This window comes from Trematomus bernacchii, unplaced genomic scaffold (genome assembly GCF_902827165.1).
Source record: "Trematomus bernacchii unplaced genomic scaffold, fTreBer1.1, whole genome shotgun sequence".
Classification (NCBI taxonomy): Eukaryota; Metazoa; Chordata; class Actinopteri; order Perciformes; family Nototheniidae; genus Trematomus; species Trematomus bernacchii.
In genome coordinates this window covers 6,151,921-6,296,099 of record NW_022988066.1, presented here as the reverse complement: position 1 = coordinate 6,296,099, position 144,179 = coordinate 6,151,921, and the positions used below count along the sequence as shown (strand labels likewise).

The following is a 144,179-nucleotide window of genomic DNA, read 5'->3' as shown; positions in this document are numbered from 1 at the left end:
CAGACTGCACAGAGGGCGAGAAGGAGAAACATATTTAGAGCTTCTGACACATTTAAAATAACTGATCATGATTGTTGGAATAAACCCAGACGAGAGGGGGAAATGCTCACTCAGAAAGTTCTCTGGTCTCCTCCAGATATGTTTTAGTCCTCTCTTCATACTCCTTACTCAAATACTGTTTGATCAGCTTCTCCAAGACAGTTGTCACCACGTACTTTCTACATGCTAGATACTGAAGAGAGCAAGGTAAGAGTTAAAACAGGAAGCTAGGACCGACATTTTACTTCGTGCAAAAAGTAGAATTTCCAGACTCTATACGTTGTCTCACCTCTTTCAGGCTCTCTTTACAGAGGGGACAATGGGGCGTATGGTCCAAGCAGCGCTCCAAACAGTTTTTACAGAAGGTGTGGCCACATGGAGTCGTCACAGGCTCGTAGAACAACCTGCATTCACCGTCCAACAGTTAGTTTTACATTCTCAGTCATTTAAAAAGGCACAATGTGTAAACATCAAGGTAAATGTGTGTGTTCGGCCCACCAGTGTGTGATCTTACCTCATGCAGAGAGAGCACTCCAAGTCGTTAGGGTCCACCTGATCCTCAGGAACACTTCTGCACGTCTTTGCTTTGGCAGCCTTTTGTTTGGAGCCTTTCAATGAATCTTAATAGAGTAAAAAGCATTTAACATTTAGTTGTTAACTCTGCTAAGATGTCAGTTAATATTTCCCTGGTATATTAGATGTGCTGATTACCAATTTGTATTTGCGAAAAATCTCAAAAGTGTCCACTTCACTTCATGTTCATGTGTAATGTGTTTTAGTTTTTAAATATATTGATGTGAACAGAAGTAGAAGAAATATGACTTGGAAATGAAGTATAATACATCAGGAAGAAGAGACAGAAGTAACATGGGGGGATTGCCCACGGACCTTGTTTTTTAGACTTGCTACCCGCACTGCCTACAACACAGTGTTCTGTGTCGGACACCGACAGCTTCCTCTTCAGCAGACTCCCTTTGTCCTCGTCCCCCAGCTGAGGAGCAGAGCAGACTCTCTTCAGCCCTTCCTCTCCACAGCTCAGGCCGTACATCCGCAGCGAGTGAGCTCGGCTCTCCCCGCGCCGCTCCAGGCTCTCCCCGCGCCTCTGAATCACAGAAGATCAACAGAAATGATTAAAGAAAACCATATATGAAGAACGAACTGAACAATGTGATATTATAATTCGCCTGCTCGTACCTCCTGGCTGTCCTGGTGTTGGTGTGCCGAGGCGGCGCGGGCCGGTGGTTGGTGTTGTCTTTGGACCGGGCTCTGCGGTTGTTCTTGGGCATCGGCCACCAGGGTTTTACTGCGCAGGCGAGGCGACGTGTTCTGAGTGGTTTCCCTCAGGCCAACCTTCACATTCTCACCAGTGGGGGAGAGCAGGTCGCACAGGATCTGTGAAAAACACTCAGTTAGTTAGCCTGCAAATACCTTTTCAAAGGTGCTTACATGTCAGAGGTAGATACGATGTCTAGGTTATATCATACTGAATATGAATATATAAGTGGAAAAATCAAGTGTTTTTTGGTTGAACAACACATTTACATTTTATTTTCTAAACATGCAGTGGGGTGTGGTTAGATCGCCGGCTGCTGGAGTGATGGGAGTGGCTCGGCCGGAGACCAGACAGCTGAGGCCTGTACTACGAATCCAGTTCAACATACCCTGGATATGTTTGAGTTAACTGGCTTAACTAACCCAAAACAAACGCGCTCTCGCTAAGCGGTCCTACGACGCTGGTTATCAACTCGGTAACTCAAGCCAGGGTTTCTCTGTCCGGCTGAGTACGCGTTCACATGAAAGGGGCGGGGTTAGCAACATTTGACCAATCACAAACATGGACAACCGTACTGACAGCGCAGCGTCATACTTCCTGAATGAAAAGTAAACTATAATATTAGACAAATATGAAGAAGTTCAACTTTAAACATCCATGACTTAAACACTTTATCCAGGATAAAAGCCACATAGCTGCACCTGCAAGGTGAATACAGCTGGTAAAAGAAAAAGTGTTTGAATGAGTACATTAACAGGTTTATGAAATCACTGCCCCGTCCAATACACGAGTGGATCTGACTTTAATTACATTTGACTCGAGTGTTTCGTCAACTTAATGTGTTGTTTAAAATAATACTTCTGCATACAGTATGTGACACTGTGAGTGTTGCACGGCCAGATACGGCTCAAGAAGCTGACTCAGATAAGGAAATATATGATACATTATGATGTGATATGATATGAATGATAATGGGACACATCGCCGTCTGCACTCACAGTGCCACGGACTGTACTTAATGTTACTCTGATCCGGTTACTTATGTTGTGGCAGATATTTAAGTAAGCTATCTTAACGCTAATGTTATAATAGTCAGATTGCTCTGAAGATGGGAGGGGATATTCTATAAATGTTCACGTTCACAAAGTCAGTTGATTTTTGCCGGACGTCTTTCCTGCAACGGCAGTTTTTCTGTATTTCCTTTCTCCTGTAATATGACTTGATAGCTTTAAACTCCGCACACTGAGCTCTGATTGGTCAGCAGGCGGTGCTTTCACTGAGTTGATCTCTTATCCTGGAACCTAACCTGCTCCGGACCAGGTTTAAAGGTGGGGTAGGTAAGTTTGAGAAACAGGCTCGAGATCGCTAGAATTTGAAAATACACAACCGGAGAAAATCTGCCACTTCCTTACAGAGCCCCTCCTCCAACACACACGTACGCGCACATGACCAATGAGGACACGAGATAAGTTTGTGCCCCGATGGAAGGCTGACAGGCAGGTAGGCCATCCAGTTATTTTAGCCGGGCCGGCTAAAATGATTGGTCGTACTTTTTACAGTACTACGGCTTCCACAGATGACATTTTTTTATGGATTTTTTGTCAAAGCACTTAAGATATTCATTGCTATCGGGATGTTAAGAGCATTCCATGGAATATAACAAAAAGTGTATCTCGAGCCGGTTTCTCAAACTTACCTACCCTACCTTTAACGTTCAGCATAAGTTACCATGGAGATCTACCCGGTAAGAAGTGAACCAGCGTCGTAGGACCGGAAACCCAGAGTTAACCCTGAAGTTACCTCGCTAAGCGAAAATCCGGCTTCGTAGTACAGGCCTCTGATCAGAATCAGGTAATTAAGCTATCAGTAAAAAGCATGCAGGTAACCTGGTTCAGGTTTCTCTCTGGCAGTAGGCTGGATACTGAGAGGAGGATCCACGGACCAGAAGCAGCGTCAGGACATAGCAGGGCCGTTGTTTGTTTTTGTGAACTCCCCCTCAGTGGCAATAAACTTTGTTAGATTTTCACAACACACCTTCTCCTTCCTTCATTTTTAACTCTAGCGTGAGCCACAACACTCACAGGGTGATGTTTAACTTTTTGCCCTCCTTTTGTTTTTGCACAAAGGGTTTATTGACAAACGATTAAATTACAGAAAATGTCAAATCAATTTTAACAACCAAGCACAGACCCGGTGAGGAAAATGGCAAGCTGGCCCCAAAGAGAAAGCAAACGTTGTTCTGAGGGTTGCCTCAGAATTGATGTCAGCATGACCTCAGTGTGCAGATGACCCAGTAACAGGACCAATAATCTTTCCTCTCAGTCTGGACCATGCTGTAGTGCGTCACCACACACAGACTCTTCACACTCTTTCCTCTTTATTTTCATTATTTTCCTGCTAACAGATATCTTGTGATGTCTCTTTTTACAGCTAATGTGTTACCATATGCCCGGCATCAATTGCTAATTTCTCTGTGAGGGCAACATGGTCAGAGCCTGTCAATTTTAAATTGCATTTTTAATTATTTAAAGGCCTTTTAGACTATACGTGTGATTGCAGGTTCCACAAACTTAATATGACGTGCTCCTGTCCTCTTGCACGCTGTCTGACTCCCACACTGTCTGAGATTAATCTGAACAGCGTCTCTTTCAGCATCAGAAGGATACAGAAGTCAAACCATATAACCTGCAACCTTTCACATCAATTCCACACACTTATTACCACTGGCATGAGATGACTCATGTGATTATGTAGGTTTACTTATACAATGATGATTCAGAGATGATTACACAAAACTTGCATCAGCATAATCAACTAAATAGTTTTACCACAAAATGGCAACAACTCTCATGTTATTCTTAAAATCTAAGTAGCACTGTGAATAATTGAGAGCGGGTGACACTTATGTAACCGCATCGCTGTGGTCAGTCCATTAAATGGTACTAATTTCATTACAGAGTCAGTCATAAGACCTGGGGCCTCATTTATAAAGGGATATACGCTCAAAAAATGGCGTACGCCAGTTTCTACGCAATGTTTGCGATTTATAAAATACTAACTTGACGGGAAAATGTGCTGTCCTCCACGCAAACTCTAACCCATGCGTACGCACTAAGCACACAAACGGGAGAGACGAGAAACTGCGACACCGTTGGCAGAAGGAAGAATGGAGAGAAATATGTGGAAATAATACCATAAATAAAATGTTACCTCTCATTTATCAAATATGAAGAATTCCTTTTCAAACATTGATTAAAGCCAATCTTAAAATGATGAAACAAACGCCTGTTTGAGACTCCTCAGTGCACACAAAAACATAACTTGGAGAAATAAATAAATACGGATATGCTATTTAAAACCACCTCGAATATGTTGTGTTCATGTTATGAAATGTTTTCTCATAAATGATGCGGTAAGCAGGAGGACAGAATTACGTCTAAACTGACGCCGTTTTGCATTTCTATAGGTTGTAGATACGAGCATGGTTTTATATACTATCACGTTTAATCGTGTTTTATGCCGTTTGCCAAGACTTGATAAGTCGCTCGTAAAACACAGGAGGTATGGAAACTAAGAACACCATATGTGGTAAACAGCTAATATAACACAACACATTAGTTGTATTTCCTTTAACTGGTGGATTATGGATATATAGTTGCTGATCGACAGCTGGAACACAAACCACCAAATACAACACAATCATTCAGATCCAGTCGTCATGACTCCACTCCGGAGGGATTCCCCCATCATTTCTTACAGTTTCTCATCAAGGGGGGGGTCTCCTGTCCCCGGGACAAACACTCTGCCTGAGGAAGGTTATGTGTATTTCTTTTGTCATTAACTTTTTTCGGACCACTTATTTATTTATTTTGGTGACGATCCGACCTCCATGCTGCTACTGTGGTTCAAACTGCATCCACCAAACAATATGATTTATCTCGACCTCCCCACAATAACCAAAATCTGACACGGTGTGAGATGTCTTTTTTAGCTGTTCTATCGTAATTTCCTGCGATCTTCTTCATGCAGTCAGTCAAAATGAATGAATGAATGGGTGTTTCTTTGACTATGTATAGGCAAATATGGGCGTTACGAGTCGATTGTGATTTATCAAGGGAAACAGGCGTAGGGAGTGCCGTACGCACTTCCCTCGCCGGTACGCAACGTTTTGTGAATCGGAAAATGGCGGAAAATTTATGTACCTATTTTTGTGCTTTGTACTACGTAAGCAACCTTCCTACGTCAATCCTACGCAAGGCGTTATAAATGAGGCCCCTGGCCTGCAGGAAATTCCAGCCTGAAATTGATCCCTAACATAACATGTTTATATTCTTATGATCAATATATTTTGGATTCGCAGTTTATTTTTATTGTAATCTTAGACTCGTATAGTTGCCCCCTTCCTCTTTTGTATTGCAACTTCTGTCCAGCAAATGTTGGATAAATAAAGTTTTTTTTAAGTTTTTATTTTTTCATGCTACAGATGATCCTAATAGAAAGACTGTACATTCTTAGTGGCTTTTAAAGTGGAAGTACATATTTTATTTAGAGTATAAACTGTAAAACAAGACAAATGCTCAGACTTACTGAAATACATATGGTTGTGCAGAACACTATGACCCTTTAAAATAACTTTTTTTATCTGTCAGCATATTCCAGACACATTTTCTTTGCATGGTAGTCAATGCGTGATGTCAGCGTTTCCGCCAGGGGGGGGGGCGTCTTGCCGTCCAAAAATAATAATAATTGGAGAGAAGATCGAGAGTTTTATCGCTTGAAATGACGAAAAGGAAAAAGGACAAGGACATCCCTCTGAGGGGCAAAGGAGTCTGGTGGGATTCTTTTCGGAGTATTGAAGATCGTTTCCCCGACATCGGCGGTGCCTGCCACAGCACAACACGGAACGTGCACGATTTGGACACGATGAGGGGGGGGGGGGGGGGGGGGGGGTGCTAGTGGAGCACGTGCGTGAACTGCGAGCGCCGGAGCCTCGCAGCGGCAAAACTGAGGCTCCGTGGTAAACTGTGGTAACATGAAGAGCCCTTTGGGAGGCGAAACAGCCGGCGCTTTAAGAGAGCAGAGTCAAATGATCCGGCTCACTAACGTAAAGAGATAGTATCTATAAGGGACGGCTCAATTCAAACACACACCCCCCCCCCCCCCGCTCTCGGGGTGGACGCCCTCTCAGCCCTGGTCTGGCGGAATCACTGCGTGATGTAATTCCTATTAACAACACAGCAATGAAAGGTAATATCACCATGATTTCTCTCACCTTTTCCACTTGTCTTTTAGCACAGGGGAAGTCTTCGTCCTCAGACAGGCAGTGGAGGAAGACTTGGAGAGACTCGTCCACTTGGCCCATCTCATGTAGCACCATAGCTTTCCTAAACAAAGCCTGAAAGAACACAAAGAGAGACGTTATACTTATGTATCAGCATTTATGTTCACACTGTGTATTTACTCTGATGCTAAGTCCCTTTAACTTATTTACGCAAAATGTATTCAAAAACACCAGTCCCACTTTAAGCCTCTTACAATGCTGCTCTTTCAGGGAAGTGTAATTGCTCTACATGCAATATAAGAAAACCAGATTTAAAAATCATACTGAATTGTTTTAGAACAGCCAGACAGAAGACATACTTCAAACAAAAATGACAAATAAGATTTCTCCAAATGCATTATTTATATGCTTTTCAATCGATCAGAATGATATGCAAGTTGTTTTGTAAGATATACTTTGCACCATAAATAGAAAATATCCTAGGCTCCTGGAAATTATGTAATAGTTAATAAAGCTTTGACCGTAATCTGTACATTCTTGATGTGGTCGGAAAACCTTCTTTAGCCTTGATAATCTTTTGGTACTTAATTACGCTGTGAAAAGGCCATTTATATAATTCTGAAAATAACTGTTGTTAAAAATAACAAAACAACAGGGTCACTACTAAATACTTAAGACTATTATTCAACACTTTCAGCTGCTAAGACACACTCAAAAATAACTTTTGAAATTCAATTAAACAATTATCTTGTAACTTTAATCCAATCACACGACAAATTAGGTGCTCCCTGTGTCTGGCTTTTAGGTTTATGATCTTAAAATACACCGTTCTCCATACTGACCTGGTGACCAATATATCAGGAGAGACTGACTGACAGGTTATTCACATGCCAGACATTAGTGAGGTGCATGCTTACATAGCCTGCCACCATTCCTACAGCACCAACAGAATACCTGCCATTACACCTGGTGTCATATCTGACATTGATCAACTTCTCACTATTAAGTCAAACCAAGAGTGACAACATGAACATTGCATTTTAAATAAAAAAACATTTCTGCAGCATGGGAAAACAAATCCTGCAGGTTGGGCTGGGCCAAATATTCTTATTTTATCTTTATTTTGATATGAGACTAGATATTTGGAAATATTTTGGATATGGGTACAATGGCTAGTGTTTGCTTGGTTTTAAAGGCTGCATTAAAGTTAAGTTAAGTTTAAAATGTGTATTATTCGCTCAAAGGGTTTTATGGTCATATACTAGGGCTGTGCGATTATGGCAAAAATCCTAATCACGATTATTTTGGTCAATAATTGATATCACGATTATTAAAAACGATTATCCATTTACTTTGAAAACATCCATTTATTGAAACAAAAATGTGAACAGTATGTTTTTAACAGTTGATTACCCTGAACATTAAGTATAATTCAACTGAAAAACCAAAAGAAATAAAATAAAAAAATAATTAATTTTTTTTTTTTTTTTTAATAAAAATAATAATCGTTTTATTTCGATTACGTTGTTTTCGTAATCGTTGCAAGCCAAAATCGTAATCGAGATTAAAATACGATTAATTGCACAGCCCTATCATATACACAGCTACAGTAGAGTGTAGATATGCAATGAAAAACGTCACAGACTCCTGCAACAATGCAACATAAATATATACAAGACATGAAACAAATAAAACTACAGAAAAAGAGAAAGAAAAGAAACAGTAGAAACTAATGTGCACCTAATGCAGGAGAGGCTCACTATATGTAGTATTTACCTGCATAACGGATGATTATTATCAAAAATATCAGTATGTAAAATGTTCTGAGACCACCAGTAGTCCACCCCAAAATAACGTAGCAATATGGATATTGAGATATTTGTGAAAGTTGATATATACACCATATCGCCCGGCCCTAGCTGCGGTAACGTTGTGACCTACTTCAGCAGAACAGCTGGACGTGGGGCTGAGTTCTGTGTCCTCCAGAGCCAGACGGTACATTTTGAGAGCTGTGTACGCCTCGGCTCGCGACAGTCGTGCCACCGCTGTCGTCTCTGGATCTGCAGGAGGTGATTGGAAGAGGGGAGAACAATTTTAATTAACTACCAGAAAAGGTTGTTTGTTTAACCCTTTCTACTTCACGGGTAAGTAATGTTAACCTCAGCAGAACGTTTTATAATTCTGTCACTTCCGGCAAGTCATACATTACATAACTACGTGACAATCATAAATTATATATTAACTGTGTCAATGCATTCTCAGACTACATCGCAAAAGACAAACAAGTTGCATAATAAGCCTGAAAGAGCAGAAAGATACCAATGGATGTTACATTAAAGGTGGGGTAGGTAAGTTTGAGAAACCGGCTCGAGATACACTTTTTGTTATATTCCATGGAATGCTCTTAACATCCTGATAGCAATGAATATCTTAAGTGCTTTGACAAAAAAATCCATAAAAAAATGTCATCTGTGGAAGCCGTAGTACTGTAAAAAGCACGACCAATCATTTTAGCCGGCCCGGCTAAAATAATTGGATGGCCTACCTGCCTGTCAGCCTTCCATCTGTGCACAAACTTATCTCGTGCCCTCATTGGTCATGTGCGCGTTTGTGTGTGTTGGAGGAGGGACTCTGTAAGGAAGTGGCAGATTTTCTCCGGTTGTGTATTTTCAAATTCTAGCGATCTCGAGCCGGTTTCTCAAACTTACCTACCCCACCTTTAACGTTACTGTTTGCTCCAAAGAGGAGATAAAACGTACAATTAAAAAGCCTAAAACTACTCTAAAACTTCTGGGAAAGGCATAATTACTAGGGGAATATTTTAGTACAAACATGTACATGATCCTTATACCTGTGAATTTGAATCACAATAAAATCAGGCTTTTGGTATTCATTTAATTACTCAATTATGTCACCTTGTTGTTATCTCAACCTTCCTGATAACATTACTGACGACTGAATTATGTTAGTAGATAAAGCAAGCGTACAGTACAACCAAAAGTTCAACAAGATTAATAATGGGATTTTTTCCATTTTCAAATGTCACGCTTCCATTCAATGCAACTCATGACCTCTCTTTGAGAAAAGAATGGGAGGACGCATGGGACATAATGTGAACAGGACAACAGGTAGTTTGTCTAGCCATCATAACGTCAGGAAAGCCCCCTGAAAGTTGCTGAATATCTGGAAGTTTCTGTCTCAGGCCGTCTGCAGCAGTGAGGACCAGCGCTGTCTAAAGCAGGTGCTACGCCTCTGTCAGGCCAGGGATCTCAATGTCCTCTGACGTATTCTCAGAGAGTGCTACGACATTTACCTTCATTTGATTTTTAAAATAAAATGTATGACAGCTGTTTTTTTCTAATGATAATTTTTTTGCCGTTTTCACATTTATTTGTCAGAGAAGGCAAACAAATAATCAGTGAAGAGAGAGGGGTAAGACATTTATAAAAGGTCATGGGGAATCAGTGGCCATTTTGCTACCAGTGGGCTTTTTGAAAGACTCACTGAGTAACACCATGCAGGAACAGAGAAGATTGTGCATCCATGTATTGAAAAAATATGTGATGTTTTTACAGCCTTTGCACATTCCACTTATCTGGCCTTGAGCAAATACTTTACGTTTTTAAAAAGGGGGGTAGCTAGCATACACGTTAAATATTGAGACAAGTAATTCAAGTTTAACTTTGAATGTGGTTAGGTAAGGAATTGGTGTATGGGTCAAGTTATTATAATGCAGCTGTTCACTTTACATATTGCACTCATTATCTAAGGAAACAAGATGCAGCAAGGTTACATGTGTGTGTTATATCACTTGACCCAGATTTCATGGATGTTTCCATAACCTGACGGTCCACTAATGCAGGGGTTCCCAAATTGGGGTTGTTTTGTTATTATTATTTGTATTATTATTAATAATAACCGGTGCATAGACATTTTTCAGGGGCGGACTGGCCATCTATAGAATTCCCCCGCAGCGAGGCTCCCCCACCGTTGACAAATCACTACTAGCACCCCCCATCCCCCTGTTGACAATTCAGTCTCTGGCACTGTTATTTTGGGGGTCGCGGGCTGAAAAGTTTGGGAACCCCTGCACTAATGGACCCCTATTTCAGGATGTATGGAAGGTTAGATGTGAATTTACAGGAAACCAGCTCACAGCATGGTGACAATGATCCATCAAAAAAATATTATTATTATATTTAAATGCTATCAACATTGGTATAAAATAACTACTTTGAAGAAGTTAACATTGTTTCTCGCATGGTTTGATGTAGGCTACTTTCGGATCCGGTGGTTGAAGTTAAAAAGGCTGTGCCCAGTGGCGGCTCCAGAGTATTTGTGTTGGGTAATCTATGGTAGGGCTAACCCATACAGTGGTGGGGCTCAAGTCAGTATTTGCAATGTAATTACATACACGCTATATCGCCCCCCTTGACAGTGAAACGCCACGCGTGAGGTTTAGATTATTTCCCTGTCTCAATCCAAATTGAACTGTATGAAATAAAAAGGCACATTTGTCTTGTAGTAAATACAAAGGGCGACCTGGAGCCAATCCTGCAATTTCCCCACAGGTGAAAGAGTTGACATGCTGAAAACCCAACCCCTACAGGGGGTCTGGGGGGATTCTCCCCCAGGAGATTTTTTGAAATACTAACATAAAATACACATTCTGGTACTCTCTTGAGAAGAAAAATAAATAAATCTGTTACTACATATTTAAAAAAATGAATGCCATTTTTGTTTTTTGTTACTTTGTTCTGAAAGCTGAACCTGCTGCTCCTCAGAGAGAAAGGGGAAGAGGCTGTGTGAATTACATTGTGGATAAGGGTGGATAGCCCCCATTGTTCTGTGTGTCAAAATGAAAGACAGCCCACACACCTATCAATCATCAAACCGTGGGGTCTTATTTCACGTAATGTTGTATCGATGTATATAGAGATGTACTACCGCTAAAGTATTCTCCGTCGGGACTTCCTGCACGCCGTTATCGTGATTCTGATTGGCCAGAAGACATTATCAAAGATGTTTTATTGGGAAGAAGATCACTACGTGACAAAAGTTTTCAAAACCGTTTCTAGTCTTCGGTATTTCCAGACAAGTGGCTACTGAAATCAATCTTACTAACTGCTGTCTGTGCAATTTACTCCGCGCGAGATGACGGACTTTATTTAGCTTACTTTAACATCATTTTTCATGGTGGGGCTAAGGTGGGGCTAAGCCATTTCTTGGTATGGCTGTAGCCTACCCCAGCCATACCCTGGCGCCGCCACTGGCTGTGCCATACCCACAATGCATCACACCACTTTAGTTTGTGTTTTCAGTTAGTTATTCCTTAAGATCTCAGTGGAAAGCTAAGAACATGTCCCTTTCTCTTCTCCTGGAACTCCTTAGTGAAAATGCAGGCAGTTTCAACTTCAGGTCACCTTCACTGAAACACCTGGGGGTTTAGTGCCTTGCTAAAAGGTCATTTAGACCAATATGGTAACTGGTGAAAGTAGCACATCTCATTGCCTTCACAAGCTTGTACAGCCAATGACTGGGATTTGAACCAGTAGCTACACATTCCAATCAAAAGTGATTTGTTGACTATGAATCAACTGCCACAGACGTAACCAGGCCTAGTTTTTCTCACTGCAAGAGGTGAGGATCTGTTTCAACATCTAACTCACTGCCTGACCTGGTTGAGTTTCTATCTGGATCACCAACCTTACTCTGGCTGCCTCTGATCGATGTACAAATGGCATACACCCCATTGTAAAACACTTGTAAAACGGTGGCAGACATAACAGTTACAAAACACAAAGTGCCCTTCCCTGTACAAGTCACATAACCGCCACACAGTGCACTAACATTGGTCACGACCTGCCTTATGCAACTTGCACAAAGCGCGCATGCGCAGCTGGTGAAGTTTCGTAAGCAGGACCCACCAGCTTACAGATAATGGGAGGAGACTCTGGCATCAACACAGCACTGGTTAACAATGTTGGTCAGTAGAACTCACTATAATTAGGCTTTGGGGGTCTGCTAACCACAAACAAAGACTATTATTGATTTATGTTGAATTATATATTACGTTGCAATCATGTTCATTACATATTACGTTGCAATCATGTTCATTCTGATCGGAAACTCCTCCCCATTTGTGAAAACATGCAAGAAGCGAAAGCAGGGTTTTGAACTGCACTTACCACACTGAATGACATCAGTTGCTAGCGAAATAGCTTCCTCGTATCGTTTTTTTCTACACAGTTCGTCCACTTCATATAGCGTTTTGGACTTCCTCCGCTCCTCGGGGAACCATTTGTCTAAAAGTCCGCACAGCATTACATTCGCTTTCTCCTCGCCGCTCACAGTCTCCTTGCACAGCTTACATTTGGAGAGCAGCCGTCGTTGTAAACACCTTTTACAATACGAATGTCCACAAGCTATGGTCACAGGTTCACCTACAAAGCTATGGCAGTTGGGACAGTCAAACATCTCGTCCCCACCGCCGCTGTCCCCTGCGTCCTGACTACGGGCCGAAAGTGTGTCCGGCCCATCCTCTTTTCTCTTGAAGTTGCGGAGGATACAGTCCACGAAGGTGCTTAATTGTTCTGGTAGCACAGGGCCATATTGCATAGCGGCTGTAAACCAGTCTATGGCTTCTTTCAGGCAGTTTTCCGACACTAAAGCGTTGGCTTTCTGTAGTATGAGCTGATGGTGTTCCTGCTCCTCCAAAGCGGTGTCCGAGTCAGCGCCGATGAAGAAAGCCGTCCTTTCCTCCGGTGCGTCCTCCACCCGCGGTTGGAGCGACATTGTTGCGTAAAAAAAACAGAAGAAAATACTATGAAGATTTCGGGTTTCTTCTGTTAACGTGCCGCTTCATTTCTACGGCTGCCCCGGTCCTTGCTAGTGTACCGGACCGACTTTCCCGTAGACACACATTTGTTACATGAAAAATACCGTCACGTGAACAGCAAACTCGTGCCCTGATTGGTCAGTACGTTTCGATTACAAAACCTGCGCCTTAAAGTTTCATAACTACGGAAAGGGTTAAATGTGTCCCAGGGTCCTCTGCTTTTAAATCCCCCCAGGCTACAACAGTAAAATAAACAATGAAATATAAGTAGAAGATGTTATATGAGCCCTTGTTGATAGATTGGAGTCAAACGATATAAGAAAACGTACCCAAAATAGCCTAACCCCATCGTAACTGGTTGTGTAATAAGATTTTATAACACCTTCTGAGTTGTGATGTTATGTAATTCTTAAAAAAAACCTGCACAGATGAAAAAATCAAAACACATTTAAAACTTCATTGGATTACTTGAATCACTTTATCGACTTAGGGCATGGGTACTCTGTAGAATTAGACCAGCCACAGGCTTTATGCGCTGAATGCCAATTTCACCTTTTTGCCTTTGGATAGATAATATTTTCCATTGCAAGTTCTTGTGCTGCTCTTGGTTTTGATACGACTTAGATAATACAGTTTTATTACAAGTGCAACCCTTCAATAAAATATTTGAATACACATAAATATATTCCATCCCTCACATACTTATGTATAATAACTTGCTTTATATTTTGTTATTGTTAATTTGGAAATTCAACATGTATGTTTCTAGTCTTTTTAATTTGTATTGTACAATGCCATGTATTTTTATGCTGCTGCAACATAAACATTTCCCAAATTGGGATCAATAAAGTACTATCTTATCTTCTTATCTTATAACGATAAGGTAAAACAAATAATCGTCATCTGTCATCTCCTAAAGTCATGGGCTACTCCTGGTCCATAACACACTGTATTTAGGAGCTAAATGTGAATATATATGTGAAAATATAAAAAGCAAATGACCTTATGGTGTTTTGATGCTAGTGCAGACTTGTAATTGACCCAACAATAGGTCAAGGATATAAACGTATTATTTCTCATATTTAACTTCTTAAATAATATGTAATTTATTTAAAGTTACACTTTAATTTAACAATGCTTTAACAAACAAATATGACAGATGAAATGTTTTCATATGTGAATGGCTCGAACTATAACTTCAAACAGAGAGTGTTATGTTATAAAAAGCAGTCTTAAGGAAACATGATGTGCTGTGGGTACGAGTGGTAATCTCTGTTTAGATTGATGTGATAATTATCGATGAAAAATAAGCATTAACAGGGTTATTTAACTGCAAACAACATCAAAATCGGTCTTATGACAGACTAGATAAGATAGATAGATAAGTACTTTATTGAACTCAATTTGGGAAATGTTTGCGATGCAGCAGCATAAAAAACAAGGCAATGTACATAAGAGAAATTAAGACAGTAGAAATAAACAATCCAAAATATTTCTGAAGTAGAAAGTGTGCCAAACAGCAAAATAACTAATTAAAAAGCAAAAAACAACAACAAGAAAGCGTCAGAACTTATTGTGCAAATACTTTGATCAGAAATGTCAAATGGATGTCTGCCTTCATGAAGAAATGTGCCTTGAACTTTGACCTGTATCAGGCATACTGTGTTTAATGTTGACCCGTGAAGTCACGCTGTTGGTTCTCTTCCATCTATTCATTCATGTCGGCAGTGCTATAACCAAAGCTTTCCATAATGTGGTTAGGATCGTCGGCAGTGGTGAAAGACTTATTTAGATCATTTAATTAAAAGTACTAATACCATACTGTGAAAATACTTTTACAAGTCCAATTTCTGCATTCAAAACATTGCTTCAGTAAAAGTATGTAAGTATTATAAGGAAAATGTACTGCAAGTGTAAAAGGTAGTCATTGTGCAGTGTTTAACGATTATATAATGATGTTTTTTAATGAAAATTACTCCTGCATAATGTTTGCAATGCTATTTACTCTTGAATTGATCTGCTCATTTCAGCTCTATTGTGGCTAGTTGCATTTTTTAGATCATCATATGTTTAATTTCTTATGAGAACCGTGTAAAGAAAGTACTTGTGGCGCTTTTCCACTGCAGGGTCTCGCTCTGCTTAGTACGGTATGGCTAGGCCTCGTTAGGCCTTGTTAGGCCAGGCTCACTTTATGCTGCGTTTCCATTACAGTTTAGGAACTGGGGTAGTAGTAACGCAGTGTAGGCGGAGCCGTGACGTCATCTTCAATGCGAAACACAAAACCTTAGCTGTTAGCCCTCAGAGCTCACAGCTCCTCATATCTGTTCAGAAACTTGACAAAAGTTAAACAAGTACAAACCACAGACTGTCTGTGTCATGGCGAATACAGTCGCTGGTTTATTTATGTCTGTATAGGCCGTTGTTGTGAGTGTGGACGGTCGGAGCATATACAACGTTAGCTTAGCCAATCTCCATTCAGAAAACACGCATTTTATCAGGTTTTTCGCCTGCCGTCTGTCTGCAGACTTGTCAAAGCATTAATTCATGGTTTTTACTAACCGGTATCAGTATGTTGTTACTTCGGCATTGTATATTGCACACACACCTTCACTCAATCCTGAGGGTTTCCTCAGCTCAGAGCCTGACCCCAAACATTGATGAACTTGCACCCAAGATGAGATGGCAAGTATCTGGCTTGAACTATAGCATCACAGGAGGCGTGTGGCGCAGTGGATAGAGCATTGGTGTTCGGATCAGGGGGTCACAGGTTCAAACCCAACTGCAGTCAGCATGTCGTTGTGTCCCTGGGCAAGACACTTCACCCCAAATTGCTCCTGTGGGGATTGCCCACAGTATTGAGTATGTAAGTCGCTTTGGATAAAAGTGTCTAACAAGTGACATGTAATGTAATGTAATCACAGAGCAGCAAACTGAGTTCAATGGATGTTTCTTTCTGCACTTTTCTTCTTGCGACAACAGGGCATGTTTGGTTTTTTCTTTGAGGGAAATTGTTTTTTTGAAGCTGTTGTTGGCCGGTGGAAAAATGTAATCATAAGAAATGACTCCGGAAAAGCTGCAGATAGAGCCATAAGAAATTAATGCAACTGATTATTTAATGTGTAATGTTGTTTTTATAGGCAATAATTTAAGCTTTGTTAGTTCCAGGTTTAATATGTGCAATAAGTTCATTTCAATACGTTTTGCAATAGACATTGAACCAGTCCAGCCCTCGACTAGTACCCATTTTTTAATTTTGGCCCACTGTGTATTTGAGTTTGACAAATACAAAGTGATCCAATATTCAAATAAGGCAACATTTGATTGGAATATGTAACATTTACAAAGTTCTTGTTGAAGAAATGCGTGACATACACATTCAGAAATGAGTGGACACAAATTGGAACAAAATGTTGCCAATATAATGCACAAAGTGTGTTCAATGACATCTCATCTATGTACTTCTGTGTTTTACTTAAACAAACGAATATCAAGCTTATATAAACCATCAATTAACATAGACGTTCAGCAAAATCTGAAGAACGGAAGTAAGAGGATACCCAGAAGTCATAGACTTTCAACATATTTGCTGTGTCTTTGTTACTTGTATATTCTCATTATTATACTGTATTTATTGTCAATTTATGGTGACCCTGAAGTGCAAGTCAAAACAACATTTCACAAAACACTACAGCATTTCACAAAACACTTCAACATTTCATAAAACACAACGACATTTAAAAAAACACTACAGTATTTCACAAAACGCTACAGCATTTCACAAAACACTACAGCATTTCACAAAACACCACAGCATTTCACAAAACGCTACAGCATTTCAGAAAACACCACAGTATTTCACAAAACACTTCAACTTCAACATTTCAACTTTTACGGAAAGGGTATTCCTTTTGTGATTGGGCAGAGCCAGCCAGAGAAGCACTGCTGTGATTGGTTGTTTTTGCTGCCAGTCAAGAAATAAAGCTTTGTGATTGGTCAGCACCCGACAGCGCCAGTATAGAGAGCCGAAGTCCCTCCCTTTCCGGTGGACCTCCATGGGACCTTATTTCGGAAAAATTATGTATTGATGTCAATGGCAAGAGAAAAATTATTTTTCGATCCCGTTTGAATTGTGCCACGAATTACACATATGATGTGATGATAAGATAATTTTGCAAGTTACATTTTTTAGCATCCAGGCTTAAACGGTGTATTATAGAATGATCACACCAGTGTGACAGTACTCTTCAAAGGGTTCACGAAATATGACTACTACTCTTACTGTTTAACATTTTGGGTTACTTAAAGGTGGGGTAGGTAAGTTTGAGAAACCGGCTCGAGATACAATTTTTGTTATATTCCATGGAATGCTCTTAACATCCCGATAGCAATGAATATCTTAAGTGCTTTGACAAAAAATCCATAAAAAAATGTCATCTGTGGAAGCTGTAATACTGTAAAAAGCACGACCAATCATTTTAGCCGGCCCGGCTAAAATAACTGGATGGCCTACCTGCCTGTCAGCCTTCCATCTGTGCACAAACTTATCTCGTGCCCTCATTGGTCATGTGCGCGTTCGTGTGTGTTGGAGGAGGGGCTCTGTAAGGAAGTGGCAGATTTTCTCCGGTTGTGTATTTTCAAATTCTAGCGATCTCGAGCCGGTTTCTCAAACTTACCTACCCCACCTTTAATGTTACTTCATGTTAAGGCTAATACAAATGACAAGGCTAAGGCTGTAATGCTAACTAACGTGCTTGCTACTAGCTAGGTAGCTAACTTGATCCAGCCACTCCTGGTCCTTTCATCAGACGGGAAGCAAAGGAACGAGCAAGACCCATTGCTGGTATGATTACAACCTGGTACAAAGCACACAGGCATCTTGTTAAAGTTATCTTATCTTAGCTATCTCTTTTATTTAGTGGGAAAAAAGTCACAGTGTAAAACTGTTGAAATATAAGACTATGGAAAATACGCAACTAGAAAGACTACAAATCCCAGAGTAAGTGATACCAAATACTTTGGTAGATACCCAACTACAACAAAATGAACATATTTTACCGTGATTTAATTGTAATACACGTTTCAAAATGATGCCGAAGTAACAACATACCGATACCGGTTAGTAAAAAACATGAATTAATGCTTTGACAAGTGTACAGACAAGACGGCAGGCGAAAAACCTTTTAAAATGCGTGTTTTCTGAATGGAGATCGGATCGATCAGGCTGAACTAACCTGTAGCTGCTCCGTCCAAACTCACAACAACACGATACAGACAGAAATAAAGCAGCGACTGTATTCGCCATGACACAGACAGTCTGGGTTTTGTACATGTTTAACTTTTGTCCAGTTTCTGAACAGATATGAGGAGCTGTGAGCTCTGTGTGCTAACAGCTAACGGCTGATGTTTTGGGACATGTTGCGCTGTCGGGTGCTGACCAATCACGAAGTGTCATTTCTTGACTGGCAGCAAAAACAACCAATCACAGCAGTGCTTCTCTGGCTGGCTCTGTCCAATCACAAACAAGAAGTGTTCTCCCTAAAGGAAGTACCCTTTCCGTAAAAATTGAAATGTTGAAGTGTCTTGTGAAATGCTGTGGTGTTTTCTGAAATGCTGTAGTGTTTTCTGAAATGTTGAAGTGTTTTCTGAAATGCTGTAGTGTTTTCTGAAATGTTGAAGTGTTTTCTGAAATGCTGTAGTGTTTTCTGAAATGTCGTTGTGCTTTATGAAATGTTGAGACGTTTTCTGAAATGCTGTAGCGTTTTGTGAAATGATGAAGCGTTTTCTGAAATGCTATAGCGTTTTGTGAAATGTTGAAGTGTTTTCTGAAATGCTGTGTCGTTTTCTGAAATGCAGGAATTATATTTTAATCATATACAATTTCCTAGCTGTAGAGATTTTGTGTCACCTGTAAAATGCTATTACATTTTTTTAAGCAATTCAATATATATTTTTGCCAAACGGTTGTGGTTTTATTGCCCAAGGCCTATATTTGTATTCTATGTGCTGACGGCAGTGTGTGGTGAGGAGTCTTATTATTATGAGCATTTTATTCCAAACGGCCACCAGAGGACAGTGTTCAATCATAAAACATCAGTTAGGTGTGCCATGTGGATCATCAGTGACCTCTTGTGTTTGGCCTGAGACATCTCAATAGGGAATCAGCTGAATATGTTAAGATAGATAATTTAATTATTTTGTTACAGCAGCAGTGTGTTCAGGCATTACACTATTTAAAAAGTGGCAAATGCCTATTAACAGCCACATAGGTTAAATAGTATTTGAAGAAAGCACTTTCTTTCTCTCCCTGTCACACTCATAAATATAAATGAGTGTAAGCATACACTCTGCCATGCAAGTACACTGGTGATTAGGTCATTAAAACAACTAAACTGTGTGTAGTTGAATGTAAAGAAACCTGATTTTTTATTTTTGTACAGAAGGACAGATCTGTTTTCCTGCTTAAAAGCTTCACTACCGTCCTTTAGAATTTCAGCAATATGGAGATATGATGAGGAATAATATGAGGTCAACTGTAGAAACATTGTGTAACTCAATTCTCTGTTGTTCTTTTCCATGTTGACTCTGAAAACAAGGTGTTATCAACCAGGGCCGGCCCTGACCAATTTGCTGCCCTAGGCAAGATTTTAGCTGGCGCCCCCCCCCCCCCCCCAAATGCAGACACTCACTATGACTCGCGCATGCATGCACGTGCACGGTGTGGCATGACCACCAAAACAGAAAGATATGGACACAAGATGTGTGCAAATGTATTTAGTATCCTATCCATTTGAACATGATTTAAGTGGGGGGTGGACCTAACCTCCTCTAGGGGGGTCCGGGGGCATGCTCCCCCGGGAAGATTTTTTTAAAATGTTGAAGTTAAAAGCATCAATCTGGTGCACTTTGAGAGCAACATGAAGAGCTCTATGGATACATCTCTCAACACCCATATGAAACAGAACTGTAAGCAGATTTACTTTTTCTTTATGGATATTTTACTAATCACTCCCCTTTCAAACTCTATTCTTGTTTATAATAACAACTTGTTTTTACTGTCATATAGTATTTTATACTATAAGAGAATAGATGAAAATCTATTCTCTTATTTTTTTATAACTATAAAGGTGTGCCTTTACCTCACTGAGCTGAGGTTATCAGAGCCTCTCAGTCTTTCAGGAGAGAGCTCTCTAAAGCTCTCCCCCCTGCGGCCGCTTACACAGTAAATTCCAATGTTAATAAAAGCTGTATACGTTTTTTGGGAGTTTGATTTATTTTAATTTAACACAAATACAAAATGAAAACCTATAATTGCCCACTAAAACCATTATTTCAAAAAAAGAACTATTTCACATAAACCTCTGGTTTTTACTGGGGCTGGGGCAGTTCAACTTGATTTTGGGGGGGGGGGTGCGCCATAGTTTATGGGTGCTGTACGCAATATAGGTGTAGTTCTGTTAGTATAAGATAATAAGATGTACTTTGTTGATCCAAAATCGGGAAATTGTGTTGTTATGAAATAATATTTCTAACTTTCTTTTCTTTTTTCCGGCGCCCCCCATAGATTGATGCGCCCTTAGCATTCGCCTATACTGCCCATGCCAAGGGCCGGCCCTGTTATCAACGATGACATATTGCTTCTGTAGCCACAACAAAACCAAGTAATCCATCAGCATTCCGGTCCACATGAAGACGTGGTCAGATATATCGCACTCCTGATTTCTTGTGACCAAAAATGACTTCTCATTGCTCATGTTTGTGAGTTAATCTGGGGAAATTGCTCTAACTGCACAATAGGATGTGATGAATAGATCAGTGTGAAATAATCAGGATATCGCTGGTGCTGTCAGCTGTCTTGTGCGTATTCTACTTAAGCTTTGCAGTTGGTTCAACATTTATTTAACTTTTCAGTCTTATCTTATCCTTAATATATCTATTTTTGTAAACATCAGTATGATCACTTCTCACTTAGGGGAAACCAAATAAATGGGTGTTGGGTAAACCACATTGTGATGACAGCTGTTCAAAATATTTAATTTCCTTATCCCAAAACCACAAAAGAAAAGGAGGAAAGTCTGGTTCAGTTCCAATTTATTTAAAGACAAATAAATCTTCATTCAGTTTTTTATTGTGGCAGACTTTCCCTCAAACCCCAAGCTACTGCCTATTTTAATCTTGTTTAATTTGAATTAATATATATATATACTGTATATATATGTGAGTTATTAAGATTCTTTGCTATATTTCTCCCAATATATTTGATCCTTTCCATCTCTCAAACTTGCATGCATGTTTAGTTTTGATTTCATCACTGCCAGTAAGTCATAATAATGAGATTGTAGGGGATAATACTGATTTACAGGATAGTTTTTCTTTTCTCTGATTGGCAAGAATAGGCTTCCATTACAAGCCTTAGTTCAGAACAAAATAATGTGGGAGATCCCCAATTGTAAAAATGTAATATACAATTCTAAAATCACACAGTGTATTTGCAATAACCAGCAATAACCTTCACTTACAGTACAGCAATTCATATGAATGCCTTTCAAAGTGAAAGAAAGAAAAAGCACACACAAACACACACTCCAAACCACGTATGCATGCACTTGCACGTTTGTATTCATTTATCAATGTGGGAAAGCTTCTGCGTCTGATTCTCAAAGAACAGCGCAGGAATGCAGCCCTGGTGCTGACACCCGCTCAGCCTTATCTGGCTCTGCATAATCTCCCAGAGGTGCTTGGGTTCCCAGCAGAAATACATACACATGTGCATGCAAAATAATAACTGGCATTTGGAGAAAAAATGTGTGCTCAGACACGCAGAAAGAGAGAGTTAATCAGAATGTTCTGGAGACAAATCTGGTTAATATACAAAACAAAAACAAAGGAAAGAACAAACACTGTGGCTTCATGTGCAATTTCTTTTAGGCTCTGGTTAATCTCTAGTTCCTGAAGTACATGAAGTGCTAATGGTCCACTAGAAAAACAAACGAGCAAGTATGCCAGCACAAAATGTAAATGCATTGTCTTAGCTCGAGTACGCTGTGTGCTGTCACAGTCAAGTTAACACTTGTTAAACATGTATGGAAAGTACCTGTCCTTGAGTTATGTAAATACACAGTTTATAGATCATAATTACTCTGTGTAGGGGTCAGAGCGGGAACGCAAGTGACACCTCCGTCCGTGTATGGAACTTTCTTCTACATTTCTAGAAGAAAACCCCCGGTTGAGTGTGCAGGGTCCAACCCAGGCCAGCTGTGGGACAACAGACTCTATTGTCTTCTGCTTAATGGAACAGTTATGTAAGAAGTAAGACAACAAGTGAGATCACCACATACCAACTCAGAGGACTCGCCACTCATCCAAACTCCTGGAGTTATTGGTGTGGAATAAACACAGAGAGATAGTTGGATGTAATAATAATAGTAATAATAATAATACATGGGATTTTTATAGCGCTTTTTCTAATGCTCAAAGACGCTTAATGTAATGGCTGAGAACAAACTTAAGTGTAAACAAATGACACAAAACATTTTTATTTTAATACATTTAATAGTGCACTTTGATTAACCTGTACAGAAATAATATTAATAAAAAAGATAAAACATTTGTTCATTTCTGTAACACAAAGCTTAACATTTACAATAAAATAAAATAAAATGGTATGATACAAAACAAACATATCCGAGGTATAAATATATTTGTTTTAAATTAACTGTAAATGTCATGCGTTATTATTTGGCAGGGACACAGTTAAAGGTACAAACACTTTTACGATATCAACAATGGCTTAGCTTTTTAATCATACGACTCAACACGAGAAATGCGTGCCCTCAGATTGAAGCTCGAGTGTTATGAATGCTACTTCTTTTGAAACACTGACAGACAGCACAGAGAAAGAAGCGTACACAAAGATCGTTTTCCTTCCTTTGAAATCACACAAACATTCAATCTGCCCTCTTCTTTACAGTAAAACCTGTAAAATCTCCACCTTTATAAAAGGACCATTTTTTGTTTACTTCTCATCTTTTACAGGACTAGTTAGAGGTTTCTGTTGCAAGTTAAAACAGTGCATGTTTTCTGTTTTCATGTACATAATTATTGTGAAATCAATATGTTTTATAATGAATACAAGTGATATCCGGCCTACGACAACAACAAAAAGTGAATTGACTGTGCTCTCAACAACCTCTAACTTTTTTTTAGGTAGAAGGAATACGCAAAACTTATTGTTTTAGCTATTTTTCATTTTTGGTCCATTATTGTTGATCTGTTGGTCTTAAATTCTAGCTGAGTTGGTGTGATAATATAAAAGACGCAACACTCTCTGTCTCTAACATTGATCCTCAGTCAGAAACGTTTTCTTATGAGCTCTTACTGTTGTTGAATAATTGGCTTTGTTACAAGCATAGTTACTAATTTTACCCATGTCTCTTCAAAAACTAAAATGAAGACACATCTTTTTGTATGTCAGTAAATTATGCCGTTTCCTGATTGTTCCTTCTATTATTGGTGTGCCAGCCACCAATACTCATCTGTCTTTCTTTCCTTTACTGAAACACTTAAACCCGAGTATCACCCACCTTCCATCTCTCTATGACCTTTCTACTGTCTACATATCACCGGCACATTCGCATCTTTCTTCACCCATGGATTCATCAATCAACTGACTACAATATTGTATACTATTCCTCCTGTGCCTTGCTGTAACAGAATAAAGGGACAGAGGTATCACAAGACAGACACACACCATTACTGTGAACAGAATACTGTATGTACACATTATGCTGCCACTGGAAACCAGTGCGAGGAATATCTATTTTTTTAACTGCTTTGAAGCCACACACACACACACACACACACACACACACACACACACACACACACACACACACACACACACACACACACACACACACACACACACACACACACACACACACACACACACACACACACACACACACACACACACACACACACACACACACACACACACACACACACACACACACACACACACACACACACACACACACCACACACACACACACACACACACACACACACACACACACACACACACACACACACACACACACACACACACACACACACACACACACACTTCTCAGAAGCAATAGCTCCCTTTGGAGAAACCCCACATCCCGTATGAGCGACATCTTGTCCTTAAGCCCAGATATATGTTTTGTGTGAATAAGTTCTCCTGGCAGCTCACTGAGACCCCGACCGTTGTAACAAAATCAGAGCAAAAAAAGTCCTTCAATCCAGGATCCAGGATTTGTCCTTTAAGTGTGAGTGTTAATAGGCTTGGACCCTGTCTACCTCTCAGTTGGAAAGAGTGGAATGAGTCATTGGAGTCCTCAGTGGGATGCAGATGATGTCATGTTATGCTGTTGAGTCTGGCGATGCCCAAATTGCACTCTGCTTTCTCATTTGTCCATGGGCACAGAGAATGAGTCACGTATCCGCGCAATCTCAGCAGCGCACTGGTGTCCATACAGTTTATTGTACCACTCTGGGAAACGACCCCTGAAGAAAGGGAAAAAGACACGTTAACTTATTGTGTAATTAAATAAAGGACAATATATGACCACAAAACAAACACTATATCTAATCGCTAATTCCTCATGAACTCACCTGCAGTCGATCCTGGAGATATGTGTGAGTCTGGATTTGTTGGATCCACAGGGCTCGATGAAGTAGCGTGAGGTGAGGACATTGGCCCGGACCCCTACAACAGGGGCGCCTTCATGGTCCACAGATGTACAAACCAGTGCACACGCTCCTTTTGGCAGGTCTGTTACCCATGTTCTAGTAGAGAGAGTAAAGACTTTGGATTAAAAAACACATTGAATCCGAGCAGAACATCACAAAAAGATGAAGACAAACAAAAAAGAGAGACAGAGGGAGCGAGAGAAAATCAATGTGTACCTGAGCACCAGGTGGTCTCTGGTGGGGTGTGGAGCCATGGTGTTCCTGACATACTGGTAGACCTCCGTCCTCTCATCTAACGTCTCCACCACCCGGCTCTCCAGCAGGTCCTCGTCCCAGTAGCCCTGCTCCCGCAGCACTCTGGTCAGAACCTCCTCAGGACCCGCAGGCATCTCCACGGTCACCTTCCACAGCCGCAGAGGATAGCCATCATGCACCTGGGGAAACACGGGAAAGACCAAAACAAACTTAACATGCAGTTCTTTTTAAATGATTCATGTTTAGCTGCATTTTACGCCTTCATTTGGCAGCCTAAACATAGGGATGACACGATATAATAAGAGAGTGATTAAGAATTAAATCTCCTATTTTAATATTGTGTGTCACAGTCTTCAGGCTAAGACAAACCGTAATCTTGAAATCTGTCATCGTAGGAGGTAATATCCTGGAGATCCCATATTTTTTAAATGAACTTTAAAAGTCTTATGCAAGTGTTCAGTGGCTTCATTTAGGATATCTAATGTCATCAGTCATATTTACAGAAATTAGAAGAGGTATTCCAGCCATCAACAGTGAGGCTGTGTTTCAAAACCTCCTAATGCCCTTCAGCAAAGTCAGCTGCTTCGTTCTGCCATCAGATGATAAAAAGAACTCTGCGCCTTGTGACTCTCAAACTGGAGCAGAAGATAACCTCATCCAGAGCCCTCGCACACTAGACACAGGAAATGTAGGCCTGGGATAATGGTGAGCTTGTGTATGTGTGTGTGTGTGTGTGTGTGTGTGTGTGTGTGTGTCAGGCTGATGTCATCCTGGGATAGCGTCCAGTTCTGGGATGGGAAAGAGAAGCCAGGGACAGGCCAGTTTCACACGGATGTGTTTCTATACAGGAAACCATAACTGCTGGTTTTCCACTCGGTATTTAGAGAGGCAGGAGAGAGGGAAAGGCAGACATGAAGAGGAAAGGGGACGACAGGAAACACAGATAGCTAAAAAGCCAGTGCGTGATTTATGAATGGTGGCATGTTTACACAAATCCGTTTTTTCTCTCTCATTATTATACTGTTTTTCATCAATATATGATAGGTCTCAGTTATATACAAAACATGTCTCTGAAGTGTTTGGCTCGAAATACCAAACAGATCATGCATTGTAGCATCCCATAAACCCCTCTGTTTCAGCCCTGTTTCAAAAGTGCTGATTCTCTGTCTTTTACTTTAGATGGAAATAAGGAGCCACTCCCCACGCCCCTCTGCGAGATATTTGGTTAAAAAGAACACAATGGTGCTCTAGGAGGAGATTCAGGTGATAAGGTGTGGGGGGGGTTACCTTGGTTGGTGATTGGCTAATGGTTACACAAGCCAAAACATCGTTATGACATCATAAAGTGGCCAAAATGTGATCAGCTCATTTTCAGACAGGTTTTTATAGAAATGGATCAGGACAAAAAGAGAGCGAATCTTTTTTCCTGAAACTTTGTGGAGTGGATTTTGCATAATAGGTGACTTTTAATGAATCTCTCTGCCAAAGAGTGTTTTTTAAATGAACTATAGAGATGAAATGAAGTGGGCTTACCTTCCTACAGGCCAGCTCGGCGTGCTCGGGTGTGGAACAGCTGTCGTAACCTTTGAACTTGTCCTTGGCGTCTTTGAGCAGGGTGTCCAGGCTGTCCCGCAGGAAGGCCCTGAAGCCTCCGTGGCCGGCCTCTTCACCGGCGAGCTCCTCCAGACGCCGCGGCAACAGCGCCTGCTCCACGTACGAGTTCCTGCAGCGATTCATCTCCTCTGGGATCTGTGGGGACGGAGGAGAGGGAGGAGCATTAGAGACAGGCCTTACCTTTCTGTTGTGTTGCTGGGAGTCATGAGCCGTAAATATGTGTGCTTTACATATTTGATTTGTTCTTTTTTCAGAAGATTTGATTTAAAACATTTTTAAAAAGTATATAAGGCATCAAATCTGCTTCGAATATATGTTTTTAAACGTGTCTGGAGGGGATTGTCAAACTTAAAAATGGCTTAGTCTCTAATGAAACGTTTTGTCAGGCATATCCACTCTGATCAAATGAATTCCTTTCAATTTATTGTAACCTGAGCGTATAAGACTGCAATTAAAAACCGACACACACCACATCCTATTTTCATCTCCTTGTTAGCCTAGCTCCTTCTCATTATTTCTCTCTCATCATCTGTCTTCATGCGTCACCTTTCAAATTGAACTGAACAATAACAATATTATAGTCTGGAGGAAATTATGTTTATTTGTTAAAACTGGCTTAACATGGAGGCAAATGACTGTAAGTTATTAGTTATTTTTCATATCCTTTTATGAACCTTTGCAAGCAAATACAGATCTAATTAAAAGGAAATAATTTGGGAGGTAATTGAGTTGCCTTGCTGTGTGATGTGACCATGACAGGAAACAAGAAAGCAATCTAATTAAACTTAACTAATAACCGGCAGTATGCAGCCTCTTAGCATTTACCGTAGCATGTCAGAGGAGACTGGGCAGAGCAACGTTTTAGGCTGAATGAGATTGAAATTGGATTAGTAATAGTGTAGTTTGCTGATTATTTCCTGTTTATCCAGTCAAGTGATTTCCTTGTTGACTCATGGATTTATGGGTTTGCAGCTTCTAATGTGTTTCCACCTTTTTTTTCCACCAATGTTTGGTATAAATGGAAAGAGAGATGAAGGTAAGTCTGCCCAACGGTGGCCTAAACAGGTTTGCCCATTTACTTTACACAATCATAACATTGCTTGAGGAAATTACATCATGAATTGAATCAGTGACTTATGTCATGTTAGATACTATACATGTTTACAGGTGTTTGGCAATGACACGGGAAAGTGAGCCGACATTAATTCTGTCAGCAAACACGCCTTCATTGACCTAAGTTGAGTTTGACACATATATTTCAGTCAGTAAACCACATTTCATTTTCATGCTAACTTTAGCTTTAAAGCTCAAGTGTTGTTCACTACTGACCCGAAAGAGTTTGCTGCACTCCTGGATCATGTGTGCCAGGCCGTGAGTGGCAGCCAGGTTCTCATTCAGGTCTCTTTGGTCCGGCTTTCCCAGTGTCTGCTTCCTGTTCATCACCCTTTGACCAAGGCAGAGGGGAAAGAAGGACAGTATGATTAGTAACAGCATTCATCATCCAGACAGCGTTCATTGGAGAGAGTGGAGGAAGCGGGTTGAAAGAAAGAACACTTACACCTGATGAACTCTCTTCTAGCTTCACATATATTTCTTAATAAGGTAATATGTTTATGTAATCATTCTATTTCCTCTGTCTCTCCCTCTTCCTCCCCTGTCCAGCTTTGCTCTCCCTCCCCCTTTCTTCTCTATCCTCCATCTACAGTATCCGGCTCTTTTGTTTCTTTAGTTTGACCCTTTCCTGTTTTGAGAATGTACAGCATATTTCATATGGAAGCTGCTAATACAAAATCTATATCAGTGGTGGCAATCAAAACAAAGGCAGTGACTGCGGCTGTGAGGTAGTGTGGTCGTCAACCAATCGGAAGGTCGGTGGTTAGCCCCCGTCAACATGTCGATATATTCTTGGGCATGATGGCATGGCTAACGGGGTGTGAATGCTGACTTGTTTATGTAAAAGAGCTTTGAGGGCTCGTAATGACTGAAAAAGCGCTATATAAATGCAGTCCATGCCATTTAAATGAGCAGATGACAGTAGTGGAACAGACACACACCTTGGCGAGGAGCTCTCCTTGCGGCGCAGGGTGTTGAGGTGGAAGAGGGATGGCGCCAGACACACAGCCAGGTTGGTGGGAGTCATCTGGTTCTCGGACACGCTGGCCGTCACGTCGCTCAGCAGGCAGAGCAGCGTTTTCAGCACCTCGCGGTTCTCGTCGGGCAGCAGCAGCACGGCGGCCCGCGCGGCCTGCAGACGCAGCTCTTTAGGCATGTCTGGAGAGGAAGAGGAATTATGTCAGGGCTCGGTTTTTTTATATTATATAGAGAAGAATAACCTTTGGCATTCTACATAATGACTTTTTCGAGTCAAGAAGTTAGCTATGATCTATGTGTGTTGTCTAAGCCTACGTGTGTGTACACCATATGGTGTTCTTCATGTACAGGAATGGTATTGTTTCACTTTATACAAACAGTTCCGAATGCAAAGGTCGAGAATGCGCAGGGATGTGAACAGTGAGCCAAAGAAGGATGAACCAATCACATATATAACATCATTCCACAGGCATTTCCTGCGCTCGTGTTGTTTATTTTCTTATTAAGGTTTCACAATTTTCTTGCTTCATGGCAGGCAAGCATCTACAGCTCTAAAACAATAGCATCTCGTGCATTCCAGCATGCAATCCTCTTACTGAGGTAATGCATGTATTGTCTCAACAAGATTTTGTTTACAATTTGAATGTATTTGTGTGTGTCCTTACACTGATAGATCTGGAGGAAGGTCTCAGACAGTTTGCTAGTGAGCAGGGGTTCTGGCAAATCTCTGAAGTACTGCTTCAGCATGTCGGCAACGTCATAAGCCGATTGGCCCTCGTAGTTGACGCCTCCCCCCTCTGCGCCGCTCGACTCGTTCATCTGGCGAAGAGCTTGGATACGAGATTTAACACCTGATTTCCTGAAAAGGCCCACCTGGACAGAAAGTGACATGGGGGGGGGAATGGTTACATTATGCATACATACACAAGAATAGCTATGTCCGCTTGGAACTGTAGTTCCCTCATAAGTAATTACCATGAGTAATGTTTGATACTATCATGGAGGCGTATCAAAAAGGATTCATGAGCCCAAATCTTATTTGCAATGATCTTTAAATGATTATATAGCTGCAGACTGTTATAATTGAAAAATTACATTTTGGCTTATCCTCAAATCCGGAGCTTACAGTCAATATGGTGACATCACTGCAGATTCTGTTGACTGTATTTCTAAGAAGCTCCATGACACCCAGTAGGCATCGCTGTACTGAATGCTGTGTAGGACCTCATCAGTAGCCTTTTAAGGCTGTATGAAATGGCAATGTTGGGAGGAAAAGAGAAATAGGCTGCCGGCCGATGCCAGCCTGAATATTTTCCATGAGCTTTCAGCACCTTCAAACAGAGGCGCCTTGTCCTGCTTTGAATAGAACAGCATCACTGTTTTCTGTTTCGTCCTCTGTTATTAGCTGTTATTTTCTACTAACTCCTTTCTTTCCTCTATGAATGTGCAAGCATATAGTACTCACACACACTAAGATAAATCAGTCATAATGTCCGTGGATTAAACAGACAGACACAGGTGATTTAACAGCTGCACACTTTGACTCTCTCCAGACCTCCATGCTTCAGCGGGGGAGAGAAGAACTGCAAACACTTACTGACTAAGTGTGTTTTCTGAGACATAACAACCACTGAAAAAACTGTGGATGAATATTTTACTGATTGCACATTATGTATCTTTAGCACCAGATTATTGTTCTCTGTGTGAACTGAAAACGGAATCTCAATGACAGAGTGGAAGCAGCTTTGACGTTCCATGTACATTGTAATTACAGTATATGCAAATGTTTATATATACATATGTCTATATGTGTACTTATTGTTACCTGGTCGAGGCACTGGCTGCGTAAATAGCGCATGGCCTGCTGGATCCCCTGAGGGAGCGGCTGGCCTGTCCGCTGGACCATGACTTGTAGTGGCACACCGAACACATTCCTGTCTTTGTAGTCACGCACCTTGATCCGCTTCATAAACTTTGGCACGGCCCTGCAACATGCACACACAAGAGAAAAAAACTCATCAATATCTGCTGCATAATGACATGAATTAAGATACAAATTAAGTTGTTCAGGTGTTGAAGGATTTCTTTAAACAGGTCAACAATTCAAAGTTATGCCTCCATCCTTACTCAGTTTCTTAGATGATGGATTGGACATCTTTTTGGACAAGTGGAATTTGTTTAGCTCTGCAGCACTAAATCACATCCGGACAGAAATAGACCAGCTACCCAAATGTGCTTTATGTGTGCAAGGAGGAAACCAAGCAGCTGTAGAAGCCTGTCTCCAGGTTTATGAGAGGGGAGGATAAACGGGGCGTAGGATGTACCGACGGGTGTCAAAAGGGGAGGATCGCACCATTTTATACATCCGCACAAAGTGTCTGTCTCACTGTTTGTTACTTTGTGTGTTTGTGGGCTTGGGAGCAAGTGAACACCAAGTCTATAACCACAAACCCCAGAGTTGAAACATCAGCTCCGACCGTTTCACAAGAATGCACCCACAGATTTATGGCTGTGTATCTATCTGCATGGGTGTGAGTGTGTTTAGCAGAGAGACGCTATGTGTGACTCAGGACAGGCGTGTCTTTGTAGAAGCCTTAAGACAAGACTTAAAACGCATCTCAGAATTACAGTTTGGGGAAAAAATGGAAAGGAAGCATATTAAAGATCCGTGCCCGGAATTCTGAATATGTGTGGGCCTTCGGCGGCTAACAAGCGGCCTCTGTCTTTCAGAGAGCCTCAGCCTGTCATAAGACCATCATAACGCCTTCTATTCCTGTCCTAGGGTAGGCCTCGGGTAAAAGAAATAAAGAAAGTGGAAAAACAAGAATATGATGCGATTTCTCACTTTATTTTCTTAAAACTTTTAAAGTTGTATGACATTTTCCATACATGTTAGAAAATCTGTTCTGTGTTACTGTGACCCTGTGTGGTATATTTATTTAATATTTCACAGTTGTTATGTTTTGACTGGGAAGAATGTCCAGTATTCAAAAGTTAAATCTTGTTTACATCACTTATATTTTTGACTGCTTTTCCTTTAGGGCTTCCCTATCACATTTCCTAAAACTATGTATCTTCAGCCCCACATGACTTTTCTCTGCGTGAACTGTAAACTGAAAACGATACTGGAATCTGGAAACAGCTTATATATCTATGTACATGTACAGACTTTTACCCAGCATCTAACTTCTGACAAAAGGGAAAGATGCAAAAACCGAAGGCAGAAGTACAGTGGGAGAGAACTGTAAACTTGTAAAGCGGATACAGTAACAACGAAGACATTATGTGCCATTGGAGAATCACAAGCAGATAATAAAGTAAGGAAAGACTGATAGCCGAGAAGTGATACAGAAGGTGGAGGGATAATGGCTGTGGACAGATCATTCCAGCCTCCAGCTCTGGTAACACCATGCGTGTGAACTGCTATGATTGCCCCGTGGAGAAAAAGACAATGTACGGCCCCTTCCCAGCAATTACGGGCCTGGGAAAAGAATGTGAAACCCAACCTCTGTGGACAGCCGTCGCCACACAACAACCTGCAGATGGAGGGGATCGAGAGACGGGTGGGATAGCAGTTGGATTGATGGTTTGCTAAGTGGAAGTATTTGATGGCATCATTTACAGTAATTAATTAGCCAGACGCAGATGGCCTCATGCAGGAAAAACAAGCTTTAAAATTGTATTATGTATGTTGAACAATCACCATATGAAGTCCCCCTATCCCTAATACTCCCTGTTCCTTACACAATAAATATAATTTGACTGTAGTCCACTCACCAGCTGAAGCCATGTTTGTTTGTAGGGGTGTGTCTCTCCAGCAGAGCAGTGAGCTGTAGCAGAGAGAGCTTCTGGAGCAGATTCATCTGTAGCACAGACTGGCAGCTAATCTGGAGCTGGGCCGACGCCAAGCTGGGCCGATGAGAGTTCTGGAAGCTCGGCCAGCGCAGTTTCTGTGGTCTGGAGAATGTTCAGGGAAACAAGAGGGAGAGAGCACAAATTGAGCTGTGAGATGTGATTAAAAACGAGCAGTCAAACTCTTTGGATCTGCGTCATGCTTTTGTGTACACATAAACTTAGAATACAAACAAAGCCACACACAGTTGGTAGTTTCACCTGCCAAGTGATCAGTTAAGGGATTACAGGGATTTATGCACACATCAATCAGGAGATTGTCTTAAAGGATAAAAAGTTGTACAGCCCTAGAATGTAATTCTGCCTGAGGATTCCTGAAGGAACAACAGCCGTGCCCATGGAGACCAAGCAGCATTCCAGAATATTCAGCACCATTACGTCAGGAGAGGAGTCTCAGCGTTTATCCTTTGCTGTCACCGTCTATGGAAAACTATGTTTTGTCGGTGCCTGAGTGTTTGTCTTTCTATTGTTTTGTTGTCCTTGAGCATTTCAGGCATTTAGGTAATGTAAGGCAGGAGTTTTACAGAAGAATACTAAGAGCATGAGCTTGTTTGTTTGAAATGTATTTGACTCTGAACACTAAAACGTAGTATGAAAAGGTTTTATAAATGTAGTTTTTCATTGGAACGACTACAGGATAAATAGTCCCTATAATGCGAGAGAAACGTCTTTGAATTTGCCATTACAAAGAGTAGAAATCTAAGAAACCAATATCTTAAAGCCATGGCTAGATACCATGAGTGGTAGGTGAGATTTTCTTTTCTTTCATAATTTGAGTCAAGAAACTCATGGTTATCCTGCATTAGAAAAAAGACAATATAAATGTTCTTCACTGACCTGCTGGTTCTGGTTAGAGACGCGCCGACCCCAGAATCTCTCCTCTCTCTCATCCCCTCCTCCCCCTCTCCCAGCGGGTTTCCTGTGCTGTCTTGGTCACTTCCGTTTTCAGTCTCCTCCAGCCGGTTCTGCAGAGGAGAGGATGGGCAGGGGGAGGCAGAGTCTAGTGCCGAATCCGAGTCTCCTTCTTCCTCTTCATCCTCCTCCTCTTCCTCCTCCTCTCCGGCCACAGCCTCTGACCAGGCGTTAACAAAGCGCTGCAGGCCGCTGACATGTTGCAGCACTTGCTCCAGTTTGCGCTCGTCCCCCTCCTCCTCCTCCTCCTCCCGCTCAGTGTAGGGGACGTTGTCGTATAAGCTGAGCCGGCTGTCGACGGATCCCTCGGAGCATTGCCGCTGGCGTCTGCTCTGCCGCCCCCTGAGGGTCACCGAGTTCCCGTTATCATTCCCATTGTTATTGCGTGAACTCCCATCCTGGAGGGCTTTGGGGAAGGTCCCAGGCTTGTGACCTTCTGGTAAGTAGAAGAAGATCATACCCCCTTCTCCCTCCTCTTCCTCTTCTTCAGTTTGTCTGCTATTGTCTCGAACACTGCAGTTGTTCCTGTGGTTCTGCTCATCAACTGTCATCCCACTGCTAGCTTGGCAGGGGATGGGTGGCGCAGATTTGGGTGTGGGTGTAGTTTGTCGATCTGAAGCTTGTTGGGGAAGGCTGAAAGGATCGAAACCCTCCAAATACATCCCGCCTCTCTTACTAGAGCCCGCCGCTGTGCTGTGGCTGCGAGCGCGAGTCACCGGGCTCGGCGTGCTCACTGCACTTCCACTGCTAGCTTCCGATTGGCTGCTCCCAGTGCTCCCAGTGCTGCCGTTGCTGGTCTGTGTGGAGTAGGATACTGAGCGATTCCGGTTAAGTGTCATAGTCTGAGCGGGATTGCGCTGGTGATTGAGGTTGAGGTTCATACTGGAGATGTCCACACAGTTGAGCCTTCGCAGCTTGTCATCATCCAGACCCTCTTTGATGACAGGCCCACTGATCTCTATCTTCCCCCCGCTGGTGCTCCCCTTCTTCTTTCTCTTGGAGGAGGTGCCGCTGCGCAGCCGCAGACTCTCCATCCTCTTGAGGAAGCTCTTTGCTCTTGAGCGTGTGCTCTTGCCGCTGCCACCTCCTCTGTCCAGACTTCCTCCTAGTCCTCCCATGCCTGTTTTCACATCAAAGGTGAACTGTCCGAGTGTCTCCAGGGGCGACGGAGGCATCCCATCAGACAGAGAGTCCTCGTTAGCGCATCCTGACCCGCCTGTGCCCGAGGATGAGCACATGCTTGCTACAGAGCTGGCACGAGTAGCGCCGGAGGCTTCATTTTTCAAGGCGGCACCATGGCTCTTCTCTTCTCTCCCTACACTCCCGCTGCTGTGGATGGAGCCCACTTCAGGCTGCTCGCTGAGGTCGGTCAGCACACTCTCTGAACTGTTGGCTTCGCGCAGGGTGAGCTTGCCTTTCTGGGATACCTCCTTTGGGAATGGGGGTGGGACAGCATCTGCTGGTAGTGAGGAAAAAACCTCCAGCTCCTCCATACGGGACCAGCGCTTGCTGTCCCTCTGGAAGGTCCAGCGGCCACTGATGGCACAGGGCTCGTCCTCATCGGAGTCCTCGCTCTGGAGAAGGGAGAAGGAGGGGATAAGGGACAGGGAGAAAGAAATAGGTGGAAAAAAGGAGAGGGAGGGAGAGGAACAGTTAGAGAACATTATGCACTGCTACGTTTTCCATTTCTTTTCCAACATTCCTCACCTTGGTCCAGGAAACTTTCTAGAGTTATGGAATTTATTTTATAATTGTTGCATTTGCCCTTTGCCTTGTGTGCATTCACGTGCGCTTTCCAAATGTATCTATGTTTTTGTAAACTATATAAAATATACCTATGGCTGTAAAATGCCCCACAACCTAAGAACCTTTACGAGATCATTTGACACGGAATTCTACAATAGTTTTATATAACATCATCCTAAACTGAGTCGCTGTGGTTAGGCGTATGACCAGCAAGCAAACAGGATTCAGCTTCTTCCCGACTGCTTGGACAATAAATACGAAGACAAAAAAGTGACCATTACTGGGTGCCATGCAATTTCACAAAGTGCACATACCTCCCCCAGTTTGGTTAATCTATCTCAGGCCCTGGAGGGAGTTCAGGAAATTCCATGATGACCCCCATAGTTTGCAGTGCAGCCGGCTAGACTGGGGTCGCTCCCCCCTACAGTGTTTATCCTCTCTGTCTGTGTATATGTACACACACACACTTTAAGTGTGATACAGCGTCAATGATACACTTCTACTGTCGTTGCTTATTCCTTATCTATGAGTGACATATATACGCTTTCAAACACACTAAGCTGGGAGATTCCAAAAAGCCATATTCACAGATCCCAATCCAAGTGGTGGACCAAACCACACGCCAACATGCAACCACTAATTTATCTTTACCTTTCTGAAGCCCTATCTTTAATCTTACAGTTAAGAAAGCAATAACTTTAGAGGGTTTAAAGCAATAATTAGAACCCCCTCCAAAAAAATCCATTAAAAAAACGGTCAAATTCACAAAACTCATGCTCCACTAGCTGAGTGCCAGTGTTCCATGGGCTTCATATACTGGCATCATTAATTATATGTTTGCAGTGGAAACATTACATAATTTCTAATACAATTTCACGAGGTTTTTGATCTATCGATGCGACCATTTATAGTGGACAATAGCAACTTGTGTGACATTTTCAGATTCCAATATGTTGTTTTTTTCTCTAGTTATGTTGTGTGAGATAACTGCACAGAGAGCGTTGATTGGCTAACAGAGCTTCAAGCATTTATCAACATTCTATCTTATCCTCAAACCATCAAACCACCAAAGCATTCACTGAAACGGTGGGAGCTTTGAACCGCACAAGAAGTCTGCAGAAGGACAACTATTTATTATTACTATTGGACAGATAGAAAGAACAAACCAAAAAAGAAGGGATGGAGATTTAAGAGAGAGGGAATGTTAAGACACGAGGAGATCAATGCATTCCTAAGCTGTCTAAGGAGGGGGTTGTCATCCTGCAAAGATGGCAAATAACCTCTTTGACTCCTCTACTCTTGTTGACTCCTGAAATGAAAGGTGACACGGAAAGGGTCATCCTAATGAATACCACCACACACAGAACAAGGATGTTACTATGTACCACTTAAGGTTGTTTGTGAATTAAGGTTAGTTAAAAAAAACGAGCAAATCTTGTCGCAAAGTGACAGTGTAAGTTAGTCTGAGTGGTTTACTTCAAAGGTGCTAAAACCAGGATATACACACAATTATCACAATTTCTTCCAAGAGGCCTGTTTCTTTGAACGTGTAATCTAAGAATGTGTTTGAGGGAGTTGGCACTCAATCAAATACATCTGTTGAGTTTGATCACATACAGGCGATGTTGGGTTGTTCGTTCTGCAAGATTGCGACAAAGCAGCAGTCCAATTCCTTTTATGGTGAGCCAGAAGTATGAGGAAGTATTTGAGAAAGAAGGGGAGCATGCCCTGAGTAGGGGGAGGTTCTGGTGAATGCAACCCCTTCATTTAGACATTAAAGTGATCCTCCTTCCCCCTAGGGTCCTCTCAGCCCACTTGATATAGAAATCAACCCAACAGGTGCCTTCTCATTAAACCAGACGAGAAAAAGACCACGGTTTCACCCTGTGGCCAACAGTGAACCGACGTTTGAGGTGAGGGAATGCAATTGTGGTTGAGGAGGCTTGCATAGGGGCTTTTCAGAAAGGTGTGGAGTTAATGTGTGTGCATGTGCACTTACTCTTTTTCTCTGCGGTGATATCTCCAGTCTCATTAAAGCACACTTGTTGAGGGTGTTCAGTCTCCTGAAAACACAAAAACACACACACATGCAACATTAGATACATTTAAAATGGACTCTAAAATATGCTAACCATCTGCTTTTTCCTAAAACACAAACCTCTCATCACCAAGAGGCTGTATGGTGGAAGAAAGGAGGAAACAGAAGGGAACACAGAAGAGAGGAAGAGAAATCAAGAAGGGCAGCTTGGCTAATGAGCTGCTGAAGGATAATCTCCACATGAGCGGGAAGATAAAGAGAGGGAGAGAGGAGAGCGCAAGGAGAATGAAATCTGCTGGAGTAGTGACGAGAACTTGGGGAGGGGACAGAAAGCTTATCCCCCCGGCCACCTGGAGAAGGGGAGAGGGTGGTGGCTGGGTCCACCCTCTAGAGAGCTCTTAGGGCAGATCATGTAACAATAGAGAGATGAAGGGATGGGAACTGGGGGATAGTCTGGGTTGTGGGGAGGGGGCTGAAAGGCTGCCAACAGAGGAGACATTGAGATGATGGCTTCCAGATGTGTGGGAGGGGGACACCTGCTGTGGTTTATTACTGAAAGTCAGTATTTGATGAAGTCGACTCCATTAAGTAGCTATCAACTTTCTCCAAATATGCTAATTCATATAGCTGGGGCACCAAGTAGGAAGCAAGCTAGTGCTTTTCAATGATACTCATGGCGTTAAGGTATTTTAAACATAGACTTACTAACATGTCTGAGACCTAAAACAACAGGCAGTTCAATATGTCTCTTACAAGATGAAAAGAAAGACTGTAGAGAGGGTTGCGTGACCGTAGCATGCTGCAGTCAAGGGTAGGAGTGAGATATGTGCGTGCCAGGACGATACAAAATGACTGAGGTACACACTATCAGAGACTGAAGAAAACTACGGGAAGGAGATATGGACAATGAGAGCTTAATGCAAAGGGAAACGGAACAGTGCATGTCTTCAATGTGCTTATCGTGTCATTATTTTATCTCATCGGAAACTTTCCAAAGCATGCCTCCTTTTGAAGTCATGCCCTCATGGTTTCATTTGGGAGAAAACAAGAGATGGAAGAAGATTTACAAGAAGAAGAAGAAAGGCGCATAAGATCAAAAGAAGAGAAAATACGTATGAAAGGTTGACTTGTAATCTCACCTGCAGAGAGCCTCAATGGCGTCTCGATCGAGGAAGTCATGGTCCCTGGTGACTGAGGAGATGTCGATGGGGAACAGGGCATCTAAACAGAGAGGGTCTGGTTAGTGTGGGCATCTTCCTGCCGCTGATTGGATCAATGTGTTCAGATAAAGATACAACCCCTAGCCTCAGAAAAACCCACCCACACCAACACCCACCAGGGCCTTCCGTCCCACCTTCTCCCCCCATACAGCCTCGATGAAAAGCTAAAAGAGGAAGTAGCGTCTTAGCCGACCAAACAAACACAGCTGCAGCTTTCAGACCCGGCAGGCAGGGGGGATGTGGAGCACAGAGGGAGAGAACAGGGGATTGATTGAAGAATGACAATAGGTACTCCAGAGCTGCTCAGAGGTCCCACTTCCTTTTCTCCTTCTCCCTCCCTTGTCTACTTCATTAACAGGGTCACTTATTTACTCAGTTGCAGCGTTATGGCACATAATATCATTGGATCATAAAGAATATTTAAATAAATGGGTTTTAAGATGTTTTCTGGAATGTGTGGACCCAACCCAAAATAGGAATCTCGCATTTGTGGCCCCGAGGGGCGATGTTGATAAGAAAATGCTGTTCAAGGGACGGCAGATCTTTAAGCCTACTGTAGTGATTCCGGCCTATCAGTCTGCTTATCTTTAGTGGGGCAATAGTCCTGACAGCACAGACAATAGAGATTACGCCACTGATACAGGGGAAGGAAAAATGTGTCATGCCTCGGCACAAATTCCTACTTAGTGGAGACGGCTGCATAACCAACCAGCGATTTGTTTAAAATCTGCACAGTGATTGATTGCCGTTTGCACTTTTGTGTTGCTGTTGGTGTGTAGAAAAACAGTCTCATCACCTGTGTAAAAACACAAAGAGCCTTCCGTTCCAATAGGAAACCTTTCACGGTTAATTGGCAACAAGCAATGACCTGTTGACAATGGTAGCTTGGCCCTGCTGTCATCGTCATGTAGTTACATAAGGGCAACTGGTATACCTATGGCATGCCATAGTATAGTTGAAGTAGCTATATGGAGTGTAAAGAATGTTTGATGTGTTTCAGTGAGTGTTTATTTAAAACTCAAAGGTCAGCCAAGGCATTCTTTCTTAACCATATGTCATTGTATAAGTAACTTTAGAGGGCATAGAAGACATGTTTTGTGTTTATTTTAACAAGGTAACAAAGACCCTTGGTCCCAAAAGAGTTACTCTGTATGATACATTATGGTTATTGTTTGGAATATTCTTTGCTATGGTTAATGTGGCTCTCTCATAGAAAAAGTAAAGCACTTGTGCGAAGGAATAACACACCCCTTACTCCTGAGGAATGTTTTGATGTATGTGGTATGTAAGCATGCACAGGCATAAGTGTGCATGGTGGTGTTTTTTGTTCTTGACTAACGCAACAGTGGTCTTCTAGATGAGCTACACATCACCAAACAAGTGCACAATTTGGTAGTGCAACAACTATTTTTTTACACAAAAAAATAGAAAGGTTCTTCTTTTATGTGATTTCAAATGAATAATAATTCTGGAATATGAGTTTTATTGATGACCTTACTTTAGTAAATCTGCCTAACCGACTTCAGTTAAGATTGTGGTAGTGTGGTTAAATGAAAGCCTTTGAAATAACTGAAGTCATAACATAGCTTTTAAAATCTGTATGTCACCATTTGCAGTATAACTGTGGCTTCCCTAATAACAGCATCAATTTTGTATCTTCATTATTGCCAAATAGGCCGTGAGAGAGGTTGGGGGTATCTCACGGGGGTCCTTACCTTCATACAGCTGGGCGTACTGTGGAAACCCTGCTGCTCGGAGCCAGGTACAAGCCTCTTTGGCTTCAATCTCTGCATAGGAAAAAGTGGAAGAAAACAAACGCACATTAGTTGTTGTTACGGAGACCTGAATAAAAAATATAATCAATGTTTGTAATAAAAGCATTCGAAACAAAAGCTTTTTTTCCTTCACTAAAGCCTCAATTGAAACAAAGTTTGGAAAAATGTTATCCTCTCAATATATCAAAGTTAGACAAAACTCTGGAACTGAGCACTCCAACATGCTAGCAGCTTATCGACTGTGAACCCCTTGACCTTATTAGTTATCTTGCAGCGGTCACTCTCATCTCACATGCTTCTAAAGCTAAAGCTCAAAGCATCGTTCGTGCAAATTGTGTTAACCCCTTCACACGCCAAGTGTGTGCCACTTAAGCTCCTTATCCAGGTAAAGCGTTGGTATTTGTTGTTCACACAGAAATCTCCAACAGAAAAACGTCTACAAGAAGACTTTTTCTAAATGGCACAACTGTATCCAAAGATATATCTATATGCCATTTAACAATTCTTGTTTGTTATCTGAGATAACGTTTTTTACAACATATCATGTTTTATGAATGCAGTGCTGCCCTCCAGCTTCTGTTTGTTCATGATGCCAATATGAAAAAGGACAACCGTTACATCGGTCTTTGATTGAGATGCATGTAGGAAAGAGTTTACAATTATATATCAGATGCATGTTTCGTAAGTCTCCATCAATGTCATTACTAAAGTCAAACATGTTCAGAGTGCTTCTCAAACACTGCTGGACAAACATTTCCGTACTTTCTTTTTAAACACAAGGTGTGACATTGTGCTTGTTGTGCTAAGTACTGACTGCATGTTGAGGTCCACTGTGTGAGAGGAGCTATGGTGATCCCAATTATCTGTGAAAACCTAGATGACATATGCCAAATGGCTGCCCAAACCCTAGCCTCCTTAATTGCCCCATCACCCCCAGAGACAGCAGTTTGTAGAAGGGAGACAGACAGAACCATGTCTCCAGGCCTTAAGGATCTGATTTTACAATCTTCTCCTTAGTGGAATGACAGTAAGTACAAATGTAGCACAACCTTGAGAAAGACTTAAACAAAAGCAGTGTAACAAAGGCAGGAAAGGCACTGGTAAACCATGGACGAAAGTGACACACATAGAGAAAGACTGCAAAGCATGCACGCTTTATACTTGCTAATCCCATTTAAAATGTGAGAACTGTGTTAGAAGTCTGAAATGAAGGCAGGGTAGTTAAAAGTTTCCATTTCAAAATTCTACAATCCTTGCATTTATAGTAATGTCCTTTGGAGGTGCTCTGTTTGGCTGAGCATGACTGAGCTAATAGTAACCAGCGGTAAAGATGCAGAAGAAGAGAAGTTTATTTTTATTATTTTATACCACCAGCAGTTCCACCTTATTTCAAGGCTTAATTGCACAAATAAATTGTTAGATTTTTTATCCCAAGTTCAATAACAGAAGAACAAACTGCAACAAAAAATACTAAATAAACTGTTTGCGTACCTTGATTGAGAATTACAGATATAATAACAATGTTTTACAAAGAATGACAATAAAGTGAAACCATCAAGGGAGAATTTATGTAAACAAAAGAAATGTAACCATAAAGTACCGTCAGAAAGACAGACAGTTAGGTCACTAGTAGACTACTGCTGCAAAGGGTCTGGGCTCAACCGTATATGAGCATTTACATACCAACAACAAGCCTAGACGGCAGACAAACCCACTAACAACAAGGTGTGACCCGACCAAGACAGGGTCTCCCCTCTGCCACTGCAGGGGCAAACACTCCAAAAGCAACCACTCTGACATCAGCGTGAACCCAAGTGTCACGTAACACATTTACAACCATGTTTCAACACTGATTTATTTGACATATGAGCTCTACTTTTCCTTGTGGATGTGAAATCTCTCAGAAGCTGTGTCTAGTGGGTGTGTTGAGCCTACTATTTTTGGAGCGAAGTGAACCCAGAAAAGCGTAGAAACCAAGGGGTAATTATACCAACATTCTTGGAAGCAAGCACCGCATATAGCTAGAGATTCTTGTGTTTGCTTGTGTATCAAAGTGTGTTTGACTGTGTGCACATGCTAGTCAGTGTGTGTTTGCAAAGACTGACCTCATGTTTAAAGACAAACCACTCAAAAGACAGTAAAGCTATTCAAATGCAAATTGGACATACAAACACGTGGTTAGCTTTCCACCCCCAAACCCCAAAAAGAGGGCTATGGGATTCATTTGGAGGGAAGATATCCAGTGACACACACCATTTGGCTAGAATGTGTGTCAAATCTACTTTAGAGTGACATAATGTGGACTTGGTGTGCCTTGAAAACAAAATAATGACAACCATATTCACCAGGTAGATGGATACAAGTGAATAATATTAGTCTCTGCACTGCAGTGTATCTCTTTTCATTCAAATAGGGAAGCAAGAATATTTTTTTATCTTTTGTTTGGCTGCAGGAAATGAACCGGGGCAGGGGGCATCTGGCACAAACAACCTAACAATAGAGCTGCACACAAATACAGTCTTGTATATGTGGAACCTTTATAAAAGTTGGATCAACAAAGCCTTAATAGAGGTTTACAAGAATATCTAAGGCTGATAAAAATGTTGTCCGACAACACTCACCTACTCCCTTACATATGTTTGCTTTGATAACTTGAGATTCATGGGTGTATTTGATTTTTTGTCTTCCTTTGCTGTCCACCCCAATTCCTTAGCCCTCGCCAGGGAACTACCTCACTTCCTTTTCCTGCTTCCCTCACAGGAAGAGAGCCGAGCGGCGCTGCAGTGGCCGCCGACCACCCGGCTGTAAGGCCCTGCCTGCGTTTGTTCCTGGCCAGATAATAGGCGGGGAGGCAGCCAAGACAAACACTGGCTCCGGTGATTGTGTGTGCTTGCTTACCAAACGTCCTCATGGCTAAAGACAGCTACAACACCACACTGGACAAATGTACTGTATGTCTTACACTAAGCTCTTATAACCAGTCAAATATGAAAGCCAGATATGATGACCACAGAGTTACCCCTCATAGAATACTGAAATACATTACGTTGATAGTGATAGTGATATTTAGTCTATATGTGCCAAGTTGGCTGAAGGACAACTGATTACAGCTATGAAACAAGTCAGGTCAAAACCAACAGTACAGAGCCCACTACAGTACTGCATGTACTTCATGTCCTGGCAAACTGTTTATGCAACAGTTGACCATAAAGAGCAGCGCATTCAGCACACATTGATTTGCTTGTTCAGATTTAGTTTGTTCATGCAGTAACAACTGTTTGAAATCGAAGCAGAAACAGATACATTTTGTTGTTCCAAAATGCAAAGCAATGCACCAGACCTCGGGGCCTTTTGTCCTTTTGACCCCAGTGACTTCATGCAACGGGCTACAGGAGGCATAAGACATCAGCAGCACTACGCTAAACCATATCTTTCTCTTCATGTTACCATTTATGGATGTAGCCTCATTGGCTTTGAGTGTAACAGACACAATTAACAGCTGGATAAATTGAGATGTGATCCTGGGCACAGAACAGATCTGCTGGTCCGGCTAAAAGAGGTCACACAGGATGTCTGAAACACGTCCGTCAGGTGGGTCAGAGACTAAACTGGTCTTATAACTAGAAAAAAAATAAAGATAATAATCTCTGATAATGTAACACATTTTCCTCTAAATGTCATACTTTGTGGACCAGGCAAATCCCCTCAGTTGGAATTCAAAGATGGCCGCGCACTCGCTCTAACTGATGTGAATAAGCAAAAATAACACAGTAAGATACCCTCCTCCTCAGTGGAAAAGAAAGATGAGAGCGATAATGATAAGATATCATTACTAAAAAGAGCAAAGCCAATGCTAATAGAGATTTTATATGGATCACAAACGGCTTTTCTCCTGGAACTTTGCCAAAGCTGACCTGGTGAGCTGCCAGTTTGGGTTTAACTTTACTCACTGCCCAACGCAATCGACTTCTAAAATTATCTGTCTTTTCTTTGCCCTTTTCCTTGCTCTCAACCTGGTCTTTTCGGCCCTTGCTCTCTTCTTATTTCAATCCTGCTCGGCCTTCTCTCCTCTCCTTTCCTGTGGCAGGAAATTCTCACAATTGCAGGCCAAAGTTTCCCTCCATCGCAGGAGGCAGCGGGGTCTGGCTTGGCCAAGCCTGAATGCTCAACTCCAGAGGGAGTTTCTTCAGCAGCAAGCAAACAAAGGATGCTGCTCCCCACCTCAAAAGCTCTGCTGCACACATGGCAATCTGGAGGTCAAGAGTCTTAATACAGTTATCACTACTGGGGCTGGGGCTTTGAAGTTGGCAGATAAGAAGAATGCTTGACTGTTGTGAATTGAGGTGGCTTATCTGGAATTACCCGATCATCGCAGGGTCTCAAAGTGCCGAGTGTAAAACAAGCCAAAAGGCAGGCCTAGGGTTCTTATCAACTCCAGGTCTGAGTGGCTCATTTCTGAAGGAGCAGCAAAGTGGGTCTAGACAGGTGATGTGATAACCCAGGCCAGACTATGTGGCTCAGAAGTAATCTACAACAAGCAAAGCCAGGAGCCTGGATGCTGCCAATATTTGTCCTTAACCTCAAGGACAAAATCCTGATGTGTCCGTGAACTTGAAGAATGCACATCTGCTTGATTCATGATCTTTTATGTATGAACGCAATGTCGTTAACAGCTTGAGTCTCTATAATAGCAGCAGGGCAAATGGAGAAAACTGCTTTTTTAACCTGACAAATGTAAAATCCCTCCAGTACTCCACTCCACTGGAATGCAAAGATGGGCCATAACAGATTTTCTTCCTGATGGGTATCATGTTTTGTGATTCTACGGTTGAGACAGCTGGGGTTCACTGAGAAGGGTCTGGCTATTAGCTAAGTGAGACGATGCCAGGAATATCGCCATCTGGTTGGCCACAAGCCATGCCCCGTTTACACATTCTCACACACACTCAGACACACAACAATAATAAGGTTATTACCAATGGTCCATTCCAGTTACAGAGAGAGGCAAAGATTCACGGACACATACACACGCAGACCCACAGCTGGCCCAGATGGATCATCACAGAGCACACCCCACGGGCCCCTCTGCTCCCTGATGACAGATTTATGCTCACACAGAGGGCCCTGGATCAGGTGACCAGACATATCCAAAGCCCCTGATAAGATTTCCACAGCCAGATGACAGCCTACCTGCCAGGAACCCCTGCTTGATAGCTAAATGTAAACAAATCCAAGGACAGCCTGTTACCTTCAGCAGAGGGAAGGTTACAGCAAAAGTGAACATATGTGTCTTCTCACAGGACATGGAGAAACAGTGTGCCAGTTGGTTGTAAATCTTTTAGATAAGGCCCCTGGTCACTTCCTGTTTCACAAAGAGGGCAGTGAAGTGAGTTTCCTTCAATTGCGCCTCTCCCAACATGTGTAATAACTATTAAACAATCTACTCCCATCTTTGGTAGAAAATAAGGAAATAAATAAAAAGACATGAAGAATGAGCAAGTTCACAAGTGGGGTTACTAGCAATTCTGTAACTGGGCTTTTCCTTTTGTTGCAAATTGACTCATTGAGGTGTGTAAGTATTTTGTCAAACAGTGATTAGTAATACAGTAAGTAGTTATTGTAGGTTTGGTTCATTCACCTCTCATCATAATGGCTGGATTTCTGTGTCTTTGTGCACGTCCATAATGGTTATATGGCTCAACTGAAATCTACTGTGCTCATATCTCCAAACCTGAGGTGGATGATAAGGACCTGTGTGTGGGAGCAAACACTTAAACAGTAAAGACAAAGGACAAAAGCCCACAAAACACACAAATAAGCCTTCCAGCACAGGGCGAAAAAGGGGATTTTATATAGCCACCTCAAATTCCCAGTAACGTTAGCAAAAGGTCGGCATTATTCAGGCAAAAGGCACAGGCAGTTCAACAAACTGGAGGTTTTTACATGTTGAAGTGTCGCGGACTGGTACGATACCTTCCGATAATCTTTAACGACACAAAACACGACTTTAGGCTAAACATTCCTGTTCGCGACCCTGTTTCCATCCACACACGGATCAACGTTTTGAATGTAATCCATTTCAAACTGTCGAGAGCGTGCGAAAATGCTGGAAGCTCCTCTGGGCTCCGTGCGTAAGAGGGGGAAAGATTTTAGACAGAGATTATTCTTAAACCACGCAGGGTCGTGCGTAACTTGGGAAAAGTTACAGGTAAAAGAAACACCGGGTGGGGGTGTTGGTGAACAGAGGTGAGGACACTGGAGACGCGGAGTTATACGTAAAGCGGGGAGATTTCTTATCTGACAGCCCGCAGTGCTGCGCCGTAAAGACGACTTAAAGACTGTTTTACTTGGAGGTACAACTAAAACAAACCATTCAGAGGCTATACAATTTAAAATAACTAAACATGAACAGACTGCGTATTATCCCTTATCAGTGAGCGTTACACCTCCTGGATAAACAGGAAACCGCTTTAATGTATGGCCACATTTCCTTTGAATAGAAAACTATCCAAATATTTGATAAGATACATTTTAGACTTGACTTACGTGTTAATATCATGTTGTAATGTCTCGGATTTGACCAGCCTCTGCATAAACCAGAATCCCGGCTGCGCTCCGTCAGGTCTACTCCACTGTTAGAACGAAGCCCGCATGATAGATCCAGCGCACAGATAACTCAAACTATCGTCGGTTGCAGATGTCCTCTGACCGTGGCGCGGGACAGTATATCCATGGTAAAAAAAAAACTGATTTGGCTGCGATACACGAAATTCCACAATTATTCAAATCCTTCCAACACTGCGAGACCCTGAATGAAGCGGTCCCCAGTAGGAATGTGAATGGAGAGTAGTGTGATTCAAGCTTTAGGAATGGGTAACTCTGCCGTGGCTCCACCCCCACCCGCTCCGCTGCTCCCCACCTGATAAGGAGCTGGAGGCACACCGATCCCCTCAGAACAACCTCAGGGAATCATTTATACTGATTATAATATCATGTCAATCACATAATATCAAATCGCAGTCATCATGACACCAAATAGTCTCTTTCGGTTAATTGTCTGCATTTTATTTAACTTCTGTTCCTCCTTTTATTATGTGTTCGTAACTATTTTAATGAACTGATTTGACTAGTCCTTGCTTAACAAACGTTACCCATATAAAATCGAAAGTGATTAACTGTGCTCCCCATGACTCTTCTCTATTCATTCAGCTCCTGCCTCGTCTGAGCCTCAACCGCCTCCCTAATAGGCAGCAATTCACTCCGAGGTTGATTCCCATTTTGCATATCATTAGAAAATACTGGAGACAACTGAGAGACGCTCTTTTGTGACTCAAGATTAGTCTGAAAAGCGCAAGTGGCGCAGTGAAAAGAGAACTGTTGCAGGTATGGTAATGCCTAGGTCCTGCCCCTGTGCTTGGCGCGCCTAACGCACGTTCACCACGCACAGGTTGACTCTACAACCAAAACACATTCATTCCTGGAGGCAGATTTATTTTTGTATTAAGTCTTGTTCGTGTTCACACTTTGATTGATAGCACTATTTATCCTAATTTGGAAACATCTATAAACAAGGCAATACAATTACTATAATTAGAAGTTGCTGTAACAATTGGATAAGTCTACATTTGCCCTATACAGGGCTAGTTTATATCAACATTTTATTTCTTACAATCCATACCTATAATTTTGATAGGAAATGTGTTGAAACCTCACTGATTATTTTTCAGATTTAAATGTGTGTGCCTGTGTGTAATGTCACGCATTACTGATTTATAATAACAGCCTGTCCACTTTTCTTTCATCCAGTTTTTCTAAAACCCACAACGACATCAGCGCTTGGCATAAGCCAGCTCTGTGTTATTTCCATGGTAACACATAGGCACTGAGGTGGTGCAAAAAGAGAAAGCCAGATGAGTAACAGTGAGGCGGAGACATACATGTAATCCAAAGCATGGGCAGAGAGGAGGGAAAGGATGATGCAGAAAATCCTGGCTAACTGTGCAGTCTGAAGTTGGCTACCACCAGTTCCAGCTGACTGAGGAGTCAGAGGTGAATCACTATACAGACATCCTGCCAGCTATTACAAGGGAGAGAAATCACAAGGATAAATGGCATAGGCATCCATAAAATGTCCACCCCAGATGGGAATCCTTTGAAATTTTTGCCCAGAGGCCCTGTCTGTAAAACAGTTGAAATACAATGGATTTTCATATGCTTATATCTGTAATTGGTGTTGACAGTACTTTTTATGCAACCCAACACCTCCCGAACCCAAGTGAGTATATTTGGATTTCTGTCTGAGTTTGTTCAACTCAGAATTAGGTGTTTTATTGACTACAAGCATCAGTAACTTCACAAAGTAGGCCCACATACTGATATTTGTTTGGCAAAAACCCAAAATGTGGTTGATTTTGCAGTTATTATTTCTACACACACAGCTGTATGGTCTGTGGGAACCCAAACAGAAGTTAAGCCAATGTCAACAAAACACCAAAGTTAACATGAGCAGCCAAACATGTGCAAAGCTTTCTAATTTTCTAATTAAGATTACATTCCATGAAAGAGCACGTAAATAATACTCTGAATCCGACAAACAATGTGCAATATAATCTATTGATGCAATTAGGGATATGAACACATTACCCAGTATATAAATTCATCCAGCTAAAGCATAAGAATTATATCATATATCAAATAATACATCAACGGAAACCATGGGCTTATGAACTCATAAACTGAAGGTTTTTATCGTAAATCTGCAACCGGAAGGGAGGGAGCAATATAATTATGGTCTGATAGTGTGTGTAAGAAAGAGAGAGAGGCATAGGGGAAGGATAGAGAGAGAACAAAAAAGCAAATATAGAGAGGAAAGAGAGATTACCAAACAAGGCCAAATCCCCGACCACCCAGAGACTGCACCCAAAACCCCAACACGAAGCTACCCTCGGGTGAGATGGGTCAACAACCCCGTGCAGGGTTGAGGGGGCTTGCGCTCTCAAGTTGTTTTTTAGTGATAGATGCACAATAATGCGAGCGATTGTTGATGAATGTGTGTGGTAAAGTGTGAGAGATCAGACAAGCAGACTGCCACGACTGCCAGTTGCTCTGGGGCAAATGAGTGTGTCTCTTTTGAGTGTCTATGATTTTCATTCATGAAAGCTCGTCAGAGTCGGGCGCTTGTTTGGCTTATGATTCAGATACAGATCAAATACACACAAGTTTAATGAGGGCTTTGGACAAAAGGGAGGAAATGAGGAGCTGCATCAGTGTTACAGCAGGCAGACACGGGGGATTAAGCCGGCATTAAAGGCAACTTTTCCCAGGGAAAAAAACAAACACTTTTACCTTTAAGGCATATCACCAGGGACATTTCTGTGGCTTATCATGCGATTCATAGTACATTTTAATCATGTCTCGAGCTGTTCTTAATCATCACTTCTATTTTTAAACAAAAAAAAGCCCAGGTGCGTAAACAATATAAACCAAAGGAATTTGATTTTGAATACATTGGCCTTGTATGCCCCATCCACTTGTTGCTGTTTGGTGAAGCTACTGTTTTAGGTTGTAAACTTTACAGTGTGACCTCTGACCCTGAGATACAGAGGGAGGGGCCGGAAGAGGACATTTGAAGATACAAATAATTAAAGGTAAAAATAAAAAATTTGCAGAAAGAGAGATATAGAAAGAAATAAACTATGGCAAGAGTAAACAAGAAAAGACAAACAAAACTGAAAAGTGAGCGAAAGATGAAAGAGCCCTCCTCTGGGCTTGCCTTAGGGTTTACGCTTGCCTCTTCTACCATTCTTAACCCCAAACAGCGGGGCCAGGTGAGGGTCAGCCGACGGACGTGTCAGTCCAACACACACATAAACACCCAAGGCCGTGTCAACAAAGACTTACGAAGAGAGATAACCAAATTATGGGTCTGCAAAGGTCATCGGCCCTTCCTGAAATAGACATGCACATGTTAGGTGTGTGTGTGTCTAAACAGCTATAATGTGATTCTCTTTTATGTTGTTGAGAATTTCAGATAACAAGGCCATAAATAAAGAGTCTTTCCATAACAGATGGGTAGGCCATAAAGTAATCGAAAACAGAAAAGAAAGGGGATTTATGTTTTAATTACAATGCATGTGTGTCTAAGATTGTGTTTTATTCAGAGGCAAGGTACTGCCACTGTCCTTGAAACACAAATGTAAAATCCTCCAATGACAAGTGTCTTCTGCCTTTCACTGATGCAGTTTCAGATAATGAGATTGACTGCTGTCTGTGTGTGAGAGATAGAGAGAGGAGAAGGGTGAGTGAGACAGAAGAGGGAGGGGAATTATCTTTTCATAACAGGAATCTTCAGAAATAGCTCATCTATGGTGCTGGGGATCAGCCCAATAAGACACTGATTAGAGAGAGAGAATGAGACAGAGAGCATATGCTTCCATACACACAATGGGGCAAGGAGGAAGTGAAGGGAGACAGAGGCTGGTGCCCCACGGGAACGAAAACGGGTTGTATCCGCATATTTCTCTTGCGTATAGCCCTTTTTGCCACACGAGGACGTAACTAAACGATAGAAACGGACCCCGCAAACGACAACGGGTCCAAAGGTGGATAGATCTGGGAACGGAGCGCTCTGGGGGGTCCAACGGCTCCGTGTGATCGCCTCAATACGATCATTTTGTGATAATGATGACGCAATAGCCCTGCCTCCCCCCACCTCTGCTGCTCACCCCCGCAAAAGTACACTGCACACTGAATTCAGATTATTTATCTTTATCTCGATATGGACATAAACGCGAGTGAAGTCTAATCTGACAGGACGGAGACACGCAGCTCCTCCCGCATCACAGCGGGAGCAAAACACACACTTCAAGTCAGATCATCACCCTTAGCTATTTTAATTACCTCTCAAACTACCTAAACTAGTTATAAATATGTTTATTTTTACTGTCGGGTCACTCATTACTGGATCAGCTGCTGCATGAGACAGACACTGACGCTGTCAGAAGAGAGGAAAAAGAGAGGACAGGCTCCGTGTATTTTATTATTATATATAGTCGTTATTCATTTGTTTTAAAGCTTAATAAATAACAAAGAAGACCTTTGACCGGCACTTTTATAATTTTGTCCGGAAGATTTAAACTTTTACACACGTTGACCGGCGAAAAACTCTGCCCGGTTCCCTCAGCCCCCACCACGGTGAATAAACAGAAGCGCAACCATGACAACCATGCTCTTCGCTGCTTTTTGTGGAGGAAGTTACAGCGCCACGTACAGGCTCGGCATATGTACTGCAGCTTTTTCCAGCGGTTGGATCTAAACGGAGCTGTCTCGTGTAAACAGACACTATCCGGTGTATATTGCGTGTGGATGGAAGCTTTTTGGCAATTGCGTTTGCGTTAATCCTATGCGTTTTGCCGTATGCGTTCCCGTGGGGCACCAGCCAGAGGCTTGGACCAGCACACACACAAACACACACACAAACAAAGGAAGTGTGAAGCAGACAGTGGACCAAATGCCTCGCCAACACCCTCTCCGGGCTTTGATGGACTGACCACCATCACAATAGAGGCAGGAGGCTGACACACACGCACTTACACAAACAACAGATCGGTGTGGTAGTACTATGTGTTTTTCATGCAGGTGGTTGGGTTAACAAAAACAAGTGCTTTATATTGGCACATCCATCTATCATTGAATTTGTACTTTTTGGCCGCAGCAGTAAGTCTATTTATATCAAGCACAAGTACAAAAAAGAGTAAAGCAGGGACATTTTTTTTTTTTCGGTGATAAAGTGTCCTGCACCTTCACTTCAAAGAGTCTTCAAAACAAGATACACCTTCTGTACAACAGCAGATAAAAGGATCAGCCTTTGTGTTGTTATTTGCACATGCTGAATACAAGTATTGATGTTTTTCGTGCAATTTGTACATTTCTGCAAATGATGTCAAGTAAGAATTAAGAATACATTCCTGGTTTAGCATTTTATGACATGAGTACTTTCTGAATGTTTATTGGTAAATGTTTATTTTGGATCTTCATTGGTTGATATCTTGGCAATTAGTGATCTTTCTTTAAATTCACGGGTCCATTAAGTATGTAGTATCAAAACACCAACCCAGAACCATCCGATTGGATACAAACTGTATTTGAACTAATCCATGGGGTTAAGTAGGGTGCTACTGCTCTTTTTCGCAGATCTAATACTAAAAAGGTACATTTATGCTAAGTCGACTGTAAATCTTTAAGCATGACTGACATGTTAAAGGAGTTCAAACAGTGTGTCCCTGTAAAGTGCTGCCATATGTGACTTCTGCTCAACCTTGGATTTCAGACAATGGCAGGGAGAATTATTGGCCAACACTAATGTGTAAATGCTAAAGCAAACAGTGTGTAAGTTAACATAGAAACACACACACACACAAAAACCGTTAAGACATGTGTGCAAGGAATTGGTACTAAATAGTCAGTGGTCTTTTAGTCTACACATTGACTACTGTTCTCTACCTATTATGTATGTCACCCACAAGCAGGAATGTTACATATAGTAAAACAAATTATATATATTGTTGTTTAAATGGTTCGGTTTGTACTTTCATAGTTAAAGTTTGATAATATAGTATTTTTCAAAGCCATAAGTAGGCCAGCGACTAGTATTTTGAAGACATTGTTCACAAAGGATGCTCTGGATCTCCAGGAAATCCACTGATCAGCAGCCCTCTCATATAGCCTGATCAAGATAAAGATGCGGAAACACACACACACACACACACACACACACACACACACACACACACACACACACACACACACACACACACACACACACACACACACACACACACACACACACACACACACACACACACACACACACACACACACACACACACACACACACACACACACACACACACACACACACACACACACACACACACACACACACACACACACACACACACACACACACACACACACACAACTACTCATATTTTTCTTATTAGTCATGCATGGGGTTGGCAGATTAGTGGTGGTTTTCTTTACGGTGAGAGAGGAATGGCAGAGGAAGAGCAGAACCAGTAGGCATTTGGAGGTTTTGGCAAAATAGGAAAGAAAAGGTTGACATTCGAAGTTACATTCAAAGTATTAGAAAAGGAAGTAACAAAGTAAAATAATGTAATAGCAAGCATCACACATTACCCAAAAGGTCTGTTGAATTAGGTTTCAGATAAAAAGCTAAGATTGAGAGGACACATGGCAAACACTACAGGCTAAGTGTAAGTGGAAACTTCTATTCCAACTTCAAGGCTGTAAAAACTGCTGCGGTTTTACTGCAAACGCTGGTTCTTATTTTCAATAATCTCACTGCTAAGACTCAAAAACAATATTTTAGGGTAAAGTTGTTTCTGGCACAGAGTGAATGAACCAAGCTTGTTTGATTTATTTCTAAAAGCTATAACACTGGAGCAATCCCATTTCAACACATAAAGAGGTACTGTGTGTTAACACGTTTTCTCAGAATTACAAGAGGTGGAGGTCTGCTTGGGAAACCAACTGAATATTTGGGGAGTGGTTAGTGATGCCAACCATATGGCTTGGAGAAGAGCACACAGCAACATTTTGAGCTGTGCTGGAAGTTTCCAGAATTCCTACTCCAAACCAAGTGAGGTATAATAATCAGTGGAATAATTACTTTTTGCTCCACAGTAGCTGTTTTTTACATTAAAATAATTGAAACAGTATCATGCAGGGCCGGACTGGGACAATAAGTCAGGCCGGGAATTATACACCCAGCCAGGCCACTACTTGTTTTTTTTTGTGCCATTTTGCTGGATTTATTGGTGAATATTTACAGCGTTGCTGCCCATAGTGATAGCCCTATAGTTTAAATCTACTATCCAATAATAAACATATGAACAGGGGTTACTATTTTAAAAAATGTGCAAATGTATTTGGGAACCTATCCATGTGAACATATTTTAAGTGGGGGTGGACCTCAAATCCTCTAGGGGGGTCCGGGGTCATGCCCCCCCGGTAAGATTTTTTTTAAAGGTTGGAGTTAAATGCATTAATCTGGTGCATTTTGAGGGGAAAATAAAGAGACTAGATCTATGGAAACACCCATATGAAACAGAACTGTATACATTTAAATAACCATAACATCATAAGAACATGGCCATAACCAATAACATACCATATCCAATATAAAAAAAAAATAGAAAGTTGTTAATTTATTTATTTTTGGTTCATTTATAGTTGTGAGTGTGTCTGGGCTCCTGAATCAGCCTCTCCTGTCTCCCTCCTCTCCCCCCTGCCCCTTAGAGGCAGCAGCAAAGACTCGTTTTAGCTCTCAAAAAGATTATCTTACCCTTTTTCACCTATTTAATTGTTATTCATGCATATTTGACTAATCACTCCCCCCTCAAATGGAAATATGTGGTTACATTATGGTTACCAAACTGTTTGAGACACTGAGATAACTGACTAAGTTAAAGCGATGTCAGGTTTATACCAATCATCCTCAAACAAAACTGTAATGACAGGATTCCCTAGGAATGTAACATCTGTTGATATTGTCTGGAGTGTTCTGGATTGAGACTGACTTGGCATATGGTGGTTGGAGTTAACATTGGTGTCAAAAGTGTGCCAGCTACCTTTCAGCAGCAATGAATCATGGGGCATTGGGTTCAAGATTTAAGTTGCAATGAGAGGATGTGCCCTGCAGCAGTGTTGGTGGGTTAAATGTTGTTTGAAGGAGGTACAACGTGGTAGTGGAAGGACGCTGCACATGTTGAGGAGATGGGAGGTGTTTGACATTAGGAGGAAATAATGGAGCACATCGATAGTTGGAGGTGGATGCATGCCTGTTTTTGTGTGTGTATGAGAGGGGTATGTTTTTATCTTCTAAATAAATGCCTGTGTGTCCTTAATTGGCGTGTCCATTCTAAGGTGTCAAATATCACCTTTGACACAAGAAAGCATAGAACTCTCTTCCTTTTTATATTTTGTTTCCTGTTTTTGACTCTGGAGCAAAGACCGAATTCCAAAGTACCATATGTCCCTTCGTTCTCTGTGCAGAATCAACCAGTGTGTAACGCAGGAAGTTGATGCTTTAGTCTTCCCTGCCCTGATCCGTGACCTCCTTTGAACCCTGACCTCTAGCGAGCCACGTGACAAACCATGCAGACATCTAGGCTGTCAGGATCAACACAAACCAGGTTCAGCTGGGAGATTATCACTGATCCGGAGACTCCTTTGCAAAAGTGCATTGAGCAGGTTTGAATTTAAGAGTGATTTTTTCCAGCTCCCAACTTCATAGAGCTCATGTGACTTGTGTCCTTTTTCAGAAGATAGGATGGAAGATAGTGCTAATGCAGATCAAAGAGAGATGGAATGAATGGCAGACACACCAAAAATCTAATAAACACCTACAATCTATTCCTCATCTCTTTCAAATAGTGGAAAACGGTGATTAGTGAAAACTGTTGCTTGGAAACATGAATCAAGATGAGAAATCGAATCACATAAAATCTACTTGTGAAAATTAAAACATATGTAATCATTTTATTTTTGTTTCATTGCTTACCTCTGGTATAATTAATGAATTTTTTGTTACAAATATAATTGCTGAACCAAACAGGATACTTTTAATAACTGTGGCTCATCTTGAAACAATTACACCTTTATCAGTCAAAAATGCAAAAATGAAGTAGATTCAGGCAGAGTTCTTTGCGTCTGTCTTGGAAATACGCTTGCTTTCATGCTCAAAACATTTGAAATGTATCCTTCTGTAAGCATTGACCAACAAGGAAGGTTTTTGATACGATTATGAAAGGCCTTACTTTAGTTGCAACATCTAAATATTTAACTTTATGCATAGCTGACCCAAATCCACTGTGCAGGAATGTAAGGAATCTAATGTATTAAGCCAAATATAAATAAACAGAAGGAAGTGGGTGTTTGTGTTTAGCTGCGTAAGGAGAAGGCAGTATCCCTTCATGTAGGCAGTGGACAGAACATGTTATAAATGGATTGTGACCCATTGATCAAATCAGGGTCAAGCTTATTAAAGGGCCAAATAGAATGACTGATATGTAAAGTAGTTATTAGTTTTGTGAATGAATACTGATGATACTGATATTGATAACAGATCTTCAGTTTTAAGCATCAACAATACTAGCATATATCCTCAAATGCCTGCGACTCAGTTTCTCTCATCACTTAAATACATTATAACACTTTACCCCTGATGCCGTGAACCCCCCTTCAACCACTCTTTCCCTCCCTGTCCTACACATAGACACAGTTGGTTTGTTGACTTTACGAGCTAAGGGACAGCACTGATGTGTTTGAGGGTGGGGACTTTGGGAGATGAACAGGAGCCGCAGTCAGACCTGTGTCTCCCCCCTCGTCCCTCCGCTCCTCATCGGCCCCTGGGGGATGATAGCTCAACTCCAGAGTGAGGAGGGGGACTAATACTGTCCAGCTGGAGGTTGGCAGCAGTGACATAACCTCCATATGCCCAACAGATTGGGCTGTGGCTCTCATGCTAACCCTTCTCTGTTTACCCAGTCTCCCATCTTTCCAAGAAAGAAGGAAAAGGAGTGGACAGGAAACTTAAAACGGGGATAATAGAGAAACACAAGCCTCAGTGCAAGAAAACACTCTGGGTAACATAAGGGTAACACATGTTTAATGGGCCATATTAAAGTGATTCATGCATGGGAATAAAATATTATGTTAGTAATAGGTGTGATGACAAGCAATGGACCAGATAACCATAGTGTTCAAGTACCCTCAGTTTCACTGGGAGCTAGCTCAAGCTTAATCCCAATTAAAACATTCAGTTTTTAAGGTTACGCCTTACTTATATTGACAGCTTGTAAAATACAGGAAAGGCATTGGAGAAAGAGGAGACTCTGCCTAGATAAATAGAGCTGCTCTACCAGGTAAGCTACCAGGGTGCCCTATCATTGGTTTGAACATGTATTGCATTTGAAGAATATATATTTGTTGATGAGATGTCTCAGTCCGTACCAACCAGCCCTCATGACATCCTATGAGGCAGGCTGCTTGCATGACTGAAATGGGTTAAAATATATAACCTAAAGTGACTTGCTGAGTCTGTCAATGACTTCAAAGCAAAAGTTGTCACTTCATTATTTAATTTGTAGAATTGCAAACAATGAGCTATGATTTCTCAGAGGACAACAATGTCCTTCTTATACTTGTGTTCAGACTGTTTGATTACAGAGAGATAACAACACATCATTGCCTGAAGACAAAATGTTTCAGCCTTTACAACCATAAAAAACAAGACAAACCCCCCTTTGCTACCTCGCTTTGAGTGCTAATGGCTTTAAGGCAATGAGGCAAGCACAAGACAAGTAAATAAGAGAATAGGCTGCTGGGTTTCTGAGTTCTTCCTTTATGCACCCGCAGGTTTTGAACTCGATCCTCTAAACTGTCATGCTCATGAGGCATCAGACAGCAAGGCTTTTCTAGCTCGGATTTCATTGCGTGCATATTGGTTAGGGCTACTGAAGTGGTTGACATGACAGCTATATTGTCCCTGCAGAAAGACAGGCCAACAGCGAAACAACATGTCTACCATTCATTTGGTTTCAAATGAAAGCCGACAGCACCTCAGGGAATGTAAACAAACCCCAATTTTAATAGCATTACCAGGAGACCTTTTTCAGAACATTACTGACATTCTGCTTTGTTTTACTACCAATTAATGAAAGATAAGGGCTTGAGTTAGCAGCTGGCAACTTTGTGGCTTGTCAGGGTATTAAGTCTAAGAAATGCTGGATACACATCGCGTCCACTGACCCTCACCTCAACCACATACGCACACACACACATAAAGACATTAAGTTGTCAAAGTGTCACTTACCCAACATGCTAATGCTAAGCGCTCCAGTGCTTGTATTATTACCAGCTGTAAGGAGTTAAAGTGGAGCATGGCCTGAACACAGAGTGTGACAACACTCAGCCAGTGGCCTTGTGTTCACCCATTCATGGTGGCAAAGAGGTTACGATCCCTGAGTGACTACAAGGTGAAAGGTCACAGGCAACACCTCTCGATCAGAGGGAGAAAGGGACATTAAGTGGCCGCTCAGTCTAAAGACAGATTATGTTGAAGCTGCTTGGAGGTCTTGTCGTTGGATGAGCAGGGAACAAGACACTCAATTTAATAACAAACATCTCAAGTAACATAAATGTTGCTATAAAAACTGAATGTATGAAACTTATACAGCACTGGATGAACTTGATGCCATTTATGGTAGTAAAGAAACATCTTGTGATTGGTCACAATGTTGCCGTAACACAAGGTTTTATTTTGAAAAGGCCTTTGAAGGTCAAAGGCACCCATATCGCATTCCTAAAAGAAGTTAAAGCATTTTTCTTTGTGCAGTTCACAGCTTAAGACCTCTAACATAATTATTTCGAGTTGATTATCACACTATACTTAGAATTTTGATACGAATAACCCATTTGACAGCAACAGCCAAAGTACCAGAAGTGAATTTCGGGAAAACAATTGGACCCCATAACCATTACATGTACAGACATTCTTTATCAGATCTAACAAGTGCCCGGAGACTAGTGTAGGTTAAAGGGTCACTGTCGAAATGGTCCATTTAGCCGAGCTGTTTTTTTTCTGTTATGTGGTCTCAACTGTCAGGGATCTTCAAGTTCACTCTTACACAATGACAAATACAAAATGGAAAGTAAAAGGAGATGGGAAAAACAAGATGTCTTCACTCTAGGACACAGAAAGGCTTTCAACCTCCTCATAAAAAAAGATTGCGGCCACTTAGTATAGTATGGAGAAATAAGGAGTCAAAAGGCCGCTCAGACAGGTGGAGGTGGTATGTTAGTTGAAATACATTCTGAGTTGTGGAAATTCACTGGCAATTATTCCCCTTCTTTGGTTCTCCTCGTCCATTTTTATCGCCTACCATAATTTATAAATTTGGATATAGTCAATGAATGTCATCCCATTTTTGAGCAAGTTTGTCAGGTGGTCAATTGGTCCACTGCTTTGACAAAAATACCTAAAAAACTATTGGATGGATTTGATGATTTATTTTAACTTTTGATTAATACTCTACTCAAGCCCAAGTTAGATTTTCAGTTTCAGCGACTCGTAGTGCTGTGACTGGCATCAAAAGTAAAGACGTTTATTCTTAGTAAAAGATCAAATCTCCATAAACATTTGGATTCAGCTGGGCAGATCACCCTCAAGTAAAGTATGCTGTCTGGTATTTCACTTTTTCTGTGCTTGGGGAAAACATATGTATGTCTCATTATACTGTGTGATAAGATCTGGACTTAATTTAGCTGGCAGGTCAGTGGGATACTGAGGGGGCAGTTGGAAGATGATATAAAAGGGTGTCTTGTGCTAGTGACTGGAGGGACAAGTACGAAAAAGGATCAGTGTGGTGTGTTTCTGAACACACTGGGACAACATCATGACTTCTGCTCTGATCTCTGAGTATCGCAGTACTCTGTCAATTTAAAAAGCATCCTTCTTTGTGTTCTGAAATTCTCAGAATTTGTGTTTTCCTGAATAATAATAATCATACATCTTCTAGTGTTTATGAATCACATAACACTATTTTAAATGGAAAGGGATACATTTGTACTCCTTGTCCTTACCAGATTCATGATAAGACCAACTTGAATGACTGTGAAAAATAATTATTATGCTTTTTTTGGTGTGGGGGACAAAAGGATATCTCTTTTTGAATCATTCGCATTAACTGTTGTTCTTGTTTCAATAAACAGCCAAAACAGAAGACTCAAACATGAATAATTGCTCCAATACAGCAAGAGAATACTCCCAATCAATAGCATTTCAAGGGTCGAAAATACAAACAAGAGCAACGGGATTAGCACAAAATCCCCTGAAGATGTCCAAATAAATGAAAGCTTGCTAACCCACTGAGACCTGCTAGAGCTGCAAAAAGCAGCAGACACACAGGAAATGAAAGCCCACTGGAGAGTAAACAAACAACATACCATGAGATCAGGCACCCCAAGAGGCCGTTAAGTCACCAGTGATGAGACCATTTTAATGGGGCACTAAAACTTGTTGTAAGTACCCATCTGGAAAAGATTCTTCTGGAATGTTTCTGCTTTAGAACTAATGACCAGTGACGAGTCGTCACGCCATCATCTTCCTCTTGTATCACATCACAAGTCTTCGAGTCTTGAACCTCTCATCTTCCGTCACAGGTGAGGATGGATGGATGTGCACGGGTGATGTGCCAAGCACTCATAGAGTTTGAATTTGAAGTTAGTTCCTTGTCTTGAAACTACATTTGTTTTCACTTCAGGTTCTATTACAAATTAATGAATATTGTTTGCGTGCACAAATAATTTTTTATCAGAATACCAAATATGTTTTTGATGTGAGACCTTTTCTGCCTTTTGTAATTTCCTTGAGGTTTTTTTCTTACAACTATAATTATAGTTACGTCCTTATTGTTTATAGACATTTCTGAATCATGCAGGGGCAATTGAATCTCTTTACACATTTTCTCTAATTCTCTCTCCACTCCACTGCTGCTTTGTCCTTCCTGGTTCTCTTATTGTCAGAAAATGTTCAACACAGTACTAGCAATCAGTAGTATTGATTAACATAGTGACTCGGGTAAATAAAGACTGCTCTGTCTCTGCCAACGAAGCAGCTTTACTCATCACAGCACTCACACCATTTCTGCTGACGGAGGGAGAAAAGGTGTAGGAGTTGCCGGCCCTGAAAGTCTGCGGTGTGAAATCAGACATTCTCAGGCGGCGAGGCAGGAGTGAATTCCACAAAGTGGGCAAATATTTGTGCAAACCACTTTGGAATCCAAAGCTTTGCCAAATCAGGAGTTCTGTGAGTGTCGGCTCTGCGAGGATCTGCTCCTCATCCCCGTACAATGTCAATGGACCCTTGAAATAGCAGACTTGCTGTTCCAGCTCAGTTATATCTGGATGTTTGGGTCTGAGAGGGAGACGAGTGTTTGCCCAAGTTCTTTGCTGAACAATCGCATCACCTTCCAGCTGCAGAGCGAAAGCATGGCAGTGAATGGGACCATGAGAAGTCAAGAGCATGCATCAAGTGGGCTACTTGTGGCCTTGGTGAAAAGTTCCCACTTGAGCGAGAATTAGGGTGCAGAGCCTCCGAAATCAAAGAACAGGCTGATTAGGATTTTGCTCAGGAGTCAGCTGCAGCTATAAGAACGTAAAGCTGAGTGCTCATGTCTAGCCTTTTCCTCCGTCTTCTATAAGTCTTACCGACTCTCTTTTAATATACAAAAAAACTAATTAAGAAACTATTGCATTTTCTGTCATGCTACAATCTCATGGCTAAAATGTGCAGTCATGGCTTTATTTTGCATGCTCCGCAGCTCCTCCCTGGATCAAAAATCTCTTCAAGGTTCACACTTTAACTACAGGACAGAACAAATCCGAGATTGCTGAATCAATAACACAGAGAGGGGTTTTATGATCGGGTCAAAAGACGCATTCAGTGAGTTCATGTGTCAAAAAGAGAAAGTGGGAAAAAACTGAAGGAGAGGGAGCATGGAAGAACAAGCAAAGTAAACAAGTTTGGCGTGAGCTTGCTCGAGTCACTGGGTTTAGCAAAACATTCCAATGTTTTTGAAACAAGCGGCCTTGTGAGTGCACAGGGGATGAAACAAGGGGGCTTTAAATCACTGAAGAGGAACAGTGTTGGAGGACTCTAATTCAATCATAAATATCTCAAGTGTTCACCCTCACACACCAACATGTCAAGTTAAGTGCCCACCAGTCACATGACAGCAGCACAACCAGTGAGAATAACCTTGCCAAACCTTATAAACCTTATTAATACGAGCCATCTTGAGCTGGTGAGCTGCATCGTACATATATCATCTATCAAAAGCTCATATAGCCTTATTTATTATGTTGATATAGCATGTGGTTACTGCAGGAATCAGATCTAATTACATTTCTGCGAAGATGAATAAGAGTAAAGCCACCACATGTCTCATACACAGGCTGAGCCAAATTACAGTCTTAGAAAATGATTTAATTGCTACTTGAGACTTCAAATATTTGTGTTGCATAAAACAAATGAAAGCTAAAAGGCTGGCCAGTTTATAAAGGTGGTGGGGTTTCGCACTTTCTTTTGAAAAAAAATCTTTCTTCTTGATATATAGCCTTAATAATTTACACCTAGAGAAAAACAACTCTGTGGTGTTTCTGTAATGTTTGCTTTTGGAAATGAATGTTCCCTGTTAAGTGAATTATTCGTACCCTGATGAACACATTTCATTTCGATCTTTATTTCGAACAGATTTAAAAAAAAAAAACTAATACAAAACAAATGTTAAACAGAATACCGTATTGGTAGAACACAGTATTTTTTTGTAGAAGTAGCTAGTGAGAGAACCTTAATTTAGAATTGTTTTGTCGGACTACTGTTTCCAAGTTAAACAGTTAACTTCAAGCCAACACAAACAAGATGTGCAATGCGTTAAACATGATGAGCTACTAAACCTAATGTAAAAGGATCCATGTCACAGCTAAAGGCTCTGAAAAAAGGTAACACTTTGAATTGATACTATATAAACAATAAAGTTAATGCTTTATAGATAGAATCTTTACAAATAGCGCTGTAATTTAAACATATATATATAAAACGACACATGTATAAAGTCTATAGTATAATGGAACCACAAGACAGATCTTTCACATCTTTTAGATAAAGATGATGAGGTAGAGTGAAAATACAGAATGTCCCTGGCACGTATCCCATAGTCATGTCTAGTCGAGTTGTTCTGTAATCTTATAGCGCAAACATACACAACTTACAGAGAGAAAGAGTCTGCACATGCTTTTAGGTATGCTCTGAATCATTGGCACTCACACACACAAATACTGTTTTTATGACTCTTTAAGTTGTTCAAGAGTTGCAGGTTTATCTCTTGAGACTGACATGGACTTGAATAAAATCTCTGTTATTACAGAGATGCCGTTTTTACACACGGCATCTATTGCACGTCTGTCCGTCCTGGGAGAGGGACCCCTCCTCTGTTGCTCTCCCTGAGGTTTCTCCCATTTTTTTCCCTTAAACTGTGGGTTTTTTGTCCAGAAGTTTTTCCTTGTACGATGTGAGGGTCTAAGGACAGAGGGTGTCGTTTTCTCATACTGATATTCTGCACAAACTGTGCTGTTATATTTGCTGTAAAGTGTCCTTACTGTAAGGTAATTATTATATGTACAGCACTTTGGCTCGACCAAAAATCGTTTTAAAAATGTGCTATATAAATAAAACTTGATTTGATTTGATTTGAGAGATGACAGGAAACAGTGTTGGCCTACTTTTTCATTTCCTCATGACTGGGATGGGATACTGGCACAAAAGCAGACAATTCATCTGCCTTGATAAAATAATAAGGAGGTGCTATTTATAGACACAAATCGAGCAGCTTGACCTAAATGTGAAGGCGTACTGAAACGTGAGGTGCCATCGGAGGGTTGGTGGAACATCACAAGCTTTTCAACGGTTGTCACAAGCTTTGCTCGGTTGTTTTGAAGCCACTGGGACGATCATATGATTAAACATCATAAGATAAGACGCCTAGAAAAATTCCAAGATAACTGGAGTATTGTGGTCTCAATTGTAGATATCAAGATGTAGATGGAAAATGTATTTCGTAAAAGGGACTTAAAAGTCCTTTGAAAACCATAAAATAAAAAAGATCTAAACAGGTTGGAGAAACACTTTGGGGCAGAAAACCCCAACCACTTAAATTGTTGCCAAGACCATAAATGTATACCACATCCCAACAAACAGCATAATGAGTTAAAGCCGAACAGCAAAGCAAGGCAGGTTTAAATTAAGTAGTTTGTCTCCAAAATATGCAGAACTAACTCAACTAAAGATATCAACTTTCATTTTGTGTTGATATGTAGTTAATTCTCCTGTTTTCAAACTAAATCCCTGATTAAACTCTAATAGCTGTGTCCATTCTTAGGGTGAAAGTATCTTGTTGAAGCTAATTTGCTACATGGTTGCCTGCTGCGTTTTAATCCGAAGAGATCTCTGCTGATGTCACAGTGGTGTGCCCTTTCTGACTTCCTCTTTGGGCATCCTCGAGGCGTGAAATGGCCCAGCTGGGTCCCTGTTGAGTCCTGTAGGGCCACAATAGGCCCAGGACATCTGTGTGGTTTAACAGTAGGCATGGCTTGAGTAGACCGGAACATGTCTATGGACCTCCCACCGACCCATCCTTAAGCTCCATACAAAAGCCTGGTTGCCACTTGACAATAACACATTCATGCACAAGTAGGGGCACAAAGACCCTAATACACACTCGCATTCAAACACTGGGTATAGCAAATATATTTCCGTAAATCTAAACATAGAACTGTTACATTATTTAGTGTACTTAATGTAAGTTTAGGCAAAATAGTATTTTATGATCGTAATATCTCCCCCAGCTGCAGTGCAGTTTTGATAGTGAGTTCTTATGGATATGTTGAAAAACCTTCACCAAACAATACTGGGACCCACAGATTCACCCTATTCTGAATACACAAGGCTCAATGGATGCAAATGTAAGGTGTTTGTTTTGAGGGACATTTTTGTCCAAACCACTTCGGTCCAATTTCATAAGGCAGGTTTGTGTCGGTGCTTGATCATTTATTCATTTTGTGGTCTAAAAGCAACTAACCTTTTCTTGCCAAGCTGAATCTAGCAGGGTAGCTGGGGGTGTGGTAACTCAGAATTGGATGCAATTTTGGTATTCATTTTTGGTATTAAATTTAGGCTCCACTAAGACTAAACACAAACAAGGACGGTCTGGGCCCTCTTTTTGCCTTTAGTTGGTTTTGGTGCACATGCACGCCTCTTTAAAGTTCCACACACCCCATAAAGGAAAGACTGCTTGACTTTTGTAAACATTTGAAGAAATTGCTCAACCAGTACATCTTTTTGTTTACTATTTAGTACCAGATTGAATACGTAAACTGTTATTTGCACTTTCAGCGTGATTGTAATTAGTATCTGATTCACTTTGGCAGCAACAACATTTCAAATGACCAACAGCGACTGTATGCTAAGTGTATTCTGAGAGACAAGGAACACTTTGTGAAGTGAACCAGAAACTCACCAGAAAATGTTGCTGACGCTGAATTTCACAAACAAGCAAGTCAGACAATGCATAATTGCACTTCAAAGTCTCCACCTTCCACACAACAACATCAATTTCCTCTTAAAGAGAACCCAACTGAACTTCCAGCCCACGATAGAGCTGTAAGGATGTCTGCAGGGACCAACAATGAACTGCAAAGGAACTGCTTAAAGGTCTGTGCTTGTGCCCAAAGCCTTGTTTTTCTAATTATAAGGTGATGAATTTCTGGATAAACATGTATTAAGAGCTTGTATTCAAATATTTGTCAAGGGAACACATTGTGCAAACTTAGTAACTCAATACATGTGAATATTACAGAAATGCAGCAGCTGTGTACATGTTCACACTCAACTGAAATTCCTCAACCTTGAGCTAAAGCAAAACAAAAAAAGGAAAGCCATAATTATTTTCTTATATTTTGTAGCTATGGCTTTTGTCATTGGTTGGAAAACTAAAAACTAAACTAGGTAAACATTGGAAGCCACTAAACTTAAATAGCCTATAACTCCACTTTATTGATGGACTGATCTCTGTTTTTTTATGCAATACCATCAGCTGGTAGAATTATAATGGGTATATTGAACTAATTATACAGCCAACAGTGGTGTAAACATACATCAGAAATAACTTGACCTTGATGCAATCCATGCTTAAATCATACTGTAATCATAAAGGAGTGGCAGTAGATTATAAATATAACTCTATTGTGTAAAGACATGACATTTAAAGAGACTGTTAAACAATATCCTGGTCACGTAAAACCTTTTAGTGCAAGGACAGGATGGTGCACACATATGTAAGTGTCAGCTGGGGAAAAGAGAACATGTCAGCATAAGTGACGTGGAAAAGAAAAATAATGAATGTGCTGAGTGGTGTTGACACAATTCAGTGAGCAGTTACTGCTGAGTGCTGTTTCTGACTGATCAAAACCTTTCTTACTGTTTTTCCTTCTCTTGAGTAATTGACTCATGAGTTCCATTTACCTAAAAGTTATTGTTGCGAAACAGAGACCCTCTATATGATTTCATATTTTGTTGATCACATTGTATATATGTTGACCACTGAATGTCTATAAGAAAAACGTACCATTGTGCATTCTTTATAGCTTTAGATAAGCCTGATTTTCTGTCATCATGGTATTAAACTTTACGATACGATTTGAGCCCTTAATGAATGGAATAACTGAAATATTTTGTAGGCAGATGTATTTGTTGCCCTCTTCCTTTCTTCCTATCTGTCCTGATTCAGGATGCCCTTTGACCTGTCCAACCAATTTAAACAGAGCAGAATGAATACCACTCATTCCAGACCCTGGTATCTACTTCTGAGCCTTTCCTGAGCGACGATGTCCATATTACACCTACCTCGGACAAATAAAAGGCTACTTTAAGTGAACTTTTTTTTTAAGGTTGTTGAACTACCAGTATTAAATGAATAATTCAACAAGATAAGTCTTTAGGGCTTTACTGTTTGTAGCAAGGGAGAACTTTGATCTATGTTTTCTTAACAAACAAACAAACAGCTATTAACCACGAGCTGATGAAAAGGCTGAAGGTCTACACTTGTGTGCAGCCTCAACGCTGCAGTATCTGTTACTGTCTTGTTGGAATGTCATACCTCTGGCCTAAAGGAAGGGATCAGAAAAATGTCTGCTGAAAGTTTCAACCCTTGAAAGCGATCACTGCCTAAAGAAGAATCTTATTTAAAAAGAGGTTGATTTAGGGTGGGTCTGAGGACAATAGCCAGACAGAGCAGTGCGCTGTGTGATGATGTCTCCTATAGACAGTGTACACAAAGACTTTGAGTGACAGCTGGGTTTTCTCAGTGGATAAACTCAGTGTTTTCCCCTTTAGCTGTAAACATGCTTAAATATGTGGTGTAATCACAGTGATGACAAGGGTGGGAAATGTCAACAAGGCTATTGGGTTCCAGGATGTGTGATGCTGCACAGAGCTGACATGCAGTCTTTGAAAGGAAGCCTTGAGTGCTATTAGCTAACAATCAATGCACCTACCGCAAACATTTTCATCTGCATGTATTATACTAAATAAATATCACTTCAAGACCGTTCTGTCACCAAGAAGGTTTCTTATTTTTTTTAAAAACATAGTCGTTTTGAATTGGCTTATTTGGAAATAGCATATGAACATACAGTAGGTATTGTCATAAATGAAAACTGTTTAAAGTGTCAGACAATTTGATTTGAAAGCTTTTAACTACATGTGACCACGAGCACACAGACTTAAAACACTCACTTCTCTCCTGGTACAGTACACTGTGTTCCTGCACTTTATGGCTGGGAACACACATGCGAGAATTCACACACAGTCATAATGGTTAAGTTACACATGCATTTCCTGTTAAAGCCACAGCATTCTGCCTACATCGTGAAGAAAGAGCACAAATGAATAGCTGATAAATGAGTGACAGGAGGGCTGTAATTAGATCCTGTCATAATTCTTTGACCCACTTTTCCACTTTTGCCTCTTTCATGTGGGACAGGGAGCTATGTGGCAACAGCCTGAAACATCCTGCTGGATATTTATCACCTGGTGCTCTGTACTTCAAGAGAGAGGTTAGGTCACAGGGCCCTGACCTTTATTTTCAAATGGGAAAATGATCTGACGACTTTTAACAAGAAGCTCACCAGCACCTGTTCTGACTTGGAAGTTGCTGAGATATCAAACATAATGCAGCGAACATCATGTCAACTGTGAACTTTAAAAATTATCTCACCTGACTTAAAAAAAACGTTGAAGCGGCCTGATCTTGGCCATCTGAGGCCAACCATCCCTTAAGTGCAGCACTGTTAATCCACTTTCTTTGCTGCTGCTCTTGTATGATAGAGGGCTATCTGTATTATTTAAAAGCAAGATAGCCAGGGAGTTGGACGTCTATTCTGATGCACTCAGTCCTGCAAGTGTAAAGGCAGCTCATCAGTTATACATGGGCAGAACCTAGTTTTCAAGCTTCTGTGGCAGAGGCAGGTAAGAAAGAAGTCTTATATGCATATACATGCACATTTACTGATACTGAAATACCTGACGGCACATAAAGCACAGGAAAATCAAAGTATGACCCAAACCTCACAATTATCGGAACTAGTTATTGCCTATTTCGCCTATTGCTTGGTTGCAGCATCCCAACACATCCAAGACAAACGAAATATTGATCTTATTTGTTGGAATCACTGTTGCAGACGCCTTGCAGCTGCCTTTTGCTTTCTAATACAATGACAATGCAGTTTCCCCGCCCTGTTCTGAATCTTAAACTCCACATGCATGGACTAAACTACAACTGAGGGAAGCGGAATAAAATCACACATTCACATACAAATCAGAGTCAAACAAACATGTACTGTGCAGACATACACCGGCGTCAGTCAGTATCACTCACCTGCTTGATGACTCTCTCGAGTAGGCTTGCTGAGTTTATCTATGGCTTTAGAGGTGGAGGACTTTATGTGGTCACTGAAGGACCTCTGCAGCAGCAGCAGTCTCATAGAGCGAGACATGCCGTTTAGCATCCACCCAAATGTATCTACGTCAGACCTTGTCCCTACACCTGCTCCGGATCAGATCGATTATTTAGCGTTCGTGTCCTGTCAATCACACAGCTCCTATTTGTTTTAAAGCTCGGTTAAAGCATTCAATCATAACCTGACTAGTTTCTCCATCTAACTGTCTCTATCATCTATAGTGGTCTAGGTTCTGCCTCCTTCTCTTTCTCACTCTGTCTTCCAGTCTGGACTGAACACTCCCGTCTGCTGCAGTGAGCATCAGTGTGGTAGCTGCTGGGGCTCATCCAGCTTGTGCTGCAATGCTCTCATATTCTATTCTGCCTGTGTGTGCGCGTGTGTATGTGTGGGTATATATGTGTGTAAGTGTGAGTAAGTGCTTTCTGACACAAACTCCAGCACTCTCTGTGAATATCTAAGCGGTTTATAGTCACGACTTCCATCTTCATCTCTCTCTCTCCTTGTGTTTTTTTTTTTTTTTTTTAATCTTGCATCTTTTTCTGTCTCTGTCTTCTGTCACCTTCCTCCTCTCATCTCCTCTGTTTACACCTGCCCTTCCCTGTCTAGACAGAGTGCATCAATGCCAGTTACATAACCCGTTGCCCAGGCAGCCTCTTATTATAAAGATTCACTTGTCCTTGAAGCAGCTAAAGACAACACAGAAGTCGAACCAAAAGACAGGAAGTGATGATGAAGGAATGCTAAATCACGTTTGAGTCACCCAGAAAGAGCTGCAGGATCACTGGATGGTTTCCAGAGATTGTTGATGTTGAAAACATTTTGGGGTGTAAAGCTGGGCGAGAAAATAAAATGTCACAATATTTATAATCTAATAAATCAATAACTCTATTGCAGACTGGACTACTGATGCTTTCAGAAAATATTTATGTGTGGACTTTTTATATATATAATAGTTACGTGGTTTAAAATAGTGGGTAAAGGCATATAATAGAACAGCTTAAAAAGTCTGGCAAATTCTGAAAATAACATCACTGTACTGTAATGCAGGCTTCAAACCAGGAAAAGACACTCATCAGTATTAAAATATCAGAAATCTAATAAAATATCTTATCTCCTATCACGATATAACATCAATATGGCCCTGCCCGATAGAGATATGTCCCAAAAGGAAACTGAGCTGGCAAGCGTAAAAAAAAAAAATGCTGGGGTTTTAAACTGTGCGCTCACTGGTTCCTCCAGCACCACAGAATCCTCTCAGTTATTCCCCACAGACAATAATCACTTTCCTCATCCAATCAGCCATGGTAAAGGGTCCGACTCTTCTTACTGTAAATACATTGTGGTAGGAATAGAGTATGCAGTGCACACTTTCAAACACAGGCTCACAAACACAAAAAAATGCCATTAATTATCTAGAAATCTTTAGGTATATCCTGTAAGCCTTATGTAACAAACATAAGCTACTGAGGGGACAAAAACAACTCGATGGAATCCACTACTTAGACTGCTGCTGTGATCGGATTATGCTGATTTGGCCTCTATTAAGCAAGCCCAGCTCCCTGGGGTCTACGAAGAAGCTTAGTCATGGGCTACTTACTGTGTAAAAAACAGCCACTTCAATATCTAGACTGAGAGATAACATAATTTGCTCTAATACACATGAATACATCTTACATTATAACAAAGACGTTTTTATCCCATCATTAAAGAATAAATAAATAGTTTCCCTTTGTGGTGTGGTGTCCTGATGAGGGAGATCTATACACGGTGAGACGATTTCTTAGCTTTGATTCAAGTCAATATTTGGTACAATCAAGAGGAGACACACGTTTTGTTTTCACCAAACAACAGTTCCAGTATCACATAATGTGTTTTTTAAGTCCAAAATAATGAGCTGACAGGGTAATGTTTTATTTTGTGCAATGAAGTAGCCAGCATTTACAGAATTTAAAAATACTCTATGTGTGTGCGTTCATACAGTATGTGCGTGTAGCAGTGAGCCGTATGAGCTGTTCAGATTGCCCTTCATTACATTCCACACTAAGCTCACACTTGAGAAAGTCAACCAGTCATGCTAATTGCTCCAGCAAGTGAAGGTAATGTACCCAGCATTGGCTTATTGCACCCTGCTGATAGCATTGTGCTCATCGCGGCCAATTGACTCATGGGCCTCCTGAGGTTTGCTGAGACTGATAAGGATTAGATTCCCGCGTCTTTGCTTTTTCACCACCCTGTCGTCTGCGCTTCTTCAATGGTGGAATCGCCTCTTTAGAAAGGTTGTAAATGGGGATCAAGATGGGATAAACAAACAGCCCAAAAAAGTATCACATTTTTAGTATCCTCTTTCACACCTGTTCTACTCGCATGACATCTGAATCAGATGATGTGTTTTATGCATCCGTGAGTATGTGCGTATTTCAAGACATGCAAGCATCTGGGTCAGTCTTCGTATCACAACAACATATCAGTGTACTTTCCCTCTCACTCTGTCTGGTGTACCTGTGATAAGGGGGCACAAAATAGACTGTAACCTGGATATGAGGGAAAATGTCCCGAAGGGTGGAGAGGGAAAAACAATGGAGTTCTCATACCTCAGGAAGGAAAGTCTGGCCAAATGCCCCCTCTGTCAAACAAAGGTGCAATGTGACAGGAGTGTGTACCTACATCAAACTCCACAAAACAGAGGCTGGAGAGAGTTACCTGCCAACACACTGACCTAGAAATGAAGATAGAGGAGGTGAGATATGACGGCAGGTGGGTTGTTTCTGGGAGAACTTCCAACAATGTATATAAACGGTATGTGAGAATCTTATCAAAATGTCTGCGAAAAACAAATACTTCTTTACAGCACGGCCAAAAATGTGTCGGTATGCTGAAGCATGTATGTGTGGGTGTGCCTGAGTTTGACTGTATTTGTGTGGGAATCTTTTTGATGTGACCATCTGCTTGAAGTCTTACTCTATACTATCAAACCTAAACTCCCTCACTGCCCCACTTTAACATTACTCCATCCTGACAGTCTAATACCTTCATAAGTGTGCCAGGTAGATCAATAACCAAACACAATGCTTACAATAAGATGTCAGACAACCAGACATCTCAAAATATCAAAACACAATAGTGACTATAAATAGCTTATCCAAACAATCCACATCTCTTGCATGTTGTAGACAATCGCTCGCCCAGCACGCAGACGAGGGGTATAAACCAGAGCCTGCTGAGCCAGGACTGATTAGTTAGTCTGGGGACGGCGTGGGCATCTCACACCGTCAACACTGGGAGATTTACGATCCCTTGTTTACAGATTAAAGTACTTACCAGTTCATTTCAGAGGAAGCATTAGTTCAGGTCGGTAATAAACAAAAAAAATGTACCTATAAAATGGAAATCACAAGAAAAAGGAGACACCTGTGCAGAAAAAAAAGCATTCCTTGTTTGCTTGGTAAGCTCCAGACACATTTATCCCTGTAGTTTGGAATGCTAATCTACTCAGGGAAGGCTTTTTATGTAACAAATAACACTGAACAATTTAAAGAAAACCTACATGTATTAATATATGTACAGGCCACATGATTTATAATGGTGTGCCGATGACCAAAACAAAATGCTTTCCGAAGCGTCCCTATACTGTAGTTAACATGCAAAAAATGGCATTAAATATTTGTTTTAAGTGTTTGTATTGAAAATAAATTGAATAGAATTTGAAGTTTAATAGCAATAAAGCAGGAGCACATTGAAAGTAAGCAAAACCCCAGAAAACCCAGTAGTAGCTCAAGAGAAATTAAATACATATTTGAGGTTTCCCATTTATATTGTAAAAACCCTTGCAAAACAGCACCTGGATCTAAAGGACAAAACAAATCAATCACCCATGCAGTTACTCATTGAAGATGTTTTGTATACAAAGGAAACACATGGTGGCTTATTCTTTCTATAAAAAGTACTACATGGTTTTCATTCACAGTGGGTGATTAAACACATTCCAATCTGTAGAAAAATAAAGCTAAAGTAAGAATAATGACGCAAGCCATTTAAAGGCTGCTTTCTTTGGTATTGGGGGGGACTTTTGTTGTTGTAACTGGGAGTTCAGCAAGCTGACTTCCTGTTGTAAATTCCCCTTCATGCAGTGGCTTCCTGTTAAGAGTAACATAGCTAGGAAGATGGATTCCCCCAAATATAGGTCTCAACAATTATAAAGAAGCAAAGAGGTTTCTGAGTTTGGACTCAAATAAATTGCTGATATGATGGAAATTAAGTGTGACACTTATTGTGATGATAAATCAAATCGAAGTTTGAATAAAAATAAGCCCAAGATAAAACACTCTGTCAAAACTCTTACTATTTCAAACTTTGTGTAATTCTAAATAGGGCTTTAATAAATTACAAATTAATTGAAATTGCTATACGGACCAGTGCAATAACCGAATTGCAAGAGTTGCAATATTTGTATGTGTCAAAATATCCTTTTGAAAGTATTTATGTGCTTTAATGATGTCCCGGATACATATCAAATTCTACAAGTTTACGAAAAAAATATTTGCATGGTACAGATCAAACTATGATCATTATAATATATGTTCCAATTAATTGAGAAAAATGATTCAAGAATAATCCTTCCCACGTGAATGATGTCATCATTGCAGCATCAGTCGAAAATAATCTCAACAGCATCTGTTTATCAATATGTGGCATCAAGCATTATACAAGTATAATGATTTTCTAAGGGCAACAGCTTAATATTCAGTTGGAAGTGTGAAATATAAATTAAATGAACTCTCCACACAGGAAGTGAGGGAGAGAGTGTGTCAAATGGGACAGGAGAGGAGGGGCTGTTTGGGGGGAGGTGTTGATGCTGGCATAGACTGAGGAGGAGGAGGGGGGGGGGGGCTAGGAATGTGACCTTGCACAATCGCAGCGACTCCTGTACTGTGGAGGGGTTGCAAAAAGGTGGGATAAGCCAGATTCAATCAAAGAGCAAGTATGAACTACTGTAACACCAGTCATGAGCTGTATTGACTTGGCTCCGGGCAAAGGGTCCTTCATTAGATCTGTCAAAGAACCTTCTCAGATGAGAGCAATGTCCTCAAAGGGCGTGTTGCTGCAGGGTATAAACAAGGAGAAAGGAGCGCGGGTCACAACTTAGGAAAGCAAGTCTTTTAGTATGAATGCTGAAATGAATTTATCTGTGACAGTCTCTAAATTAAGTGGAAATTGGTGTGGAAATAGGCCCACTTAGAGGATTGATAAAGCAAAAAGCTCAATCACAAGATCTCTGGATAAACAGGAATCTCAGACACCATCTGTTGCTGAAAAGACTGTTAGTTGTTTACCCTGGTAATCAAGTATATATCCAACATTCTTCAATAAACAATCAGTTTAGTAAGTAAGATGAGAAGATTAAGAGCACTCTCGTCTGCAAGCCAAATGTTGAAAGGATGATTATCTTGGCTTAGCATCGACTGGAACCAGGCAAAACAGCTGGCCTGGCTAGCACCATAGTTGTGTTTTCTACATTTCTGTTTGTATAACAATCAAACAAACTAAGCACAGCTTGTATTTCCAAAATGTTGACATTTAAAGTCATTTTAAATTATATATTTCCTTTGGGTACACAGATTTGAGTTGTTTTCTGGTTATTTAAAAGATGAGTAATGGTCAAGCTGATGCACCAACAAATAGGATCTTTCAAAGTGTGTAATAATATGATGACAAATACTGGGATATCCAGAGGTTAACACCCAGGCCACGTGTCACTTTGTGTATGTGAACAGTAAAAACACAGCTGCATTTAGCATCAGCTTTAAATACCAGTAACACAACCTTGTCACTGGATTTCCAAGAAGGGAAGGGTGGTGAGTAGAAGGGAAACGAGGGATAAAAGAGAGAAGGAAACAAAAGAGGAGAGCCAGACAGACAGAAATGATGAGACAACTTGTTCACAGGAACCACCAAATACCTAGTCTCGGAGTACGCCGCCCATACAGGACCCCTCTGAGGGTGCTAAACCACTTCCTTTTTCCTCAGTTTTCTTTTCCTCCACCTACATTCTAGGCTAGTACTGTAGACTATGAGGCCAAGAGTCCAGGTAAAAGGTCAGGACTGAAAACTGCTGCCGGTTGGAAGTCCATCATTGTGTTCTGTTTATGTATTCCCACTGCTTTATATTTAGATCAGGAAGGCGCAGCCTGGTGCCTCTAACCTCAGCCACAATCAGGGAGAAAAAACCATATACCATTTTAGAACTGGGAATCGCTGTGAGCTGTTAACAAGCTCCAACACTGGTGAGAGAGAGAGAACTAGAAAGAGACACACAAGAGAGAGTTACACCTTCAGATTTTTCTGTTGCGAGTTGAGAAAGTTTGTTTGTAGCCCTTATTTAACCAGGTGAATCCCATTGAGATCAACGATCTCTTGATGTCAATTGCTTCCTGTAGCTTCAGCAAAACCAGTAACATTTTTACAGTTCAGGTAAATAATCTGTAATCAATAATGATTGTATATCACTAAGCCAAACAACATTGCAGGATTTATTTATAAGTGTTTATGACATTTGACAACTGAAGACCATGTCAATAACTTTTTATTAATACACAGTTGGCTGTGTAAAGTTGAACTAGAATTACAAACTTGTATGCCTACACCAAACTTTTAGGTTGCTGTTCCTATCATCCACCTCCCGCATCAGAAGTAGAGGTGAACCAATAGGGTCAAGTGTTTGGCTTGTTTGGTAGGACAACCGAAATTCAATCAATAATAAATCGATGTGAAATGTCTCAATGTCATGTACTGAGTCAATCTTGTATTTTTATCCACCACAGAGTAAAGCATTACAATTGAATATGAACAAGTTTCCTATCTTTTCTCCTAATCTGTCCTCTCTCTTTCTCACACACAAGGTAAACCTGTCAACGTCCAGGATGAGAGGATGTGAGGTCACAGAGCTAAACAAGCTGCCTCTGAAGATAAGCACTGACTGATTTCAAGACACCTCCATATAAATCTGCCTACACGTTTACCACATTTAGTATGTTCAAGCTTAAGACATCATTTGAAAGCTCAATAACTTTTCTTTCTCAAACCTTTCTTATTGTATGAAACAAAGAAGAAAATAAGACATTTGTAGTTTTCTCTTTTGCTTTATGGACCTCTCCATTGTCCATCAGTTTCCTCAATATGATCAGCCAGGAGATTTCCACAATAGACTTGAGAATGGTGACATTGAGACGCCTAGCTTCTAAGGAGTTCATTGGAACATATCTATAATCATGTTTACATCAGCCTATACCATCATACAGTGTAAATATACACTTTTTAAATCTGTCAAACCAACTACTTAAGTTTGATTTCAATATCGTACATGTGTATCAACTCACCCAGCACATTACATGCATCATCTCCTCGACCATGCCCAACCGATGATAAAGATCGTCATGCAAACTTGATGCATGACGGTCCTAATCATCTCCAGATGCTATGAAGTATGGAATAAGTTATGTCATTGCCATTCCAGTGCATGAGCACGCTGCAGGCCTCGTGGGGCTTAGGCTGCGTCACAGGAGCTCCATAAAAACACTTCTAAACAACAGGTTGTCAGTTGTAACTGCATGTAGACACATCCTCTTCGTGCAAAGGAAAGCTGTGACACTGACCACTCACCAAGGTACACCCAGCGCCGCAGGGAGGTCATCAACTGAGCCATTACAGAGAATCGGCTGTGGAAACTTCTTGTTGATCACTGGTGTGCTTCCGTTGTCACAGAGATAGTAAAATTAACCATGAATGAGCTGTCTTTCATGGCAGAGCAGCAGGAGTCTTAAGGGCATGGTGTGTGATGTAACACTGCAACAAATGTGTCATTCCCAGGGGCTTAAATGTTGGAGATACAGAGGGGGCTTTGAAGTGTCTCAATGAACACTGGGCTTTGTACTTCATCAAGTCCCCCAAAAGTCAGCCAACTCCCAATCGTACCCCCCCCCCCCCAACATCCAGAGTCCTGGGTTCCATCACACAGGCCCAGAGATGAAGGTTACATAACTTGCTTACAGGAAGTCAGACTGATTTAAATGAAGAAAAATGAACATGAACATTTGAGTCCTTTGAAGTAGGCGCAGTGCGTTTTTTGCAAGCTTTAGCGCGCTTGTTGAGTAGGCCAAAAGGTAGCGCTCAAAGATACACACACACACACACACACACACACACACACACACACACACACACACACACACACACACACACACACACACACACACACACACAACACACACACACACACACACACACACACACACACACACACACACACACACACACACACACACACACACACACACACACACACACACACACACACACACACACACACACACACACACACACACACACACACACACACCACACCCACACACCACACACACACACACACCACAACACACACACACACACACACACAACACACACACACCACACACACACACACACACACACACACACACACACTTCCTATGACATGTTTTCAGCAAGAGGCGGTAATTAGAGTGAGAGACAGAGCGAGGGTGAGTGAGGACTCCCAGCAGGATTTGAGAGAGGGGGGGGGGGGGATATGAATGCCTCGTCTCCACGTCGAACCACCTCTCTGGTATTGTTTACCAGTGGACTGACGACACAGGGGGGTGTTTAATGAACACTGCTCCCCTGCTGACTGTCTGAAAGTAGCTCTGTCCATCCATAGCTTCCTGATGACCCTGTGCATTACCGGCAGACTGCTGACAGAGAGGTCGCAGCCAATAAAGCGGGGCCAGTCTCTACACAGTGGGTGTGTTCTCACGATCAATTCGTAATAAAGTGCAAGAGGATGACGCAAGCAATGCTAAATAATGAGATTGCATTATTAATACTGTGAAAGCTATTTATCAGAAGGACGTCAGGTGAAGATTTATAACTGTAAGCTGACAAACGATACCCAAGTCAAGTCACATAAGCATGTGTGTATTTGGATGGACACATTTTAGTACAAATTCTTAGTTGTTTTCGATATAAGAATATTCTTTTGATCACTGGAACATCTCAAGAAAAGGTAAGTTCAAGATGAGGCCAAAAGGTAAATAAATACAGGTCAAGAGTTTTGGGCATCAGACACGACATCCAGTCTGGCTCTTATCTTCGAAAGGGCGACTAGCTTGATGGTTTTCAAGATGAGTCTAGGTTCTTATCTAAACTTGGATCCCGTGTCTGATAGAACCAGAGCCTGTCCTCCCCCATTCAACCCCTCCCTCCCCTTCTTCCTTCCTTGGCTCTTAATGTGAACACCGGACAAGGCTATCAATCAGAAAGTGTACGTCTGAAACGCAACAGACCAGACCTGACCAGAGCACTTTTTCCAAAAACACGTGACAAAATAGTGAAATAGAAATCTACCGATACGCAACTTAACACTAGTATTTGAGTGTTGAAATCTGTGAGTAGACTAAAGACACAAGAATGAATAAAAAAGCTAGGACTCACCAGCTTTTTCCGTCTCAGGAAGGGTAGAGGTGCTCTATGAACAAGAAGAGAACAACGATTAGAATTGAATGAGCATCATTATAAAAACATAAAGTTAAATGCCTTGATTTAGCAACCTCAAAATATGAAAACCAAGTACTTCTGCAGTTTGATGATATGGTGGTTACATTTTCAATCCCTTTGCATGTACTGCCTCCAAATCTCTGAACTTTTTTCATGTATGAGCATCAGGATACAGACAAGATTTCTGGGCGGGTTTCATGTGTGATTGTGTCCTATCCAGTCGGCCCATGAATGTGACTACAATAACCGAACAGATTATTAAGCAATGATTACAAATATCCCCATGTCCTGCCTTGCCCTCTTAAGAATGTGTTGCAGCACACACCAATAAGACACGTGTAGAAACACAATGTGCCATACAAAGAAACAGTGAGAACATTGGTCCTAAAACTCTGTAGGCATAGTTTTCCGATGCACAATCGTCATAATAACTGGTCACAGCAGATAACAAACCCAACAGAGACTTTTGAACAAATATCACATCATTAAGAGTCAGAGCACACAGCACATTCTCCTCTGATTCAATGTTGATCCAACCCTCATATAGGTAGTCTGGAGAGCAACACTGATAATATCGCACAACATATTTTGTTGCTGTAGTAGATTCCCATCATTCTACGTACGTAATATTCCCTTCTTTGGATTTGTTGTGAGTTTTTACTACTGCTTGAAAAGAGGGTTTTTAGTAAAGATGTAGCAGTCATGCTTCATATCATTGGCAAAGTGTGTGTGTGTTTGTATGTGTGTGTGTGCATGGCAGCAGTCAGTTGGAATGCAGAGTTCTTTCTTGCCTCTGACTTTTGACCTCAGGTTTCTTCGCTGACCCCCCCCACCCTGACCTGTTTTAATCCACACTCCCCTGGAACAGATCAGACAGGGCAGCGTACCTTCTCAACAGAATTGATCCACTTTCCACTTAGCCTTCGGTGTGCAGAATGTGTAAATATCCAATTTTTCTACTGATATTTTATACATAGCCTCCTCCATGTTTATTTTTGACCCTCAAGTCATTAAAGTGATGTAGCCGTGTCCTGCTGTGGCTACTTTAAAGCTTTTTAACCCCTATGATTCAGGACAGCAAAAGCCACACTGATTATCATGTTAAAGGAATAGTTTTGACATTCTGGGAAATATGCCAAAGGTCACCTCTATCTAATTGTAATTAAAATATGCCTACCACCACCCTTAAATCTCTTCTGGTTGCACAACAACCTCAAATGGACTCTTGACTGCTTTTGACCAATTAATAGTCCAGTTTCATCCAACAGGCCATAATACTATTAAACACCTGAACTTTTTAAAGAACATCCATAGACATTCATCCGTTTGCATTTTGCAAATTATTTATCTAATATATCATTCAATTGACTTGTATATAGAATCTTCTTGCACTATTTCTATTCTATTTTATTTGTATTTACATTCTTGCACATCTCCAAACATTCTCTTGCACTATTCTATGACCTATATATATGTTGCACTGTTGGAGGAGCCTGTGACCTACGTTTTTCATTGCCATATCTACAATGTAGCTAATGTGCAAATGACAATAAAGCCTTGAAACATGAAACTTGAAGCAGCTGGGATTGACTCCATTGATCTCTCTGTGAGCTGAAGGTATTCTTATGTTCCTTAGCATTTTGATTAATATAAGCTTTTTCGATTGACTTATTCCAAACAATATTTATTTCCCAAAATGAGTAAGTGAGTACACATTAAACTTTAGAAATCTAATTAACGTTGAGTAGTGTAGCTCTCTGGAATTTCTCCTTTACTTTCTGGGGTTGATAAACAGATCAAAATTAAGTTAAAGAGTGTTATATCCATTATACAGTAAATCATTTAGATTAGTACAGAATAAGACTGTTGAGCATGAATTAATTATTAAAAAGCAAATATTTGTCTCCAGGCCCTTTATCTCTTTAAGATCAAGAGAGTTCTTATATTTTATGATGAACCACCACAGGCATGAACAGTCTGCTGACATTGAACACAATGCCTTCTCTCATATGCAAGTTTGTTTTTGCTACCAAGTTGGGCGATTACCGCTGGATAAAATGTAGTCTTCGTCCCAATCTGTCTCGTTCAGATTTCATAGAAGCCAGTGGTTGAGCTTTTTGCGTATACAAACTTGATCTTAAATCTAAATCTTAAAGTGGTGCATCTTAGTCTTTATGTGTACCTTTATAAGTGTGTGAACATGCCTTTGTGTTTAATGTGTGGGCGCAAACAGCATTAATCACTTCATAGGTCACCATACAGACACAAGGTGCGTAAAATATCCCCTCTGGACAAATAGCTTTAACATTTATTGCTGATTAATGACCTATAAAAAGACACCAGGGAGAGGCCAGAGACTCCCACTCACTCCCCCGTCACCAAATCTCCAGCACAAACAGAACAACAACAGTGAGGTGAAATCAGAGACTGATTTATATTCAGTGCTGTTTCAGCTGTTGGACTGAAGTTATACTAGCAGTGTCCTCGCTGCATATACATGTGTGCAAAACAAAAGATATTCTGTAAAGACAACACTAACAACTTGTTTTGATTTTGACATTTATCAATTACATATAATAAGTTCCCGCATGCTAACAGGTAACACTGTATTTTCAAAAAAAGTGTATTAATCCGCTGATGAGAATAGTCACTTCCAAATATCTTAAATACTTAATATTTTAAATACTTAGATTATATTTAGGAATAGGCTCTGGGCTGAGTGCCAGAGAAAATGTAGGGAAGTCTGAGAGTAACAAGAGTCAGACAGATGGACTAACATCTTGCCTGGGTTTAGTCTTTTTGTAGGATTTCTTTAAAATAATAAGACTATCGGATATAACCAGCTTTATCCTTTAAGTATGTTATGACACATTGAGATTTAACCTCACATAGTAGGCTACCCTTTCTGTACTTTAATTATCAGCTACTTTTGCAAAACCCTGCAAAAAGAATAGTCTTGAATATGTGAAACAACATGTGAGGTCTGTGTTGCATTTCTGCTTAGCACTAACAAGACATTTCAGTTGACCAGTGTGCGCCCTTCCTATTGTGTAAACACCACACCACGGGTTCCTGTCAATGACCCATGAAGTCACTTACACAGTGTAAATCTCACCTTCACATAATTTTCTGTTTTCCCTCATAATAGCAATTACAGCTGAATAAATGTGAGTGAGAGACCACAGAGCTTGACAAGAATGTGAATGAATGGGTACCAGCAAGTACCAGTGTTTTCACAGCACCACGGTCACATATTTTCCCGATGGTTAACGGTGTTTCCCCTAACATGCCACAGTGCAGGTTGTCCCAGTGTGGGGTTGTTCGGGCCGTGTCAGGTGTCCACTGGGGAGCTGTAGGCTGCAGAGCTCAGAGCGTCAGCTGCCTCATTTACTGCCACTAATTTACTGGAAGTGGGTTGCGTGGGCGACACAGGGGGTATGGTATGTGTTTGCTTTACACATGTCTGTATATATATATATATATATATATATATATATATATATATATATATATATATATATATATATATATATATATATATAAGTAGGGCTGAGGGTTGTTTGGAAGCGTTAAATACTTTAGAATCACTATGTCTAAAGTTACACAATGACAAAAACATTAAACCCATAATATTCCCTTTTAAAGATACATCATGTTTACATTGAGCGAAAATATACAAAACAAAGCCTCCATGTTGTCTACAGCTTTACTTTTACCTTTCATAGATTTTGGTATTAGAGGCTACTAACAAATAAAAATGATTGAGGTTTAATACAGAGCCATTGTAACAAATACGATTTTAGTTTTCCGTCCTGGACCCAGTGCACACATTGTGTACAGCTGTGTGAACACGTTGTTCTGTGTGAGTGAGTTAGTCAGATATGTTAAGCAAACCATTGGCATGTGGCTCTTGCACAACAAATCCCAGCAGTCCACCATGCCTCTCTCAACCCCCCCACCACCCTCTCACCTCCGGCCTCCCTCATGCACTACAGCTGCAGTAGGTGTATGTGTGTGTGTGTGTGTGTGTGTGTGTGTGTGTGTGTGTGTGTGTGTGTGTGTGTGTGTGTGTGTGTGTGTGTGTGTGTGTGTGTGTGTGTGTGACCACCCATGGTCTGTCCTGGCCAAGGATTAGGGGGCTCAGGCTAACCCAAACCTTTTTCTCCACCACTTAAAGCAAATGGCTAAATTGGTGCAGATGGCTTATGGTCAGGTAAGCTGGCGGCCCCGGCACTAGACGTATAAGGTAACTGTGTGTGATAGCGGAGGACAGACATTGTGTGTGTGTGTGTGTGTGTGTGTGTGTGTGTGCACGCCTGTCCAGGGCCTTTGGAGATGTTATCTGGAGCTCATTTCTGTTTTTGACTGGCATGAATGTGCTCTTTCTGCCCTGCACTTATACAAGAATTTATTCTCCATGCTCCGTCGACCCCCGAGTGCACGTGTGCAGAGAAACGTGGGAAAAAATGTCATTGTAGCCTTCAACCCCCCCCCCCCCCCACCTTATACTTTCTCCCCGCACGCCCTTTCCACATTTTAATAGTTTCCATATGTCAAAAAGTGTGTCAACAGGAAGTGATGTGATGACTTGGTGTAATGATGCGTTGGAACATTTCCTGTAGAAGATGTATATTAGTGTCCAGATGTTGGTTTTAACCGATATTTCAAAAGAAAACAACTTTCTAGGAAATTTGGTGAAATGTCTCAGTAACATGTACTGACGTCTTGTGTAATGCTTGATGCCAAGGTGAACATATTTTTGAATTGGTGCACTTTTGGTCTGTTGGAGTAAGTTGTGAAGAGGTTAATGATTTTACCATACGCACTGTGTACTCAATTACACACACAGAGAACGTCAGCTGAGGCCAGGTTCTTCCGCTCGACCTTGAGTTGTGAGATATGTTCTGTGTGGGGCAAGGTTGGCTTAAAAAGAGTGAGAAAAGTGGATATGCACACAGATAGACACATATTTGTCTTTGTTTACAAGAGTAAGCCGAAGCAACAGGCTTCTGGTTTCGGGCAGTGTCTGGTGGGGTTTAGTGCTGAGCCCCTGGAGCATACACTGTGGACTGGCCCTTGGAATCCATCACCGGAAGAGAAAAACACTTAACTTGTCTGACCAAAAGAGTCTTCCCCCCAAAAGGGAAACCAACAGATCATCCTCACACTTTACCCCTTAGGTCATCTGTGAAGGTAGTAAAGCTTGCTCTTGTGCATAAATAGAAATGTTCATCTTTATAATGTCTAACTTTAGATCAAAGCTTACCTACTGTAACAATAGCTGTATCTGCATAACCACCCCCAAAACATTTGGTTGATATTTTGTATATCTATTAATGATTCATGCATTACCAGTACTAAAAAAGGCAAACCACTAAATAATGCCATGAGAAAAAGTATAAAATTAAGTCTAACCCTTTTTTTGATGACGTATATTTTCACAAGCAAAATATGTGTTATACTGAAGTCTCTCCTTTCCACGCTGTTTTAATTCTCTATACACACAATAGTTAAATTCAGATTACAACCTCATTAACACTGAATATAAAATATAGAATCCAATCCTCATCAATCCATTGTCCACTATAGGTTTATCCTTCAGAAAAAAGCTTTTCTTTATTATGTTACCAAGAAGCTCCACAAGTGGTTTTAAACACATCGAGTCAAAAGTTTAAAAATAGATGCCAAAACAAATGGGACTGTTTTATTACTGTTGTTCTATTCCCGTCTCATTACTCTGATTAAAGGACAAAATGTGTCACCTGTTTCCTCCAAGTTAAATGTGTGGCTTATGGAGCAGAGTTAACAGGGATAAGTCTTATGATCCCTACTGCACTAACAATGCTAGCCTGTGGATTAGCCGCTGACATTTTTGGGCGAAAGCAGAGAGTGGGTTAACAACACAGAGGGATTAGACTGTCCTCTGCAGAAGAAGTTGGAGGCCCCACAGCCAGGGCTCGAGCTTAAGGACCTCCCGTCGTCCCGGGGCCGAAATAAATCGGGTCGGGGAGGATACAAATTAATTTTGGGACGAATTTGGGACGAGAGTTAAAATAAAAATACCCTGCTAACTCTACTACGAACGGCGATGAAAATGAAACTGACTGCACGTTTTGTGTAGCACACAGTTATTAAACCTCCTTGTCAACATAAACACACACAAAGCATTTAGCAACCCGCGAAATACACACACACACAGTACGTATAGCTACAGCTGTCAGCCAGCCGTACAGCTGTGATGTAACTACAATTTTTTTACCCCGGAGCGGTGCGGAGAAACGAAACTTAACTTATGAAGCAGCTTTTGACGGCGCGCTATGCATGGGGCACCCGAGAGGGGGTTTCCAGACATGTCATTGCAGCTGAGATGAGAACTCTCCATCGCATGTAGTCCTTAGCAATATGCTGCGCCTCTCCCCATGTAGGGATGGGTACCGAGCCCCGGTATTAAACGGGCCCCGGGCCGGAATTATTAAAGACAGTGGTAGAGACATATATGTCATATGTATTATTGCTACATGAACATTATGTTGCAGTTTTAGTTTCGCCAACTCCGTTTCTAATATGCAATAAGACTACAAAATGCGTCTATGATGTATTTTCGATCTTATTTTCGATCTTTCCAATCCAGACGAGAGAGCTCTCCTGTGTGCGAGGGGGCGGGGCAGTTTGTAAAGGTCTCCTGACTGTGTTACAGACTGTCATCCTGGTTAGTGGTTACTCTGGGTTCTGTCTTGAGGACAGTGTTGGATTTTGTTGTTAATCGGATGGGACTTGATTGGATTCAATATTAGAGCAACTTTCTCGCTTGTGTGTTTTTTTTAAATATATTTGGCCTTTGTTTATGTGTTTGACTGATTGACTCAAATAAAAAGGTTGATGAATTATCATCTAATGATTTGTATGATGTTTTATTTATGTTAAAGGTCACTTTGAATGATTTTAACTAATGATAATGTAGAAAAACAAATATTTTAAATTCGGGACGGTCCACATTAATTTCGGGACGGCTTAGATTGTATTTCGGGACGGTTCCGGGAGGATGGTGAAAAAAGTTAGTCGAGAGCCCTGCCCACAGCAGACACCAAGCTTACTGACTTACGAGAAGGACCGGTGGTTGAGACCTTGCAGGGTTATAATGTTGTGAGATATACTAAAGAATGCACACTCTTGACCATCTGCTTTACAGGGCACTGCATCGGCTGGTAAGCTAAACACTGAATGTTGGCTAAACATTACTACAAACACACTTTGTGGACATGAACAGTTTCACGTGTCACAATACAGATATTAAAGTGGACCTATCATGCTATATTTAAATTATATATTGTAGGGCCATACCTATATAAGGTATATTTATACGTTTCTGTTTTCAAAATACCAAACAGATCATGCATTTTAGCCATGCCTCATTTCGCTCTATGTGCTGTTTGCTGTCTACGGGTCTGATTCTGCTGACCACGCCCCCCTGCAGGAGAGGGTAGCCGTGCTCTGATCAGCTGCTGGGCTGTCAGAAGAGGGGGAGAAAAAGAGATCTCCGTCCTCCGTGTTTTATTATATAGAGTCGTTATTCATTTGTTTTAAAGCTCAATAAATAACAAAGAAGACCTTTGACCGGCACTTTTCAAATTTTGTCCGGAAGATTTCAACTTTAACGGACATCTTGACCGGCGAAAGAAACTGAAACTGAAACTCTGCCGCACGGTCCCCTCGTTCCTTGGAAGAGGCGGAGAGGTGGGTGTTTGTCATCTGCTGGTGGACTAACCGGAAGGGAATTACAGTGCTTGCCTCGACGGGGAGGGATTGCATTGAATTAAAGCAGCAGGAGCAAACGCTTGCCTCGGGGAGGGAGAAAAAAAAGCCACAGCGGAGAATAAACAGAAGGGTAACCATGGTAACTATGGGCGGGAAGTCTTCTTCGCTGCTTTTGTGGCAGACTACAGCGCCACTTACAGGCCTGGCATATGTACTACAGCGTCTCCAGCGCTTTCGAGCGGCAATGGCCGGCCGTGGCCCAACCCCACATTCCCCTGATAGGTGGAGAGTTGGCCCAATAGCCGTAGCGCCACTTCTGTGACGACATAGAAGTGTTCAAATCTGGATCAGTTTTTATCAGATCCGTTGCAGCCCCTTTTTTAGAGATTTGGGTATGGAGGAAAATAGAGAGGGTTGTGTTTTCTGATACTTGGTGAGTTCCCTGGAACACCGGGGACACATATTCATGTATAAAAGACGTACAAAAGTGCATTTTGCATGATAGGTCCCCTTTAAGCTAAATAAAAAATCCTTCCATAATTATTCCTTACACTGAAGGCAAAGCTGATCGATTGGATTGAGACACTCAGGTTTTATTTGGCAAAGATAATGCAACTTCAAGGCAACCACGAATTAAAGAACACATAATCAAAAATTAAAATGTTAACAGATGTTACAATTAAAACCCTAAATCAAAAGCTTGAATGAGTGTTGGCCTAAATTGCACCTGGTTTTACAATACATTCCTGTGTGCATGTTTCAGCATCTATGAATTTGTGTGTGTGTGCGTGTGCACGCTTTTGAGAATACATTTGGTTTGTTTGTTCCTTTTGTGATTTATGGAGGTTCATTATCATTGGGCTGCAGGGGTGTTTCCAGATGCCTGCATTATTCAGTCACCCTTAAGATTTACTGTCAACAACTAACATCATCCTACAACTATGCCTGTTACTGTCTACTTTACGTAATAGATGTGCGTTACGCTTCATTGACTCAGTGCGTGCCTTTTACACTACAAACATGTACTCGTTAGCAACGAACACAGCACAGTGATGTTTTCATGTTGGATGAAGTACTATGATTAATTTAAGTTTGGAAAAAAAAACACATGGAGCCATGAATGGGGATGAAGCTGAAAAGATTTAGGCGATTTTAGAGTATGTTGTCATAAAAACAAACAGAAAGAGTTGCCATTGAGTACAGTGGTGTCAACAAATTAATTTGAAGTTTGACTTCCACAGAAGATGCTTGAACTTAAAATGTTTTTTTGTCAAACAATTAAGCATATTTCAAATCAATTTGAGAAATGATGCAGTATGCACACTGATGCAGGCTGAAACATGTACATACACTTTTCATGATGCCATGTTTTGGCTTTGTGTTTAACTTTGTTGTTTTATGAGACTTTGCCAACTATAATAAAAAAATATATATATGTATTCTGTATTCCCTTCTTTATACTGTTCCTTGATAGTTTTATGGAATGGCTATAGCCTTGAATCTACACGATAAACAAGACTTCCTTGTGGGGGTTGATGAGAAGTTAATTTTGCACATCCTGTTCCAAACACAAGCCTTTTCTTTTTTCATACCCTCTTTTTTCAAACCCCAGCAGGTCTGTGTTTGTCTCCTTGTTACAGCTGTGCTCAGCAGAGGAGTGACCTTGGGGACAATTACACCACACAAAGCGGATAGCGTGGCCATGACTAGAGCCACTACTGGCAGCCCTTGTCGGACTGAATGGAGGTTGGCTCCATAGTTCACTAACTCATTATGGCCCTCAACAATCTTTTAGCCAAATAAGTTAGTGGAATGTAGGCAAACATAATAATGCCTGCTGCACATGGTGTTGACTATTGACCTAGGACGGGTAAGACAGAGAGTCTGGAAGCCAATTTAATGATTAATAAAAACCAGTGAAAGTAGAAAAATGTTGAGTCTTTTATCTCTGTGGGACATTGGGAAGGTGTGGTTTGAATAAAGGATGTTTGGGGACTCTGAGGCTGCCAAACCGGAACAAAGAGGAAGGACAGAGCAGAGATCTTTTAGTGACCTTAGCACGCAAACCACAGCACTTCTATTGTCTGCCCAACTACAGACAGATAAAGAGCGACGAACATTCATCATCAGCTGATAGGGAATAAAGTATTTCTGACATTTTAAAATAAAAATATCTCTCAATCAATCATCTCACGAATATCTCTTGAATCCAGACATGGAAACTCCGGACATTGGTAATCTGGTACTTTCAGAATTCCCTGTCAAACAGCGGCAAAACAATCTATGGAGATGACACAGGTTGTGTTTGGAACGCTGTTGTCATAGAGACATAATACAGATCCAAAAATGGGGTCAAAGGACACCCTGGAATGTTTACCAAAGAAGATGAGGGCAGAGCCTTCCTGGACACCATACAGTGTATGACAGACAGCCATGGTCTGTGACTTTGAGGGGACTCGGGGTCTGTCTTTCTGGTGGGAACCCTCCGCACTGAGGGTGACTGATGTGTTGTTTCCGACTGTAACATTTAGAGGAAGGTGGTCAGGGGTCAGCAGCCTCCACCCGCCTCTGTGGCTTGGCACATCCTTTGCAGCTATGGAGCTCTAAAAATAGAGTCGCATAACAAATGGTTTTGACACCACGCATACCTTAGGCGCTAAAGATTATACTCAAAGACACATTAATGATCACTAATACTGCTATGAAGGGCAATTATACAAATCCTTAAAAAAATAATACGCCACCACTACAAAAGATGGGAAATAATTAAATCACAGAATGGAATCTGTCTGTGAAAAAATATAATTACAGTTGAAACTATTTATTAAAACTGTTGAGTTTATCAAAAACTCAACAGTTTTCGGCAACACCAAAAAAACATTATAGATATGTATTGTTTCAGATTCTTAAATATGTTTATTTTTCTATTTTTTATTGTTTGATGTGATTGTAAATTGACTGGACACAAAACAGTAGGACATGGGAGAAAACAAAACATTTGACAACCTTACCTTTAGCCTGAGCAATTTTGTCTTTTGTTTCACATTTTATAGAAAAATCAATAAAGAGTTAGTTTCAACCCTAAATATGATATACAGCCAAATCAATAGACAACTGAGTCTATAAACCAAATAAAAGCCACCTGTTGCAACACAACAATGCACATAAAATAAAAGTGCAAGACACCAGCTACACTAAGCAAGTAATAAGAACTTGCCAACAAAAACACTCTGGGGCAAAGAATAGCCGTTCCACCAAGAGAAAAAACACCTGCTGTGGCACAACATCCGCTAGATGTTAGCCCCACATTCGATGCAAGAATAACAGCCACCTGCTGAAAGCTAACAATAGCCACCAGAGCCAGGATTCTATTCACTTGAACCCAATGCCTTCTCCACTGCAGAGAGGGCACAACACTGCCTAGTGAGTGTCCACTCATCAAAAACGTAAACAGTCACATAGCATCACTTCATTTTTTATCGGTGGGACAGAAAGGACAGAACAACACAAGTGTGTGCTCAGTACGATCACACCAAAGTGACAGCGAGTGCCAGGATGTGTTGGGGACAGTAAGAACACACACACGCACTATCCTAAATGTTTTTGGTTACACTGTAAAAAAGGTCCACACTCTATTCATTTAGTTTTACTTCTTGGATCTCTCCTAATAAATTACAGAAGTGTCTAGAGAAGCAATTTCTGTGTTGATGTTTCCTATAAAACAGGTTGCCCTTACCATTGTCTTGCCAAAAAGATACATGTTGTTTGCTGTCCTGTGTAAACTTGCAAATACCTCTTGTAATGATGGATGTCAAGACACGTTCAATGCAACATATGCTAATGCTTGTGAGAAATCTAGGTAGCACAGAGCCAGTGATTTGTTTTTTCTATTTTCAAGACTGTCTTTATATGTAGCACTCAGTATATTGGATTACATTCTGTTCATAGCAAAAGCTTTGTTTTCACTAAATTATAAAGTATTTTGTGTGTTTAATAACTGGATTGTGTGGGACATTTATAATGTTATAATTGTTTTTAAAATAAATGTGTTAAAGTTTATTTCTTAGAACAAAGTACTATTTTATACATTAATTAATTATTATTCTGTGTTTGAATAATGTATTATATTCTCATCTTGTACAACACAACCTTGATGTCTGGTTGAATGAAAACCTCAACCCCGGTTCTTCCACAAAACGCCTTGTGTTTACATCATTTAAAGGATTTGTATTGTCTCGCTAAAAAGATTAGGTGGGCATCCCAACACTTTAAGATTGAAAGGACTCAACAGTCCCTTCAACTATTAACCACTGCGAATCCCCTTCATGGAGTCATCATCTCTTTGGCCTCAATCAATCACCCCGCAGGGCCTCCACTGTAAAAAGCCTCCTATTAGGCGCAGTGAAAGCACTGTTTACCCAAGCTTAGTGAGTTACCTTGGGTTACTGCATGGAATGAAGGCTGTGGTAACAGTTGACCACAGACATCACACATCACAGAACATGGTGCTCTGTTTCCCTAAAAGTAACCGTCACACATGCATGAAATATTGTTTTCCTTCGAGACAGCATAAGAGTTGTGACGTTCAACAAGACAAAGCAATGTCAACAAGGAATTGCGAGAGATAAGTCAAGAATGTGAGAATTTCATCAAGGAACACTGATATTTCCACAGGTTGCAATGTTTTGTTCTAGCTAGATAAGAGAATTGTTGTGGATCTGAAACATCCTGTTCCCGGTTTAGGGATATCTTAGGGATATCTTATTATGCATCACCACATCATAAGATAAAAACAGGTGAACACAGTTTTTTTTTTTACATTTGTGTTCAAACTATTTTAAGCTTCCTTGAGGTTTCAGTCCACTGGCTACCGGCCTTGTTCGCTTTGCCCTGTATCTGAAGGCAATAGCAAAGGAAGCTGACAAAGTCATTAAGTGAGCAAGAAGGCGGTTTGAAGACGCACGTCTCACTTGAAGCGTGTCCCCCCTCGCTCCCCCCTTGCCCTGGCTTTTCACCCGTAGAGCCCCTTTCTGACCCCTTTGTTGGGGCGAAGAGGTCTAGATCTTTGGAACCAGCTAATTATAGAGTTTAAACGTCTGCTTGGTTAAGCCCTGAGTGCCCGAGGACATTCCTACAACTGGGTGTTTCACTACAAGTCTGTGTGTGTGTGTGCTCCCTCTAAGTTTGATTTATTTAAACTTTCAAAACATTTATTTTCTATCAGTTAAGATATAATACAAAACAAATACAAATAAAAGGGAAGGAAAGAAAGCCAAAAAGGGATTAAAGAACAAATGTGAGGTATGATGTCTTAATGTGTCTATCAAGCTGTTCATAGTTAAGATATGCGATGTGCAATCTTTCCAAATGTGTCATCTCATGACCTGATGATTCATGTTTAGATATACAGTATATTGGTATATCTTAGAGATCTGACTTACCCCACTTTTAGGTATTGCTCCAAGGGCTGGGGTATATTCTGAGGTGGAAGCAGCAGGAAGGTATGGATGGGGCGGGCTTCGTGATGCTGCTGGGACAGATCCAGCCTCAAATCCCTGCGCCTTTGAAAGATAAAGATTACAATATAGGCATTACATCGCAAAAAACTGTTTTATCCCTTTTATTCAAGTATTGCTTCAAAGATGATCAAGAGCATAGTTTTATAAATGTAGAGTACACTACACAGTGCATCAGGAGGTCATTGATATAGAGCAGGGGTCGGCAACAGGCGGACCGCGGTCCGGATCCGGACCCAGACGCCGACCTATACAGACCCGGACCTATAATCAATACATTAATAGGGGAATTCAATTTTGACGGGGCGATTCTATTTTAACCGCTGCCGACAGGGGGCGAAAGAGACGAGTGAGCGATACAGGGAGAGAAACACAGAAGAGACGAGAGAGCGGCAGAGAGAAGCGGAGAGGAAAGTGAGTGAAGAGAATAATTAGCGATACAGGGAGGGAAGCGGAGAGGAGAGTGAACAGGCGTGTTAGCGGCAGACAGGGAGAGACAAATAAATACACATGGCGCTCTCCAAGAAGAGGAAAGTGGACAGTGAGAACAGAGCTTTTAACCCTGAGTGGACGGACTCATTCATGTTCATCCTGCCCACTGGGAACACAGAACCAGTGTGTCTCATTTGTTCAGAGACCGTAGCGCTCATTAAAAGTGCCAAAACGCCACTATGAGACAAAACACAAAGTGTTTGACCAAACATTCCCTCTCAAGTCAGAACTGAGGTCACAAAAAATAAGCAGTCTCAGAGCCCAATATGATCAGTCCACCAGGATCTAAATTAAAACTAAACATCGTTCCAGGGCAGGCTAACCGAGGCTAACCAATGAGCACCTGCATGTGTGTATGAGAATGGACCTGACACCATTTCAGCCCAGATTTAAACTCCTGGCGGGACAAGCTCAAGCTCAATTCTCGCACTGAATTAAAAAAAAAGTGAGTGAGGGACTGCAATATAAGAGGGAAAGAAAGAGAAACTTTAAAACTGTTCAATTGTTATGATGTGTAAAGACTGATATTGTTCTATAATCGGCTGAAACTGTTAAGTCATGATGTGAAACGGTTAACAAAGAAAAAGGGAAACTCAAGCTGCGGCTACACTTTATTTTATTTATCTAAAATTAAGCACTTTTAAGATGCACATATTTTCAAAAGCTATTTTATTTATTTTCTCCTATTTTATTTTTAAATGCAGCCTGAGAGGAACATTACACATATCCACAGTATTTTACTGTATATCTGTATAGTTCAATGTTAATTGACAATAAATATTGTTGTTTATGAATTGTACTTTCTTTATTTGATTGGCAGTCAGTTGTTGATTACATGCAGACGTTGATAAAGCTACAGGCTACTTCAATATATATCACACTAATTCATAAAGCAACTTAGACATTTTGATGTTCCGGACCTTTGCATGGGGAGATTTTCTCTAACTGGACCTCGTTGAATTTTAGTTGAATACCCCTGATATAGAGTGTCCATAGGCATTGCTAAGCCTCAAAATGGCCAATAAAGGAGAAAATACTCTAGATAAAGGACAACATAAAATATTGAATAAACATAGGAAATGTAAAATAATTGTATAAAGAGTAACAGCAGGGTAACATGCAGGTGTGTACCAGCAGCTGTCTGCGATGGAGGGTCGGCGTGCTGCCCATGGAGGAGGTGGCGCAGAGGGCATTCTCAATTTCCTGGTCCAACTGGTCCAGCTTCATCAGCAGCAACACCATTGAGTCCAAACGAGCATGCTCACGCTGAATAAACAAGACAAATCACAAGAAACAAATATGAACATTGCATCGTATGTGATTGTATGTCATAAACGTGTAGAGACACCAACAATCTGTATTCATCCTGATCAATAAGTAAGAGCCTTGCATTGCGACTCTGCCCCCATGCACAAGGTTACTTTTATTTTCCTGCCTTCTGAAGTATTAAGTGCAGGCATGGCTTACTTTCAACTGAAAGGGAAAGTACCTGAACATACTCTAAAAAACAAAGTATTACTTTGGTTGTTGTGTTGAATGTAGCCGTTATCTGAGCACTTATATTTTGATAAATCAGTAATTAAAATAATATATGCATTTTCGGTTTAGGCTACACTTTGTTGAGAAACCTCAGAGATAGCGGTCCCCTACATTTTCTTAAAACATGTCTATACTTTAATGAATGTAATAGATTTATCTGCTTCCGTGCCTGTTGGACAGTATTGCTTTTAACATAAAAAATAAAGGATCCAGTCTAGTTGGCGTAAAGGCATTACAATCTTAACCAAGTCCCTAGTTATTGGCTTTACTTTCCTTACAAATCAAGGACTCCAAAGTGACCTTGATCCAGGATGTATCAACATATTACAAATACACCGATCAGTCTTAAAATAGTCCAGGTTATTTCCCCTGCTTTTCCAACATCCTTTGCATACAGTGTTTATCTCTTAAACATATGACTTTCAGCCTTAAAACATTCCGCCCATAGTCTTTTATTCTGTGATGAAAGAGGTTTTTAATTAGCATTCTAAAGCTGCAAACACAAGTCTCACACTGACCTCAGGTGGTGTGTCTCTGGTAAGACAAGCTACATGACAACCAGCCCATCTCCACACTCCAACTTCCACTCTGTCTTTGTTTGCTATGCCTCAATCGTGAATAGTTTGATTAAATATATAAACTCTTTGCTGAAGTTCAAACACTTGTTTATTCCCTTTCTGGAGTTCTTAACAAAGTACTGTATATGTTTTATTTTCCTTCTGCCTGTTATTTATCCTGGCTCTGGGTGTGGCTCCCTGTCTGAGCTTCTCGACCAAGAAGAACCAATTACATCACACAGCCGGCTCATTAGTCCCAAACAAATCTTGTTACAATCTCCGCTAAAACGGCCTGTAAAATACTTTATAAGGGTGAGCTCATGGGACACAGCCACCGTAATTGTTGGTGCAGAGGTATAGAGTCATGTTAACATGTTAATATGATTCCTTCATGGATAGCCATAAAGAGACAAGAAAGGGAAAAGAGAGAGAGAGAATGACATGCAGAAAAAGACAGCATTTGTCTGTTCTAAGACGTGATACATTAGCAAGGCATATTATTGTTTAATGTAGGCTAAAGTAAGTACTAAACACAACCTGTGACACAGCTCATGTAGCTCAATCTTGTTTAAGTTAAGTTTACAATGGGTGTGTGCAGATGACAACATTCATACAAGCTGTGACTAATGCTAATGTGTGAGAGGCTGACAGTTTTATGGATCCTAGATAGAATCTGCATCACGATAAACAAGCTCCAGCTCGAGCTCTGCGCCCGGCTTCCTGCTCCATCCCTAATAACGTCCTATGACTTGGGCTTACATTTATTTTCCAGTTAGTGCCGAATTACCCTGTCAAAAGCAGTTCCTATTGGGTTTGCCGAGAGCAAATAGACATCGGGGGCCATGTGTGTCATGGAAATGTGTCTCAAATTGATGCATTCATTGGCAATCCTAGCTAGTGGCAGCGCACATTGTTACGTTTTGTCTCCTTGGCAAAGTATCACAATGAAACATTGTATCGTGGTAAAACAATGACATCTTTACGAGGCCTCACTGAATGAACAAAAGCATCTGGCTCGAGATGGCAATAACAACCACAAAACAGCAGAGTAAAAAACAAGTGCAGTGCAATGTCAGGCGCCTCAGTGAGGCAACGTTTCTTCGGGGGGCATTCTGGCGGTTTGGGTGTTCTCAGAAGGTTTCTTTTCTCTCTTTCCCATCTTTTGAGGTTTCTGTTACATTCCTCTTCACTTCCTGTTTTTTGAGATGGGAGACAGTTCCCACACTGTTTGAACTCTTAGACCCCTCCTTCCCCTTCCCCTGCTCTCTTTTTCAAACCCCCTCTTACACCCGGTGGCCTGCATCCCATTTTTCAGACCTGTCCATTAAACTGAGGGTCTTTATCTCTGTTGAGCTAAATATAGAAGATTATGCGTCAAACTACTATGTGCAAACACTCTGTTTAATGTAGGTTTGTCATTCATAAACAGTAACCAAAAGCATGAGGATTTGATTTATGAAATATGGAGAGAAAAGAAGAGAAAAAGCAGACAAAGAGAGCACTGAGATGCTGATGTTGCCAAGTAGTCTGCTGTCAGATAAGCGACAGTTGAGCCAGTTTGGCCCTGGGTCAGGATAAAGCCTTGTTGCTAAAACAAATAAACACAGTAACAAAGCCCAATATCAGGTTCATCTGAAGCCGTTATGCAAACCAGATGGTTTCATTTCACAAACTAAATCTGCAACAACGTGTCTCATGAGGGACATAATCATTTGTTAGTACAATTTCTTATCAGAGATAATTCGAGGTTACTGTTGCTATTGTCCACTTACAGATATTAACATCAGCTAAGTAACGACCTTCATAATAATAAAGACTGAAAAGCTTTTACTGCTCTTTATACTAACTATCTTATGTCCCAAACTCCCTTAGGGACGTTTATTTCACTAAATCACATCTTCTTAGTAAACTGGCCTCATAAAGAATGTAAATCCATCCCATGGCGATAACCATGTGGTGCTGTGGAAGAGGAGGCAGCCATCACCATATGGTGGATGAATTGCGTTGGCGCTTTCCGGTGTAATGGTTGAATTTCCCCACATAAGTACCAGGAGCCAACTTTTTGGGTTATTTAATCAAAAGGTTGAAAATCATCCTAAAATTGAAACTAGAGCCAATGGTTATAAATGGTTTTCCATGTCCGTGCAGTGGACTGCGATCTCTCGTCTTTGGCAGCTAAAGGTAATGATGTCAACTTTCGTCATTACTGAAAAGGCATCCAAGTTTTCTTTGCTCACTAAAATCTTATTATATATGAAAATATCAGGGATTACACAACTAATATACTTTTCAGGAACTCAAACCCAACCAGAGTGTCCGATAATGCATCATACCAACTTGTGTTGGTGATCGCATAATGTTACTCAGTCAGCATCATAGCTCATGCCACACACACCATTTAAGGTTGAAAAACATGATCTTATTCTACTTTGTAAGGGGGTTGCGGGAGTGTGTATTATCACTAACATGACATCATAAGTTATCTTTCATGATACATACAGAGCAACTACTTTGAAATATATTTGAGTAAGGGTAACACACACCGACTTGCCACTTCTACATGGCATCCTGCACGCTTCAGTGCAGATTATCTTGGTTTTTTTTCTACACAGAAGAAATGCATAGTATCAATTTAAAAGTCAGAACAATCGTCTTAATAAATGTTTTTGTAGGGCTTCCAAATGCAAAATAGAAAGAAAGTTGAAAACAGCATTCGATTTTCACAATGAACTCTGTTAAGAGTCGCTGTTCACAAGCGGGTAATCGTCTTCAGCTAGAAGCCATCACAAGAATCAGACTTTCCACAATATGGTACTTGTCTAAACAACATGCCTTTCTTATGCTCCTTGCATTCTAAATAATGGATTTATTGTACCAAAAAGGCCAACACTGCAAGTACTAAAAGTTAATACATACTGTGCCCATTCTCGGGCCATTGCTTTTTTCCAATGTGCCCAAATCTTTTAAACGTATTCCTACGTTTTTGGCAATATACTGTCCCTAACAACCATGTTAGCTAACAGTGTTCAAATAGTACAACATACAGTATTTTCTGGAGAGAGCTGTTTAAGCCTTTTACACCAGAGATTACTTGAGCTTCCAGTCCTCTCTGTGTTCATAGTCTCCATGCCCTTATAGGACCTTGTTTTGCAATGAGCGGTTGAGAAAGAGTAAAACATTTCACAGATCCCCCCACTCACAGATCTGTGAGCATGTGAGAGTGAAGTCATTGTTTTCCGAAACGCTTGCCAGAGTGTGGGACAAAATTAATTTGAAGGCCATAAATGCCTCTTATATGTCAGTTTATTTTCAAAAAATGTACTTAATTTTGATTTGAGATGTACCAGAATTTCAATTACTACAAAGAAACAAGATAACAATCAAATACGATCCCCTGCATTCTTTCTAAATCTATATTAAATACAGCCTTACCTTTCTCATGCGCACTTTGACCACGTCCTCTTTTTGATCTCCAGGTTCATTCGTTTCATCTAAACCAGGACTGGCAAGTTGTGTGTCACTGTAAAGATCTGTGTGAGCGGCCTCGTCTGGCTCGTCCATTGTAGAGACTGTGGCTCCTGGCCTGTGGTGTTCACTCCGGCCATCTGCCACCTCAAGGGCAGGTGACTCACTGAGGTAACAACCAGAAGCTTGGTTGCCATGGAGTCCCTCTGGTGAGAGCTCATTGACCTCTGCAGGGCATGGCGACAGGTTTTCGTTGTGCTGATCAGGAGCTGCATGTTTATCATCCATATGGGATTGCTGAACATGTGGATTTTGGATGAAATCTGAGGCAATGTTCTTTTGTGGATCTAGTAAAGGGATGTCATGTGGCTCAACGTGGCTAACTTCTGGGATAGCATCCAGTTTTGAACAGCTATTTTCCAACTGCTGGGCTATGGTTTGATTCTCACAACAAGCCAATTCTTTGGACACTGAGTTTTCATCACTGTTGTCCATCGGTTGATTTACTGAGGACTTTATGGGGTCACCAGTATCCAGTTTTTCAGTTGAAACTATTCTGTTAACTGTCAAAGAGCAACACTGACCTTTGAAACAAATATCTGATGATGTGATTGGCTCATCCCTGAATTCTGCTGCTTTCTTGCTGCCTTCTTCTTGTGCACTTTTCTCTCCCTGAGGCCCGTTCATTGCTTTAATTTCAACATGATGTTGTTTCAACGATGTCTGGTGGGAGGTTTCACAAGCATGAGCCTGATCCAATACCCGACTGCAGTCATGATGATCCTGCTCTCCTTGTTGAATGTCCCTCGAGTAATGTTTAAGTCCAGTATTTTCGTTCACCGTCATTTCTTCATCCAGTGTGTTGGTAGACTCTGAACTCCGGCTTTCAATAACTCCTTTGTCACAAAACTCCTCTACCACTAAAGTCACAATTGGTTCCATAGTTTTGCAAGCCTGTGACATCACATCCCCACTATCCATCATATGAACTAAACTAGGCAGCACACCAACAGGTAAGGTCAAACTTACATTGGCATGGCCAGAGGTGGAAAGCTTCTCTTCCTCGACATCTGGAAGGCCCTTTTGAGGTTCCAGTTCAGCAGCAGAGGACTGGTTTAATGTGGCCTCAGAGATTTCAGGAGGTCGGCTGTTACCCTCTGTATGGCTCTCCTTTGTTTCCTGATGAATTGGACATTTGCCAGGCTGCTCACCAGCAGATACAGGCAGTGGAGGCCCATTGTTTGAAGAGATAGCGATGCATTGTTGCTCTTCACGTGAGATATTATTGTCATTGGAGATGTCGTGTCTTTGGCTACTCTCTTTGGCAACTTCACATTCACCATTGATAGTTTTCACACTGTGACTGCTGCTATCGGTTGCACAATAAATATTTTCACTGCACATCCCACAGTTACAGTGAAATTCTCCAGACTTTCCAATGTTTGCTATATGGAGATGCTCTGGTTCAGAAGCCCTTTGGTGAATATTAACGTCCACCAACTCATACGGGCCATGAACGGACTCTTCCTGATATTCCAGAGAAACTTTTGCATTGCTTTCCATTAGCGTTAACTGTTGTGATCCAGCTTTATCATTTACAACAGGAGCTGTCAACTCGAGTGCCTGGACATGTTCTTCTGCGGACAGTTGGTGGCAGCCCTCTGGCATGGAGGCACACCTCGTCCGTCGACCTTGTTTGGAAGCCCCTGCTCCCAACCATGGCCCCTCGCTGTCCACCCCATGACAGCAGACCAGGTCCAGATCATCATAACTGTATTGTAATCCAGAAGCGTGAGTCACATGCTCCTCCCAACTTCTTTTCCGTATGGCTACTGGCATTGTGGACAGCCAGTGCTATCCCATAGAGTTGCTTTTGATGCCAGGCAAAAATCAAGAACCAGATCTGATGAAATTGAAAAGAGAAATGGGGCAAGTTATGAGTTTACAGAAACTGAATGTGCAGATGACAATGTGGTAAATAACATTTCACTTTTTGAGTAAACAGCCAGGGAGTAGTAAATTGAAGTTCAAAAGGGGTGTTATTATACTGCATTCACAATTCCCTGGAAAGTATAAACTTTGCTGGATCTACATGATTCCTAGTATGGCTAATCTACCATGGGATAATCTTTTCAAGCAAAGCTGTTCCAATTTCACATTACAGCATTCACACTTCATTGAATGTACTTGATCTGGAACAGTTGTTTTAGTCTGAAGTTTTTTGAAGCACCCAAGAATAAAGACAACAAAGCTACCTGGATTCTGAAACATCATGATAATCATCAGGATAAGCGCAAACACCCCCTGTTTACTTGTCAACAGCTTTCACACCGTAAACTGTAACCAAACCAGTCAAATTCACACTGTTAGGTGTCTGTTTACACTGTTAGGTGTCTGTTTACACTGTTAGGTGGTCTCTAACTTATTGGGTGTTTGTTAACTGTCAATCTTTATCTATCCATACACCCACACAAATGAGAGTGAAGTCACTAAAAGGAGCTAAAACTGGAAATGACAGTTATTGTCCCTCAACAGCTGGGTCTCAACAAGCCTATAGAATCATAATGCATACTGTGGCTCTTATAACAACATGAATCAAACCAAGCTCTGCGCTCGCTTTCTTTCTGCTGTTCTAGGTCAGAATGTACAGAAATGAAAGAACACGTGGATTTAACAAGCAGGGTGTACTCAATTCAAGCATTTGCAAAATGTTCATTCATAACATCATCAAAGAAAAATAAGAATAAAGAGTATATATATCTAATCTAGTTTTAATATAGATTATTTATCATATGTCAATTTAAAAGTCTTTTTTTTTTACATGTCTAAAACTTTCTTTAGCTGTAAAAGTAATGTTTTCACCTTTTGTTTCCTCAGGAAAGGAGTCCGATAATACCAACTCCCATCTGCAACATCTGTCATGAACCTGCTCCGGGTTATTAGGTAAGTAAGGAAGGTTACATCAAATGTCCCAAAGCTGTTGCTCCTTCAGCTTGCTGTCGAACTGCCAAACTGACACTTTAATACATTTCAAATATTTAATTCTCGAGCGAAGGTATTTACTCCTTGTAAATGACTCGGTGTTAATATAATCCAGTAGCTTTGTATTGAGAAATTAAAAACAGGTGATAATCCAGCAAATAGATTATAGATCCACTATTTGCTTCCAGTACAGTTATCCAGAGATGTGTCGCAAGTTGGCTTTTCATTTATCCGTTGAAAGCGAGCAAGTTTTTATTTGGGAAATATGAATCCATCGCTTTCCAAGTGACTCGACATCCGTTTTATTTTGTAAGTAGTCCTTAGTCTAAGTTTATGCAAGACGTTTTCTGGACTCCAGTCAGAATCTTGGCTGTAAAACTGTCGGAAAAGCAGTAAAGCCCCCAAATGCAGGCAGAAAGCCGGGGAGCAGTGAAAAGTCCAAAGACAACTTCCATCTTGATCACATTAGGGTTTTTGCTGACGCTGAATGCCGAAGAGTCGGCTAGTGTAAGAGGGGCCGGGTTTTCTTTCCCCCACTCCACCCCTGCTCTCCTTGGTTCTATCCCTTTCTAATCAGGTCCCCTCCCCGCTGGTTTGACAGGGAATCTGACTCACATCCTTGGAGCCCCATCCCCCTTCTCACAACTCCCCCAGCACACTATGCGCATTTATTCACTTCGGCCGCCTCTAATGTACTCTCGCGCTTCACTATTTTAGAACCACTCTGCTTGGTCGCTCACAACTTGTCCCTTTGCTCTACTCAGTGGACTTTTCTTGCATTGCCCTCAGCATGCTATTTCATTAAGCTGTGCAAGGCTAGCAACAGTTGGTTTAGATTAGTAACAGACAGGCTGCCTCGCAAGACCTCTGGCTGCGGGCCAAGAGAGATTGCTCTAATGTTTGGCAGTTATTTTTGAGGCATGCCTAATTTATTTAATTTTGGTCATCTTGTAGCATTCTTAACAAAATACACTGGTGCTAATAAAAAGTAAAAAAATAAGTTATCTTTACAGATATGCTTTGAGAAAGCATTTTATAAATATTCTGTTACAATATATTCTAAATCCCTTTTTAAAAATGTGTTTGTCAAAAGGTCCTATATGATGCCTTTGTTTTATTAGAAACCAAAAAAACATTAAGGGACCCAAATGTCAGAATTGTGTTTCCTCATGTAGTCATTTTTTGGAGCCTCGCGAGATAAAAGGCAAAGCCAAGGATATTTACACAAAATGACACTAATACAATTCAAGACAAACGTAATCGGCTAATTTTGTTTTTGTAGTTAGATTGAAGCAGGGTTGTAAAACAATTTAATATTTCACAGACTTCCTTTTGCAGAGCCAGTTGAAAACCTTAACTCTAGATTTCCATATTGTCACCTAATGGTTACAAACTCAAGCTAAGACCAAATGTATGAAGACTATTTTTTCCCTAGGGTCAGTTGCACAAAAAGAGGAATGCGGCAAAGCAACAGGGACAATACGAGCACAAGAGAACTGAAATGAAGCCCCCTTCCACTATCCCTGCAACCCTGGCCTCTAACCTCTGTGTCGTCCAGATGTGAGGTGAGGCTCTGGATGAGTCTTTTCTTAGGGGTCTAGCTGGGAAAATGTACTCTGTCGTCAATGTTGGCTCTCAAGGGACACAGATGGTCGTACTCAAGGAGAAGGATCCAAGTTCAAAAAGCCTCCTCTGTAGCGCGTCACATGATGCGCTCTCTGTGGTTACGCGGAGTGCAATGTAACGAAGTGCAGATCTCTTTGGTCACAGTAGCTTCTATGTGGATATAGCTGGTGATTGAAGTGCAGAGGCCGACACAGAGCATGACTCAGGCTATCCACTCATTACCTCCTGTGGACATCCAACACAGGCCTGTAATCTAAAATGCTAGGCTCTACCCACTTACAATCACTGTGCGCAGCCACAGGGCAACTTGTCTACGTCACTATCTGATCCTTCAGTGACACTGTGCAAACACATGTTCAATCAACAACATGTGTTAGACTAAATACCCATCAGCAATGTCCCTAGCTGCGGTTGTGCGTGAGCTGCAAGAGTAACTGAAGCATTACAATTGGAACATTAAAACAAAATCTAGCTTGAAAAATGTCTTCATTCTATACAGCCAGATTGCAAACCCTTCAGTTGTGATTTTATGGATATTTGACGTTGAAATTACGTTAAAGTTATACCAAAAAAATTATATCACAGGGGGTCATTTGGCTTTATAGTATACTTATCTTTTCCCACTGTGCCTTACTCCCACAACATTTGACTATGACTTCACAAAACCTCATTGGATAATAGAGGTGCAATTTTATCTGAATTGTTATTTTTTTGATAATGTGTGTGCTTTCTATTTTGGAATGTTAATGACGATGTACTGTATGTGAAAGTCAGTTCAGAATATTTATTTTCCTTTAAGAGTCATCGCTACAGTCCAGACTCTGTCTAGGCCCGCATCACAGAGGGCGAGCATGAACATTGACACAGGCATGCAGCATCCTTTGCTCACATGTTTAGAGCAGTTACATCCATGGTTAAGAAAGACCCATTCATGATTCACCCTATAATCCCCCACTGTTCGACCCCTCGGCTTCTTAAGTAGAGCAGTGAGGGTCCAAAGGAAACAGCCTCACATTCCTCACTGATATAGTTTATTATTGGAAAAATAAGCCAGTCTAAATCATGGGCATTGAAGAACAGACTCTTTGCCCATGTAGGAAAATGTAGGTGACGCTTATAGGAAAAAAAACGTGTCCCTCCCATAACTGAGTCATTTTAAGTCCTTGCATACACAAAGACTGCTTTGAGAAGATGTTTTTAGAAGATGTTAAACCCATTTTTAGGCTTCTTTAAATAACTTCTTTCTACTGTACTTGCCTACTGGTTATGCAAAGTTGTAAAAAAACGGATCTTCGGTTCATTTACACTAAAGGAAAAACTAATCATGAAATAATTTAATGACTGATTTTAAATGCCATTTTCTTAATGTCTTCCATTTTTGTAAAGCACTTTGAATTGCCTTGTGTTGAAAGGTGCTATATAAATAAACTTGCCTTGCCTAATCAAAATGCCAGAATCTCATCTGAAGATCTAAAATGAACATCAACCAACCACACCAAGATCATTGCAAGCCTTTCCTGTCACTTGCTGTAACCTGTGGTTAACAACTCCTTTTGAAAAGAGTCATGCATGTTTAACTGACAGCATTTAAGGCCTGGGTGGGAACTTGAGCAATTGCAATATTCCTGAATGAAACATCCCAATGCAGATGATGCTATAAAAGACAGTTCAGGGCTCCAATGGTGTCTAAATTAAGAAATGTTTTTCAATCATCTGGGTCTAAATGCAAGACGTAGTCGTGGGAGAAACCGAGGGGGTCTTGGCTACTGGCCGAGGGTTATAGTGGGACCGGTACCGTGGGAACAGGAAGTAAGAGTTATTGAGGATACAGACCATAATAATCTCCAGGCTAAAATAATCAAATGTATCTTCTTGTGAGAGGATGTCTGTGTGTGCGTGTGCGTGTGCGTGTGCGTGTGTGCGTGTGTCCGCTGTTTAATACTGTAACATGTTGTGCAGTTTCTTGTAAATACCAAACATCCAACTCAATTCTCTAGGGGGGGCATCCTTGTCTGGTAAAGTTCCAATTATTTTGCCTTTATTTACTATATTCAAGACACCAAATTCCTGTAAATACTTGGTTGATTACAATATCAATTTTTGTTGTATCCTGCTTTTAAGACACATGGAAACAAGGTTTTATGTTTACCATGTAAACACATCTATACATCCCTATTACAGTATGTCACTCCTACTAAAGTTCCTTTCATTTTGTCTAAACATTAAAACGTTTTTTTTGGTTGGAAGTTTTTTTTTATGTTACCAAACAACTTAGGATATAGGATGCCATATGCTGTACAGATTTCAAATCCCTTGAGGCAAATGTGTGACTTGTAATTGTGGGCTTTATAAAGAAAAAATGCCTTGATTCTCCTTCCAAATCCTTATCTTCTTTAAAACATATCGTATTGGGTGCTTTGGAATTGTGAAATGCAACATCCTTACATCCTATTCAAGCAGTCATTATATCCAAATAAAGATACTACTACTTCTGCTAAGACAATCTACCTGCATCTCAAACAGACAGTCCTATATGAATTATGGCAGGGCTAGTTAGCAACAACACCTGGATTTCATCTGTGTACTCTGACTCAAACAAATGCCTCGTAACCCTACAACCACATTTCTGCAGCCCTAAAAAGTGTGAAGGAATGCAAACAGGCATAGACATAACACTCGCATGCACATTAGCATTGAATGTGGCGGTAAGTGATTCACAGGCTGATATTCAAAACATGCGGCCCTCTGCTATCCTTCAATTGGTTTACCTAGCAGATGTTTAACTTTGCTTTTGACCTTTGCTTACATTTTGAGGAACAGATGTACCACGCAAAGGAAAATCTTGTAAGATGCACAATTTGTATAAAAATATAAGATAATCTATTGTGAAACTGAATTTATCGGCAACCTTGCGATCTCTTTTGAAAACTAAAACTAAAAAGAAATGTAGGTGCAATGTAGATACTCCAAATGATTTGCCTTATGGAATTCATCAAATCCTCCAAAGTTCAACATATTCTAACAGTTTGCATCTTAAAAGCATCTGAGGACAGAGACACATACTGTTTATCCTCTTGTCTTGTTGTTTATGAGGAATGTTTCTTGAGAGTGGACCAGACCTTTTGAGGCCAAGATGGTGACGTACTAAACCCCCGCCCAGCCGGGATTCTGCTGAACATATGCTCTGCTGGCATTGACTCTTCCAGTAGGGATCCAGGAAAACGTGTTGTCCTTGGACACCGTTACCAAAGCAGCATCAGCAGGAAATACTTGAGATGAAGAGTCAGTAGATGAGGGGCCAGGAGGAGCTGTTTCATCATATGATGAGAGAGACCTCTGAACACTTACGTTTCCCCTCCATGTCAGCTTGCATTTTGGTTCCAAATGTAATTGCCAAACATCTGCCCTTGTTCACTCAGATATCGTCACAGTGCAGAGTTCACTATACACTCACTGACACAATAACAGCCATTGTATAGTATGAGGAGAATGTGCATATATCTGTCTGAAAATTAGATCGATAGTGAGGTGGGCTGATGATCGGAAGGTTGCGAGTTCAAATCCCGCCTGGAACACCACCACTAGTGTGCCCTTGAGTAAGGCACTTAGCCCTCAGTTACTCCAGGGAGAATGTCCCTGTAATTGTAAGTCGCTTTGGAATAAGGCATCTCCTAAATTGTAAATTGTAAATTATATTTTTGGGAGAATAAACCCCACAGATCCTCAACTCCGGTGTGTCTCACTCATTAACAACGCAACACAGATCAACAAGAACGTTGTCTGCTACAGTAGCCATGAACTCGCTTGTATTTTGTTATTTGAGGGGGGGTGGATGCGTGGGCCACCCGAATAGGTTAAGGGGCCTTTGGCTTTTCTTGCCGGTGCGGGTGCGGTGCCCCCACAAATAGAATCAAATTATGTGGGAAACACTGAGGACTGTACCATAAGACTTCCGAAGTTAAATATTTACCTTCCCTTCTGGTAGGTAAATATGCAGTAGAAATCTTTATAGTGCCAAATGGGCAAAAAGGACAATAATATGCAAGGCACTTCTTCTTCAGGAAACTGTTTGACATTCCAGCCCACTCAGGAAGTGTACAGGTCAGGAAACTTTCACTATGAGGAGAAGAAACCTCTTGAAAAATATGGTACTACAAGCTGCAGAGCCACGAATAGTTACATTTTTTTTAAAATAGTAATTCGAAACAACTTCAAGCATGGTACACCAATCAAATGTGTCAGGGCAGAAACTGCTTTTTCTGAGACAAAAATAATGATGATTCCATAAATATAAAAAGGTGTTTAAAGATACAACACATAGACAAGATTCAACTAGCAGATCACTGACCTTTGCTTTTGAATAGACGTGCCTCCCTAAAGCTCTCATCACATGCAGTGCAGTCTGTTTTTCAGCAGGTATCCCTACTCAAATGTCTCTGAGCAAAGAAGAAGCCCTGTGGTTCCCCAGCAGCAGGACTATGTGAGAGTCTGTAATAAATCAAATAATAAGCATGTGATTAAGAAACTGGCTGTAATAACATGACTCAGACTGCAGATGGCGACAAAACCTTATATGAATACATGTGGGGAGATAGGGGGAGACATGTAAATAAGCAACTATCTGGTAGTTTATGTTTAATTCTACATTTGTATAGGCTAGCCTAAGCACTGTGGATAGCTTATCGTATGCACGTTAGTTCAGTACTGTTACTTAGGACATGTATAGTTGTAAGGTTAAGTGTATTGTGTGGTCATTGTTAGTGCCACTCAAACGTATTGTCAAGCCTCTCCTTTGCTCTTTCAATGTGAAACTAATTTAACGGCGAGCAATATATTAGCAGGGATTTTGCTAGGCTTAAACTTTGAGTGTCGATTTATACAAAGGAATAAGCAGCCTGTTCCAACATGACGGAATGAGAATAACTTACGCTAACAAACACATTTTACAACTTGGGCAAAGACAGTCTTAAACTGAATCTTACTCACCTTTGTGGGTGACATTGCAACTGTAGGGTGGCACAGTTAAGCTTGCAAACTTATAATCTCCTTAATTGTTGTTCATTTTAGTTAATTAAGCCTTATGTGTATTTTTAAGAACATTTTCTGCTTTTTCTTGAAACAAGTCTGGAGTCCGGACACTATTTACCGGTATTCATCCACATTACTTCGCAGTTAGCATTACTTCATTACTCCAGCAAACGGCGCCACATTCAACACGTGTGTGCTGTCTACATGCCTCCAGTCTAAAGAAAGCTATGCTGCTTTCACTGTCGCTTGTAACTTCCTAAATCCTGCATTAAAATGAACCTGTTCTGTTTTAAAAGGTGTATAATTGTCAATGTTTTCACAACGCTAGTCAAGTGGCAAATAAACTAAAACAAAAATGCAACGTGAACCATTGAAAACAACAAGAGCTTAAATTAAATTAGTCGCGATATCGCAGTATTTCTTTAAATATGATTCAAATAGTTCTGAAAGCCCTTGAACGCAACGTGAGAATTTTGGCTTCTTCCGCGTTTACCTGAAACAAGGGAGTTTATTTTATGGGCGTTAGTTTCTGAATTGAAGAGGTCACCAACAAAGCTGTATATTTTTTACGAGTGGTTTATTGTTAGAAATAGAAAAAAGAAAGCAAAAAGGGAAAGGGAAATGAGGTGAACACGTTTACCGAAAAAGGCACTTAAAGTTTTGTTTTCGTCAAAGTTAGCTCAAGTTGTTTACAATGGGATGCTGCAGCAGTACCGAGGTAAGTTAGCTACAATACAATGAAACTTATTTCTGCTTTGAACCTTAAAATCCTTACTCCAAACCGCAGAGGATTTTGTGTAGACAACGTGTGAACAATAGCGTCACTTCAGCAGTGCAGCAGCTTGTTTTACAGCAACAACAACAACTCACTGATTTGTCTGCAGATCTCGGAGCAGCTGGGAGGCAATTGCATCGCAGGAGCTACAACTAAACAGCATTAATTATATCTGGTTTAATCTTTATTGTCTTTTATTTATGCCTTGGCAGATTAAACGAGACTGGAAACCGCTGGAGGAGCGCAGCTGCACAGACATCCCATGGCTCCTCATATTCATACTGTTTTGTGCTGGCATGGTAAGTTTTTAGCTATTTGCGTTTACATTGAGTTGCCATTTAATTACGTTAACTCGACGTGTGATTTTTTAACAAAACGGCAAAGCCAAATCACAGCAGTAGATGCTGTATCCATTATTGTTTTCAGTTTTTATTGAACATTTTTACATGATTGTTGACTCATGAATGTTTTCATCATTTTGGATGAGATATATATTTATATATGATTTAATATACAAAATCGAGTCAACAACTCCCTAAAACACTCTCAATAAAAACTGATCAGGTTAACCTTCATGGGGCTATGATTGATCTCAGGGCTGTTACATTATAGGGCATTACTTTAACGTTAATATCATACAAACATCTCAATTTTTGGCAAATTAAAACTCATGTAATTTATATTTTAAATGTTGTCAAAGTAACCTGCTGCATTGTGCAATTTTGTAATTAAAATACTAAATTGTTATATTTCATGTTATCCTGCATAGTTAACATTAGCTGCTGAAATCTGTTTCATCTGCAGGCGTGTATTTGTGGCTATCCCATCGCCACAGGAGCTGCCAGCAGACTGGTCCGAGGATATGACAGTTATGGCAACACCTGTGGAAAGAATAACACCAAGATAGAGGGAGTACCTCTCAGTGGCCGGGACATGACAGAAAACAAGTTAGTCTCATCAAATATTTTCCTTTAAATATGTTGCATCAACCTCATGCTGTCCCTTAAGAAAATGTTATTTGATCTCTTTTCCTTATTAGATCCCCTACAGTGACGGAACATTTGTTTACATATTAAATAGAAATGTTGTGACCTCTTTTGCCCTGCAGTTTAGTGTTGGTGGCACATAAGAAGGCGTTCAGTATTACATGTTTGCATGCAAGGATTGCATCACATAATCCTAATCTAATTTGCCACAAACAACCGGTTACTGCATTTGTAAGCAGTTTATCTTCCGTTCTTGCTTACATAGCTGATATCTTTGAGCTATCCAGACAACGACCTACATATATTCACTTAACAATTACATTTCCAAATAGCAGTAAGATTCTCTCTTAGACAAAAGTTGACATTAAGTAAAATACATGGTTTTTCTTGCGTCCAGAAAAGTTTGATGTCAGAAGGTTATTGTAGGTTAATATCAGGAACACCGAACTTCACTGACATATGGTCACACTGTGCTCTGCTGCTTACATTTCTGATATACAATATGTGATTGAATAGCATACTTAGAGGCATTTCTTCATTTTTTTTAATAATTTCTCAATTAGACAGACAAGGTTAATGTGTTTTTTTTTAATCACCCAAACAGAATCGTCCCAAATCTTTCTCTAGTCATTGTTTATGTGAAAGTCTTTGATTTTATTTTTCCTTTTGGGCAGTTGCTTTCCATCAGCATGCAGCCTGTAGGCCCAGTTTTACTCGAACAATGGGTCATGCTTTATTGATGGGCTGATTGCCCATGGAGGCTTTGGCTAAAAGGCGTTTTGGCCACAAAGACAGATCTGTGCGACAGGATAGTAAATGTCACCATCTTTCATTTTCTGCAAAGACGAAAACAGTCCCAACTGGCATACTAATAACCAAATATACTTCTATTTTGTTCATATGGGAAGTGTTTGTTATTGGATGTGGCAGCAATTAATTTTGACCTGTTAACTAACCTGATTTTATTTTCCTTCTCATCAGGTATGTTTTCTTTCTAGACCCTTGCAACCTTGATTTAATCAACAGGAAGATCAAGTCGCTTGCCCTTTGTGTCTCCAAATGTCCTGCTGCTGAACTGCAAACTTACAATGATGTAAAGCAGTTTTCTCTGAATAACGGTGAGGAAAAAACAACTGTTTTTGGGAAAGGGTTGTCCAGTGTATTAAATCTGTTTACACATATATTTATTTATGAATAATTCTCTGCATAAATGGGATAAACATTCAATACCATTATGAATCATTGCAAACCAGTCTCAAATACTTTCATAAAACTGAACATAATCTAACTTTTTTTTTTCGGTTTATAGGATCTCATCTCTGCTCCTATGATATATCTCCAACAAGATACACAAGCCATGCAGATAGATCGACTAAATGTCCCAAACTTCCTGTCCCGCCAAGGTAATCAAGCATATCTTTTTAGGCTTTAATTAAATATCTATTCACCAACAAGTCCTTTACTTATTACTGGACAAGATAGCGTTCCTACAAACACCAATTGTTTCCTTTATTACAATAAATTGGTGTTGTTCCAATACTGTTATTTTTTATGGAAAAGGGCACATCCAGTAAGGTCGATGTGGGTATTGTCTTTTTAAATGTTGATCTGTGTGTATCTGGTATTTATAGATAGGGAACTGTTATCTTTTTAGCATTGCTATTTAGAAAAATACTCTCATTCCAATACAAAAAAGGACCAAATTAATAATGCAGATAAAGATAAGGTTCAACGACTATCCATTCAAAATAAATTAACCAATGTTTTCCTTCATGTTTGTAGTAAGTCTGTCCCCCTGTTACACCGCTGTATTCCTACGGATATCGGCTGCTATGCTGAATTCGCCCAGGCCTTCGTCACATTCGTCAGTGACAACAGCGTGCTGCGCCGGGTCGTCGCCGGGGTGATGGCCAGCAAGGAGATCATCATGGGCCTCTGTCTACTGGCTTTAGGTATTACAAATGATTACATCTAGAATGTTTTAAGGCATAGCATGAATTATTTTCATCCAATGAATTAAACAAATAATAACTCTGCTGCTCCCCCTTCACAATTGCTCATGAGGGTTCAGTAGGAAGGCTACTTCGGAAGTGAAGCTATTTTTGTCAAGGAAATAACAGGAAATGTGTGAGTGGTTGCTGCCATGGTATCCACTGAAGTTTAGCCCACAGTCATTCATTTGAGGTCTAATTCCTCCCATTGGTACAGCAAAAAGACAGAGCTGATCCCATGTGAATTGTATTTCCTTTATTTTAATCATTTGATCTTTCTAGTTTGGATTGATTGTCTAGGCAACAATAGCCGAACAGAGATTCAACCATCTGGGCTTTTTATTTAGTAACTGTTCAAATGAAATGCAAACACATAGCTATATTGAATTGAAAAGTGTGTTTAATTCATGTTTAAGATTAAGCAAAATTGTAACTTTAACAAACAGGTACCCTAAAATCTGCACATTTCTTCAATTTGAAGTTTTCCATGTTAGTTGTTTACTCCTGATCAACACTGTTTTTTGTTTTTTCAGTTCTGTCCCTGATCATGATGGTTGTCATTCGTTACATTTCCAAAGTACTGATGTGGATTCTAACCATTCTAGTAATCATCGGCTCCATTGGTAATTTTCAGAACCCTCATAATTATTTTAACACTGTTTAAGTTTTATCTTGGCTCTCTCAATTACCTTATGCCGACACAAGATGACAGCACATTCATGTTTTATTTAAACACTTTCCTATTGGTTGCAGGTGGGACCGCCGTCCTCTGGTGGCTCTATGCGGATCACAGGAAGGCTCTCGAAAATAACACCCTATCAGTATTTGGGAAAGAAGTTGCATCAGACAATGTTAAAGCCCTGCTTGTGTATTCAATTGGTGCTACAATATTCACGGTATGACTGGGTGCACAGGAACTTTATTTATGGATGTATTTGGTGATACAGTATCCTATATTATTATTAGAGAGTTGCTCTCTTTTTTACATTACACAAGGTTCATACATTATTTATTGCTAAGCAGTCAGTGGGATTCAAACACTGTAACAGGAGTAATACATGTATACCTCTCAACATTAAAGATCTATTTAGATGTGTTTCCTCCGCCATATTTCAATCATTTCTTTGTGTGAACCTCCAGGTAGTCCTCTTGCTTGTGATGTTCTTCATGAGGAAGCGTGTTGCTCTTACCATCTCCCTGTTCCACGTGGCTGGAAAAGTGTTCATCCATCTTCCTCTGCTGGCCCTGCAGCCTTTCTGGACCTTCCTCTGCCTCATGCTCTTCTGGGTCTACTGGATCGCTGTGCTTCTCACTCTCGGGACTTCAGGTGAGAGCAAAAGCTTTCAGAGAGCTCCAGTACCCGGATTTATGTGGATTGGTGTATACATGCTTGCGAAAAGTACAAAGCACACAGACCAGCCGGATCTGTTGCTCGTAACATTCCCAAACGAGTAGAATACTAAGTAGTCACTTGTGACATTTTGTCTTGTTTTTGTGGCATGACTCAACTCCCACATTTGGAATCTTGTGCCAGTCTCGTGATGTGGGAGGATGGAGTCAAATAACTTCTCTCTTCATCTCCCACTTCTCTTTTCTACAGCTCATTTTTACTAACCTTAAAACCTTTTTTGTTTGTTAATATACAAACGTAGGATATTATACTAATCATTAAAATAGATAGAAATTGCTCACACTATTTACATTTTATCCTTGGCTTGTTTGACCTTTTTTCTCTTAACGGAGTTGAACTAGTTGTTGAAATAGTTTATAAAGAACAATGTTGACAAAGTAGTCTTTCATGCGTTAAGAGTCATAGACTGTGTATATCAGAAAGATACAATCTTTTTGCCCATGATTCCAGGTAGGATGCTCAAAAGGACATGGGGACATACAGTCAATTAAAACTATTTAGATATTTTGTTTAATGACTCAATCCCATATTCCCGCTCGTTTTCCTCCACAGGGACAGCAGTGAAGAACAACTCTACGGGCTTGGTGGAATATCAGATGCAGGGGCCTTACCAGTACTTGGTGTGGTATCACGCTGTGGGTCTCATCTGGATCAGTGAGTTCATACTTGCCTTCCAGCAGATGACCATCTCTGGAGCTGTGGTCACCTACTACTTCACAAGGTACGAAAGAAGCCACAGGAAGACATTTATTATAGTGTTTTTATTGTCTCTGCTGATGTTTATTTGCTCATTCCGTTTTTAGGCTGTATAATTTAAATAATGTATTTCTCTCTTTTTAATTTGCTTAAGGAATAAGTCCCAGATGCCTGCAACTCCCATCCTCTCCTCCATGGCACGTACCTTCCGATACCATTTGGGTACTCTGGCCAAAGGCTCCTTCATCATCACGCTTGTTAAGATCCCTCGCCTCATCCTAATGTATATACACAGCCAGCTCAAGGGAAAGGTGAGCTGTTAAATTATGCAAAGTCTATTTAAAAATGCAAAAAACGGTACTATGGCTTTATGTTGAGCCTGTAAGTGGCAATCATCTGAACTTTTAAATACATACATTTTAATCAAGTTTGTTCCTTCTTTTTTCATAGGAAAACGCCTGTGCCCGCTGCATGCTGAAAGGCTGTATTTGCTGTCTGTGGTGTCTTGAGAAATGTCTTGCGTACTTGAATCAAGTAAGTAATTTCAGGTTGGTGAAGGAAAGTATTCTATTATACTGTAAAGTAGAAACAAGATCCCAAGTATTTACAGTGTACACGTCTGCATCGCTTAATTTCAGAACGCTTACACTGCGACAGCCATCAACAGCACAAATTTCTGCACCTCTGCCCGAGACGCCTTCCTCATCCTGGTGGAGAATGCCCTCCGAGTGGCCGCCATCAACACTGTCGGCGACTTTGTCCTCTTTTTGGGAAAGGTACCGCACAGCAACATATTCTGTGATATTGCCCACATCGAACTGAACTTGTTGTTTTCTAACTTGTCGTATATCTACTCTGTCAGGTGCTTGTAGTCGCCTGTACTGCCTTCGCCGGCGTCCTGGCTCTGAACTACCAGCGGGAATACACCGTGTGGGTCCTGCCCCTCCTCATCGTCTCTGTGTTTGCCTTCCTGGTGGCTCACTGCTTCCTCTCGGTCTTTGAGAATGTGGTGGATGTTCTCTTCCTCTGCTTTGCTGTGGACTCAAAGTACAATGATGGTAGCCCTGGACACGAGTACTACATGGACAAAGCCTTAATGGTGAGGGCATAAAGGGGATACAAAGGCTGACAACTAATGAAGTAACAATAATTACTTTTAGATTAAGGCACTTAAGGAATGAAGGAACCACCTTTATTAGCAGATTAGTTCTGAAGTGGTACGTAAAAGAGCATTAGGAAGAATTCTTGGCACTCATCAGTTTATAATAGACACATTTTGCCACAGCTTTTTTTAAATTTCAATAATTTTTGGAAAACGTATCTAAAACCCTCTAGTTGTCTCAGCCCTTGCCCAATAATGGAAAAATAGTTAATGGCTAGTTTAAAACAGCACTTCTGAAAGGCGGATGCTAATGATCAAATCTCACCTCATTGGGCAATAAGCGATTTAGAAAATGTTTTGCTTCAGAGTTGCTGAATCTGACTTTGAACACAGAAAAAAAATCATTTCGAATATAAAAAAAACTGATTGAAATCCAAAAAGGGTATTACCATTTTCTATATCTTGGACATTTATGAACTTTTTATGACTTTATTCTTAACAAAATACAAGAATAACATTCTTATAATTAACATGAGGGTAAAATATCTTATCTACAACGCTTTCTTTCCTTTCTCAGGAATATGTTGAGAACAGTAAGAAAAGTGGCTTGTACAAGCCTCGGGATGGACATGGACAGGAACTGAAGTCAATGGTGAGTTGGAAATGTTTTGTAGTCTTCTTCGCATGTTGCTTTATGGAAGCTGTCAGAGTCCGGTAAAAAGCAAACAGCTCCTTGTGAAATTCAAACAAAAAAAAACATTAAACTAGGACCATGTCTCATTCAAGCAAGTAAACAAGTTGAGCACACTGCGTATGTGATTGTAATACTTTGAGTTTTGTGGGTTAAAAGTGAGTTAATATTTCTTTTTAAAAATGTCTTACAGGCACGTGGAGGGACTTCTGCTTGACCAAGCATCAGAAAGACAGCAAAAAACCACTAAAAAATATGCCAAATATTAACTCAGAGATAACCAGCTTACCACTCCAGGGACAACAATAAGATAACAATAATCTTTTAAAAGAAGCTACAAGGAGCAAAAGCTGCATTGGATTATATTGAATGTTATATGATAGCATATTAAGTTTGACACTAATGGCTATAATGTTAAAGCTCTTTTAGGTTTGTGTTATTAGATAAGTTTGCTTCACATTGCAATGTTTCCCTATAACAGAGTTTTTGTTTTTATAAGATTTGAATGATATGAGCGATTTGACATGGTTTAACATGTTTGTTTTTCTTCGTGACATAATTCATGTCAGCTTTAGTTTGAGTGGTTTGGTGTACATTTTTAAATGAATAGCTAACTGTGTTTTGTCAAAGGCTATTCAAGTTGTTTTAACTTCTCAATTTTATACATTAAACAAAAAACAAAAGTGTGTTGTTTGATCTTATGTCCATATCTTTAAAACCCTGCATAAGTCTAACAGAGTTATCCTGGCAATTATACAATGAGACAGTAGGGGGCAGCTAACAAACATACACATATCAAGGTTTGAATTTGAATTTGACAGCAGCTTTAACAGGGTGTGCAAATGCAATATAAGAAATATGAACAACCAATTTGATATTTTTTCAGATGGAGTTTATAATATTCTTCTGACATTTGTTGAAGATGTCACTGACAAGTTCCTGAATCTTAAGGACAGCTGACATAAAGTGTAAAAGGTGGGGTGCTGGACAGAAATATTTAATTTAAAGTAAATATATTGGATGTAAAGTTACAGAGGGGAAGCTGCAGCAGAATGCATACAATGTTAGGACTCTCCATCTGATGTGCAAAATGCAGCACAGGTTCCTGAAGAGGTTACAGGTTGTGTTAACAAAATGAATGTTGTCAATTTAGATTATTCTTCCATCAGAGGCTTTATTTAACCTTAACACGTTATGTTCCATTTACATCTGCTCACTATCTTTCTCAAGTTCAACACAGAAACCATTGTATTTGAGAGTTAGACAACGAAACTGTGAGGTCTAACATTCACCACCTGAGGGCAGCAAATCCTCTAAAATGAATGACCCTTCCATTGTGAATCCTCATCATGCCCTTCAAACCTAATGAGAACACAATTACATTTTAACCTCATACCAGGCCTAACACGTTTATAGTTCTCTGAATCCATTTAAGCAAAAATACATTATCATAATAAATGGTTTTGCCATTTTTATTTCTCATCAGTTTTTGGAAAGCTTATTCAAGATTTCATTACCTAATTCAAATGTTATTTAAAAAAGATTAAACCTATGTAAAGCAGTTGGTTACTTCTGGGGCACTGTGTGAAAACAGTGTAGATTAAATGTATCTGAATATCCTCCACGCATCTTCTCCAGTTTTGACTTTAGCTGTACTTTTTGCAGGTATCTCAAACATACTTTCTGCAAACATATCTTGCAAATGTATGTTATCTCCATGTACAAAGGTAGTAAGATATTTGTTTACATGTTAAGTATTGAACAACCTATTATAATAGGTAAATACAAAATGAAGTGTATGATTATTTGTTTTCCCTCCTAGAATTTAAAAGTGTACAAGTACAATTGGAAGGTTACATTTATGTTAACCATAAATCTGAAACCCCATGAGTGTATCCACAATCTACTGATGTATAGATTACGGCCTCATCCCCTCCAGTTCCTTTCCAATCCACCATTGACCAGGCAACAATCGAGCCTCTAAGCGCTTAGAGGTTATTGATGTGAAAGCTCTCTGCTCACTGCTGTCCGCCTCCATAAAACACAGGAATCCAGAGGAAAACAGCTCGATGGCTAGTAGTGAGTCACACCTAAGTGATCTCAGTAGTACTTACAGAACGCTAACCATTCCTGGAAGCCTTTTGTCATTGAATAGAAAGACAGGAAAACACATTCTGCTCGAGGCCACCTCAGCAGCAAGCAGCAATATCTGACAGCCTGAATGTTCATAAATATATATTTGATTGTATCACTTGAGTAATCATGATGGTGATTATGTTCACTTGTTGTTGGGCACAAAGCAGGCTTGGACATGTGTGTGGGTTAAAGGAATGTATTGAACCTCCTAATACAGAGATCAGATTTATTTAATTATACTGAATTTTGGACACTTTTTAATATCATAACATATCCTCCTGGGACCCAGCCCATTGAAAATGTCCACTGTAGTGGACATTTTGTTAACATGCATCTCCTTTTACTCTTTTGAGCTACTCTATCAATCCCTGATGTATACTGTACAGAGGACATCCTGGTCTTTCCAGTGATATGTCATTGGTTAGAATTGCATGCTGGGAAGTTCCTCTTTCTTTTCATCCAAAATGGCTGGCATACCAAAAACAACATTTTATAGAAGCAGGAGAAGTCAAATATTGTTGAATAATTGTAATTGTTACCATGAAAATCATATATGTTCTTGTTTATTAACATGTGAGGAACTGTATAATTAGTTCTGAAAGCAATTAAATAATTCAAGTTTTCAAATAACAGCTCTTTTATAAATGTCCATTCTAGTGGACGTCAGGACCATCTTCATGGACTTAATGACTCAATATTGTTGCAGGAGACGGAACTGAAGCAGACATTTTCTGTACCAGATAGTTAAGGGATATTCAGATTTTGAGCTCTCAGATGATGAGAGAGATGAGGATTTCACTGGATAGAAGAGGGTCAAGAAGAAGGCGGGGAAAGATGCAGGAGGCTCCATGAGCGCACAGATACAGACAGAGAGACAGATAGGGACGAGCTGGAAAGACATGGCCCTCTGTGGGCCAAGAGTAGCACGTATTTCTTATTGTTGTTTTTATTTTAAGTGGAGCCATGAAAAATGAGAATTGCCTCAGGAATGCAAGCTTTGTTTCTATGAGCATGGTCAAATGGAGACCACATCCATAAAACTAGTCAAGATGACCCTACAGCCCGTGCCGACTGGAGTCAATGAGGTACTTTTCGCAGTACATTGACTACAAAGTCTTTGAAGATCTGGAAAGATTCACCAAAAACCAAACTAGTTTTTTAGTGACCAAATAAACAGCAATGTTCAGATCAATTACTTATTCATGTTTTAAATAAAGGTGAATGTATTATTGTATTAATATCACTCTATAACCATAATACGTTACATAGTCTATCTGTTAATTTTGGCTGTCTTTTCAAACTAAAATGGTCCTGACGTCCTCTACAGTGGACATACTGTAACATTTAAAAATTAAAGGGGTCCTATCATGCAAAATGCACTTTGTGATGTCTTTTATACATAAATATGTGTCCCCGGTGCGTCGGGGAACTCACGCAGCGTCAGAAAATAAAACCCTCTCTCTTTTCCTCCGTACCCAAATCTTTTAAAAACGGGTGTACAACGAGCGGATACAGATTTCCATCCGCTGTGACGTGTCCATCCGCTGTGACGTCGGCAGACCCACAGAAAGTTGCTATCAGAAACAATGCCTGACGTGTTTTGGACGTCATCTCGTCTTTGTTTACATTAGCAAGCCTCGCTAACACTCAGAGCTAACCTGTACTGTGTAGAGCACATGTGTTTAAAAAGCAGGAAATACAAAAATAACTCACCTTGTGATAAACCTGCAAGAAAAAAAGCATTTGAGCTCCATACTATTTCAGAAATAATCCTTGATGTGGTTTAAACAGGATGGCGTTTTATCACAGCAGAATTTAACTTTATCTCCGGTAGAATTCTGATCAGGCATTAGCTCCGCCTCCTCTTCTTTTTTCTTTCAAGCTAAGGACCCAAGATCCGCGTTTCTCTAACAGGGCTGCAAAAGAGGGGTTTGAGCAGTATGAGGCATGGCTACAATGGGTGATCTGTTTGGTATTTTGAAAAAAAAACTTCACAGACATGTTTTATATAGGTATGGCCCTACAATATATTTTTCAAATATAGCATGATAGGTCCACTTTAAATTAAATTAAAAAAGTCTAAATTGCAAGATGTTTTTTTAACCCTAAATAGGTAGGAAATCACAAAAAAAAGGAATTGGAAGACACTTTTCTCCCTCGGGTCCCAGGAGGATATAACATCATATATAAAAGAAATGCAGGCATGCTGATTCAAGATCTTAGAATGCATTTCAAATTAATCATATATACTTGTTTTCCCTTTTGCCCTTGTTTTAAAACCTATTTTAACACATTCTGAAAGTGCATTTTATTTATTCACATTGCATGGCAGGCACTGTATATCATCCTTTATAGTTCTCTGCACAAGCAGTATATTAAATAATCATTTGTTTTTTGAAAGCAGCTATAAAGCCTTGATTCCACTGGTAAATAGTTTACAACCATTAAACCTGCCCCGTCCCATATGGATGTCTATTGTTTGCGCTGACTCAGGTGCTGTAACATGAGCCTGCTAAGTGTATGTGTGTTTGTGTCAGAGAGTATTGACCAAACAGTGACTTCACCATTAAGATGAGCCATTCTGCCCCCTCAGCAGCTTAGCTCTGGAAGATCAGTCCTTTTCAACGGTGCTTAGTTTTAGTACACAAACAAGAATTCAACGATGAAAAGAGCTCACAGTGGAGCTATAGACATGCAAACAGAGAGTAAACCTTTTATAACAATAGGACGAAATGACTGTAAACATATTTATTAGAATAGGGGGATAAGTAAGAACACACCCATATGCCGTATGTCTTACGAAAATATATACTATTTTCCCATGATAAGGCAAAGGGACATTAAAACTAACACAATATTGAAAAAACCAAAGCTTAGGATCAAAGATAATTATTGTTTAATAAGGTCTTGCTCATTGCAAACTCTACTTGCTGATGAAGATAATAATCTGAATAATAAGTGTAAATCTAACCACTACATGGACATTGTTGTTTGCATTGTTCCATATAAATATATTATGTCTAATAACACAAATGAAGTAGGTGATCACACCTTATAAAGTAACAGTACCTCATCATACACCAGAGAGTGGAAGCGATAAAAAGAACCTGCGTCACAGACTATTGCTTATCCAAGAAACCTGATTTCCGAGCATCATAAGTGCTTCCTGCAATTTGAGGCATTTCCCATCACACTCAGTCATACTGTCTCCCCTTTTTATTGTTGGACAGCCTCCAACAACAGGCTGCACTGTGTGGAAATTAGCCACATGAGATGGTATCGCTTCACATTTCTTTGGTCCGCACATACAGTCGGAGGAAATGTGCGTGAAAATGAACCTTACATATTTACCCAGTGACTTCCCTCTCTGGCTGCTGCTGACCATTCCTGTTGCCAACACACACACACACACACACACACACACACACACACACACACACACACACACACACACACACACACACACACACACACACACACACACACACACACACACACACACACACACACACACACAGCGTGTGACTTCCTGCAACCTGTTTACAGCAAGAAAAGGGACATTTCTTTCTAGGTCAAGAAATGTGTCTTTGTCCTGTACTAATTCATTTAGTGTATTCTTTTTTTCTCTAAATGTGTTTACATGTGCTTCTCTGTGCTGCATGTTTAACTGCATGTATGGTGTGGGTGTGGTGGTGACTCATAAAATATTCACCTGTTCTCCTACATAATGCAGTAATGTTCCTGCACACAGAACTCTTTGCCTACAAAAAAGCAGAGTTATAAACTCCTGACTGTCAGCCTTCTCTCCTTTTAAATTAACTCTGAACTTCCACTTGTGAAAGGTGTAGTGTCATTTAATCTAGGAATTCTCACACCTCAATAGCAGCTGCACACCCTAAGAAAATGAGAAATGATGAACTTGTGCTTTCTCAGTTCCTAAAAATATGCATTGGTAATTTTTTATATCACATATCCCCAGTTTTTTGACCACGCTTTTTCTCAAATTTAGCCCATAAATACAGAACTGAAACAAAACATGGAACTGAAATGTTCACAAAATAGGGAAACAAGAGTTTGCTGCATGCATTCAGTCTGTCCGCAAAGTATTTTTCAATGATACAGTCAAGCTAACATTGGTCAATATAGCTTTTATTTCAGCAAATCATACATACACTGTAAAAAATGCATCTGTATCATAACCTTTACACCATCTGGGCTGTGATGACAGTGTTTGATTGGTTGGGAGTGGCTACAGTGTCTGAGGTCATCAAAATGATTTGCATGTCATCATTAAACTCATGAAACAGCACACTTTAAGACGGAAATGTTTTCCTGTTCCTATAAGTGAATTGAAATTCCAAGTTAAAAGGAATGAAGGGAGCAAAACAAAAATCTAAAATCTATTGGACAGTAAGATGGCACTTTTCAGATCTTAACATGGAATTTCAACAATGGATTGATTGAAAATGAAGCCCAAAGGCAGATTAATAATTGAAAATCAACATAGGAGCTCAGATATTCAGAGGTCTGGATAAACAGTCACAGAATACGCAAATCTGGGATCAGTTTTCAGCCCAGACAGATAAACAATATAAGTTGTCAGAGCAGATAAATTACAAATCAAGCTTTTGAAACAAAGTGAAAGCAAAACAATGAAAGGTGATAATTTCTTTTTTCATATAAAGCTTTCTAAATCAAAGCTTCCTCTAGCCAGTGTACTAATATATAAAACGTTTTCAAATCTGGCAGAATCTAAGTGTTTTTATGTCTTAACTGCTAAGTATATCTGTGCTTCTCTACATTCTATCTATCATGTAACAAATGAAAAGATCTGAAATATGGCCTATGTAACACTATTGTAAGAGAGACCCAAACACAAGCCATACCAAAACCCAAGTAGTATTCGAGCTTGACAGTAAAGCCACTCTTATGCAGTCTAATGGCGAGCTTAATTCAGTCCAGTAAGCATGCCTCTCCCACAATCACCACCATCTGTCCTTACCGGAAAAAGGCACACCTTACCCTTTATCCCCCGCCAGACATTTTCTAGAGGTCTGCATGGCTCCGTGTTTTTAATACCATGCTCAAATCACGTTAAGACTCATAACTGAACATTTCAAACATAATGTTTTCTTCTTCTGAGCTGTGATGAGGTTGATTTCAAGCTCAAAGACATATTAAAGGTCAACAACATGTTTCTTTTTTAAAATCACACAGACTTGTAGCTCAAGCAGTTTATAACTATGCAAGTGCAGTTTCATCTGTACACGCTTGAGGTATTTTTTTTCCCCTCAAGCACCATTATGTTTTGAGTTCCGTAAAGGTTTAGCCTCTGGCTCTACAGACTGAAACAACATCACGCAGTATTAGACATGCTACGACAAATCTGTTTCATCTTCTGTATTCATCCAACAATGGATTAGAAAAATAGATATTAATAATATTTCCCCCATTACACCACCGGCCAAGCAGTAATCTGTCTTTCCTCTTTGCTGAGCCGTTGAGATGATTTGACTTGATTTGTGTCTCTGTGAAAACAGCTAGCATGTCGGTTCTGATTGCTATCCAACTCACACTGGGTTTTTTTGTAGCCTTAATTCTCCTAATGAAGCATGTCTAACGCTTATCTTGTTTTTCCACACAGTTACAGTCACAGTTACAAATCAAGATCAAAAGAAACCTAAAGAGTGCAATATTCTCTTATCTACATCATCAACATCCCACCTATACACAGGAACATTTGATAAGGAGTAATTGGGTGGGGGGCTGGGGGGGACAGGATGAAGGAATAAAAAAGGGAAAATCTCTTTAACAATGCGCCTCAAGCATCAACACACTCAGGCATTAGAGTGCTGCACAAAGACAGGACACACTAGAAGACACAGACTGTCCAATGAAGGGAGAGGTCTTTGCACATGTGACCAAATCCAAAGGATCGGATTGGTTGTTGATAAAGTCCTTGTCATCTTCTCTGGTTTGCTGACACACAAGTGAACAAGTGTCATTAACCAATCATATTTTATACTTAGAGAAGAAGAGAAATGATAAACGTTTGCCAGGAATATTGTTTTTTTGTCTTTTCTTTTAACTTATGAACAAACAATACACAGAGAGTAGTCCATAGGCTGATAGTACGATTAAGTATCTGCCTGGGGAGTCACCTAGAAACGTGCAGTTTGACCAAACAAACAGTTTTCTCTTTTATCTTTTTTTGTTTTAGTTTTTTGAAATTACGACAGATATTCGTCGTTGTCATCGTCGTCATCCTCATCTTCGTCGTCCTCATTGTCCATCCCGGTCTGGTATTCGAGGACAAGGGAATCTTCATCATCATCGGTGAACAGCGAGTCTCCGCTGCCCAGGTCGCCAGAAGACTCCAAAATCACGCCTAGGAGCAGAGATTAGTTGGTAAGAAAAAAGTTACTATGAGAAGATTCAAAACACTTTTATATCTGCACTTTGAATATGAGCCAGTAGGTTTAGCTTAGCATAAAGCAACCTCACATTAAGGACGAGGTTCACTTAGAATTCCCAGGCCAAGAAATACATAAACACGGATGGTAGGTGGATTCTGTTCCATTCTTTACGCTAAGATAAACTCACTGGCTGCTGACAGTAGCTTCAATATGAACAGACTGATATGAGAGTGATATCAATCTAACTCTCTGCAATCAAGCAAATAAATATAATCTGATCCAACAACAGTTTATGCAATAAATACACTGTGCTAAGTGACAGATTTCAGAAGTTAGAAAATGGTGTTGACATAAATATCTATAAAGTATTTCCTCCATGATGCCTTTGCTGCTAATCCTACCGTCTGGCTTTGTTCTCTCACACAAGCCCAGAAATATGACACTGTATTTTCCTCAGAGTTTTGCCTACCGCAGTTTGCAGGGCCATGGATGCGTGAGCTGGCCACCTCGTTGCCATAGCGATCCACACACCAGCACTGGCCGCTGCTGCTGTGACACTGGTGGGACCTGTAGTAACCCACCTCATCGCAGGATGGCAGGTACTGACCTACACATTCAAGCCAAAGCACACAGGTGCACACCACCAGTTAGGGTAACCCACAGTGTGTGTTGTTAGGGCTTCTGTGTGTGTTTCAGTGTGTGTGTCTTACCAAGCAGTTTCTTCCCCGCTTGCTTTTTGTTGATGCTGGACAGCTCTGCTTTACAAGGGGAATCTGAAAAAGAGAGACACAGGACGCTGGTTACAAACTGCAGAAGTCTGCTTTTCCAGGAACGCATCTGTTTGAGTGAACGTGTTCTCCCTTTGAGATATTCTGCTTTTGTCCTGAAGTTTGCTTTCCTGCTGCCTAAGCTTTTACAAGTGCAGCCTAGTGATTCATCTATGAATACATTTTATGTGACCAAAAACCATCATCTTTGTCCTTCGTCTCATCCAATTACATTCTAACACAATATATTAGAATGTTTGTGTTCCGTTTTATTGAATTGCTTCAAGGGAAAGTAAGCCGTTCTGATTGAATGGAAGATCTCTGTAATATTTATATCCGTTGAAGAAAAGTTTTGTCTCATTAAAACTTGGGTCTTTGTCTTTTGTTTGTTTTGGCCTTCACTTATTTTGGTTATCAAAACAATGTGCAATGTAACTAAGTTACTGCTGCAATGGTAAACAAGAAGTATGAAAGGGCAATAGACATGAGACAATCAGACAGGCGAAACGGGCCAAAACGAAGGCTAATTACTTTAAAATATTTCATTTGGAATTAAAACTAAATCCTTTATTCCACAGACAGTGTGTCTGCACAATTGCGATCATTATAGTAGATGTAGGAGCCAATTAACACTGTGGGTATAAAGGTAGGAACCTATGTTTGTGGTTAGAGGTTCCGCCGGAAGGCCATACAGTTTTTGACCACACACGGAACACACACGGAGAACACACACACACACACACACACACACACACACACACACACACACACCACACACACACACACACACACACACACACACACACACACACACACACACACACACACACACACACACACACACACACGGAGCACACACGGAGCACACACACAAACACGGGATTACAAACATTTGCAAAAGGTATTGTGTGGACCGTAATATTGTGTATGGTGAATTAAAAAATGAAGCAAGTTAAATGGACACCAGTGAACAGGAAATAAATGGACTGTATTTAACTGGAAACTTTGCATCGAACTTTTATTCACCGAGCAAACTTTGTGTGCGTCAATTACGCCAACATAGCGGATCCTCAGAGGCTTAAAGCGTTGGCTTAGCCTCTACAGTAGGTCTTAGATAAACCTGAAAATCAGTCAATTGTAATGGATGTTTACAATGGAGATACACATTGGTTAAGTGGGTCATACTTTTTATTTGTTTTGCTTTTGTCTTTGTCATTTTCTAAATAGGGTTTGGCTTACTTGGGGTTTTATTTAAGGCCTGTATTGTTGTCTGCTCATGTTACCTGTATTTTGTTATCCAAAAAAGAAAGTAGGACCAAATATTTGGATAAAATGAGAACTTCACTTTCCATGTTTACATCACAAGAGGAAGACAGAAGCTGAATCTGTATTTGCATGTTTCTCCAGGTTTGAATTCATTTTACTTTTAAATTGTATTTGCATGTGAGTGCTTGGAGCTGCCGTACCTGTGAACCTCTGGAAGCACGTGCACCACTCAGAGCTGGTTATAACTTTGTTGGCATGTGTATCACAGGATTTGAAGAAGGCGTCAGAGCACGGCTCATTCCTGTCCAGGTAGAGGCTCTTAATCTCCGATTGGTCCAGCTGGACGTCAAAGTTTGTGTCCAGTCGGGAGAACATCCAGCCCAGAGGGTCCTTACAAATAGGGGAAGCCCCGACCTCGAACTCTGCGGGGCGAAAGGTTAAAAAATAAGAGAGTGTAGATGCAGCCAGGTATCTCATGGATTATTGGGTTTTCTCTAATTCCTCTCTCTTTGTTAGTGCCACTTCACTTACTGTTCTTCTCTGGCTTCTGGATCTTGACTCTCTTAGGCATGCCATTCTCATGCAGCACTCTGAACCAGTCTCTCAGACGACTCACCACCTCCTTCAGGTCCGACTCACTGCACACTGAGAAACAATAACTCATGATTAATAATGATGAATTGATGTTTTTTGTATCCATAAGTCATGGTCAAATACAGTACATAATAAACTTGTAGGGATTCAGTATCACTTTATCAGGACGGAAGGGCTTCAGTGTGTCTGGAAGGGGCTTTAACGTTGGCTTGGACACCAGTAAAGACTTTTTAATTGAGGAGAATTTCCTATCTTGCAGTATGCAGTCATGTGTGCAGAAATGTGTACCTTTCTTCTCTGCAGAGCTCTGTTCAGGCTGAGCTGGGCAAGGACACATGCCAGGACACTTCACAGCGATCTTCTTTCCTGTGATGCATGCCTGGTAGTCTAACTTACACTGAGCCGGAGCGAAAGAGACAAGGACAGATGGGACCAGACAGAAGAGGAAGTCAAATCAGGATGTGTGTCTCTTCAAGAGGAAATGAAAAAACAAGTGCTCAGATGTCTCTATTATGGGAAATAATTAGGGTGTGGGGGTACCTTTGTGGAGTAGGAGTGGCCGTCGGTTCCACAAACAGGAGAGGGGTGAACCACAGGGCAGGGTGTGCACTTTGACCCCGGACTCTGGAACAAGCTGGCATCTTTGAAACTAGAGAGGAGATTCAAAGGATTTGATTTACACCCACACACACTTAAAATCTGACTATGCAAATGAAAATATTTCAAACAATGCAGTTGACCTGCTCTCCATCACAATGTACTGTCTTTTATTCAAACCCATTTTAGTCTAAGCATTCTGCATCCACAGTGGATTTTCTTGTTCTTACATCAATTTCAGAAACGAGAATTAGGATGTATTTGTGATTATTTTGTGATTTGCTGGCAATGTTTAGTGGTAATTGTGTTGCTGCTAAGAATGGAAAATGAGGTCAGTATGACATTACTGTCCTCTGCCCAGTCTGCAGTGTCACAGACAGACACACACACACACACACACACACACACACACACACACACACACACACACACACACACACACACACACACACACACACACACACACACACACACACACACACACACACACACACACACACACACACACACACACACACACACACACACACACACACACACCACACACACACACACACACACACACACACACACAGGCCCATTCATATCACTTGGCAGGACTTTGTGTCCGTTGTAAGGTACTGCCAGGGCTGGGGTAATTGGACTTAACAGTATTGTCGCACAACAGTCACAAGAGAGCCAGGCAACCGGTGGACCAGCTGGAACAAAATAAAACCACCCCTCTGGTGCTGTTACTTATCATGCTGCATGAATAATTGAGCAAAAAATAAATAAAATGAGGGAGGGAGTGATACAAAATTTTAATTTTGATTTTGATCCTAATCCACTGGCATTTGTGTTTCATTTTTGGCACGGATACAACTCACGTCTGTATTAAAAAGAAAGTGTGTGTGTTGGCGTGTGTGTTAGTGTGAGTGACTGTAAGCATGGTCTTACCTAACTCTCCTCTGGCTGACACAAGTGGCAGTCTTATAATCCTCAGCCACACACACCTTGTGGCGACTGCATTTGATCTTAAGACATGGGTCTTTGGCTGGATCAAGGCCTATAAAGAAACACAAACAGAGATACAGGTTCATAAGTCCTTTCAGTGTGTATTGTTTATATGTTTGCAACCAAACCACAGTGTCTTTATTAAAACAGATTCCTAGAAAGACTAAGTTTTCATGGTTGTTGTTTTCATGGTTGTTGTTGGCACTGTGTCATCGCATACTGGCAATGTCTCTATCACGAAGAACTGAAGCTATAATGCCATTAAGTATCCCTACAGCTAAAAACAGATGGAACTGGTAAGAGAGCCACTTCTGACCTTACTCTGCACTGAGTCTCATGGGTGCTCTTGCAGCAATCCTCTAACTGATCTGGTATCAGATCTCACAGCTAAGGGCCATATTTGGCTGAAGAGCTGATTTTAGATCTGTGTCTCAGGCTCTGTTGGTAAAGACAAACTAGCGGTTTCTAACCGCTTGTCAGCCTTCAGCCTTCAGCCTTGCACCTATGGTGCAGGATCTAAATCCCTCGGCTGATCTCAGAACAGTTTCTGAATAACCTCTGGTCTAAAGAACCCCTCTGTAATCCCTGAGCAGCTTTGGCAGATTATCCTGCCTCCATCCTCCAACGCAGCTCCTAATGCTATTGTTTCCATGATGTGTGTGTGTTGATGTGTGTGTGAGACACAGTAATAAGTGAGAGTGAATGTGTGAATGTCCTGGTTTGCCTGAATGTGTGTATGAGTGTATTGGTTTTTGTTTTGCTGTAAAATTATATGATAAAAGACAAGGAAAATCATAACTCAGTGGTATATGACATTTTAACCCTTATATATTCCTTTTTAATTTTATGTTGACATTCTCCAGAAAAACCTCCAGATACATATCCATATGCAGATACATTTTTTAAACAAAACTCTATAAATACATTTCAAAGGTTTGTTTGGCTGCGGAAGAGGTATGAATTATCTTTGTCCTTTCCAGTGTTTTCTGGTTTTATCACAAAGCCAACAGCACAACCACACGAGGCTCTTTTCCTCACACCCACCTTGATCGAAGGGCTTGGATGGAGTCCATGTTCCAGGCTCCTGAAACAAGGTAAAAACAAAATCATAAAAAACATAGTCCAGGTGACATCTAAAGTGAATAGAACATGACAAACACAAGATTTTTGAGCAATCATACAAACCTCCACTTCCTTTAGGAGAAAGCATTACAGAGAGAAAGAAAATAAGAAATACATTTTGATTAGGTTAATATTTCTTAATGGTCAATGACATATTGATATTATGACATCAGCTTTGTGCAAAGCAAGGGACCCGTGTGTGAGCCGATACGTGCACAATGTGCTCCTCCTGCTTCCTTAATATCACCTCATGCACATTTTTTATACCATATACACATACAATAAAGTCAGAACATCACATCAACAAAACAGGCACAGCTGTTTAAAAATGTGAAAGGAATATTAAACTTGAATGTTTTGGTTTTCAATTAACTGATTATGAAAAGCTTTGAGAAAGAACATAAATGTTTTTAGCTATTTAAAGATAAGGGAAGCAAGAACATTTCATAAAATGAAATTGGGGCAATCTAAATAATGATAAGCCAGTAAGATTAGCATTAAATTACACAGCAGAAAAACATGAATATAGATTTAGCATTGTTGAATATGCATCGGATTGAGTCTTCAGTGACATCAAAGCAAACCTTTTGTCACATTTTGTAATCGATGAAGTTGTAAATGAGGCCACTGACATTGCAGTTACACAATTGACCTTAAATATAAAAGTCCAATAATAAAGCAAATGTAATCAATAGTTGAAGCTGCAGTGATGGAGGTTTTTTTCTCTATACTTAAAATACTGCATTGTCCAATTATAGAAAAATAATCATATTAAAATGGTTATTTCCCACATAAATTGCGTTTCCTTTCCCATAATGGTTTAAAAGTAAAGTGTTTTTTAAAACCTTGTTAGACACAGTGAAGTCAAACGGTTCAATCTGTTGCCAGTGGATGAGTTTCAACAGTCTAAATAAGGATTGCATGAAGGTGAATGATTTGCCTGCTTTTAATAGGACACACCCAGGGGCTTCTGGCTCATGATGCAAATGAAACGATGTTAAGAAATAGTGAGCCGTGTGCCTTTTTAACTCAGTCCTTAGATCTCATTCACTGGTTTACTCTCAATCTCTGGTTCTCTCTCTGGGCATGTTCTCTCTCATTCTGTCACAACGATAACCTCTTCTGAACAAATGAATGTCTATGTGTGCGTGTATGTGTGTGTGTGTGTGTGTGTGTGTGACTCATTCAATTCTATATGCCAGAACAAATAGGAAGGGAGGGAAAGAGGCGAGAAAATAACATCTTATCAGCATAAATCCCACAGTGTGGCCAAGATGAGACGTGTGTGTTATCCACACAGTAAAGCCCTCTATTGTACATTTGTACATTCAATGTTGTGCAAATCTTCAGCAGGATGTTTCAAATTCAATAACAGTAAAGAGTACAATTCACACCTTGCTCCTCAACAGCAGTGAGAAATGAGTGACGCAATAGTAAAGTATAGACAGTTATCAATTATGATGCTGTAAGAAAGTGAGGAACAGTGAAAATGCCCCTTCTTTCAGCTTTAAAAATGCAAAAAGAATTAAATTATTTACCTAAGACACTAAGACACTATTGCCCTGCACAACAATTGCATTTGTAATACCAGCTGCACTACAGTAGTTAAAGGGTCTAAGTGGAGTTGAGTGAATTGGTGTGTAATGTGTATTTTTTTTTTAAAGTTCCAGTAAAGTGTGATATACTCTACTACTTCATATTGGAGCGCATGTTTTGTTTCTGGTTTGACATATTAGCAACGCATCATGTATTTTTTTCAGGACTGGGTGAAATATGGTTAACTTCCTGCAGATTTTCAGTTCAGTTTTGTTAACAGGTACGATATGTTCTCTTGGACTGAGATGCAGTTTCAGTAATGTGCAGTATGTTTCCTTTAATCTCACCCACAGAGGCAATGACAATGACAGAGTTACTGACCTTCATTATATAATATTGACGCTGTCTTTTATTTTTAAGTATATCATTGCCATTGATTCTGCAGGATTTATAATCAATACAATTCATACATTGTTCTATCAATACGTGCCGCCACATTGGAAATGATGAATATTACACAGTAGGCTTATTCACATACAGCAGGCCTAAACTGGTTACTGATGGTCAGAAATGAGACCTGAATATTAAGACATCTATGTGTCTGTATGTTGAGAGCATGTCTGGCCCAAACCCTTATACTTTGACACAAAAAAAAAGCAGAACACTCACTGAGTCAGAGAGTCTCTGTCTGTCTCACTTCCTTGCACTCTATAAGGTGAGGGTCAACTCTGGCTTTTTCTCAGCTCTAATTAAGTTATCCCTCTCGTCCGTCATTGCTGCCACATTCTGACCCTCTGTATCTCCACTATGGCCTCGCATCTGTATCACTTCTACCTCTCGACCTTCCACCTTATAAAATGGTCCCTGTTACGAAAGAGTTCAACAGTGGCCATTGGCTCTGTCTGTTTTTTTATTTAGAATTACGCACAGTACATCTTAATATAAAGAAAACATGCATACAGAAAGATTAGCAAAGATAAAGCCTAATAGAAAGGTACTTTTGTTTCTGTTTCCCTCTGGCACTGCTGACCATTGAAACTGAATAATGAGAACATTGCATTATAAGAAGCCGGGCCCTCCTGACCAGTCAAGACAACAATAGTGCTTGCGGTCTGATTTCTTAATGGAATCAACTGACGCACGCAAGCGCACACACCACACACACGCAAATACACAGAGCATATGCACATACATATACATGCTTACTCAGAAAATAAACTTGACTGTAGTGCCAGAATGTGTCAGCACTACAAAGCATCAAATAACTGGATGCATGCACTCCACAGCACATGCAACCAGCCACCCACTTTCCAATAACCCACAGAAAACCTCAAATTCAACAATAGGTCTAATGGCCTCCTGAGTGTGTGCTAAAAATAGCAACTTTTCAATTTATCTTTCCATCTCTTTCCACCTGCTCTCTCTCCTTGCAGTTTCAACCGTTTTTTCCTCATGTGCACAAACACACACAGACACAATACTGTGTGTTTGTTATCTCTGTTGGCAAACATCCTAATGTGCTTGTGTGCAAACTAATACTGCTATCAAGATAAAGTGTTGCCAAACTTGATTTACATTTAAATCAGATTTTCACAAATCCTCCCTATTAATTGTGTCCTAGTGGCTTCATTGGATCCTTGCTGCCTCCCGCTAACTTCCAACAGGAGAAATATGTGCATGTTTTCACTGTACTGGCTCTGCTTGTCTTGCTCAAGCTTGTCGCATGCATGCACGCACAAACACACACGAATACACACTGAGGTGCTTTGAAGTGGAAAAGGCCTCAAGCTCTGTACCTTCCCTCCGAAACACAAACTACACAGGACATCCGTGCACAGTAAAACACACAAAGAGAGACGAGACGAGAGGAGAGGACAGAAGAAGAGAGGGCAGGAGAGGAGAGGAGAGGAGAGGATGATGATGATGAAAAGGAGTATTCTGATCTAATTAGGCTGGTCCAAACAATTTCCTCCTAAAATCACATGTCCTATATTTTGTTTTTCCTTCATTTCTTACATTATAAAACCTATCTTTCTCCTCAGCTTATCTCCTGACTCAGGCAGTGGTTGTAGGTTGGCCAAAGTCCATAAAAGCTGAGCAGAAAGTCTAAAAAATCTGAGATGGCACCAGAGCTGCAAAAAAGGCCCCAGGCTCTCCAGCCATCCTAACAGGACGTACAGTAAATCAGTGGCCAAGATCCTATCTAGTGCACTTAGCAGGAGACCTACTTATGACTCTCGGTGAAAGATGAAAGCTAAAGTACAAAGTACATGCCTAACATGTAAAATGTAAATCACAGTAGAGCAAAGTGTTGCATAGAATACCAGTGCATGAGTTAAAAAGAATATAGCTGTGTTTTTCTGGGAGACAGAAACAGCTGTTTGTAAAACCATTACTTAGTTTGTGTGTAAAATCTTTCCTTAATACTCGCAAACTTCAAACTTGTGATTAACGTCAGTTGCGTTACAACATTTAAATGCAATGACATTCTTATAATGTGTTGCTAAAGGTGACATTTGTAGCTCTGCTCAATCAAAGCCATTCAACATTGTAAACAGGAAGTAGCTGCAACATCACAAGCTGCAACATAACTTCCAAAAATAGGTGTGCGTTTGTTTTAGTTATATACAGTGTGCATACATAGAACAATATGTTTCAGGATTAATCATTTCACAGTTCACAGTGAGAAGAAAATATCTGTTTAGGTTAGATGAAATGTTAAAATAATGTAAAAAAATACCGTTTTACATCTTTTCAGTCACGTGTCATGATGTGTAAATCATATCAAATAACATTTTATGTAGCAAGCTTATGTTAGCTTTGTCAATTGCTAATTAGCTGCAGTTGGGCTGAACATGAGAGTTAGCATGGTTAAACACCAAACTAAAATATATTAGAAAGGGCAGGTGTACAAGCTCCAGTTGTTAAAAAGTTCATATTGTAGATGCAATCAGGCAATCTACGTTTTTTCATACACTTTTCTTAATAGGATATGTATCTCAGAAGTACATTTTGCACGTTCTACATATTCACCACCATCTCGAGCAAAGCACTGTTTAGTTTATACATGGGTATATGTTTGTACAGGGGCTATGATATTTTTAACACTGAGAACATAGCTGCTTCACATGTTTAAATGGCAACACAAATACAAAGAGAAAGCTTAGTAAGTTTCCCAAGACTATCTGTCACTGCTTCTTCAGTTATTCAGTTGAATGACGGTGTGTACAATAATTTCCTCTGTGAAAGAATGTAGAAACACACAGTCACACAGATAGAATCTGGGACACAGCACTAAGACAGGAAATGACACCTCTATCTCGAATGCCTGAGCCTCAAGGTTAAAACACAGTTGTGAATGCACACACAGCCTTCAGTCCACTCTGCTCTCTTTCATCTTTCCACTCTCATTACCCTGTACCTCCTTCTCAGGTATCTTTCTATCTGTACTTTTTGTTCTGTTCTAAATGAGTTAACTATCCACTCGTTGCCACACACACACACACACACACACACACACACACACACACACACACACACACACACACACACACACACACACACACACACACACACACACACACACACACACACACACACACACACACACACACACACACACACACACACACAATCATCTAACAGTAAATAGCACAGCACATGGCCAATCACATTCCCCCCCTCCTGAAACCCTATTTGCATAATCCAAAATCCTGATCAGTAGTTGGACCTGTGGTGAGTCACATGGGTCCACCTGAGCCCCTGGGTTCATACGCTTACAGTAATTGAGATGGGCATTGAAAAGTGCAGGTTAAAATACATGTTACACGTTCAAAACATGAACATGTAGACCTACTCCTATCATTTGAAATTGAAAACAACGTTGCCCTTGCTTTAGTCTACCTCTCTGAAAGAGGGTGCTCTAACTTAAAGGAAAACAGAGCATTCATGTGTGCAGCATGGTGGTAAAACCACTTGTCAAAGCTAGTTTGCATAAAAAATGCGTTGACCATGTTATTTTTTTACCATAGCTCCTGAGCAAAAAGCCTGTTTATTATAATTTATGTTTGGGTGCATTAACAGTTGGTGCATACATGCTTAATGTAGGCGTTTTTGTGTTTTAGTGAGAATGAGTGCAAGTGCAAGCATGTACAAATCATGTCTGCTGGTGTCGACCCAGTAATCTGTGGTTAGAGGCAAGATATCCTTCTAACAAATACTCCACCTGAAAAGCTTAATTACGTTGTAATACTGGAAGGCACAATCAGACTTTTTTCCCTTGCATTTTACCGATTTCTGATAGTGATTTTCACAGTATTTTATCCACAATCTAAATCTGATGTATTATAAAGTATTAATGTGTCTCGCTACAGTAAAAATTATGTATCTTCACTAAAGGATTGATGCCCAGTGGATATAATGTACATGTGAACATCATGAATGCAGTTATTCTAAGCTGGCCAGGGGTGGTCCTGGTCAGTGGAGATCTAGGACTTTATTTGAAATATTTGAATAAGTCCAAGGACAGGCATCTATAACTACTGCACATTAAACATGCTAAGAAAGATCATTATATCAAACACAAAATAAAACACAGCTGGCCTTCTGTAACATTAAGGACAAACCAACACACTATTTTAAAAACACTGTTAACAAACTCATTGTAGCCTGCAATGAATTTACAATTCATTCCACTATAGTCAAACATTTTAGGTTTTGTATTTTATGGGAACATACATATATAAATGCAATAAAAATGTAATTAAAAAGCCACAAAAGCCTACATTTGAATAACAACATTTTATGGCAAGCATACAATGCTCCATCCAGTTTTGAACAATCACTCCAGTCACTCTGTATTTGAAATAAAATCTAACAAATGAAAGGTTAATATCAGCTGCCACTGAATGAACAAACTGGATAATGTTTAGTAGGCTACTTTGACACACATGCGGGACTGTGTTATCTGGCGACACACGCTAGCATTTTGGAGAAGGGGGAGTGTCACTATTTTATCTCACTCTGTTTTTGCCACTAGCCTACATCCCTTTGGCAGGTGTTAATCAGTCTCATCTAAAAAGCTCCTGTAGGCCTCATTGCTGCGGACTCCCTCGATCATATACCTGCCCATAATTAGGCCCTTTTTTTTCGGGGACTCTGTGGTGCCTCTCGGCCAGCTAGGCTATGTGCACTTGTGTTTCACAGAGGCCTCGGCTACCTCTGCAAAGCAAAGAGCTGCAATCGAGAAAAACACACTCACGGGCAACGATCATCCCAGTATCGCTAGTGTATTTACTGTCTCGGTGGCACGAGTCATGCACTTGTGACACACAACACAAACGGGCCCCGTGACGCTTCGCTTGGACACAACTAGAAAACGAGCAGCGCATGATCACAAACCAATGAGGGAGAAAAGGGGGGTGTGAGGGGGCTGTAAATTAGATAATGAGGAGGGAAATGGCGCTAATGATATAAACCGGGAATATGACTTACATCTCTGAATTTATCCCATCTTCCGGCGAGCCACTTATCATCCAAAAAATTGCCGCTGTCGGAGCGAGCGGAGACGTGTCCGAAGGCGACGGCGCACACACACAGCAAGGCGACGCTCAGCATCTGCGGAAACACAACAACAGCACGGAGAGAGGACATCCGATCAGGCTGGAGGACACCGCAATCGGGTTGAAAACAGAGGCAGTTTGATGTCCATCACACCAGCGATGAACGTCAACAGATAATAATATGATGCAGAGGTGTTCGTTCTCCTACCTTGTCGCATCAGCTGCTTTCCAGACTGTATGTGCTCGCTGCCGTTTTCTGTCACTAGTAATAACAGCTCTCTCTCTCTCTCTCTCTCTCGCTCTCGCTCTCTCGCTCTCTCTCTCTCTCTCTCTCTCCCTCTCTCTCTCTCTCTCTCTCTCTTTCTCTCTCTCTCTCCGCATCGGCTGTCTGTGCGCAGCAGAAAACGGGAACGCGCATGGCACCGTGCGCGGCCCCTTCGCTCTGTCCCTCTTTTCTTTTTCAGCTCTGCCTCTCCTCAGTGCGGAGGAAACGGTCATGATGGCTCACTGTGGGCCACCGCAAGAGTGTCTTCCACTGATTACGACCTATGAAAAAAACATTAGGCAATCTTATGATAACGTTTAGAAAATCAAGACACACATATAGAAGGTTGCAGTGTTTCACTGATGGCATGAACACTACACAAACTAACACAAAATGATACTGTATATAACTATTTATATCTTAACTATTATATAACTTAAAATACAATTAAAGGGTTATTTCCTAAAATAATTAGCCTACTGTAGTGTTTATGCCCTTTACTTCTCCCATGTTTCTCCTCTGTGCCATCACATGGGAGCCGCTCCAGCTTGTTTTTACAGTAGTGATTCATGAGAGAGTTCTGCTCACATTCCTGGCAGAGGTTAGCTCAGGACTGTAAAATGATGCCACAAGATGAGACAGTCTCCATAATAAATGCACCTAAATGGCTCACTCTGTAAGATTTGTGAAGATAGTCTACAACCACCCTTTAGGTATTGCAAAGCCCCAAATATGCTTGCTCACAGTGGTTATGTGTTATTGAAGGTGTTTCAAGGAGGGAAATGTGATGCCACAGCAACTGCTGACAACATACGGATAGACAGACAACAACAATTAAAGGAAAAAACAAAAAGGTGTCAGGCCATCGAGAGGTATCAGATCCTCTTTAATATGTTTTGTTATTCTCCAAGTTTCTGAACTACTTGAGGAATTAATACTTTCCTTTCAAAAGTTATCTGGTGCTGGAGCGCTGTCCAACACGTCAGGTCAATATCATCTAAAGATGTTAAACTACATTGAAATCTGGTGACTGTAAAGTCATGTGAGTCACATTATTTTCATAGTTGTCAAACCGTTCAGTGAGCCATCATGTATCTGCATTCACTGCAATGATTGTACACTCAGTTCTTCTGTTTTTGTTCTCCTATTTGAAATTGTAGTTGATCAAGCTAAAGCAATGGACAGAGAAGAAAATGGTGCATGCTGTTGAAATAAAACAGCATAAATCTTGCAAACATGGAGAGGGGGAGCAAGTTAGAGAGAATTCATATTATTTGAGGCTCTTCAGAGAGAAGCCTGATGGTCAGATGGGTCATGGCATTATTATGCACAGTTGCTGTAGAAACCAACCTTGACCTCAGCTTCACATCTTCATCTTCATAAGAGGCAGAGGAAAAAGTGTGTGTGTGGGCATGTGAAAAAGATGACAGGGTTCAGCTATTTGAAAGTCAAATTAGAACTATGAAGCATGCATGACTGCATAAAAGTGATGCACAAGAGTGTATCATGGGGGGTGGAGTGCAACTTAGTTGCAACCGGTGAACTGCATAGGCACACAAAAGGTGAAGACAATTACAAAAAAAGTGTTGTTAGTTCTATGTTCCCTCCAGCAGGAAGTGTGCAACATGTAAACAGGAAATTGGTGGTAGAGAGACACCGTTGCGGTTGGAGACACGGATATTATTTTACGCTATTCTCTCAAAACAACACAAGGTGATCAGCTATGGAAAGATAGTTGTGTAGACGGCGGTGTACAGGACTGCAGATGACGTGGCATTCTTTTATAGCCCTGCTAACTTGTACTTCATGACATTTCCGCAGATGGATGCAGTAAAAGAGGTGTTTTGTGTATATGTGTGTGTCTTCCAGCCCAGGGGTTCATACATTATTCAGTCACAGACATTAAAGATGTAGATGTGGTCAGAGACATATGCAGGAGAGACACACAGAGTGCTCATGCACACACACACACACACACACACACACACACACACACACACACACACACACACACACACACACACACACACACACACACACACACACACACACACACACACACACACACACACACACACAAATCTGCACAAGCATGCCCACACAGACTTCTGTTGTTGCCTAATTAAACTCTTTATAGATTTTTCATTCCACTGTAATTTGATTTCTCGTTTCTTTTTTATCTGCTTTGAGTAAATCCAGAATCGCACAATGTTGACTTAATCTCTACAAGAGCAGAGAGAAAAGATGAGAGAGAAGAGATGGAGAAAGGAAGGAGTTTAAGAAAAATAGGACATAAAGTGTGTGTGTGTGTGTGTGTGTGTGTGTGTGTGTGTGTGTGTGTGTGTGTGTGTGTGTGTGTGTGTGTGTGTGTGTGTGTGTGTGTATTAGGACGGGAGAGGCATGGAGCGTGGTTCAAGGAGCTGAGATTTCACAGCCCAGTGACTCTGTCACCGTGCACCTGCTCACTAAGACGGTGTGGGGGAAGAAATGAGAAAAAATAGGGAGGTGAGGCGAGGGGGTTTGTGGTGAAAGGGAGTTTAAAATCCATCACGAGAGAATTAGGGTGAGTGTATAGCGAAATCATTTATTCATCAGGCATTTAGCTCACTGTGCACCTCATCATCACAGTTCACTAAGTCAGTGCCACTCTCTACTATACCATACAAGAATATATATTAACATATGGCTTACATTATGATGACACTTTATATTGTTCAACACCTCTTTCCACATCAATTGGCCCTATGTCACTATACAAACCTCTACTTTTCTGGGAACATTTTCCACATGAGTTTCAAACCTGGCTACAGACATGTACTTCCATTCAGCCACAAGAGCATCAGGAAGGTTTGACATTAAGATTGAAGTATTGCTGTTCATCCCAATAACTTGGTGTCTGTTCAGTTGAGGCACACAAGTGTTCACATTACCACAACACTGAAACAGACCTTTTGCATAGCAGTCATTTTGTATTTAACGCATTGGTCCTTGTTCAATAAAGACATATAAAGTATTAGTATACTCCAAGGAGACAGCAAATAGCAAGCCCTAAAACTGGCTGAACTGAACAGCCACCATTTATGTTATTAATTATACCTGTTCTTTTTTTGCTTGGCATGTCAAAGGGGTCTGCCATGAAAGAGGTCTACTGGAGCAGCTAAATGCAATTCATTCAACCCTCATTTAGGCGTTTAAAAAAAATATATGTGTTTTCTACTATGACATATCAAAACTTCCTTTAAGAAAAAAGGGTCCTTGGGCACTGTATGTCAATGCATTAAGATTTCCCCAATTGGAATTAAGGGGCTTCGTCCCTGAAAAGCAGTCCCAGACTAGAGGTACATAATGCAGAAAGGTTTCCGCAAACACTTGGTCTTGAAGAAAAGCTTTCCCTCTCTTGCCCTCATTCAATGTAGCTCGATTTAATATACTTTAATGATATGAGTGTCAATCAAACAGTATTGCGGGAGATTAAATTACAACGTTGTAAATAATTGGGTATCATAATAATAATCTCCCTGTCCCTCGCCGCCTCTGTCTTTTTCCATCATGTGAAATGAGAGGTACTGAAATAGAGAGACTCAGGTGTTCCTGGACTTCTTGCAATCACTGTTCTTTAGTGAAATGAAACATTCTGGGGTTGGTTAGATTCACCCCATTTTTAGTAACTGCTTTATGCCGTTTTAGCAAAGTGGAAAAAACCGATGTGTGTGAAGAGGATTTTCCTCTGGTGCTTAGTATGTGTAGGTGTGTACACATTGATATGTAGGTGTATGTGACTAGATTTATTTTGAACATGCTGTACATATGTGTGTGTTTGAGAGAGACAGAGAGAGAGAGGGGAGGTGTGGGGGGTGAGTGTGTTATCTTGCAAAGCAGACGTTTTGGAGCATAGCTGTGACTACGAGGTCAGTGTGAGTCCTGTGTTTTAGCCCCAGGATAAAAAGCTAATAGCAGAGTAATGACAGAGAGGGAAACTGCAAACATGAGATAAGGCCGGCAGAAACAAAATGGCCATCGCTGAGAGTCAGCAAGCAAGCGTATGAGAGGAAAAGAAACAAAAGAGGAAGAGAGAACGAGGGGGAGATGTAGAGGGTATGGGAGACAATGCAGGATGAGCGATGTAGAAAATGGATGGATGTTCTGACCCTAGACTCCTCCCTGTTAGTCACATTTAAATTACTCCCATTGAAAATTGAGAAGGTGACCCTGTCTTTCTGCAACCCAAAAAGCACAAAAGTCACTTTCATTATGATTTAGAAATAGAGAGTAATGTAGCTGCCTTTCTAAAGTGGTATGATACCTGAATGACTTTTGTAAATGCACCCAGGTGTACATTTTATATTAGTTAGCATTTACTTATTATTGCATCAGTTTGCCCTCCCCATCGGATATGTATCCACAGTCACAATTTTCCAGTTAAATGATCAACAGGATGTCTTTGATCTGCAGCTGGGCGAGCCAGAGTCACATGCAACATGTTCAGGTGGTTAATACACACAGAGCTTTTTTGATTTGTGATCAGGAAATAAACATGCATACAATTAAGAAAAGAGTGGTAAAAAGTATGCAGATGAGAATTTCCTCACGTAGTCCCTAGAATATTATGAATTTAATGATAACAACATACTGTAGATGTATTGGTTATGTTATGGTGATGGTTCTCCCCCTTGTGGTGATCATTACACATTACACCAAACAGAAAAGAACAGCACTTTTATTGTGAAGCTGAAACAGGACGATTTTAGTGCACAATGTAAAGTTGGGCTCCAAATCAAATTAATCTATATAAAGAGTTGTTTAACCAACAATTATTTAATTATTGGACAAACCTGATTTGCATACACTCATTAAGCAGTGTATTAGCACAAACAAATAACAAATACAACAACAAATTACAATTTTTTAGCACTTGTGTTAGTGGACTGCAGTTTATGTTAAAATATGTTTCTTCTGTTTTGCCAAATAATTATGATAAACTTCTCAATATGATCTTATGCTAAAACTGTAAAAATACATTGGAAAATGACCACTGAGTTAAAACAAAAATATTTCACTGATATTGGAAAAAAATATCATCGGATTGACAAAGCGTTATCACTGGTTGTTGTAATGGATTTCATTACCACTGCACCTAATTACTGCTGCTTATGTGATATGCACATTGATAACTTACGGCTGGTACAATACTGACAGTGTAAAATTCACATTGGACACTCATCTGAAAAAGATTAAAATATTTGCATTACAGCTGCCCCTTCAATAATTAATCAAATCTCTTTGCATACTTGCAAGAATAATCTGTACAAGACAGCAACAACTATTGCCTTTTTACATCTATAAAACAACATAACTTTAAAACCCAAAGAAGGTTAGCAGAATGCATTCTTAGCCATGTAAGAATGGTATTATACACCAAGTCTTAGACACAATTTTACAAAACATGCTGTGTATTCAGTTTCAGTAATATTTTTACATCCTAGGAATAATATGTTCCAATTCCAGGATTCATTGTGTTTTTGTGAATAATAAAAAATGTTCCCATGAAAATGCTGGACTACGGGACACATGTGAGACTCTTTTGAGAGTTCCTTTTAATGAAGTGAATAATGTGAGGTAAGATAAGAAAATCCTTCTTCCTGATTTACTATATACTAAATTAACTCTCAGAAGCATCTCTGCAACTCAAACCTGATCCTGCATGTTTACACTTCACATCCAATGGATCAGAAACACCTTTATTAAGAATCAAGTTGAACCCTTCAAATAGAAAAAGGAAGTTGTTCTCTCTCTGCATTACCCTACCACCCTCCCTTATCCTCAAACATGTCAACCAGCTACTCCTTCAAATGCAAATTCTGCGCCCAGTTTCTCCCATATGTCAACCTCTTCTACTCCAAGAGTGGTCCGCTCTGCATGCCAGAGCACTTGTAAAATGTTGTCTGGCCAGACAGAACTCCAGACTGTTCTCAAGCATCTACACATAAGCCAGTTTATTAATATTCTGCTGCCACCAAATGCTTGGCTGTCCTTTCCCTGAGCTGACCAGGTCATCACTTCAGACAGATCTGACTACTGCAGACTTCTGGCAACTTTACTGAGAAACAAGTCCATGCAGAACAGATAATTCATTCCTTGCCTTCCGTGAGAGAAAACTAATTGTTCTATATCTTATCACAAGTACGCCTTCTGACAGAATGTATTTTCCTTCTTTACTATAACTAACTCTCTAATAAAAAAAGTCTTTTTCCAGACACTCACTCGGTTTGTAAACGTTACATTTAGTGGACAGTTTGTTAAATTCAGTCTAATACAACGGGCAAATATTATTCCCAATCAAGTTATATCACCCAGGATACAATCAAATCTGATTATGACGCAAAACAATTCAGCCAACTGCAGCCTCCAAAGTGTTCATACAGTTTAATTAACGGCTAACTAAACAGTGGAATAAAGACTGAACATTAAAACCTTAAGGCAGAACGGTTGTATTAGACTGCATTAGTGTGACCTTGCTGTATCTAATAAACTGGCAACTGCGAGTTTTGTACAGTTCCTTTACTCAGGTATGTATTTCACACAGCTCACCTTACTATATTAGTGGCTTCAAAGTAGCAACATGGTATATATATTTATTTATGTATTCGTCATTTATTTGTTTAAGCAAACTTTAATCATAAGGCATCTACAGTAAGGTTGTTCTGCACAAATGGGAATCCTTTTCTATTGCTCTTTCCAAGGTTACTGTTTTTCTGTATAAGTGTTCTTCCAGGGAGTTTTTCTTTACCAGATGGTTTGAGGATGGAGGGAGTCATATGCTATATATATTTTCAAGCCCCTTGAACAACATTTTGATTTTAGGTATGCAAGTGTTTGATGTATATTTTGACTTGACCATTCCATGTAAACAGAGCATATGCATTTTTTGTAACTGCTGTTGGAGCTATCTTATAAATTAATTATCTGGTAGAGGGTTAGTAAGTATGTATTCAGCCCAATATCCAATAACCTTGGAATCTCTTCTCAGAAGACCGCATACGTTGATCACATTTCATCAGCAGTGCTGCAAATAAGAGAAAAATAAAGTTTTTTTTTTAAATGCTAAAAATGACATCTATCAAATGTATACAAGTTGATGGTTAGGAGCTGACTTTTTGTTACTTCACATGTAATACCATAGTTTGTACACTAGGGAGCAGAACAGAACATGTCTGGACCAGAGCCCTCACAAATTGAGTGCACACAATACAAAATAACTTAAAATGATTGACACTGTATTCTCCAATATTCTGTCCGCCTATTTTGTTGTTATTGTTTTTTTGTGTTTATTCCGATGCTTTACATTCCCAGTCTAATTCAGTTTT

At 40.5% G+C, this 144,179-nt stretch overlaps 4 protein-coding genes across 5 annotated transcripts in view; 1 reads left to right on the top strand and 3 right to left on the bottom strand.

The window, feature by feature from the left end:
- lonrf1l (LON peptidase N-terminal domain and ring finger 1, like) overlaps nucleotides 1-13,528 on the bottom strand; it is a 17,299-nt gene extending 3,771 nt beyond the window's left edge. Inside the window, exons 1-9 of the mRNA XM_034120687.1 lie at nucleotides 12,782-13,528; nucleotides 8,535-8,653; nucleotides 6,585-6,707; nucleotides 1,234-1,431; nucleotides 928-1,141; nucleotides 554-659; nucleotides 329-443; nucleotides 111-232; nucleotides 1-4 (exon numbers count right to left, since the gene is read on the bottom strand). The exon at nucleotides 1-4 is cut by the window's left edge and continues 155 nt beyond it. Coding sequence (XP_033976578.1) covers nucleotides 1-4; nucleotides 111-232; nucleotides 329-443; nucleotides 554-659; nucleotides 928-1,141; nucleotides 1,234-1,431; nucleotides 6,585-6,707; nucleotides 8,535-8,653; nucleotides 12,782-13,388 — 1,608 coding nt within the window. The 5' untranslated portion in view covers nucleotides 13,389-13,528. The remainder of the gene's footprint in view (nucleotides 5-110; nucleotides 233-328; nucleotides 444-553; nucleotides 660-927; nucleotides 1,142-1,233; nucleotides 1,432-6,584; nucleotides 6,708-8,534; nucleotides 8,654-12,781) is intronic.
- Nucleotides 13,529-24,487: 10,959 nt separating this feature from the next.
- Nucleotides 24,488-100,128, bottom strand: dlc1 (DLC1 Rho GTPase activating protein). Of its 2 annotated transcripts, none has more exons than XM_034120684.1 (17): nucleotides 98,242-100,128; nucleotides 93,845-93,979; nucleotides 92,147-92,266; nucleotides 78,888-78,921; nucleotides 40,671-40,742; nucleotides 38,875-38,971; nucleotides 37,697-37,760; nucleotides 33,877-35,525; nucleotides 32,905-33,084; nucleotides 30,953-31,112; nucleotides 29,793-30,000; nucleotides 29,091-29,307; nucleotides 28,366-28,480; nucleotides 26,956-27,171; nucleotides 25,384-25,601; nucleotides 25,090-25,263; nucleotides 24,488-24,981 (listed from the first exon to the last, which is right to left on the bottom strand). In XM_034120684.1, exons 1-17 carry the CDS (start codon nucleotides 100,111-100,113, stop codon nucleotides 24,882-24,884), a joined length of 5,631 nt encoding a protein of 1,876 aa, XP_033976575.1. In that variant the 5' UTR covers nucleotides 100,114-100,128; the 3' UTR covers nucleotides 24,488-24,881. The 2 variants fall into 2 exon arrangements, with proteins under 2 accessions (XP_033976575.1, XP_033976577.1); XM_034120686.1 differs by having other exon boundaries at nucleotides 38,875-38,956.
- An 8,274-nt stretch (nucleotides 100,129-108,402) lies between these two features.
- LOC117474735 (choline transporter-like protein 1) lies at nucleotides 108,403-116,248 on the top strand. The gene is made up of 16 exons (XM_034120726.1): nucleotides 108,403-108,628; nucleotides 108,898-108,984; nucleotides 109,490-109,632; nucleotides 110,653-110,789; nucleotides 110,981-111,074; nucleotides 111,454-111,623; nucleotides 112,196-112,285; nucleotides 112,416-112,558; nucleotides 112,803-112,989; nucleotides 113,626-113,794; nucleotides 113,924-114,080; nucleotides 114,220-114,303; nucleotides 114,408-114,545; nucleotides 114,632-114,868; nucleotides 115,449-115,523; nucleotides 115,756-116,248. The coding sequence occupies exons 1-16, from the start codon at nucleotides 108,605-108,607 to the stop codon at nucleotides 115,777-115,779; spliced, it is 1,959 nt and encodes a 652-aa protein (XP_033976617.1). The 5' UTR covers nucleotides 108,403-108,604; the 3' UTR covers nucleotides 115,780-116,248.
- Nucleotides 116,249-121,826: 5,578 nt separating this feature from the next.
- On the bottom strand, nucleotides 121,827-136,891 carry spock3 (SPARC (osteonectin), cwcv and kazal like domains proteoglycan 3). The gene is made up of 11 exons (XM_034120752.1): nucleotides 136,759-136,891; nucleotides 136,483-136,605; nucleotides 129,376-129,415; nucleotides 128,275-128,383; nucleotides 127,282-127,390; nucleotides 127,030-127,138; nucleotides 126,679-126,792; nucleotides 126,348-126,569; nucleotides 124,825-124,887; nucleotides 124,584-124,721; nucleotides 121,827-124,086 (listed from the first exon to the last, which is right to left on the bottom strand). The coding sequence occupies exons 2-11, from the start codon at nucleotides 136,603-136,605 to the stop codon at nucleotides 123,929-123,931; spliced, it is 1,185 nt and encodes a 394-aa protein (XP_033976643.1). The 5' UTR covers nucleotides 136,759-136,891; the 3' UTR covers nucleotides 121,827-123,928.
- Between the last annotated feature and the right edge of the window lie 7,288 nt (nucleotides 136,892-144,179).

What these genes read in the sequence shown, in the direction of transcription:
- dlc1 (XM_034120684.1), bottom strand. Translation starts at nt 100,113, where the DNA reads ATGCCAGTAGCCATACGGAAAAGAAGTTGGGAGGAGCATGTGACTCAC. An exon ending in AACAAACATGGCTTCAGCTG is followed by an intron (nt 31,113 to 32,904) that starts GTGAGTGGACTA and finishes TGCATGTTGCAG; the next exon opens with GGCCGTGCCAAAGTTTATGA. An exon ending in AGAGACCACCTGGTGCTCAG is followed by an intron (nt 25,264 to 25,383) that starts GTACACATTGAT and finishes TCTCTCTACTAG; the next exon opens with AACATGGGTAACAGACCTGC.
- LOC117474735 (XM_034120726.1), top strand. Translation starts at nt 108,605, where the DNA reads ATGGGATGCTGCAGCAGTACCGAG. An exon ending in GATGCTGCAGCAGTACCGAG is followed by an intron (nt 108,629 to 108,897) that starts GTAAGTTAGCTA and finishes ATGCCTTGGCAG; the next exon opens with ATTAAACGAGACTGGAAACC. An exon ending in TTGGTGCTACAATATTCACG is followed by an intron (nt 112,559 to 112,802) that starts GTATGACTGGGT and finishes GTGAACCTCCAG; the next exon opens with GTAGTCCTCTTGCTTGTGAT.
- spock3 (XM_034120752.1), bottom strand. Translation starts at nt 136,605, where the DNA reads ATGCTGAGCGTCGCCTTGCTGTGTGTGTGCGCCGTCGCCTTCGGACAC. An exon ending in GATGGGATAAATTCAGAGAT is followed by an intron (nt 129,416 to 136,482) that starts GTAAGTCATATT and finishes ACCTTGTTTCAG; the next exon opens with GAGCCTGGAACATGGACTCC. An exon ending in GCCACTCCTACTCCACAAAG is followed by an intron (nt 127,139 to 127,281) that starts GTACCCCCACAC and finishes GCTCCGGCTCAG; the next exon opens with TGTAAGTTAGACTACCAGGC.